Source organism: Trachemys scripta, chromosome 2 (genome assembly GCF_013100865.1).
Source record: "Trachemys scripta elegans isolate TJP31775 chromosome 2, CAS_Tse_1.0, whole genome shotgun sequence".
Classification (NCBI taxonomy): Eukaryota; Metazoa; Chordata; order Testudines; family Emydidae; genus Trachemys; species Trachemys scripta.
Genome location: NC_048299.1, coordinates 219495021 through 219639199, shown reverse-complemented (window position 1 = coordinate 219639199; position 144179 = coordinate 219495021). Strand labels below are relative to the sequence as shown.

At 41.2% G+C, this 144179-nt stretch overlaps 1 protein-coding gene across 2 annotated transcripts; it reads left to right on the top strand.

Moving 5' to 3' along the window:
- The first annotated feature begins 62700 nt into the window (after nt 1-62700).
- CA8 (carbonic anhydrase 8) lies at nt 62701-111756 on the top strand. 2 transcript variants are annotated; one of them, XM_034762984.1, is made up of 9 exons: nt 62701-63034; nt 63738-63929; nt 68391-68515; nt 95029-95124; nt 98838-98900; nt 101078-101126; nt 102958-103070; nt 110109-110282; nt 110681-111756. In XM_034762984.1, exons 1-8 carry the CDS (start codon nt 62956-62958, stop codon nt 110241-110243), a joined length of 852 nt encoding a protein of 283 aa, XP_034618875.1. In that variant the 5' UTR covers nt 62701-62955; the 3' UTR covers nt 110244-110282; nt 110681-111756. The 2 variants fall into 2 exon arrangements, with proteins under 2 accessions (XP_034618875.1, XP_034618874.1); XM_034762983.1 differs by lacking the exon at nt 98838-98900 and having other exon boundaries at nt 62830-63034.
- The last annotated feature ends 32423 nt before the right edge of the window (nt 111757-144179 follow it).

Sequence of the window (144179 nt, the reverse complement as noted above, 5' to 3'; positions counted from 1 at the left end):
ATTTCCTGGGGCAATTGAGTCTGCTCTGACTATCTTTCCTCAAGAAAGCTTCTAGAATCTGCTTCCTATGAGTTTCATTGTCAGCGGACACACTGATAGCGTAACATTCTGTAGCTCTTTGTCATTAACCTTTGCATCCTCTGTATGGGAAAGATTCTGTATTAAGTTGCTTGCCTTCCACTATTCATACAACATGAAATGTAGTGCAGTGCTGTTAGTGGTGTTGTTCTAATAAGACAGTGATGAATCCTTTAGTATTGTAGAATGAAAGGTGAAAGTGTCACTTTCTAGAACATAATGTGGAAACCTTCAGTGTGGTAGGCGTAAAGATCAGATGAAAACACCAAGTCAAACACACAAATAATCAGTCTACATGCCTCCCACAATTTAGGACATTTTAACAGAGTATAATCCTGGCCAGCAAACAAATTCAGATAGTGAAAGACCTTTCAGAATTTTTGTAATTACTCAATGGTCAGCTCATAAAGGAACATTTTCTTACATATTGTACATGAAAAAAAAGGGACAGCCGCTATTTAAAGTGCTGTGTGTGTCCATCATCCATCATCTTTAGGGGGAAAAAAACACCCCTGAATTTGGAATCACAATCCAATCCCAAGGGAAGCTTATTTATGTCTAATATGACCCTAATTATAATGATAATATAATGAAGCAATGTTCCCTCCCTTCCTGTTGCTGCACAGTAGCAATCTGCTGAAAATTGCTTTCAGCTGTAAATGTATAAATAAGTGTTTTGGAGCTGCAAGTTGTACTTCTGCTATAGCATGCTTTTTTTTTTTTTTTTTTTGGTGGTGGGGGTGGGTGGTTTTAAGAACAGCAGCAAAGACAAGGGAAATTCCCCATCATCAAAAGGGTAGCAAAGTAGTCTGAGGTCAAAGCCAAATGCCAGTTCAGTTTTAAATGAATGCAAAGGAAAGTACACTAGCCTTAATAATAGTTTACCCACAGCTTTATACCAACGTTAAGTGACTATTTAAAACAATTTAGCATACTATAGCTGGAGCAGTAGCCACAAATATGGTTAAGGATGTCTAAGCATTTCCATTCTAACCCACTATTTCCAGTGGCTCACTGTTTTCTGACACTTTCACTTACCGCACTGAAATTTTCCAGGCTCAGTCTCTACGCAAGGGTCATAGCTATTTGTACAGACTGAGAAAGACAATTCAATCTTCTTTGACAACAAGGAAAGTGGAAAAAATATTTTCCTCCCATAATAAAAAATATTTGTAACAGTCCTAGTGCCAAAGCATTTGGGGGTAAGGAAGCTGAAATTTGGCAGGGAAATAGCTATTTTAGTGTGCTGCCAAAAATCATTTTGATTCGGTCAGTTTGAATTATTAGGAGTGTTGAAAATTTGGTATTATTTCCTAGGAAGATTTGAAAACTAGAGTTTGCACATGTGCAGGAGTCTTTATTTCTAAAACAGTACTTTTTAACTACCTCCCTATAAATCAAGCTGCCCACCACTGGTCCATCAGTGCCAAGAGAGTTCCCAGCCACCTGTACCTGGGTTAGGAAGTGTTGGGTTGATTTTTATTGTCTGTAACCATTATGCCTAGGTTATTTGCACCTCTTAATTTCTGGCAGGCAGTTCTAGTAAGGGAATCCTTTTACCTGAAGTGTGTGAGTGCTTATTGGAACCCACAAAAGGGTAGAGCCTGTACAACCCAGTCTTACATCAAATCTCAGGCTACTCAGAGTATACTACCAGACAACCAGAGGGGACTGCTGTCCCACAACACTCACAGTAACATCCAGAACAGGGGTGAGTTACAGTATTTACCCAAACACCATCTTAAAACGAAGTGAAAGCTTACAGTTATGTTTCCTTGATGAGGCCCAGACCTTCCTTAGCCCAGTCACCATTGGCTGTTAAGCCATTTTCCAAAGGTCCTGCCACAGGCTTGTACTTCCTCTTATAAGCGCCAGGAGGCTTAGACTTTCCAGCTACTTAACTCTTGCCTTCCCTTACTGGAGCTCCAGGTCTTTGAGCCCATCACACTCCCAACATTATAAAAAAGAGAGAAGTGCACTGTGCACGTAACAAAGCCCTGGCTGGGATGATTTAGTTGGGGATTGGTCCTGCTTTGAGCAAGGGGTTGGACTAGATGACCTCCTGAGGTCCCTTCCACCCCTGATATTCTATGATTCTGTGATTCATATGTCATGCAGATAATTTAGGTTCTTAATAAAGAGACTACTGAGCTTGTAGTGAGTGCTGCTTCATTCAGTGCAATAGGACTTGGGTGCTAAGGGATCTCAGCAGCTTTGAAAGAAAGCAGCTACAAAACTCTGCAAGCTGTATAGCTCTGCATTTTTCTTCTTTCACCCAAGGAAATTAAATGCAATAAACTAGTGTTAATTTAATATTGAGATTGAGACACCAAGCACTCAAAAGTCACAGAATTCCAGTAGTTAATGTTTCTCCCACAATAACAACTCAGCCCTAGTAAGGGATGGTACTTCCCATGAGCACACCTGTAATTTTTGCCAGAACTCCCCATGAGACAGCTTGCAACCATACCAACCCCTACTGGGGTCTGTCCTATCTGGCATGACCTGGCCTTAGGGTTGCCAATGCTCCAGGATTGGCCTGCAGTCTCCAGGAATTAAAGATTCATCTTTAATTAAAGATTATGTCATGTGATGAACTCTCCAGGAATATATCCAACCAAAATTAGTAATCTTACCTGGCCTGTAAGGAATAACTTCTGTACTGGGCTATGGCTGCAGGTACTATCCTCTTTCCTGGTTGGAATAAAAGTCTGATGTTTTGGAAGGGAATGTGATCAAGTGACTAGAGTACAGGAATAGAATCTGGTAACGCCTGAATTCTATTCCCTGCTTTGCCTCTGATTCGTTGTGTTTCCCAGGTAAATCTCAACCTCCTAGAGTCTCAGTTTCCATTTTTAAACAATAGGGACAATGATACTGATTTACGTGGGTATATGGAAGATTAGCTAATATTTGTATAATAATGCTTTAAACATATGAAGCTCTAGAGAAGTGCTAAGAATTATTTGAGTTCCCCTCCCAACACACACGCTTAAAGTAATTTTATTGCTGACATGCAAGGCATTTTTGTTCACAAAATTGTGAACTTGAAACATATTCCAAGCACATGCTAAAAGTGAGATGATTTTATATAATCCTTGGCTATTTTTCTATTGTCTTTACATGTTTTTAGCCCGTTCTTCTTTGCTACAATTGCTCCTCTGCCCCAAGGACAGGGTACCGAGGGATCTATATTCTAACATTTTCCGTTGAATATGTGTATGAAACCATCAGGAAGATTAGTGAAGGAACATGGGGTGCCATACTGTATATACAGGATGGTGACACCTAGCTCCACAACTCCATCACAACTGATATGCCTGATGCAGGGGAACAAATAGCCCAGTGTCTGTGAGACTGCATGCTGGATAGGAGCAAATTGAGTGAGACTAAAACCAGATCAAATTGTGATAAGACTTGGTGGAAGCTGCTGATAAAAGATTATATTGAGATCTCCTTCAACTGCAGAAGTGTAGCCAATGTTGGAAACACAAGTTCTCAGTTTAGTATTATTAGATTCTGTATGAGGAGGTTCAGATAGTCTGTTAGCACAAGTGTACAGTTTAATTTGAACCTGTTCAGAATATTGAGACCTTTTCTCTCTGCCACAGTAATCCTTACCTTTGGGACCTCAATATTGGATGACTAACACACTCTGGGTGTGGCTGCATCTAGAGACCACTCTGAAACCAAAGGTAGTTCAAGATGCAATCACACAACTATTAAGTGGTGTGTCATACAGGGATAAGAACACATTACACTGTTGCTCGGGATCTGCATTGGATGTGAATAAATATCTAGGTGCAATTCTTCATATTATTAATTTTGACTAGGTCCCCAGACATTAAGGGGGGCTTAAGTTACCTGAGGGAATACTTCTCTTCTTGTGCAATACTACCACAATTGTGATCAACAGAGGCACTTGAGTAGGAACCCCACCCATTTTAATGAGGGGAGGCTGCTTGCAGGGTGATCTCCATGAAGGTGCCTTATATTTGTTAATTTCTCCCAGAGATTACCTCTCTTCCCAGACATCTAATTTTGATCTAAAGACTTCAAGTGATGCAGAATCCACCACATGCCTTGGTAAATTGCTCCATTTATTAACCCTTACTGTAATGGGCTGGTGGGCTTGTTTTATTATTGAGATATGAGCAAATATACAAGTATATATACTGTCTAAAATTGTATAGTACTTGTAGTATTTGTGCATAGATTTTAGTATTTGTGAAACACCTAGGAATTTCAAATAGATTCTAGAAAAAAAAAAAAAAAAACTAACTAAAGACCTGCCAGACAATCAACCTCTGGGTGAATAAAGTATCTTGGAGCAGTGTTTCTTTAAGTTGTACTGTGGATAGACTGTAGTTTTTAGTAAGTTGTTTATTAAAAGTTGTCTTAGCTTTTATGTTTTTGAAACAAAATATAATTCGGCTTTCATAAACATTATGTGCAGAAATGCATTTTTATTTTGGTAATATTTGTAATATTGCAAAAATACTTAAAATATTATATGAATGAAAAGCATAACTATTATGGGCCTTGCATTGCTCAGAAATACAACTTATCTCATATAATGAATTATGAATCAATTACACAGAATTAAAAATTAGCCCACTAGGTGGAGACCTTGCATCAAGTATGTACCTAAATTGTTAATACTAGGGAAAATCATAGTTACCATTACACAAAGAATTTTTTTAGTAAATGAATCATGTTTGTGTCAATGTCTCTCTTCAATTCTGATCTCAAGGACAACTTTTAATTTCTTCTGTAAAATTTCAGTGAGCTCTTGGAAATGTACATTAATTTATAAATAAATTATAAATACTTTCAGGTTAATAAAACAGTCAATTTATATTCCCTGACAAAAACACAACAGTTAAAGGAGATGATTTTTGTCATTTTCAAACTTGCTGTGAAATTGTTCACTCAAGACATTTTTATTGGCTGTCCAGTTAAGTCTAATGAGCTGGTTTACTGTGCAAAGGCAAAGTAAGTGAAAAATGTGTGCCAAGGGAGGAATATTTATTTCAGCAAAACAGCATGTAACTGGATCCCAGTTAACAGAAAATCCAAGTATAGTGATATTTAGTTATTCTCCCTTGCTCTGCAAATCTGGTCAGCTGATATACAAAATCTGCACCAAACTCTAAGTAAAGGTAAGGCTCATCTGTGCAGGAGACAACTTTCTTGAGGGCTGGTTCAAGACTATGGAATGAACTTCCCCAGGAATTAAGGACCATTACAAACCTTGCCACTTTCCAAGTGAAAGATGGATTTGGCCTTTGATATTGCTTTCTCTTACATAAACACGTAACTTATATTAAAAAACAAATAAAAAAACCCTCCAAAAATAAATAAAACCACACAAAAACTAGACACTTCACTTCACATACTTCTCCCCCTGGGAAGAGGATGAGAGAACAAACAACATGTGACAGATGTTAGTCATGTTGCTTAATGCACTACTGGAAGGTGCTCAGATACTATGCTGATGAACACAGTCTAAGAACCTGTGTAGAATACAATAAACTCTGGGCTTGGGACCCACAGCATGAGCTTTTCAAAACTGTCCAGCCAGAAAATCTGGTGATTAGAAGTTTCATCTCCCCTATGTAGTGGAGGATATGGAAACCTTCAGCAAAACAGGCTTGTACTTATTTTCATACCCATTTACCCCCAAAATACCCAATTCTCATATTTCATCTGGCCCGCTAAATACCCACAACAGTTTCTGATGTAAAAAAAAAAATGTTTAAACACACACATGGAATAAATTTGTGTAATGCTTGCAATATTCATATCTCCATTTAATGATCTGCCTCCATATTCTTTATCAGAGGGGTAGCCGTGTTAGTCTGTAGCCACAAAAACAACAAGGAGTCTGGTGGCACCTTAAAGACTAACAGATTTATTTGGGCATAAATAAATCTGCCCCAAATAAATCTGTAGTCTTTAAGGTGCCACCGGACTCTTCATTGTCTCCATATTCTTTATATTTCTAGGTTATATAGTAAGGCATCCAGCAAATGGAGGGAAGTCTAACACTTGAGCAGGGTATATCTTGAGCAGTCTAACTACCAGTCTTGCTCTGTGTGTGTGCCTGCAAAGCCTAAGAAAGGAGCAGCGTTACCTTGGCTATATTAAAGATATGTGGCTGTATTACTGTTACAAATTTACAGTGTTGATTCCATATAGACAAAAGTGGACAAGGAAATTAGGACAAGGTAGTAGCTTAATTAAGTGATTCAGATTAATTTGTCTGCCAGTTTCCATATGAACTATTTTTTGATCTCTAAAATTTACAAGGTTGGCTCAGTTTGTTTCATTATAGCTTTCTTGGCCTGTAGCAATACCACCTTGGACTACGATCCTGTCAGATCATATGCAGGGTTAGGCTTGGTCAGTATTTGAGCATGAGACCACTGAGGAAAGGCCAGGTGTGGCAAAAAGTGGTGGTGATTCAGCAGGTAATACTTTTTGTCTTAATTAGCACAGAATTAATGCATCAGCATGATGGTAAAGGACACATTGCTGTGGAGGTGCTGCTTTCACGTGAGATATAAAAACAAGATTCTAAGTACCTGAGGTCATTACAGATTCTATTACACTCTAGAGTCTTGGTCAAATTCCAGTTGAGATAATTATTTTCACCTAGACTTCCTTACTTCATCCCACAATGCAAATTTCAGTGAATGCCCTGTACGTAAGTGTCGTCGGCACTCAATGCCGTATCCGATGGGTAACTCTGCCTGTGATAACTGGAAGTCCGTTACAAGCATATAATGCCCAGCATCTCCTAATAGGTGATATCAGAATGGATATTTAGCACACATAGAAAGCTTATCTTAAGTTTACTCTTTCTCCAATGTTCAGCTATTAGCATGGTGTATTTCTCAATTATCCATTCTTCCATGTTTGTGACCAGATTACACAGTAAATTATCTTTCCCTGCCAGCCATTACAATAACATGTTTACTTTCCAGTGGCAGGGTACAAGTCAAGATCAATATTTTAAAAAGTTAAAATCTAGTTTTATCTGATCGTCTTCTGACTGTACCAAAACAGGGAGCATGAAACACGGGGAGAAATATTCATCATGGCAATGTCTGTTAGTGTCATTTGGTCAGCTGACTCAGCAAAGATAACTGTTAAGGCTCCAAACTGAAAACAGGTAATTTTTGAGAAACTATTCATCATAATTGTTTGTACTCATTTCCCTGCTTTCCCCTCCAAGTATGTCAGGCAAGAATGAAACTTTTGCTTTTAAAAAGAAGAACACGAGTACTTGTGGCACCTTAGAGACTAAGAAATTTAGTCTCTAAGGTGCCACAAGTACTCCTGTTCTTCTTTTTGCGGATACAGACTAACACGGCTGCTACTCTGAAACTTGCTTTTAAAAAGCAATTGCAGTTAGGAAAAGGTACATTGTGTATGTCTGGGGGAGTTTGCCCCTCAAGAAAGGATTTTAGAGAATTCAGTGTTAGAGACAATCTGTGCATTCTAAGCAACATTATAATCATGCAGTTCCCCATCTGTAAAATGTAATATTTCCCTTCCTCACAGAGGTGTTTCTAGATAAAGACACTAAAAATTGTGAAATGGTTTAAGATCTATTGATGAAAAGTGCTAAGAGCTAGGTATTATTCTTTTCTCATTATATGGCAAAGACAGTAAGGTCAATTAACATTATGGCATTGAGTCCTAGCATCAGTCCTCCTGTTCCCCTTTTGTCTTTAATTATTGTTCCTTTTCCTCCAAGGATAACTGGGATGCAAGAATGGATGAAAGAGTAGAGGAGAAATGGAGAAGATAAATTTCACAAAGAAAAGAGATGGTACAGAGGGAGAGCATGGAAATCACGGTAGCCTGCTCTTCTTCTAAGTCATTTTATGCAGGGACACACAGATGAGCCAGCAAGTTTTTATATGAGCTTGTAACCATGGCTTACTTGGCCTATCTGCCTTAGTTTCCCTCTTCTTGATAGAATAGTTTGTCTCTTTGGCCAAACTAAAACAATTTCACTTTCTTAGGTATATGAAAGTCCAAATGCAAATATCACAAATCCCAACCATCACCCCTTGGTTCAGGAGGCAGTGAAACTCCTTTGACCTTCTTGGGCCACAGCCCTCTGTATGTGACCTCTCCTGTCACCCCTCGCATGAGGGGTACGCTGGTTTGCTGTCAGGGGTCCACAAAGTCCTCTTCTTTAGGTGCAACTGTAACAGCTCACCACTTTCTGGTGGCAGCTGACGTGTAGGGGAGTGTGATATGGAGTTCAGTGGGATGGGCAGCCTAGTGATTAGCACATCCAACAACTTCTAGCCCGTTGTCTCTCTGTCCAGGCAGTAGAAACACCTGTTCCTGACCTTAAGCTAGGCATCTTTGGCTTTCCACCTACATCTGGGTCTAGGCCCTTAAGGGGTTTGGTAGGGAGACCCAGGCCTTCCATCGCCACCTGGTCCCAGCTCAGGGCCCCGTTGGAAGCAACACCAGCAGGATCCTCCCTGCAGTGAGTCTAAGTTGCTTCCCTGGGCTACTTCCTACCAATAGATCCCTTCAGTTTGGGGCATAGTCCTTATAGTCCAAAAGTACAGTATAGTACAGCCAAAAGAGTCCAAAGGCGCAAGGCCCTCCCTGACCTTGGAGGTCTCAAAGGGGATGGTGGTTAGAGAAGGCTCTGCCTGTGGGGATTTCCTGCTCTGTGGTCCCTGTTCATGATCACTCTTCTGTCTAACTTCCTGGAGAAGGATTACTCTTTCCTGCAGCCTGTCCACCACCCTTTCTTTGGAATTCTTAGCTCCTTTTAACCTGCTCCTCTGCGGTTGGAGTGTGCTTAACCGGTTTGGGGATAGGATTACCACCTTTGAAATACAAAAAAACTGGCCTCCCCCCTCCCCAGCAAGGCAAGCCTGCTGCAACCCCAACCCACAACCACAAGGCAACTCCGCAACCCTCCACCCTTCAACAGTCACTTATAGAATCTAGAGGGACAACACATATAGATAAGATTGATAACATCATTTTCTTACCTTGGTTGTGTTTCTCCAATCTGCTTTGTTTGTGCCCATCTTCACTGAGATTATTTTTTCCCAAACAGCATTGATTCTATATACCTGGTTCAATCAGTCTTTCAATGCCTCCTCACAACTTTTTGTCCAACAGATTTTTTTGGGCGCTGAATCCTTTACTAGGTTGACCCAAGGGATGGCAATGGTAGCAAAGTTTGGGATGAATCGCTGATAGTGTCCCACCAATCCCAAGAAATGGCAAACTTGCTTCTTGGTGGAGGAGACAGGGCAGTCTGCTAGGACTTGGACTTTGCCCACCAGGGGTTGTAACTGTCTTCCTCCCACTGTATACCCCAGGTAAGTGACTTCTTGGTCAGCTAGGCAGCACATGGTTGTGTTGGCCATTAGTCCTGTTTCCTTCAGAATTTGTAATATTGCTGAATAGTGCCTTATATGGTCAGGCCACCCTTCATTGTATAAGATGCTGTCCTTGATGTAGGCATCAGCGTATGCCCCATGCAGCCATAGCATTCTATCCATCAGCCACTGAAAGGTGGCAGCGGCCCTGTGGAGCCTGAAGGATGTGGTCTTGAACTGATACAATCCAAATGAGGGTGAAGAAGGCAGTCTTCAATTTAGGCTCGGGTGTCAAAGGAATCTGCCAATACCCCCTTGTTAGGCCGAGATATATACTTGGCTGCCCCCAGTTTTTCTAATAGTTCATCAACCCTTGGCATGGAGTATGCATTGAATTTTGATATTGCGTTCACCTTGCAGAAGTCAACGCAGAATGGTGTTTGGGCATGAGCACAATGGGGCTTTTCCATTTGCTGTGCAACTCTTCCATGACCCCTAGATCTACTATGGCCCAGAGCTCCTGGTGCACTGTCTCCCACAGCTTCTTTGGAAGGAGACAGACCCTTGCACAACTTTTTTCTGGGTTCAGTGTCATTATGGTGGGATACCGTATGTGTTTGCTTGGGTAACACCAAGAATACCTCTGGAAATGAGGCAACCAGCCAACAAACTTGTTGCCCTTGGTTGGTCCACAGATGTCTCCCTACTGGAGCAAGGGTAGGATCTGGGAGCCTGTAGGCCAAGTTCGGGGTTGGGGAGGAGGGGCATGTGGTGATGAGGAAGACTTCATGGCCTTTCCGTGCCTTCAACAGGTTGGTGTGATACACTTGGTTCACTTGTTCCTTCCAGTTGTTGGGACATGTCGTCACCTTCCCCCACTCATCTCACCACCTCGAAGGAGCCCTGCTATTGGGCCAATAGCTTTGATTCTGATGTTGGCATCAGGAGCAACACTCAGTTCCCTGGCTGGAACTTGTGTAGATGGGCTCCCTCGTTACAAGTCTGCTGTTGGCTGTGCTGTGCCCTTTGCAGGTTTTCCCTCCAGGGACTTCAACTTCCCTCAGAACAGGGTAAAGTACCATACCATTCTAGTTGCTCTGGAGTCCAGTTCCTCCAGTGTGTTGCAGAGAAGGTTTAGAAGTCCCTGGGGCTGCCCATTCACCCATTCAAATATCTCCTCACATTGAAGAACATGACATGCCTTTATATTACCATATCTCCATCTTCAGCAGGCCCTTTGATAGCAGACAGATACATGATACCTGGAAACTACAAGGCCAGCAATTCTCTTGATAGGGGACAAAATCAGGTACAGATCAGAGCAGGGACTTACAACTCTCCTAAAGGCCCAGATCACCCTGTGAATAGACGAGGAAAGTAAGGAAGGCCCAACTTCTTAGGTAGCTGATCAAGAGTTTTACTGCTACTATGAGAAACAAACAAGGACATGCCCACAGACATCAGCCTACCGTTACCTCCACTAGCCTCTACCACAGCATTTTGCTTCATACTTTCCAAATCAGTAATCCTACCTCTTAGCCCCCTACCTACCATACTTCTTGGGCACTATAGGTCCTGGTTCTATGACACTATAGACTACTTACTCCTCTGAATCTAATTCATGATTGCTTATTAGAAGCTTTCTTAGAAAGTATGCTGCAATATTTTTTATTATTGAAAAAAATAAATATCCTGATATCTGAAGTGGTTTAATAAGGGTAAAAGCTAAAGGTATCACATGACGGAAGTTTAAGCATTCCTATTTCCCTCACATGCACCACACCAAATATGATGAAATAATTCAGCATTATGCATAATCAGGAAGCAGGTATCTAAAAGTCAAATAATACTTAGTATGATTTGTGGAACAGAGCAGCCACTGTTGGCCATTTGATTTCAGTTAATGCTTTTCTTCCCTTTTGCTGATGTAAGTTGAAAAGTATTGTCAGAGGGCCTCCTATATCATATTAGCTTTTCTGACACTTGCACAGTGCTGAGCTCTTGCATCTCAGGGGTTTTGCGATAGTGAAATACAGTAGCTCTTTCAGCCTTTCTATTCCTCTCCCTGTGAAAAAAAACTCAGTTGCTTTCACAAATGTGTAAAATGCAACATGATGAAATTAGATGGAGGACATAGTGCCATTATCACTGAACTTTAGAAGCCATCTCCATTTTATCAGTCTTCCAAAGATACGCTCAATCAATATTCAGTGCATTGTGAGGCAGCAGTTGAAGCAATGCTTTACTCCGTTGGTGTACTCAGGGTAAGGGTTAATTAGCCCAGGGAGTAAAGGATCCTCCAGCATCCTCAGGTAAAGAGACCTGTTAATTTCTCTGCAATGTGTTGGGAATAGTTCTATCCCTGTTCTGTCATTTCCATGTATAAGCAGAGTTCTTGAAAACTCATGCATCATGAACTTTGCTTTGCTAGCTTGTGTAACTATCGAGGAACCAGCATCTGTGATCCGGTACGGATTGCATTGCAGAGAGCAGACATAAACTTATGCATCATGTGGCAGGCAGAGAATGGTAACTAAGTTATGTCAATTGGTCCTTCAAAACTAAATAAGTGAAACCCAAAGTGCAAAAAAAACTTGGAAACCTAGGGATGAAGAACAGAAACTATCTCGATAACTGGTTACACTGAGTAATTGCTTTCCATGCAGTGTAGTTGTAGCCATGTTGGTTCCAGGATATTAGAATGACAAGGTGGGTGAGATAATATCTTTTATTGGACCAACTTCTGTTGGTGAGAGGGACAAGCTTTCGAGCCACAGAAGAGCTCTATGTGGCTCAAAAGCTTGTCTCTCTCAACAGAAGTTGGTTCAATAAAAGATATTACCTCACCCACTTTGTCTCTCTAATTGCTTTGCATTTAGTTAAGTTAGAAACACAAGATCAAGAGCCAAAATGCCCAAGTCAGTTATAGAGTTTTGCTATAATGGAAGAGAAGATGTTTTTGTTCCAATGTGTTAGATCTGTAGGTATAACAAAGAAGAAACTCACTATGAGACTTCTTACTGTCACTGAGCAGTATCTTAAACATCAGCAATATTAAAGCAGAAAAACCTCCCAAATGTATGAAATGTGTGACAGTGAGATGTGCTAATCTGTTGACATAAGAGGTCACTGTTAAGATTTTGTCTTAGATGAAATTAGAGTACATATTGCGTTTTTGTATCTGCTGGAAGTGGAAGTGAAAGCCATTATGGAGTGTTTAGAGTGTGTTGTTAACAATGCTGAAGGCAATGAATGCAGGAGATTTTTACCTTAATTTGTTAGTACAACCATGGTTTCAACCCTCACATTAGTTACTTATCTTGCATAAAAGCGTTGTCAAGTGATCCTCCATCAGCTGTTCAGTTGTGTGCACCTAAGATACACTGGAGTACGGGAAATATTGATTTGCATTCAAAAGAGATTTTACCAGCTTCTTCCAGTGAGTGAAGGAACTTTTCTGGGAGGTCACAAACATTATTTCCCATGGAAAATATTTTAAATGCTCACAGCTTTAGAATGTTATCATAAATAGGGTCGCCACTGCAAAATAAATCTGATATCCTCACATTAGAATTATTTTGGACTACTTCACCAGTAAGGCTAAAGGAGTAGCAAATGGAACAGTTTTATCCTCTATGCATCTGACTCCATCAGCCATATCTCTTACCAGTGCTCTGTCAGAAAAGGCTCAGGGAGAGAGAACAACCTTTTTGAAGATTTTCTATGTCTGGAGTGAAATCCTGGCCCCATTGCAGTTCATGGCAAAACTCTCATTGACTGATTCATAGTCTAGAAGGGACCATTGTAGCAATCTAGTCTGACCTCTTGCAGAACACAATGAATAGATTTTCACCTTGTAATTTAAGCCTGTAACTTCCAGTTGAGCTAGAGCTTATCATTTAGATAGACACTCAATGGCACCAGTATTTCATTTGTGGTTAAAGAGTTACTGCTATTGTGCTTCTCTCTCTTTTGCTTTTAAATGTTGGTTCTGCCCCTTATATACTGGGACTTTCCTTGACAATGGTAAAAAGGAAGCTGTCTAATATATATAACAACAGTTGACTGATAGCAAACTGCTAGGAAATATGCAAAGCACTAGTCAACCCACATACAGTAAAAACCGTACATGTCCCACTATAAAGTTTTTCATTAAAACTATACAGAAATATTTAACTCCAATTCCAAGTGAATATAAAGAACACAGTTGGTTACCATTATTGATGAATTAATGGATCACTCTTGTTACCCGAGATTGTTAGGTGGTATAGTCAATAATTATATATAGGGATAACATTTTCCAAATAAAAGTTTATTTCAGACTCTTCTTTACAGGCTCAGAATATTATCTGTTTACACAAAATCAGGATAGGCAATTTCCCCCCTCCTTTTGTTCACGAACGGCGAAGACTTCAGATTTGGTTGCCTGACATGAAATTGGTTGTGCCAATATATGGTTTTTGGTCTCATTCCTTTGAGTAAATTAAAATAAAATATTGTTGTTACTGTGACTGTCTAACAGTACAGTCTCTGCATTCTGCTTATTCTTTGTGTGTATCTTTGTGTAAGAATTTGTCATTTTTATATTGTTTTCTTAGTGTTTATTGTATATTTAGTTTTCTCCTTGTTTATTATTGAAGTGCCATGCCCATTACCAGACTGGCTCTGCAAGTCAGAACAGCGTGTATGTAATTATTTATTTCAAATTCAAGTAAAAGCACCTAAATATAATGTGGGTTTTTGTAAAATTGATTTACATACTGCCTAAATGTGTGTTCCAAGCTAAAAACACCTGTGTTTGTGTTATCCCAGGGATCAGCTTAGGGTAAACTGCCAATGTGTGTAGCCTAGAGCAAATGTTTGGGCATTGTCCAAACTAGTCTTTATAAAAGTGGTAACTGGCAGTCAATTAACTCAAAACAATTGTAATGAGTTGAAATCTACATCTGATCAGACAGAATAGCCTAGTCTAACCCTTTATTCGAATTGCCTGCAGTTGCTGATGAGTGCTCACTGTGACCATGTCCATGAATAAGCTTTGTTCCTGCTCCCCTTTTAGCTAAAGAGAATACAGTGGGGTAGAAGTTTATGAAAAACGCATCTACACTTGGGCCATTCATTTGTATCTGAATCAAGTCCAGCACCAAAACCCAAATACGTTTACATTCATAATGGAAAACCTGCATTTTATTTCAAAATTTTGACACACAGCCCCAACAAAACATATTTTTTGACCAACTACAAAATTAATTAACATTTGCTGATGATCAAAATATTTTCATCAAAATTTTGAAATATCCACTTTTTCTGAAATTTTAAAAAAGCAGTAGCCATTTTTGAAATAGTCACACATTTATTTTCAATTTTCAACCAGTTCTAGTTTTATTATAGAGTCTATTTCCCCAGCCATTGCATAACCACCCATCAATGCACACTCACTATTATCCTATCTGTAAAAATGTGTAATTATCTTTTTCTTTAGAATTATTATTTCTTATAATATGGGTAAACACGAAATTCCTATTCCATTGCAAAATACCTCCTCTTTCCTCTGATCCAAGTTCCCTTGAAACCATTACCCTGAGGATCTCATGTGAGATTTTTGCCCCGCAGCAATAGTCATTCCATTCTCTCTGCAGCATTGAACAGGGCTCTCCTGAGGTCAAAAGTGAGAAAAGGGTGTGTCATTACCTTTCTGTAAAGGTCAGATCCTGCTCCTGGGAGGTGGTGTGGGAGTACATGAATGCATGCATTCCGCCCCCCACCTTGTGGTTGTTATACAGGACAGCACTGAGACCCAACATAAAGGTCTAGGCATGATATTGGCTGCACCAAGTTCTTTTCTCTTTATCTGCGAGGTATTAAGTGCCAAATTCTACTCAGATATGCACAGATTGGAGTCTTGTGTGTCTGCCTAAGGGCAGAATTTGGCCCAACATTTGTATGTACGTGTGTGCTCCTGATGTTCATAAATGGGCTCCAGGAACTGTTGTTAAAACCTTGTGCACTGAAATGTTAATTTTGTAATTAAGAACGTTACACAGAAATTCTGGCATCCTGCTTATGTTGCTAAATGTTTCCATTCAGCAAATCTCAAGGTTTGTTGTGCATCATTGTTTGGACTAGTTCAAGGATATTTCATCCAACTATGTTGAATTATTACTTGTCTGTCATCTGCTAAGGTCTGCTTGACAGATAAATGGCCAAATCCTGGCAGTGAAGCTATGATTATTTGCTAGTTTACTGCTGTCTCTTTCATATCCAATATGTGTTCCAAAATGGCCCGTAAACATTTTTCATACAACTTTTGGAACAACTTATTTGGGTAATGATGCTTTTTTACATAACACCTTAGAATGCCCAATGGAAAAAAATCTGTAAAAAAAGGATGATTGTCTTACACACACACACACACACACAGACACACACACACACAGACACACACACACAGACACACAGACTCCAAACTTTAGCACAGAATATTAGGACAGAATTTAAAACTGCATCTCATGTGCAATTTTATACATATGTATATATTTGTCATCAATCATAATCAAATTTGAACAACATTACATACTCCATGCATAATGTATAGCAACAGCGATTTACAGCTTGTTTTGGCACAGGAATGCTTGAAAGATATGAATGCAGATTTTGTTTTTCTGTTTTAATAGCTGACAGAATGTTTTGATCCTCATCTGGAACATTGCTGTTAACTAATACATAACTTCCTCCTTGTTCTCAAAGAAGTTTATTTTTATGTAACCCTTCTGCCCCTTAGAGTTGGCAGCAACAAGGGCCAGGTTCCATTATCTAGGGGTTCCATTTCAATAACACAATGCAAAACTATCTCGAGCCCCCACCCAGTGACCTGGGACAATTACATACCACCCCCCTGGGTGTCTCTAAGAGGCAATACTTCTCCTCTCGCAAGCACAGAGTCTGAGTGTAGCAAAAGCCTTTTAAAAAAGGAGGGAAACAATGCAGCATTATGTTGGGGAAACACCACAAACAGGATTCATAACACAAACCATGAGCAAAAGACCCACCCCCACGTAAGTTTGGAAGTGTCCTTTTCCCCTCAGGGTCTAAGCCCAGCAACCCAACAGTCACCCCACCCACAGTTTCTGACCTTGATCAGTGCAGCCCCCAGAGTTCAGAAGTTCCTCTGCAGAGTTTACCTCCCTGTCTGGGTGGAAATTGGGGGAGGTATGGGGGCATCTTACATGCTCCACTGCTCAGGTTGATGGCTGATCGCCACTCCTCTCCGTGGGGTTCAGCTGTAGTCTTCACTGCCAGCCGCATCTCTCTGCCAGCCACCCTGCTATCCACTTTGCCAGCCGCTCTGCTATCTACTCGACCTGCCACGTTTCTCTGCTATCCGCTCCTCTCCGCTAGCCATCATGCTAGCCACTCTGCTAGCTGCCCTGCTATCCACTCTGCTCTGCTTGCCACACCTCTCCGCTAGCTGCTCACCAACTTGTCTTAAGCCCCCCCACTTAGCACAGCTCTCAGCAATCACAGCTCTTTAGTGATTTTCAGCAACTTCAGGTCTCAGTAATTTTAGGACCCTCAGAAGCGGCCCACATACCCAGTTACAACTACCTGTCCTCAGCATCTCTCAATTCACTGGAGTTTGGAACCCATGTCCCTTGCCTAGTGAGTGCTACTTAGTTGAAGGCGAGTCCCTCCATCATAAAAGGCCAAGTACAGTTCTACTGTCCTTGATTCACATAACCAGGATAACAACCCTTTATTACTCCTGCCCCAATAACAAAGAAACTGGGGATCCCACAGCAGCCAAAGTGACCATTTGGGCAAGCAGTCCATCATGCTAGGAAGGGTGGGTGTGCCCATGCAAACGAGATCAGCCCCTGAAATCCTTTTCCACCGCTCACCACCAGATGTCAGGGGAGAGCTCATTCTGACTCTGCTTACATTTATAAAGAAAATAAGAATAGTCCAGGAAGTGGGCCCATATGCTATTAATTAATTAATACTTTAAATCATCCCACATTTTATCCAGATTAAAGGAAGTTTGGGGAGCTACGACTATACTAATTTAAGGTCTCTAAATGTCATTCCAAAATGTATTAAGTTTGATGGGTCAGTATTATATTAGATAAGACAACAAAAGCCCTAGCAGAACCCCCTACAGCTCAGGGATACTGAGCCAAGGCCACATCTATTCTGTTTTTTGGAGAAATACCTTTTTTATTTTGTATTTATTGTATACCTATCAATACATAAACATCACTGCTTTGTGCACATTGGCTGTTTGCAAACATAACTTAGGTGTGCATAGTTATGCATGCACCCATCTTTGATAGTATGACCAAGAAATTCAGGTATATTCATACAAATATAAATAAATGATCATTTAGACTCTAAGATTTGAGGCCTGTTGGGTCACAATGTGATGAAATGGAATGTAAACACATCTGTTTTGTCAAAATCTTGGGTGTGGCATGGGATTCAGCAGTGAGTGTCTAGTTGGCAGCCGGTATCAAGGGGTCGGTCCTGGGGCTGGTTTTGTTCAACATCTTCATTAATGATCTGCATGATGGGATGGATTGCACCCTCAGCAAGTTCACTGAAGACACTAAGCTGGGGAGAGAGGTAGCTACACTGGAGGGTAGGGATAGGGTCAGAGTGACCTAGACAAATTGGAGGATTGGGCCAATAGAAACCTGATGAGGTTCAACAAGGACAAGTGCAGAGTCCTGCATTTAGGATGAAAGAATCCCATGCACTGCTACAGGCTGGGGACTGACTGGCTAAGTGGCAATTCTGCAGAAAAGGACCTGGGGATTACAGTGGACGAGAAGCTGGATATGAGTCAACAGTGTGCCCTTGTTGCCCTTTGGGCTGTATTAGTAGGAGCATTGCCAGCAAATTGAGGGAAGTGATTATTCCCCTCTATTTGGCACTGGTGAGGCCACATCTGGAGTATTGCATCCAGTTGCAGGCCCCCCACTACAGAAAGGATGTGGACAAATTGGAGAGAGTCCAGCGGAGGGCAATGAAAATAATTAGGGGGCTGGGGCACATGACTCATGAGGAGAGGCTGAGGGAACTGGGGTTATTTAGTCTGCAGAAGAGAAGAGTGAGGCGGGATTTGATAGCAGCCTTCAACTATCTGAAGGGAGGTTTCAAAGAGGATGGAGCTTGGCTGTTCTCAGTGGTGGCAGATGACAGGACAAGGAGCAATGGTCTCAACTTGCAGTGGGGGAGATCTAGGTTGGATATTAGGAAAAACTATTTCACTAGGAGGGTGGTGAAGCACAGGAATGGGTTACCTAGGGAGGTGGTGGAATCTCCATCCTTAGAGGTTTTTAAGGCCCAGCTTGACAAAGCCCTGGCTGGGATGATTTAGTTGAAGTTGGTCCTGCTTTGAGCAGGGGGTTAGACTAGATGACCTCCTGAGGTCTCTTCCAATCCTAATCTTCTATGATTCTATGAAGAAAATGAACTGCACAGACTCATTCTCTTCTGAATGTCCTGTTGTGTAAGCCTTGTTTTGAGATGCTGGGGCTACTCTTAGGCTATGTCTGCATTGCACGCTTTTTTTGGTACACATAGAGTATGTACTTGAGCAGCCCCTTAACATGGGTTTAAGTAGTAGTATAGATGGGGATGCATGGTTTTGGTGAGTAGAATATGGACATGCTTGAATGGTCTATGTATGTACTGGAGTATGTACCCTACATGGCTCTCTACTTGCTACTTTTACTGCTATTTTTAGCCATGTAGTGTCCCACTGCCTCCAAGCTGCTGGAGCCTTTCCCCACCACAGGAAAAAACTCTGGCAGCCAGCAAAGGCTTCAGCTGGGAGCAAAGGCTCTGCCAGTTTCCCACTGCTAGAAACTTTCCCCATTGCAGGGAAAGACTCTGGCAGTGGGGAAAGGCTCTGCCAACTCGCTGCTGCTGAAGCCCTTCTCCACCACAGACTCTGACAGTGAAAAGGCTTCCACTGCCTTCCCCCATCAGAATTTTTCCTCACCACAGTGAAAAGCTTTAGCAATGGGGAGCTGCTGAAGCCTTTCCCCACTGCTTCCCTACTGTCAGAGGTTTTCATTGACATGTAGCTACACACTGCAGCATAGATGCAGCCTGCTTTTCAATGAAGAGTGTAGTTACACATACCCTACATGCTGCTGAAAGTGGTGGGTAGTGTAGATATACCCTTAGTAAACAAAGCTTAGTGCACTCTTGGCTGCAATGCTATCCAATACACAATACAAATTTACTACCAAGGTTATAGGATTGTCACACTATTTTTAAAGGAGTCACAGAAGAATCTTGAACAAGTTTTGCTTCAGAATCGTAGGACAACCACTGTGCTCCCTTTAAAGTTAATTGGCATTTCTTTATGGTACTCTATGGGTGAGAAACCAGGGGTGTAGCCTCTTCCAGCGGTTCAGCTGAGGTGACAAAAACATGACTTTAGATTTAACCCTCCCCAAAAGCAAGCAGCCTAAACACAATGCTTTATTTCCCAATCTAGTTATTGCAGTCAAGTTATTGTTCTCTTTATAGGTCTCTGTTTTGGCATGTAGGGGCCCATGAAGCAGTGGGAAAGATGGAGCAGTTCAAGTTCAGTGTATTGGAGCTTGCTGCTGCACTCTTTACTCAAGCAAAACTCTAATTGGAATCAAAAGAAAAATTGCCTTGCATAAGATCCAGCAGGAACAGGTCTTTTGTGTTAAGCTAAGGTTATAAAAACAACAAGATTAATAAATATAACAATACATTATATACAGCAATAATAACAATAAGGTTAAAAAATTCCACCCCATCCCTCCTTTTCTACATGCGGCATTTCCTAGTTTGGTGAGAATTGGAAACAGAAACGAAATGCCAAAGAAAAGTTGATGCTCTGGTGTTTCTGATTTGCCTAGTCAGTGATCAGAATTCCCTATTTTCAACCTGTGTGTTTTATCACCTAAATGACAGTGTGTGCTTCTTCTGGATGACCTAACCTTTACAAACAGGAAGTGTTCTTATAGAAATCATTGGAACTTTGATTCTCTCAGGGAGAAGGTGGATTGGGAAGGAATAAAGTAAGGAGAGAGAGGCAGATGAGATAAGCAGGCCTTGGAAATTTAAGGATATTTAAATTTGTTTCCTATCCTCTTCTTCACAAGAAAGAACATTATGGTTGGCTGTGTATTGGAAATCCAGATTTAAAAATCCTTGGTTCCTTCCTGAATGAGAGAAAAAGACATAGAAGTCACTCTTATTGGCTAGTAATAGGACTTTACATTCACATTTTTCTTGTCATAACAGGAAGTATTTGCATTTTATGTATACGAACTTTGCTATTTGTGAAGGGTGCATCTACCTCTCCATCTCAGTTGCCTGAATGTCAGGGCTCTGGCCAGGGGAGTTAGAAGCTGACGTGTATTCCCCATTAGCCTTTCTCTCTGTGCCATTGTGCCACAGTGTTGGTCTGTGGAGCGCCTCTGATTTAAAAAGGGGAACTGCTGGCAGGATTTTCTCCGTGAGGGGTTCTAAGTTTTGGAACTTTTTGGTCCAAAAGAGCTGAAATCCTTTGATATTCAGGCTATGTTGCAAAGCTTTTAAGGAGTTGAGGGGAGGGGAATAGAAGAGTTGTAAGCGTTGGAGGTGAGGTGGGGGTAATGGTCATTTGATTTTTGCTCAATCATTAGTGGTTAGATGGGTGATGAAGGGAGTATAAGAAGCATGTATGTGTTTATTTTAAGTTGACAAAGTCATCTAGAGTGATGGAATAGGCGCTCAATTATAAATGGAAGGAAATAGGGGCAGATCCCCAGCTGGTGCCTTCAGCTGACTTCAGTGGAGCTAAGACAATTTACACCAGCAGAGGAGCTGCCCCAGAAAAAAAGATATCAAAAAGGAAGTCCTTGCACACATCTTTACAGCACCAGAAAATGACCATTCACCTTTCCTTGCTGCTGTAAACTAGATTTTGCTGCTATGCTGTGGTGGGCCCTTAATACAAGCTAGCTAGAGAAACTATGGCAACTAGAACTGACAGGTTTCAGAGTAGCAGCCGTGTTAGTCTGTATCCGCAAAAAGAAGAACAGGAGTACTTGTGGCACCTTAGAGACTAACAAATTTATTAGAGCATAAGCTTATGCTCTAATAAATTTGTTAGTCTCTAAGGTGCAACTAGAACTGAGTCATTGTGGCCTGTGGGTATATGATTGTGTTCTCTCTTGATAACACAGGAGACAACTGGTGCCACCACCAGGCTGAACTGTCAGCTTGTTATTACTGCACGCTGGCTGGCATGCAAACCCAATAAGTGGTAAAGCAAACGGTCAAATGCTCTTTTCTAGAAATAAAATGAAGCGCTAACTTTGTTGACAAATAGAATTGTCAACCTGCCCAATTTTGCAAAGAAAGACATATGGTATACTTAGTATACTTATTTTTGGACCTTTTATTTTTTTCTTTATAATAACATTGTCATGTCAGTCAGTGTGGTTTTGTGCTGTAAAAGAAGAACAATCATACTATACATCTCTTCAATAGCATCTTTTAAAGTCTGTGTCAGAGAAAATATTCCCGTTTCTGTAGTTAAGTGATAAATGAACCATCTAGAATAATAGTAGAGCTAAGATGAAGAATACACTGTTAGATATTATATATTTTTGGAAAGAAATATTAGGAATAATTATACATGTAGACCATGAAGTTACCACTTCAACAGTTCTAGCAAATGGGCCAGACTTTGCCAGACTACCATGCACCAAAATCTTAACTTAGTCCTGCCCTAGGATGCCAGTCTTCTATCACCCTTTTAACAAATAGCGCTTGAAAACTTCCTGATTCTATTTAAATTACTGGGCTGGTTTGGCCCAAAATTCAAATTATATCTCCCTGCACTAGTCTGGACCCCTTCACCCAACTGGGAGTCCCATCACAAGAAGGCAGGCAATGTTATCACAATCTATCCTCCACCTGGATTTCTGCCAGCTGAGACAGGTTGCTTCAAAAGAACCCGATTGGCAGTGGCTGTTCAGGAGATGTATTCAATCAGTACATCCTCAAGATGTCCTGGGGCCACTGCCCCTTCTCAATATCCAGCAAGTACTGCTGACTTTTGTGGGGTGTGTTGGCCCACCTCTGTCAGTATGAGGGAAGTGCAGCACTGCCTACCCATGTCTAGGACTCTGCTTACAGGTGCAGTGATATCAAAGAATTATTTCTTGTGTGTCACTTTGATATCAGATCCTATTAGTTCCAAGCCAGGAGTATCAAAAAGGTTTCTGTGCCTCTTTGGGGCAGAGGGGACTAGGGTCAGGCACAGAAGAATCCTGTATAGTTTAGCATAGACTCAGTGGGTGTACTGTTTTTGGAACAAGATTGGAATGTCATCTACTTAGAAGGAAGTAGTGTCCTCTTGGTGCTGATTTAACCTGCTCCTGGCATACTTTTCACTGCCAGGTGCCAGCGTCGGCTCTGGATGGAAATGGCTTATGTGAATTGACTTCAGTGTGAGAATGATTAGGTCCTTAAAGTATTGTTCTACTTCAAAAAAATGACTATATAAAACTGGCATTTTCTTACCCGAAAGATTTGCTCCTTGTGTGTATTCACGTATGCTGCCTTTAGTGATAAAATAAATTGCGTTTTGCTCATTAGCCGCAGAGAGCCAAGCCAGCTACCGGAGAGTGAGCTGCATTCAACTTTGTGCATTATCAGCATATGTTTTTGCCAGTTTCAATTTTAGGACCAGAGTTATACTGTGCAAATACACTGAAAACAACGGGTTTGCAGAGGTGTCATTGAGGGTATCATGTGAAGATAGTAGCATTGCACTTTTGAATAAGAACATAACTTGGCCAAGAGAAGCTTCATTACTGAGTACACACAAGACAGCCCAATTTGACTTTCAGCTCCCGAGATGAGGAGCAGATTCTGATCAGCATACTAATGATGAATAGTACTTTTCACCAACAGTTGCTAACAAAGCATACTTGATGGAGAAATTGTTGAATGACAGTAAACATGGAGCCACACAATGTCATTTTTATAGAATGACTTTTAGAACATGAACAACATTTTAAAGGCCAAGACTTGAAAGAGACACTCATATGAGATTAGTGATGGAGGGCATTATAGAACACAATTACATTTAGCCCTTAAAACAATCTTCTGCCATATTTTTCAGGTAAGTTAAAAACAGCATCTGATTCTACACTAGCTAAAATGTGGAGTTGCAGGTAGAGGCAATATGCTGGATTGTCATAGCTTCAGTCTGAGTGTGTGTGTGTGTGTGTGTGTGTAAGTAATTTTTAAATGGCTTTACAAGAATTAGGAAGGCCAAATCTCTGAGATAAGGACTTCTAAAAGATGTGTTTCCTGTATCCTGTCATCAAAAGCTTGTAATATGCAGCTTGAGCAATGGCTTGATCTAGTATTTTACAATACAATATGAATGTACATAATTGTTGGTATCATTATCATGTCAGCATAGTAAAATGTATACAAAATTGAAATGAAAACTTCAGAGTAAGATCCAAAGCATATAAGAAATGATGTACATTGTTGCCCACTTTACGCCTAGTGACTATCATCTGTTTATGTGATTTACTGCATCAAGACAGAACAGAAAATGTTCATAAAATACTTACGAGATAATGTAACTGGAACAGAATGTTTTCACAGAATAATGAACTCCTGTGGCTATTAGATGTTGAAGTAAAGTAGAGACATCTATTCTCCAAGCAGGAAACATCAATCCTGGAATAAAGTTTTATCATAATGAATTTATTGCTGGCATATGGTGTAACTGTATATGTATGTAACTATAGATGTATCTGATTTTATATAATGAATATTGATCCAGTAGCATGATAATTGTTCATTGTGGCAATGACTGGACCCCAGGGTGCAGCCTGGGACTGTGGGACCACTGTGTCCCCTTAACTATCTCCAGCCTGAGCTGTCTCTCACAAGGCTTTGCTAGTGACAAGCAGCAAGCCCCTCCAGGCGCAGTTATCACTCAGCACAACCGTATGTGGAGCCCCACTTCCAGCTAGATTGCATGAATGCTCCCAGAGCCACTCATGAATAACACAGAGAAAGGCACCAGCACCAAATCCCCCCAGCTCCCAGCACTGTACCTCAGGAATAGAGAGTCTTGCACTGCTCCAGATGAGCTCTGTCAATTTATTAATTAGTTCACCACTTCATCAATGGAAAGTGGATAGACACCAGCCTTTGCAAAACCTGAGTAGATTTGTCACACACTTCATACAAACTTACTGGTAAAGATAAACAGTTAAACAAGTTTATTGACTACAAAAGATAGATTTTAAGTGATATTAAGTGATAGGCAAAAGTCAGAATTAGTTACCAAAAGAAATAAAATATAAGCACTCAGTCTAAACTCTCAACCCTATCAGACTGGGCAACAACTAGATTAAGCAGTTTCTCACCCCACTGGATATTGCAGTTCATAATACACAGATTTCCCCCTTGAAATCTGGGGCAGTCCCCTCAGTTGGAGTCTTCAGAGTATCCTTGTTGCTTGCAGTGTAGGTGGATGAAGGAGAAAGGCCAAGCATTTGGCCACTGTGTCTGTTTTATACCTCAGTCCTATGTGCTTGGGGAGCAGAAATCAAGGCATGTCTGGGGGCATTGCTGAGTCTCCAGGCAAGGTTGAGCAATTCCCCTGATTTGGCCTCATGCAGGTGAGTCACTGAATTGTAGCTCCCTTGCTGGACAATGGTTGTTGATGGATTGTTTGAAACTCCACCTGGGTGTTGGTTACTTTCCTTACTATTGGCTCTGGGGAGCTAATATCTGGCTAATTCCCCAATTTACAGCATGTTTTAGTGACAACCATACAACAGAATTCTCATAACTTCATATGCATTAACGATATACATATATGGATAGAGAAATGACTTTCAGCAGATCATAACCTTTCCCCTGATACTTTACAAGGCATGCTTTATATATAAGGTCCTGATTATATAAAAATGAGAAATATTGGGGTTACAAGATGCTCCCCTAAGATATAGAATGGCACAGTGGCCCCAATTCATCAAAGCACTTAAACAAATGCTATGTTAACTTTGAACATAAGCTTAAATCCTATTTCTAAATCAGAGACTAGCTGAGTTTAAAATAGATATCCAAATAGATGATAGTATTTTGTCGTGTATTCACGCACCAACTTAATGTTGTTTAAAAATTCTAATTTCCTTTTCAGAAGAAATGGTGTTTTATAAGAATAGTGAGGGACAGTTTGAATTAATACACTCTACCTTTCATATGAACTGATGCCTTCTGAAGGGCAGGAACTTTTAATATAGCTGTTCAATGATTTGTTCAGGAGACACCACTTTTTTCCTCACAGGAAAATTAGTGAGGTCGTTTTGTGGTGTACTTGCCACTACTGAGACCCTTCTCCAGCCCTCTTAACTTTCCTGCGTGACTTGTTTTCAGTTTACGCTTTTTGAAATTCCCTCCTCAGACATCTCTTTTGTTTTACTTTCAGGGCACAATTCTCACTTCATTCTTCTGCTGACCCCTAATGACCTCAGCGTCATCATCCTGTTCCTGTACTCTGTGCCTGAGATTTAGTGTATTTCTTGGCAACCTTTAAAAATCTCCCTGTCTATCCTGCCTTTCTCACTGTTTCCTCTTTCGTTAGTCTTTGCTGAATATCCTACATTTCTTTTCTTGTTCTTTGGGATCTCTCTCTTAAATGTCATCTCCATAGGGTCTTTTATATCTCTGGACATGTCTTTCTTTATATTCAAATGCAGAAACATTTCATTTTTTCTTGGTAAATAATTCACTTACCCTGACACTGGGTAAGCAGGGATTGATTTAGGAAAAAAGAACCTTATAAAAGCAGTTCTAAATACTGTATTAAGAAATATCATTAGGAAATCAATCACAGAGCAGTCAGCTGATTTGGGGTCAGAAATACAAGTACACACAGTCCTTGGCTACATGTAGAAGTCCCTAGATACACATTTCTGGAACCTGGAACTGAATAAATCTCTAGCACATGGGTTGGCCAGTTTGTTTAGAGATCAAGCAGAACTTGTCACTTTTGACTCAGATATGTGGTCATGAAGTACATGTACTTATTGCTTGGACTATTTGATCTTAAAATGTCACTGAGAGTATTTGTGTCAGGTCGCATTATCCCTCACAAGGTGTTTAAAATGTTCTCCTTCCTTTCTAGTTGATAGTTCAAAACTTTTTGGCCTGAGGGCCGCATCGGGTTTAGTAAATTGTATGGAGGGCCGGTTAAGGGAAGCGGTTATGGCCCAGCCCCCATCTCCTATCTGTCCCCCCCCCCGGGACTCTTGCCCCATCCAACCCCCCCGTTCCCTGACAGCCCCTCTGGGACCCCTGCCCCGTCCACACCCCCCCTGCTTCCCTGACTGCCCCCGGACTCCTGCCGCCCCATCCAACCCCTCCTCTCATTCCTGACAGCCCCCCCACCCCAGGACCCCTGCCCCATCCAACTACCCCTTCTCCCTGTCCCGACTGCCCCCGTAAGCCCACCCCTGACTGCCCCCTGCCATCCTGTCCAACCCTCCCTTCTTCCTGACTGCTCCCCAGGACCCCCATTCAACCCCTGTTTCCCCCCCAACCACCATCCACATCCCCGCCCCCTGACCACCACCCCGAATTCCCCTGCCCTCTATCCAACCCCCCTGATCCCTGCCCCCTTACCGCACTGCCTGGAGCACTAGTGGCTGGCGGTGCTACAGCCGCGCCACCTGGCTGGAGCCGGGCTATGCTGCTGCTGCCACCGCCGCTGCCACCAAGCAGCACAGAGCACTGGGTCAGGCTGGGCTCTGCAGCTGCGCTGCCCCAGGAGCTCACAGCCCCACCACTCAGAGCATTGCGCCGGCGGTGGAGCGAGCGAGCTGAGGCTGCAGGGGAGGAGGGATAGCAGGGGAGGGGCTGGGGGCTAGCTTCCCGGGGCAGGAGCTCAGGGGTCGGGCAGGAGGGTCCCGCAGGCCGGATGTGGCCCACGGGCCGTAGTTTGCCTACCCATGTGATAGATGGAGCGTCCCTGCTAATGCTTACTATAAAAACCTGCCATGTGTATTTTACCTTAAATTGCTACCTATTTAAACTGACATATTATTGAATGTCATTTTTACAGTGCCTGAAAGTCACCCTTAGCACCTCAGAGAAGACAAGTCACTTCATGTTTTGTTGCCAGTAACTTCTTTCTTGTGGACCAGCCCATGATATCAGCTCATAAATATGAGAAAGGAGAGAAATGGCCTCCATTCAGTGTACCTTGCACATTTTGAATACCTATAGATCAGGTTATGTAATAAATATTATATAATAAGAGCATGATTCTGGTCTTGGTTATAAATTTCTTAAGCCACCTTTGAGGGATTCAGCTCTCCTCTCCAATATCATATTAATCCAACATCATTCATATTTTTGCCATGCCACAATAACTACTAACTACCTGGTTTAGCTGACACACAAATATTCCACTCAAGTTTCTTATATTCGACCAGATCCTGTGGTCTTAGCCACAGGAGCAATTTGGTTGAAATTTATTTGGCTACATAGAATCATTGAATATCAGGGTTGGACTACAGTCAACTAGATTTGGTCCAGGTGCTGTAACATTTAGGGACAATATTACAAACAAGATCAACAGAAAAACCACACCAAAACAACAGCAACAAAACAGCACTCTGGAAGGGTTGAAAATCCTGTACACTGAAGTGATTTCTGATCCCGCTCCCCTCTCAAAAAAAGAGAGATGCTGCAGTTGCTTTAAAATCTGATATTTCCTCGTGGTTGCCAAATTTCAGGGATTTTTATTGGTGTTTGTTTGGTGTTTTTTTTGTTTTTCCTTTAAGGAAAGATACTACTGATTCAAATTTGGGGCCTGGACCTGTGACTAACGCCTGCAAACTCCTGGTGCCCTAATGAGAATTACTTGTATGGAAGAGCAGTAGGCTTGGGACCAACCCTAGGATAAATAAAAAAAATTGATGTACAAATCAGAGACATGGCTGAAAGTCAGGAGTGGTGCACAGGTCTCTGGGAAGATTATGTTTATTACTTACAAGGTTGAGAGCTCAGTGAATTCAAGATTAAGATGATTACCTATATAGGGGAAGATGAGATGAATACATAAATGAATCTTATCAACATGAGAAAAAAGTCTAATTTCCATACTTAGGCCCACAACAGGTGGATGTCAGAAATCTGGCTTCATTTACTTTGAGTGCCATTAAAATAGATGCTCACTGTGTCACTTGCCTTTACTTGCTATTTGAGGGATTCCCTATACTTAGAATGGAATATACTCCAAAAACCTTGGTAAATTCAGCTTCTATAGATAGTAAATGTATAGTTTTCAATGGTGTTCATTGACAGTGTCTAGGAGGCCCTGGAGCTGATGACCTCTGAATATGGGTGGGCAAAAGTTTACCACACGGAGTAAAGGTCATATCTCAAAGCCTAACCTGCCAATCACGAGGAGCCTGTCGAATGGCTGACAATAGCACCCACAGTTAATTGAGGAACTGTTGCTGTAGAGTTCTCCATGATTACATGTCTCCTGTATTCATTATTATTTGTTATTTGTATTACTGCAGCACTTAGGAGCCCCAGTCATGGATCAGGAGCCCACTGAGCTAGGTGCTGTAGAAACACTGAACAAAAAGATAGTTTCTGCCCCCAAAGAGCTTGCTGAAAATGCCTCAAAGAGGGAAGTGGGTTAAAACATCACTATTTTAACAGTGGCAGCCAGCCTGTACTCACATATACACTCATATATAGGATATTAGTTGACGTCAGTGGATATTTACATAAGCAAATGCAGATGCATACTTGCATGTGTATTCACTGATAGCCATGGTCTGCCTCCTAGTTTTGAAAATTTTCCCTAAAGTGGTTGGAAGCAGCAAACAACAGAAAAAGACAGCTCTGGAGTGGGGGATTTGGAGCACAAATGAATGCCGGACTCAGCTGCAAATTTGCATTCTTCAGCAGCTGCTGCTCAGTAGTCATTAGGGAGGTCAATAACGACATCCATCAGCTAAATCTGAGATCCAAATGCCAAATCTAGCCTTCAATGTCTTTAGAGGGGTTGTATGGGATTGAATGTTATCCCAGGGTGCTGCTTTAGGCCAACAATCCTTTAAAAAAATTATGATGTCTGATCCTGGTTCTCCGTTTATAAGGAAGACTGGTATAGCAGTTTGCAAGAAGCTTGCTTCAAGCTGAAATGATGCACGTATTGTGCAAGAATTGGAATATACACAGTATGTTCTTGAAACACAAATACAAACATTTAGTTTAGGGAACCCAGTGATGGAGCTTTCCCCAAAAACACGTTGGGACATATTATAACAGATTCCAGAAGGGGGAAGCCTTTAAAATGTAAGAAAAAGGTTTTCAGCACTTTTCATATACCATATGTGGAAGACAAACACTATCAATATTTCACATCCTTTTCAAATACATTACAAACCCCCTCACATTTCATGGAATTTGATTTTATTGATCACCATTTGCACTGATCGTATCATTTTACAATCAAAAAGGGGATTTCCCCAAAATGATTTTTAACTGCACACCACTTTATATGTTGTCACAATTAGAACATAGCCTCAGCACAGAAACACATAACATATACAACCTCCTCACCATAATCCTTAATAAACAACATGATTTGGGATAATCTATGTCTGACCATGGTGGTGAGGAGAGGATGCAAGGATCCTTCCTCGCTCCCCCTGATGCAGGGGACAGCAAACTTCAACACATGGGCTCTTATGAGTACAAGGACTGCTGCCAGCCTAGGAACACTCACCATCTCAAAGGGATGGCAGTGAACCTGCTTGCACTCTCTTCTACCGGCCAGACACAAATTGGAGTGTGTGCAACACCCTCTTAAGGGGTAGGTCAATTTGGGCCAGTCTCTGAAGGTACAACCTGGCCCTCTATTATTTGCACACAAAGGCACTTGTCAGCAAATATGAGACACAGAGCTGCAGTGAGGTTTCATATTATTAAAAATCCATTATTTTTACAAAATTACACTACAATACATTTATGATAGACTAGGAAGTTCCATCAAGTAGTTTGACTGACACCTGTTACTTCTCAAAATGAAGTGAGTACATTTTGTGATACACTTGGAGAAACAGAGATCAAGTAGACTCAGGAGCCTAGTCTGACAGCCAGAAGATGACAGATGGTGAGCATATAGAAGCCCAATTTTTAAGAAATCCCCTGCTGACTATGAATCAGCCATGAGAAGAATCCTTGATTCATTGATGTGTTTGCTAAATTTCTGGACTAGATACTAATACAGCTTCCTAAATAGAATATGTTTACAGCACGGTCCTCTGCCAACCAGTCTCTTAATGAAATAAATTACACCAGCCTTCACATATATCAAGCCAAATCTCAACAAGTGTGTGTGTGTGTGTGTGTGTGTGTGTGTGTGTGTGTGTGTGTGTTTGTGTCAACTGCACATAGTAGTTTACCCTTGTAGATAGTAAAGTATAAGGTCATCTGAACACGAACACGCCAGTATATTGTGCTCATGAACCTTTCTGTAATTGGAGCAAAAGATTAGAACACTGACACACCTAAAAAAGGAATTGACGTTAACCCCATGCTAGACCTAAACCATTCCAGGCAGTCTGTTTTGAATTTTCTAATGTGAACTACTGTTCTAATGCGTTAATTCATTTTATATCAATTTCCTTCTGTCAGCTGTTTTTGAAAAAGAAATGGTATATTGTTGTCTAAGCCTTGTCCACTCCTTCCAAATCTCGATTTAGACATTGTTATGGATGGTTTAGGAAATGCCACTGAAGATTATCTGAAGCATTTCTATAGCAGAGATTGACCTACTGCAGTAGTATGATTAACACATCAGGAAGGAGCACAAAATGTGAAAGGATTATTAATTTCACTCTTGGTCTTAAACATGGTGTTTTTAAACTCTTGTCTTCCCTTCATGAGAAGATTTCAAAACACAAACTATAACCCCAGAAGATTTATTACAAAATCTATTTTAATGCATAAACAGAATTCACTAAACTAAAATTATGCTAACACAAAATAAATTTGACATTTGCCAACAGCACATTTAAATTAGCTTTTTCAGCTGCTATCCTTGTTTGCCTATGAAGAAGAGCTGTTTGAATTATTCATTGGGGAAAATTTATATGAGGATTTTTGGGTATTTTTCCACAAGTAAATTAATCACAAATTGCATTTTTCATTATTGACCTGCTGTTATAAATGATCAAATAGTATGCAGCAAGTAATATTTCTGACTCATTTTCCCATCAATCATCAAATAATGTGATTTTTTTTGGTGTTATTTATTTTCTGACCAGTTTCATCACAGTTGCTCTCTCAAAACTTTCAGAACCTTCTGTGAGAGTCTGGAAATGGATTTAACAGTTTCAGTCCAAGACCAGAGTACTGTGTAATGATAGCCATATTGCACATGCCACCATGACAATTAGCACCCAGTTTGGTCCTTTCAGCATTAGGAACGAGAATGGAGAAAGTGCTTAGATACTGTAATGGTTTATCATGGTAAAGAATCATAAAGAGATGCTTTCTTTTAACACTGAACAAGAAACTCTGTTAGAATATAGAAAACAATATTATCCATAAAACTATTCACTCCCTTTCTCCCTCTCTGCTTCACTGTACAGCATCTACTTAAAACCTTGTCCACCTTCTGCCTAGCTTCTTAATACAATTTTAAAGAAACAATACACATTCTTGCACTTGCTGTGGTGATAGGCACTAGGGCCAGCCCACAACATTTTGGCACCAGAGGCAGGGAGCTCAAATGACGCCCCTATGTCCCCTCGCTTGGACCAAAACTTTGAAAGGTCTCAATTCTGCCTTCTTCCTGTTCTACTCCTCTCATGGTACTGCTCTGCCGATGAGAGGCGGGGGAAGCTGGCACAAATTACTGGGGCCCGGCGGTCTGGAACGGGGCCCGGGGCCCGGCTTCCCCCCGTCTCGTCGGCCCTGTTTAGCTGGTCGCCCTTGCTGGGGGGCCCGAAAAAATTCCGGGCTTGGCTTTTCCCCCCTCTCGTCGTCCCTGTTTAGCCTGTCTGCCCTTGCTGGGGGGCCTGAAAATTTTTTTTCACCGGGGCCCGAACCCGCTCTTGGCGGCCCTGCTGCTACCTACCCCAATAAAGGAGAAATAACAGCTTAAAATGCCTTGTTCAAAAATTTTAAGTAACACTTAACTTTCAAATGCCTGAGCAGCAAATGTAACTTTTCTTATCTGCATAGTAAACACTGGCATTTTTATCTGTTTGAATAATCAAAGTGGTGCTTTCCATGCCTTGGTTGCAAAGATTTGAACTGCTTCCTGAAGGTCCACAGTCTGGGCCAGCTCATGCTCTATTGAGATGATTGCAAGGCCGACCAGCCTCTCCTGTGTCATTGTGCAGCATAGATTTTGTTTTTATTAACTTCAGCTTGGAGAAGCTGTGTTCTCCACTGGCAACTGAAACAGGAAGTATTAGAATTATGCGCAGGGCAACAAAAGCATTTGGAAAGAGGGTGGTCATCTTATTTATGCACATATATTCCAGAACAGCCTTTGGAGTTGATCCTGCTGAAATGTATCTTGAAAGGGCTTTCAGTTCATCACCTAAATCACTCGCATCAATATCGCACATGTCATCATGTGTCAACACTGTCTCTAGTGCCCTGCATTGCTGGTTTAGGTTTTCTTCAGGTATAATGAGGAGTTCTGGAATATCATACAACATGCCAAATATACTGCTGTGTTCCTTGAGTCGCATGAAACATTCTTCAACTGACTGTATTGCACAATCTAGCACCTGGTTAAAGAATTCAACTCTGAATTGTTGTTTGGGGTCTCTTATGGGATTATCCCATGCCTTGTAATCAAAATGTCTTCTTCTTCAGTGACTCTTGTATTCTTGAACGGGTGGGAAAATAGCTTCAAAGTAAAGTTCCTCTGCCAACATCTGTGCACTCTTCAGAATGTTTTGAAATCCCTCATCTGACTGGTAAGACTGTAGGTATGACTTTGCTTTGTCCAGTTGTTCCATTGCTCTAGATATATCAAGGTCAACACCTTGGAGTCTCTTGCTTACAACATTTATTTCAAACAGTATGTCATGCCACAACACTAAGTCACACAGAAATTTGAAGTTATGTATGTTTCTGGTGATTCCATTTCCCTCTGCCACTGTTCTCCCACGAACAGTTCCTGTCATAGCATTATCCTTCATAATGGCAACTATGGCATCATCTATCTTCCCAATTTGGTGTTTGATAGACTTTATCACCTCCACTCGACTTTCCCATCATGTGGCACTCAGTGGTTTCAGTGTCAGAGAGGATGTTCCCAGATGTTGGTTCAAAATTTGCCATTGATGAGTTGATGCAGACAAAAATACACAGATGCTTTGAATTACATTAAAAAATTCAGCAGCCTCACTAGAAGCTGATGCTGCATCACTGATGACCAAGTTCAATGAATGAGAACTGCATGGGGTAAAAAAAAGCTTGAAGGTTTAACTCTCGGATCCGTGTCTGCACGCCTCTGTTCTTCCCTCTCATGTTGGCACCATTATCATAGCCCTGACCTCTCATGTCAGCTATCGCAATTCCCGTATCTTCCAGCTTTTTAAGAAGCACATTTGTCATACCAGCTCCTGTAGTATCATCAACATCAATAAATTCTAGAAAATGCTCTCTGACAGTCACCATTGCAGGGACATTTTCACTAGGTTCTGTTGTTGTTACAAAACACACCATTAAAGTTATTTGTTTCATATGGCTGATGTCAGGTGTGCAGTCCAGAATAACAGAGTAATATCTTGCTGACTTCAGATCTGCCACAATCTTCTGTTTGACTTTTGTTGCCAGTAACTGTATGATCTCATTTTGAATTGTTTTTCCAAGGTAGTGGTGTGTGTACATTTCTTAGGTGATGACTCTTCTTAGATGCTCCTGGAGTACAGCATCAAACTCAGCCATCAGCTCCACAATTTGAAGGAAGTTTCCATTGTTTGGCACATACAGCTGATCTGAAGTGCCATGCTGTGCTAGGTTTTGGGTAGCAAGCATTCTCACAATGGCAATGAGCCTTTTCAGAACATTTTGCCAGTAAAGAGACTCTGATACAATCTTCTCTTGATGCTGACCATCTATGGTGGCTCTTTCCACCTATGGAATGCTCTCTGGTGATTTGCTGCCTTCTCATGGCATGCCAGATTTCTAGCCAGATTTTTCCAGTCCTTTGTTCCTGTAGAACCCAATGTTCCTGTAGAACCCATTAGACTGGAAGAGTTTGCAACAAAAACAGTAAGCAGCATTCTGGGTTTTTGAGAACATAAACCATAACCTCTCCACTTTGTCACCATTGTGGATTTCACATCAGTAATGTGTTGGATGGAAACTTCTATTTTCATTGTCTTTGGGGAACATGACATTTTTCATTTTCATTCACATCATCATGTGGCCCATGCAGTACAAGGAAGTCCCTCAGGCTACTGCTCAAGTGGCTCCACAGTCCTGGATCATCTAGACTTAAGGAACTAAACTCAGCAGCAGCTGTTTCTTGTGCCTCCACCACACTCTTCTCTGATCTACACTTTTCTTCAGGAATGTGCTTGGTTACATCTATTTGTGATGGAGATATGAATGCTGCAGTAGCTGCTAGGTCACCTGCACTCTGACTGACTGGAAGATCAGACATTTCCTCACCACTCACATCCTCACTAGGGTCGGAAGGCTCACCGTGAACATTTGTGTCTATGTATCTCAGGAGAGCTCCTTCCTGCTTAGATAGGAAAGCTTCCTTTGCTTGCTTTCTTTTTCTGAATGCTGCCCCAGAGGGGCGTTTTCTTCTTTCACTCATGACTGCTGTTCTGTGCCAGCTATAGTGGCTCTCAACACTCAGTTGAAGGGGACAAATAAGCAGGCTGGTAGCAGGGCCTGAGTGAGGGAAGATATCAGCGTCTTAAGGGCCTAACTGGCTCCTACTACTTCAGTTGACTGCCTGTTCTCCTCAAGTGGGTTCAGGGAAGCAGCAGGAAACTGGAAGCTGATAGGCACTATATTTATGGATTCATTCTTTAGATTTAGAAAACAACATTAACAAGAGGCACCTCTGACTCATACTTAAAAATACAAGAAATCAACATGAGAAACAGCAACCCCATCATATACAGAATTCTGAGTAATCAGCGGCACATCCCTTCCCTTTCCCCCCCACCCTCCAAATTCCCTATTTTTCTTAAACGTCACCCCCAAGATCCTACACAGCGATTGCAATCCTGCTCATTATCATGCTCATAACTAATTCCTGAAGCTGTCTAAACATTTTTGACTCCTGGCCTGCTGGTTGTATTACTGGGCCTTGTCATCTGGGCTGGCTTCTCATCACACTGAGCCCTGTGTTGCTTCACTACAGCACAATCTCCTGTAACTCTTGGACTTTAACTGTGTCCATTTAATCCCTCATTTCCAACCACAATTAGATCATCTCTAAATATCTCTGCTATTCAAGTTCTCTAGGTCTCACCTGAGGGGCCCTGTATTAATTTAGCTCTGCTGATCTACCTTGAGACTTACACTAACTACTAATTTAGTAGAGCCCAAAATCTCTCTGGCTGTCCCTGTGCTGCAAACTGCTGGGATCAGTGGGAATAAAGTGCATATAAATAGAAAAAGAAGCCTTAAATATTTAGTCTTTCAGCACTTCATTTTCCTGTGACTTTCAAACACTTGTCAGTTGCACATTGGAGACATTAACAAGCACTTTCCCCCATAAGAAATGGATTTAATGTGCAGATTTTATTAGTCTCTCTCTTTGGGAGAAATTCCCCCCGTGCAGAGGTTCTAAATAAGGCTACTGTGCTACTTAAGTCCCACGTCAGCCTTATTTTAAGGCTTTGGGTGTGAGTCTGGTCTCTCCTGTGTCCAAGCTTTGCTCAGCATAGTAGATGGTACGGGGGTGGGGCCATCAGGGAGATGGTTATGGCTCCCTGATTCTCACTGGCTGGCTGCAGCATGATGGTGACCAGCCTAGGGCCGAATGGCATAAGGTCCCTAGGCTTCCCCTGCCCCTGACACACACATTCCCTCCACTGGTGTGCCACCTCTACTGGAGGTGGGGGCACATCTGGAGCAGGAGCCAGTCCTATGTCAGAAGGTACATCCCCTCTGCCAGAGGAATTCTCTCCTGGCCACTTATGGCCAGAATCTTAACACGGGGCACTGCCTGAATACAATCTTAAGTAGGACTTTTCTCACAGGCCCTGAATTTCATGTGTAAGAGAGCTTTCATTTCCATTTCTCCTAAACGTGAGAAGATGAATGTCAATAACCCTCCTTGAAGTCCTGGCGACTACTGAATGGCCTACGTTTGTCTTGGGGGCGCTATATCTTCATGATCATTTTTTGGTGTTTGTGGGCAGCTTGTGTTTGCCTTGCTGCTGTTAAGATGCAGCTGTGCATCTACTAGCTAGTGCAGTGTAAAATGAGATTGTGTTCAGTTTGTACTAATAATCTCTTAGTTCATTTAAGATTTGTGAGAAACATACAATTAGTGTTTTTACTTATATTACACTCTCTTTCTTAGAACTTGAGGCAACTTTGGCTGCAAACTAATGGAACCAAATTCTTTGCTGGTGCAAATTGGGGCCTCACCATTGAAATCAGTGAAGCTGCACCAGTTTACACCAGCAGAGAATTTGGCCCATAGGTCTACAAAGAGGGAGAAGAAAGCTCTGCAATACCATGCTCTCACAACGAACTCTGATTTTTTTTCATTTTCTAAAGATAGGGAGTATTTTTCTTTAATCAAAGTTCTGGCTGCATTTTTTACTATGGAGGATGTGGACCACAAATAGAGAAATCAAAAATTAAATTATAATAATTTTCAATCGCTGCACCTGTGTAGCCTTCAGTTTCAATGAAACATATAGCCCAAACTCAATATCAGATAATGTTTCATTATCCTCAAACCACTGTTGATATAATAACTTCTATTTTAGGTTACCAGTAAAGAGAAGAACAATGTGACCCATTTAAAAACTCCCTCATGGGAGAATATTAGCACGCCATTTATCATTCCTGTTTAATTTTGTTGATAAGAACCATCTGATAGAAGCATTTCTTTGTTGCAAAACTAATAGCAGTGTAGGATGTATTTGATGGCTGTACATGCATCCTGCAGTAGTACTGAGAAATGGGTTTTTTTGTTTGTTGCCCATTCAGTTTGGATGGATAAAGAAAAAGGAGAAAATTCACTTTTGAATACATCAGGACATGGAAGCTAAAGTTAGAAAACAATAGGGTTACATGAGACAAAATATTGCTTATATTCTCTGTAAATAGGTAGCCCCCAAATTACAAGTATGCATTTAATTGTATCTTGCTTCTGGTATTTATCATTAATTTCTATTAGAAGGAATTCCTATACAAACCTGCATGAGGAACACATTAATTTCACACAGTAGCAAGCAAAAACAAAAATAAAAAAAAATATAGCGATAGTGGATGTTTTCCTTAATGTATTTTTAAGGTCTGATACAATAAATTATGGTCTGAAGTAAATATTTCTATGTTTTACAATATTTTCCAGTATTTATATTCACCTGACTACAATAACTCTGGAAAAAAAAAGAATGAAAGAAAACAGGCTAAGATAAGATGTGGAAGAGGGAAAGGCTCATACAGTAAGAAACATTTATTAAATGTTGTTCTTCTCCAGTGCTTCAGTTTTGCTCAGGTCCCTATAGTATGATGAATGAGGTAATATGACAACGGGTCTGGTGATGAAAAACAATATTTTTTTAAGTGTGCTGTTGTGATATTGGTAAATATGAAACTTCTTATAAAACCTTATATCTTTGATTTATTAACTAATATTGAAATTACTTCAATGAAGAAATGAGGTTAATGTAGGCAATTGATTCTGTGAGATCCTAACTTTATAAGTCTGCTTCTGGAGGGCTGTTTCCATCATGTATTTCTGATACCAAGAATCTTCATCACCCCTTGCTCACTCTGAGAAGTCCCATTGAAATCAATTGACAAAGGCTCTGTGGGGAAGGGAAAGCATCCTCAGGGATGGCCTTCTGTTCTGCATGCTTCTTAGCACCCCCTTCTCATGGCAATGTAAATTCCTTAGGAACCCCACTATCCCTGACTTACTGTGCATCCCTGTGACTGTGTAGTATCCCTTTCATCCACCCCAGCTTGCCGTCACCTGAGTAGCAGAGGCCTACCTTCTTAGATTTGACACGGAAGGGATTCTGCAGGTACAGGAGACCATGTAACAGAGCTGCTCTATTACCTTTTGTGCTATTTGCCTTGTGTCCATGCCAGTTTGCTTCACTCACTTTAAGGAAAGGGAGAATTAGACTTATGATTTTTATCTTGGTAACTGTCATAACTATAAAGGGAAGGGTAATAGCTGTCCTGTGTACAGTACTATAAAACCCCTCCTGGCCAGAGACTCCAAAATCCTTTTCCCTGTAAAGGGTTAAGAAGCTCAGGTAACCTGGCTGGCATCTGACCTAAAGGACCAATAAGGGGACAAGATACTTTCAAATCTTGGGAGGGGAAGGCTGTTGTTTGTGTTCTTTGTTTGGGAGTGTGTTCGTTCTCGGGACTGAGAGGGACCAGACATCAATCCAGGTTCTCTACATCTTTCTAAACAAGTCTCTCCTATTTCAAACTTGTAAGTAAATAGCCAGGCAAGGCGTGTTAGTTTTCCTTTGTTTTCTCAACTTGTAAATCTACCTTTTACTAGAGTGTTTATCTTTGTTTGCTGTACTTTGAACCTGAGACTAGAGGGGAGTCCTCTGAGCTCTTTAAGTTTGATTACCCTGTAAGGTTAATTTCCATACTGATTTTACAGAGATGATTTTTACCTTTTTCTTTAATTAAAAACCTTCTTTTTAAGAACCTGATTGATTTTTCCTTGTTCAAGATCCAAGGGGTTTGGATCTTGATTCACCAGGAGTTGGTGGGAGGAAGGAGGGGAATGGTTAATTTCTCCTTGTTTTAAGATCCAAGGGGTTTGGATTTGTTTTCACCAGGGATTTGGTGAAGGTTTTTCAAGGTTTCCCAGGAATGGAATCCATTGAAATGGTGGCAGCCGAACCAGAGCTAAGCTGGTAGTTAAGCTTAGAAGTTTTCATGCAGGCCCCTACATTTGTACCCTAAAGTTCAAAGTGGGGATCCAGCCTTGACAGTAACATAGTGAAAAACATACATTTCTTCATAACGGTTTCATTTAAAGTATTAGGGAAAATGGACACAGAAGCAATCACAGAAGCACTTTCCTTATGTTTAGTGTGGAACATGCAAATGCATAATCATGCCATTAATATTGGATGTCGCCAATGATATTAGCGATAATGGTGATAACCTTGTGGGTAGTAACCTTGTGGAGTTCCCAAGTTTCACAGTATCGGAGGGTCCTACCACATCCCAACATCCAGTCATCCTGGCCTTAGTTCTACTTCTGATCCACAGACATACTCATGCACTCAGGCATTTCCAGCCAGTTATGCACCCAACTTATAGTAGCCTAGATGGAGCTACTGTAAGGTGGATGCATAACTGGTTGGAAAACCATTCCCAGAGAGTAGTTATCAGTCAAGTTAGAAGGGCATATTGAGTGGGGTCCTATAGGGATTGGTCCTGGGTCTGGTTCTGTTCAGTATCTTCATCAGTGATCTAGATAATGGCATAGAGAGTACAATTATAAAGTTTGCGGATGATACCAAGCTGGGAGGGGTTGCAAGTGCTTTGGAGGATAGGATTAAAATTCAAAAGGATCTGGACAAACTGGAGAAATGATCTGAAGTAAATAGGATGAAAGTCAATAAGGACAAATGCAAAGTATTCCACTTAGGAAGGAACAATCATTTACACACATACAAAATGGGAAATGACTGCCTAGGAAGGAGTACTGTGGAACGAGATCTGGGAATTAAAGTGGATCACAAGGTAAATATGAGTCAACAATGTGATACTGTTGCAAAAAAAGCAAACAACATTCTGAGATGTATTAGCACCAGTGCTATAAGCAAGATGTGAGAAGTAATTTTTCCACTCTAGTTCACACTGATACAACCTCAAGCACCTGAGAGAGAGAACTGGGTCCAGTTCTGGACACCACATTTCAGGAAAGATGGAGACAAATTGGAGGAAGTCCAGAGAAGAGCAATACAAATGATTAAAGGGCTAGAAAACATGACCTATGACAGAAGATTGAAAAAATTGGGTTTGTTTAGTCTGTAGAAGAGGAGTGAAAGGAATTGTACAAGGCACTGGAAGACCTCATTTGAAATACTGTGTATAATTCTGGTCACTCATGTTTAAAAAAGATTAATTCAGATTAGAACAGGTGCAGAGAAGAGCTACTAGGATGCTCAGGGGAATGGAGGGCCTATTTTATGAGAGGAGACTGGAAGAGTTTGGCTTATTTAGTCTAGCAAAAAGAAGCCTGGGAGGGGATATGATTGCTCTCTATAAATCCCAGGGAGGGTGAAATTCTATTTAAGCTAACGCACTGTGTTGGCACAAGAACAAATGGGTATAAACTGGCCATGAACAAATTCAGACTGGATCTTAGAAGAAGGTTTCTAACCATCAGAGGCTCTGGAACAGCCTCCCACTAGGAGTTGTGGGGGCAAACAACTTAATTACTTTTAAGAGAAAGATGGACAAATTTATGAGTGTGAATGTAGGGTGGGGTTGCTTGTGATTGTAGGGGGCAGGGCTCAGCAACATCCAAGCTCACTTCTGGTTTATATCTTATGTTCCTAAAAAGTTCATGCCTCAGGGTTTCAGACAGCCTAAAACCTAGGGTTTTCTTCCCCCAGTGTATTCTGTATATTTTTAATCTCCTTCTTCTGAAGCATCAAGGATGGCTATAGCTGGAGATAGGACATTGTGGGGTCGTGGGCCAGGGCACTGAGGTGGCATTGAGTATTCTCTTTCTCTCTCTCAGATGCGTGGCTGGCTGGTTCTTGCTCACATGCTCAGGGTCTAACTGGTTGGCATATGTTGCATCCCTGCCACTGCGGGGTTTCAGGTACTGGTACACCTTGGTTCTTCCTATTTGCTACCCGTAGCACATAATAGTCTAGTTTCCTGTGGGCTGTAATACTTTGATCTAATTTTGGTTGTTGGGTTTATTGTGTGGGTGCTGGGTGACATTGGTGGCCTGTGATACACAGGAGGTCAGACTGGATGATATGGTGGTCACTTCAGGCCTTAAACTCTATGACACAGCCCACGGCTCTACCCCCTTGAGGCAGGATTGTTCACTTGCCTCATCCAGGAGGCACAACCGAAGGTATACAGGTGCCCTCTTCTCCTTAGGTCTCTGGTCATCCTCAGGCTGAATCCTTTGTGAGCTCTACAGGCCTTCTATTCTCCCTAAGACCAACACAGTCCTTTCCAGGTTACTACACCTGAACAGCCTCTCATTACTACCTGCTCCCTACTTCCTTCACTGTGGGCTTGATCCTGTGCCCATGTAAGCCAATGGAAAAGCTCCCTCTCATTTAAATGGTGCAGGATCAGGCCTCTGTGAGCTTTCAGACTCTCTTGGTGCTATCTGTGGGCTGCCAACATGTGATTCTTAGTCTCCTAACTGAGCTGCATGCCAGATCTGAAACCTTATCCCCTAATGGGGCCAGTTTACCCTGTGACACACAGGATAAACAGAATGTGTATCTGTAACTGAGTTCAGAAGAGGCAATGGCAGCGAAGAAAAGGAAGCATGGATGTGAAGCAGGGATGGGATTAACATGTTATAAGGAATTTGATACTTGTGATGTGGGTTTCATATTTATCTATGCAAGATTTTGGCTAGGCTATCACTTTCAATCATCAGCTGAGACCAGTGGCATGAGGAAACTGGAGGAGACGGAGACCATAGGCAATAATAATTTTCAAATGTCTGATGTCTGGAGCATCTGAAATTTCATTTGAACACCTCAGGATACACTTAGGGAGAATGATTTGAGGTGTGACATGGACTTATGTAACCTCCTAATGTAATGTAATGTATCAAGTGAGAAGTCAACTATGGCTTTCAAAAGGTAACTAGTTGAAAACATTTTGACAGAAAACAAATGTGAAAAGAAAAGATTTCAGTTAGTTTCTTGGCTGGTTATTAGAGAGGAAGGTTACTTGTAAAAAGCACAGGGTAGATTAGTTTCCAGCAGTGTAATGCTGTCATCTCTCTAACTTCATTAATGCTTCACTGAACTGCTCTAGAGTCATTAGACTGGCCCATGTCACATGTGTTCTGGCTATGAATGCTTTCTTTGTCTCCACTGTTAGAGTGAAAAATGAAGGACGCTGGAGTGGAACTGATTTTGCATGCTGAGAATCTGTGTGAGTGTGAATAGAAAGACCCTCCCTCAACCTAAAATCTATTGATTTTTTTTCCTGTTTAGAAACTGAAAATATAAGGAATAATCAGGTATGTGGGGTGTGTGTTTAAACTGCTTTGAGAACCAATAGGAAGCAAAGCTTGTAGAGAGGCCATGGGGAATACTCCAACAAGTGGGTTACATATTTTTTAAGAGGAAAAAAATGAAGATATTTACCATATCTACACACTGATTTCTGAGAATTATTTATAAGAGAGACATTTTGACAGAAGATAAAATAACTTGATGAATAATAAGAAAGAACATTTATAAAATAAATGCATATTTTCCCATATATCTCTATACTATATACAAAAAAAGCTACACTGATAGAATGTTATTAAGGTTGCAAAATCAACACTCAGCAATTAGAAAATACCAGAGTTAAAGTTGCCTGTGCCATGCAGTGTTGTCACAGTATGCAGACAGACAGCTCGAAACAATAGCTCTAACAGGCACTAATACCCATTCATTTCAATGGAATGTTAACTCTGGAAGCTAATAGTGACATCAACAATGTCCACAAGTTAACTATTTCATTGCTGATTAATTTAGCAGCAATATCCAGTTACTCTGAGAGTGGTGGGCCTGTGCTAGTGCTACCATCAACCCTCGGAAAAGGCATTTCAGTTGTGAGGAGTGGTTTGGAAAAAGGCACTGACATCAAATTCAACGTACTTTTTTTAATTTTTGAACAGTAAAAAAAACCTTAAAACTGTTTTAACATCATTTACAGCCAGATTGTGCCCTGCTCTTATGAGTCTATGCAGGGGAGAAAGTAAAGCCCTTCCTCTACTCCATATGTGGCTGTGTGGGAGCTACCAGATCTCAGGTCTGACCCCATGAGAAAGAGCAGGTCTGCTTGCCAAGCAGCAAGTTGATGGGAAGGGGAACATAGTAGGCAAAGTGATGGCTCCCGCTACTTCTCCCTGCACATAAGTGGGGCACAGAACATGCTATCCCTGGCAAAGAGCAGACACATAATCTCATCAGTAGAAAAGTGCTTTTTTTTAGTAGGAATTTGCCATTTCATGCGGTGCATCATTTAAAAAGTGATTTTGTAGGCTTTTAAATAAAGAGCAATTTTTTAATGTTCTCAGTGTTTTGGGCTTAGTACATTGGGCATTGTCTGACAGATTTCAGTACTGTAACAATATAGTTACACAACAAGCTGCTTCAGATACTCTTTCAGCAACAATCTACATATAAAAGAATGTACATTTTTATATAGATATAGATATACACACATAGACACATTTATTTAGTAATCTGTAACATAGTGAAGTTGCACGTCAGCTCTCATTGCCACAGGCTAATAGTCTCTAACAAAGCTCAGCATCAACACCAACCACTAATAAACAAGGGGAAACTCAGTGGAGAGAGAGCTGGTCATAGATACTGAGACGTGTTACTCTCAGAGGCTTTGCAGATTCTTACAGTTCACTAACCATGCCCAAATTAGAGATTAGTACCAGCGATTTTATTGTGAAATTTACTTTACTTATGGCAATGTATTGCAGCACATTACCTCAACCTAAGACCTAAAGGATGGTTGCACACCTGAAAACATATTTATGCATTTTCCCCTTCCTCTGAACCATCCAAGACCTGATCCTAAAAGGTACCGATCACCCTCACTGAAATCAAAGGGAAAAGAGAAACTCAGTAACAATCTTCCCTTTTTGGTGATTTGAAACTGCTGTTTCCTGGTGGGTCATAAGATACTGATGCTGAAACGTGTCCTTAGCTGGCTGTACTTCACTTTGGTCCAGTGGGGTTTGGGTGGAAAATTCTGCATTTGGTGTGTGGGTGGAATATTGTATTTATTTATTTATATATAAATGGCAGCTGTTTGCAGCTGCTCTCAGTTTTGGAATGCTGGGGGTAGTCCCTCTGCAATTCCGAAAGCGCACATGTATAGATGAGTGGAAGATCTGAGTTTTTAAAGCTTTAATATCACAGGACAAAACTCTTTAGTGAGTGTTTTTATGGCAGATTTGATTTTAAGATAAACATTAACATTTCTTGTTGCATGGTATTGTGTTCCTGTTTGGTAAAAAAGTGGTCACAGTTGTCATAAGTTTTCTCACGCTTTAAAAACGATTATGATTAATCATGAGTTATAGTATAAAGGGAGGCATTGTAGTTCATTGAAAAGGGCACTGGACCAGAACTTGATAGACTTTATTCTATCCCTCTCTACTTTGCCACAACGTGTCACCTGTCTCAGTTTCCCCATCTGCGAAACGAAACATCTTTAAGTTCATGCTGACTCAACATTACCATTCTCACTTCTCTCTTGCCACCTGACAGTGAAAACCTCCTTAAGGGAATTCAGCAGCCAGTGGCTGACAGTTCAACCCCTTCTAGCCGGGTTTTGCATAGAAGAGTAGGCTTATTTATTAATTTATTTCTTCTAATGTATATACATTACAACAAAAGTGTTGAAGAAAAGTGCTAAGTGCTTTTTATACGAGCTAAAGCCCGGATCATACAGATCAGAATGAAACCAGCAGCTTCTCAAAATATGACCAACTACAAATAAAAACTAAGCCCTGTCAGGAGCCACTGTGCAGCTGAGCCAGTCTCTGGGCGACCTGATTGAATGCAGCTGATCCTGCAAGAAGCTGTCTGACGGCACCACTGGATTGGCTGCAGGAGTCAGCAGGCTGATACCTAAGCTCAGTAGCAGCAGCTGCCACAGCAGTCCAGTGGCTTACAAAGATGACCTGTGTGAAACATGCAAAGCAAAGGAAACAGTTGGGCACCTGCTATGGCAATGCAGGGAGAATTAGAAAGAAAGATTCTTTATGGAGAATGGAGATGCCTCAAGGTGAAAGAATATAGTCTGACAGGACTGGGGAAAATGTGGGTAGCATTAAAAAAAGCATTACGTCGGTTTTCTTAAGAGTACAGGACAGAGTAAGAAGATGCAGATTTTTGAATATGTTAAAGCTGCGGTAAGGTGGTAGTCATAGCCTCACGAGCTGAGGCTGCTGCACCATAAAACATCAGGAAAAGAAAGAACAAGAAAGCCAAGCGGTTGCTCAATGCTGTCCTAGCTCGCAGCTGTGCTTTGTCCTGTTTCTAGCCCTGCTCCATCCCCAGCCTGTACCCGCTTCTTGCTTCAGCCCCTAGCTTCTTTCTGACTCCTGGCTCAGACCCTTGGCTCTGCCTTCTGACTGTGACTCCAGTTAACCCTTGTGCTTAGGCTTTGGCTTCTGACTCCTGGCTCTGACCCTTGGCTTTGCTCCTGCCTCCCCTGCCTTCCAGTCTGGATCCAGCTGTAGCTGGTAGGCCAGGCTTTTGCTCCAATCATTAGGCAAGACTGTCCATGACCTAGTTGCTGGTAGTTTGAACAGCCCAAGAAATTAAATGTGAGTGGGTAGGGGGGCCAGACTGCCCTTCAGATGATTCCATAAAAGTGGCTGTGCTCCTGCCAGACATTGTGGGAATCCTGCATTATGGGCCCTGATTATGGCCGCGTGGATACAAACTGCAGCCCTGCAGCCCTACCGTCCAGATTGTATCTGCCCCTCCGGCTTCTAGGGAGCCAGAGACTCCAGTGTCCGGTAAGTTTGACAGGAACCATAACAAGTTCTGCAGTTTCATGAACCAGTGCCAATGGATATCCCCATCCATTCTCCAGATGTTAACTGGAGAGGCCCTGGCCAAAGGAGGCCAGAGGATTGGGCCAAAAGAAATCGGATGAGGTTCAACAAGGACAAGTGCAGAGTCCTGCACTTAGGATGGAAGAATCCCATGCACTGCTACAGACTAGGGACCGAATGGCTTGGCAGCAGTTCTGCAGAAAAGGACCTAGGGGGTTACAGTGGATGAGAAGTTGGATATAAGTCAACAGTGTGCCCTTGTTGCCAAGAAGGCTCACGGCATTTTGGGCTGTATAAGTAAGGGCATTGCCAGCAGATCGAGGGATGTGATCATTCCCCTCTATTCAGCATTGGTGAGGCCTCATTTGGAGTACTGTGTCCAGTTTTGGGCCCCACACTACAAGAAGGATGTGGAAAAATTGGAAAGAGTCCAGCGGAGGGCAACAAAAATGATTAGGAGGCTGGAGCACATGACTTATGAGGAGAGGCTGAGGGAACTGGGATTGTTTAGTCTGCAGAAGAGAAGAATGAGGGGGGATTTGATAGCTGCTTCCAACTACCTGAAAGGGGGTTCCAAAGAGGATGGATCTAGACTGTTCTTAGTGGTACTAGATGACAGAACAAGGAAAATGGTCTCAAGTTGCAGTAGGGGAGGTTTAGGTTGGATATTAGGAAAAACTTTTTCACTAGGAGGGTGGTGAAGCACTGGAATAAGTTACTTGGGGAGGTGGTGGAATCTCCTTCCTTAGAGGTTTTTAAGGTCAGGCTTGACAAAGCCCTGGCTGGGATGATTTAGTTGGGGATTGGCCCTACTTTGAGCAGGGGGTTGGACTAGATGACCTCCTGATGGCCCTTCCAACCCTGATATTCTGTGATTCTTCCCTTCCAGGAGACTTCTAGTCCCCACCTCCTGCTAGAGAAGTTCAGAGTTTGTTCGAGCCATGGTGATTGTGTTTGATTATCTAAATTGCACATGGTTCACTGTGAATGAGCTTTGTGGGGGTATGTCAGGGAACAGCTCAGCCATCTAGTTTGGGTATCTGCTGTTCCAGTGCCTGGCAGCAGATACCCAATGGAATGAAGCAGCCCGGCACTACCACTTCTGACATGCCCTAAGTGAGGAAATCAAGGATGAGGAGACAGGGGTGAAACCGCTGCCCAACCTGGGCACCTTGATCAAGCTTTGTATCCATACTGACTAAGCGCCGCCTGAGAGAGAGTTAAATTCCCAATCCCCTTCCACGCTCTCCTCCCAGGGGTGGGGGCAGATCAGCTGGCTTTGGCCTCATCTCTCTAACATGGAGAAGGGATGGTGTCATGTTTCAGGTTTATGCCTCTATTGCAGGGAATCTGGACACTATGCCATGGATTGCCCCACTAAGAACTGGGGCTTGTTTCAATCAGAAAAACTGCAGGTCTCAGCCCTGATGCAGGGGGTCAACTCCAGGGCCCTGAATCCCACTTTATCTACCAGTATTTTAGCTATGGATGGCCACTATGCCAGCACCGTCCAACTTCCCCTCCACTTACAACATCCCACCATATCAGAGGTCGAGCTGAGGGTGCTTGTGGACTCAGAGGGCCTCGACAATTTCATGGACTTAGACTTTGCTCTGGTTCACAACATTCAAACTCAGTACAAGAGCACCCTCCAGTTTATCAATGGATCCCCTTATCCTCTGGCCTGATAACTTATCAAATGGCACCCTTGATTGTTATCATGCTCCAGGGTCACAGGACCTACAGTTTGGTCTGATCCATACAGCTGACTCTCCCATTATCCTGATTATTTCCTGGCTCATCACCCATGAGCCATGCATTAACTAGGGGCCTGGCACTGTCCTGTTTGCATTGAGACTCTGCTGTCAGTTTTGCCTCTTAAAATCATGTTCCGGACCAGAAGCCCCTCACAATCTCCACCACCTACCTGTGAATTCAGAGACCTCAGGATATATTCAAAGGAGCCATCTGTATGATCGCAACAGCTTCAGGAATCCTGGTGAAATACTGAGATTACACTGATGTTTCTGTTAGAAAAAGGGCTAATACTTTGTCACCCTATCACAGTGATGGTTGTCCAATTGACTTGCAATCTGGAGCTGAGATCCCTTTTGGCTTTATGTACTCCCATTTGGAACCTGAGCTCCAGATGCTCCAGGAATACCTCTGTGAGAACCTGGAGAAAGAGTTCATTTGCCCCTCCACTTTTCTGGCAGTGGCTCCAATCATCTCTGTGGCAAAGAAGGATGGCTCTTTATGTTGTCTATCGAGCTCTGATCAAAATGTTGGTCTGAAATCACTACCCCTTGCCACTTATTAATAAACTCTTTGAGAGGCTCTGTTGAACCAAGATTGTTACTAAGTGGGATCTTCATGGGGCCTACAGTCTGGTCTGAATCAGGGAAAGGGACAAATGGAAGACTGTGTTCCACACATGATACAGATATTTTCAGTATTTTGTTATGCCTTTTGGGTTGTGTAACACAACAGCCATGTTTCAGAATTTTGTCAGTGTTATCTTCTGGAACATATTGGACCAGTTTGTGATTATTTATTTGGATGTTATTCTTGTTTTTTCTGGAAACCAGACTCTGCACGACCAACATGTATGCCACGTTCTCAGCAGACTTTGCCAAAACCATCTTTATGCCCAACTGGAGAAATGTGAGTTTGACATAAGAATGACCATGCTGAGTCAGACCAATGGTCCATCTAGCCCAGTATCCGGTCTCTCACTGTGGCCAGTGCCAGATGCTTCTGGTAGTTGGAGGGTTAGAAACACCTGGCGCATGGCGTTGCATGTCTGACCATCTTGGCTATTAGCCATTGATGGACCTGTTCTTTATGAACTTATCTAATTCTTTTCTGAACCCACTTACACTTTTGCCTTTCAGACCATCCCATGGGAATGAGCTCCACAGGCTGACTATGCATCATGTGAAGAAGTACTTCCTTTTGTTTGTTTTATACCTGCTGCTTGTTACTTTTATTGGGTGACCTCTGTTTCTTGTGTTATGTGAAGGGTTAAATAACACTTTCCTATTCACTTTTTTCCCCATTCCATTAATGATTTTATAGATCTTTATCATATCTCTCCTTAGTCATCTTTTCTAAGATGAACAGTCCCCAGTCTTTTTAATCTCTCCTCATATGGAAGCTGTTCCATATCCCTAATAATTTTCATTGCTCTTATCTCCACCTTTTCCAATTCTAATGTATCTTTTTTGAGATGGGATGGCCAGCACTGCATGGAGTATTTAAGGTGTTGGGGATACTATGGATTTATATAGTGGCATTATGACATTATCTATGTAGTTTTTACCCCTTTCCTAATGGTTCCTAACATTCTGTTAGCTTTTTTGACTGCTCCTGTACACTGAGAGCCCTGATAATTGTGCTTCTCTGAAAGAGATTTCACTTCATCTGGTCTCCAGGGGCACAGTTAGCATTTGAGCAGCTAAAGAAATCTTTTACCTTTTTGGGCACCCAGGTCCTGCCATGCTCTTCACATTAGGGGCTTTGAACTTTGCCATCTGAGCCATTCTGTCACACATACTGGCCCTCATAATAACCCATTCCAGCCCTGTGCCTTCTATTTGCGAACACTAACCCCCACTGAGAAGAATTATGATATCTGGGACAAATAATTCTTTGCAAGAAAAGTAGCATTTGAAGAATGGAGACACGTTCTGCAAAGAGCTTGGTCCCCAGTCCAAGTTCTTACCAACCACAAGAATCTGGAATATCCCTGAACTGCTCGTAAAATTAACCAGCAACAGATCCGCTGGTTGCATTTCTTTGTCAGATTCAACTTCCTCATCATCTACTGCGCTGGATCACAGAATGGGAAGGCAGATGCCCTATCCCACAAGGATGAATACTCTGAGTCAGATGCGGCTCTCTTGACTACCATTTTATGCCATCAAATTTTATTCAAGGGACAGCAAAGATCTGATGTCTCTCCTCCAATCCCTGCTTCCCCAAGATGTACAAACTACTAAGATCTGTCACACCCTAAATTCTCCTCCTGTTCTGCCCGGTTGGGGCTTCATTTGAAATATGGTCTACTTCATTATGGAAGGCACCTTTACATCCCAGAAGGCCAGCTCAGACTTGAGGTGTTAAAGTTGTGTCATAATACACTGGCTGCCAATCACTTCACACACTCTAAGACCCAAGACCTAATATTACGGAATTTCTGGTGGCCAGTGTTGAGTACTGATGTTAAAAGGTAAATTTAGTTCCTGCTATCTGTGCTGTCAGAGCAAGTGCCCACATGCCAAACCACTCAGTCTTCTCCAGCCGTTGCCTATCCCATCTTGCCCTTGGTCCTTGCATTCACTCCTCCCCAACCATGCAGGAAATGACCCACCTTTTTCTAGATCATGTTTTTTTTGCTCCATGTGCTGCCAACAGGAATAGTCTCAGCTTGAGGTCAGCAATTCAGTTCCTATTTTTGGTGCAAACTTTCAGAAATGGAACTGCTTACCTCCTTGACCTATCACCCACAGACTTGGCAGGGAGAACCAGGTCCTCGAACAATACCACTGTTGCTTTGTCAGTTATCGTCAAGATGACTGGGACATCCTCCTGACATAAACAGAGATTTTAGGCTACAGTTGCCAGAATCCTTGGAGGTCCACCCGGTCTTCCATATGTCCCTTCTGAAATCTTATGCAGAGAATCCCTTTCCTAGCCACTCCACTTCACCACCACTTCCCGCAAATGTCCAGGGCTAAGAGGAGTACAAGATCTGGGAAATCCTACATGTCAAGGAAGTTTAAAGCAAACTCTGTTATCTGTGGGATTGGAAGGACTATGGACTGCAAGAGGGATAGCTCAGTGGCTTGAGCATTGGCCTGCTAAACCCAGGGTTGTGAGTTCAATCCTTGAGGGGGCCACTTAAGGATCTGGGGCAAAATCATTACTTGGTCCTGCTAGTGAAGGCAGGGGGCTGGACTCGATGACCTCTCAGGGTCCCTTCCAGTTCTAGGAGATAGGATATCTCCGTTTAAAAATAATAATAAGGATCATGTATAAAATGTCCATGCTCTATGTGTCTTAAATCAAAACCATGCCCTGAAACCAGGTCCCATGACCCCTAGGTGGTGCCCTTGAAGGGGGGTACTGTCAGGGGCCAGCCTGCAGCAGAGCTAGTCTCAGGGCAACCTAATGAGCACAGTTGGTCCTGATAGAAGCTGTCTGACTGCACCACCTCATTGCTTGCAGGAGTCAGCGGGCTGACAGTTCAGTAGCAGCAGCAATCCACCAGCCACTCAAAGCCTTCCTACACACAGTTATGCTTGATCCTGTCCCTGCCTCTGCAGTCTCTAGCCTCACTCCAGCTACAGCTTGTACCTGCTCTAGCCCCCACTTCTTCTTGGCTCAGACCCTGTGACTGTGATTCCAGTTAGTGCTTAGGCTTCTGGCTCTGACTCTTGACTTTGCTCCTAGCCCTCCCCCTCTGGATCCAGCTCTAACTGATAGTTCAGATGCTTGCTACAAGCATTAGGACAACCCCCCCATGACAATTACTGACATTGTCACTGACAATCCTAAATTGCCCACCATTCTGGCTTCAATAGAACTATGCTGATTTATTCCAGTTGGTAGTCTAGCCTATTGATCTTTGCAGCAGCATCACATGGTGATCTCATAGTCTTTGCTACCCTTTTACCACCTGGACACTCTATGAATGCTTTCTCCCTCTAATTATTATCTACAGTTGCTCCCTGGATGTTTATAGATATTGGCCTGGAAAAAAAACAGCAACAACTTTATTGCTGTATCTTACTATTGCTATGTTTTTTCTTGTTTATAGTTGGTGGTTCAAAAGAGCTCATTTCCCAGTGTTTAGGAAAATTATGATCACAATTGATTGAGAGGAAAAATGTAGACAGGAAAATATGTATGAAAATTGTGAGTTCTTTAAAAAGAACATATTAGATGGTTAACAAGTTGCAATTTCACGGTGAAGAAAGAGGATGAGTTTGCTAAAGCCCATCCTGATTCAGTGGTGAAGTGCAGACAGCTATTAGAAATAAAAAGCAATAAATAATAACAGAAAAAGGGGGGAATAGATAGCAATCAATATAAATCAGAAGGTATGAATGCAGAAAATTGATAAGGGAAGTTAAAGACATCGGGGAAAATCCATGTCTGGTGGGACTAAGACCAATAAGGAGGAATCTTTTTAAAGTATATTAGGAATGATAGAAATCCTAGCAATAATATAGGCCCATTACTATATGAAATGGTAAAACTGTTAATGATTAGGCTTGGATGGAATAGATTTTTTTTATTGGTAAATATTGGTAAACATCAATTTCATCACACACACACGCACACAAGCCAACAAAAAATCTGAAATTTACAGATAGGCAAAGTAAGAAAAATACTGCTTGAGAACTTATTAGAGTTTGAATTAAGAACATTTACTTTGTATATTTTGGTATGTGATGTTGACAATTTGTGTTGTAATGATTATAAAGCTTTAACTTTTAAAATCTCAACATCTATTGTCATTAAATAATTATTGTCTAACCATCTCCCCCGATTTGCTGACACCAGCCTACTGTCCCAGAACTGTGAAAATTTAAATAGATAAAAATTGAAAAAAAGTTTAAAAATAAACATCAATATCCATCAAAATTATAAAAATAAAATTAAAAAAGGCAAATTCTGCCAAGCCTAAAATGATGCAGAAAAGGCAGAATTATTCAAAAAATATTTCTGTTCTGTATTTGTAAAGAAGCAGGATGTACTAATTTTATATGAGAATAATGAAGTGCTTTCTAGTCCAACATCTACTAGGGATAAACATTTTTAAATGAGCAGGCTAGGACAACTGGCAGCTAGGAGTCCTAAATGAGTTGGCTGAGGAGATGTCTGGCCTCCTGATGTTAATTATTAATAAATATTAGAATAATGGAGAAATTTCAGAAGACTGGGAAAGTGCTACTGTTGTGCCAATATTCAAAAAGGACATAGGGACAACCCAAATAACTATAGGCTGGTTGGCCTGAAATCAATCCCACACAAAATAAAGAAAAAGTTGATACAGGATTCAATTTATAAAGAATTAGAGAACAGGGATACAATTAATGCCATTCAACTTGGTTTTATGTAGAATAGATCTTGTCAAACAAATCTGATTTCATTCTTTGAGGAGATTACAATATGGTTGATAAGGTAGCTGCACACATGTAATAGACTTAGGCTTTTTAAGGCATTTGACTTTATACCACATGACATTCTGATTAAAATATGAGCACTGTACAATATCAATAGTGCACTCATGAAATGAATGGAGAACTGGCTCAATGACAGATCTCAAAAGATAGTCAAAGGGGAATCATCATTGAATGGAGGTGTTTTCCAGTGGGGTTCCATAAAGACCAGTGCTATTCAACATTTTCATCAATGATCTGAAAATGAATGTAAAAATAATTGCTGATAAAATGTGCAGATGATTTAATGATTGGTAGAGTGGTAAATAATGAGGTACTCATACAGAGTGATCTGGATTGCTTGGTAACCTGGGCCCATTCAAACAAAAGGTGTTTTAATGCAGAGCTACACATCTAAGAACAAGGAATGCAGGCCATAATTTCAGAAGGATGGACTGTATTCTGAAAAGCAGTGACTCCAGAAAAGACTTAGGGATCATAGTGGAAAATAAACTGAACATGAGCTCCCAGTGCTATGCTGTGCCAAAAAGACCGAATGTGGTCCTTGGGTGTGTAAATGGGAGTAGTGAGTAAGAACAGGGAGGTGATTTTTCCTCTATATACAACATTGATGAAAGTGATATTGGGAATATTGGGCACAGTTCTGGTGTCCACATTTTAAAAAGGATGTGGAAAAATTGGAGAGAATGCAGAAAAGAGCTACCAAAAAAAAGAGCTAGAGAAAACGAGAGACTTAACAAGCTCAATCTATTTAATTTATCAAAAAGAAGACTGAAAAAAACTGAGAAGTGACTTGATTACCATGTATAAGTGCCTTACCAGGAGAAATATCTGGTACTAAAGTGCTCTTTACTCTAGTAGAGAAAAGCATAACAAGAACCAGTACCTGGAGGCTGAAGGCAATAACATTCAAATTAGACACAAATTTTCAACAGTGAGGGTGATTAAGCACTGGAACAAAGTACCACAGGAAGTGGTGGATTCTGCATCCCCAGATGTTTTCAGATCTGGACTAGATGCCTTTCTGGAAGTTATGCTTTAGTCAACCCCGAGTTACTGGGCTCAGTAACTGGGTGAAATGTAATGCCCTGTGATATACAAGAGATAGATTAGATGATCTAATAGTCCCTTTTAGCCTTAAATTCTATAAATATAAATAGGTCACACGGGCACATTAGTCATCCCCACGTTTACATACTGAGAAGTAAAATTAATGAAATGAAGATCTGAGCATCTCTTTGCTATCATTCTATATAATAGAAAATGTGGGTCCTTAACCCCACTTGCTTTTTGTGCACTGCTTTCCTCTCTAGACGTGCTCCACAAATGGATTCCCTTAATACAGCAACACTGTTCACCTTCCTCACATGAAAAATCCCACTGTTTTCAGCGGGATTGTTCACCTCAATAAAATCAGGTAGGGTATCAGCCATTGTGTTTTCAAGAATTTTACCGGGGATAGAGATCAGGTTAATTACTCAGATCATTCTTCTTTTGCTTTTTAAACACTGGACCTATATTAATTCCCTCCCCAACCCCCCGTCCTTGGATGTTTCACCTGATTTCTATGATCTGTCAAATGTAATCACTACTGCTTTCTCGATTTCCTTTGCTAGGACCTGATCCCAAGCCCATTGGCTTCAGTGGAAAGACTCCGCTTGACATCAATATGTATTGGATGAGGCTCTCATAGTCCTTCAGGAATCCCACCTGGTCTTCAAGATTTGTATTGGTGAAGGTCAGGTGAATAATTTTTACCACCTCCTTACTGCACTTTTTTTTTCTGCATGGTCTATTTTATTCCTTTTAATTTGGCTCCCTGTGTATCTCTAGTCCTTGTCCTTCCTATCAAAAATGAAGACATATTTATGTAGGAGTTCTGCCATGTTAGAGCCCTTGGATATTGTTTTCTCTTCTGTGTTCTACATCCTATTTTATCCTCTGTCTGTCTTTTCCCCTTAATATATTAGGAAAAACTCTTATCTCTCCATCACACCTACGGTCAGCAGGATTTTGCTGATTTTTTTATTTATTTTTTTTAGCTTCCCTTATTTTTCATACCCTTGTTGATGGGTGTTATGCATTCTGTATTTGGCATCACTCACGTAGAAGTTCTACAAATGTAGGGCCTGATCCACTATCAACTGATGTTAGTGGAAAGGGTCAAATTAGTGTCAATGGGCACCATTGGATTATTCCCTTAATTTCTTTTGTATACCTCCTTTTAACCACATCAAGTGTTTTGTTACTATTTACGGTTTTCCTTTTGATTAGGATTGTTCCTTTTTAGGCTTCAGGTTTAACATTAGGTTTCCCATACCATTATTTTTCTTTTAAACAAGTATGAGCTATCCTTTCTTGGATTTATTGATTCCTAGATGTACGTGTGGACTCCAGTTGGTAGTACAGTGCTTCTGTTATACACATTTGAATCATAAGGAGAATATGTGCCTATTGTGTCCATTAGTTCAACATTTCTCCTTTGCTGCCTGGACAGAGATGATTTTACATAAGATCACTTTATGCTCAGAGCCTGCAAACACTTATGCACAAGCTTTCATGCCTGTGAGCAAACCTATCAATTTAAAATTGGACTACGAGTGTATGTAAAGTGAAACATATGTAAGGGTTTTCAGGATCAGGGTCTTTGGTTCAATCGCTTGGTAAAAATAGGAAGCCAGTTTCTCTACCTACAGGATCCAAACAACACCTATTGATTTCCACAAGAGATACTCAGGTTCTACATAGGAGAATCAGGCCTTAGAAACCAGCAATATTTCAATATATCATACGCTGTAACCGTTTTAAAGGTTCTTTGTGTAGAACGTCGTAAAATTTCATAGGAATGTTTCTCAATGGAACTTAAACTAACAGGTTTCATACAAAACCATGAAACATAGGTGGGTGCTGAGTTAGCTAAAATAGTTGGTTTATTAAATAAACAAACTAACCCCCCCCAAACAAACAAACAAACAAACAAACAAACAAACAAACAAATCCCCAAACAGATGGCCCAATTTTGAAAATTCTCTGTATCTGGAACTCTTATACTGAAGAAAATGAAAATTCTGTGGGTAGTGGTCTTGCAGAGCTCTGGTCAACATACTAGGGCAGCATTTGCCAGCACAAGCGTGAAATATAAGCACATATGGAACCTGTCACTGAGAAGCATTTCTCTTTACCTAACCATAATCAGATTGTCTCCCTTTCTCCACCATGGGTCAGGTTTTTATACCACCTGATCACAGCTTGTTTCTCCCATAATCCAGTGCTCCAATCACAGAGAAAATTATGAGCAACTATTGCCATCCCAGAAGTGGTACTGTTCTGTAGAACCTTCCCTAGAAATCAGCCATTTCTGTTGAACCCTTGCCCTTTCAAATGTGCAGCTAAATTTTCTACCTTATCATAATTAACCCCACGGTCTAACAGACAAATCCAGCAACATTTCGAATTATTCTCTTCAATCTGAATAAAACAAAACAAAACAAAACAACCCTTTATCCCCCACAAAGCTTAGTTGAGGAAGCAACTTGGCAAGAAATCAAGAGAGAAACAGCCAGACAGTGTGTGAGAGAGGGATGGTGGCTAGCCAGCCTCAGACAGAGATAGTCAAAGCAAAAATAAAAAAAGCTATTCATTTAGAAAGCCAGGTGCTCCTCACTCTCCTAGACTCTAAATTAGCTCTTTCTTTAGGCTGACATTTCAGCACAGCTGGCCAACATTACATCTCTTACTACTCCTTGGGGAGCTTCTCTTCTCCCCAAAGGCACTATAAATCCCTAGTGTCCCCTTTCCACCCTTCATTAGGGGCCCCATTTCCAGGACCGTCTTAAAAAAGGAAAAGTAAATCATGAAGGAATCCCATTTCTATCACAAACCAATCCTATTTTTTCCTGAGAGTCAGAGAAATAGCTGTGACTTCTGCAGCCACCACCAAGCATTAGCATGCTGGTTTCTGGGGGGTGGGGAGGCACCAGGAAGTAAATCTTGGGGAAGAGGAGCTATACTTGACATGCAAGGCATCCTCTTCCTTCTCTCCTCTTTCAGTGGCCTGCAAGGGATGGGGTGGGGCTGGAGCAACAGAGAGGGCAGGGAGTGTTACAATTGCTTTCTTCTAATGCAGCACAAGGATAAGGAAAACATTTTTATCACTAAAGCTACTCTGTCAGCTTCACTGTCCCAGCCCCATCCTGTCCGGCTTTCTGAGTCAATTGAAAGAAACAGTACACATAATATCATGTCTTCACCCCTTTTTTCTGCATCAGCAAAATTGTTAACAAAAAATACTGATCCAAACTGGGGCCCCTGCTTTAATCATGGACTGTGTACCAACACTGTAAGAAGAAAGTTTGAGGCCTCTTAGGATTTGTTATCTCTCAGCTTCACAACCTTTAAGGTCGGCAGAGTTGTTTTGGTCTGTCAGCCCAGAGGCATCCTAGTTGGGCTTACTCCAGTGATTGACATGAGGATTACCCTACAGCTCAGCAGAACTAATATGGGGTCTTTTTGCTGTAGAGGATTTTTTTTTTAAGCACTCTTTACTGCTCTCTCCACCAGCTCATCCTCCTGTGGGTTGTGAGGGCTGGAACTAAAATGCTTTACAAAGTTTGGTATTCAGATCTAGAAAACTTGGGATCATTATCAGTAGAAATGTATGGATCCAAAATTCCTTACAGGTGTTTGGATCCAGAGATTTGGTTCAGGCTTGTCTAGCAGTATGTAAATTGTAAGATCTTTGAAGCTGGGATAGCGTCTTCAGAAAGCACCTGTCTGTAAAGTTCCAAGCCTAGCATAGTGTTGATGCTATACAAATAAGAATCTGTAAATAAAACAATAAACAAGCAATAATAATTACAACCTAGATAATGGGTAACACAAGAATGGCTGATTGCAATCTAATGACAATTAAATATTGCATTCTCAGACACTGAAAATGTTCTAAAATACAACTCTTCAGCTTGCAACAGCAGATGTGAGACCACTGGAATCCAGGAGACTCAGCTGTCTTTGGGCTAAATTGTCCTCTCATTTCCAAGAGACTGGATTATGCAACAGGAAAATGAACTTGTGTTAGGTCATGAAGTTCCTCATAGACTTTTTATTGCTGTTTTCCACAAATGGTTGTTTAAGGACTCTAACCTGAGGGAGCATTAGATACCTGAGAGGCAGCATGGTCTAAAGAGTAGAGCATTGGCCTAAAATTCAGGAGACCCGAGTTCTATTACCAGTTCTGCCAATGACCTGCTGCGTGGCTTTGTATAAGCCGCTGTTTCTACGCTTCTTCTCTATCGTTCTTCTATATATAGACAATATATGCCTCTTGAGGGCAGGGATTATCTCTTACTATGTGTTAGCATACTATTAGTTAGTTAATAGCATGGAATAGGCTTTTTAGAATGTGTAGGGCTGAGTATTATAGGAATATGTAGCAATATGCAGAATATATGCACATTCCGTATATCACACCTATGTCACAGAACAGGAATGGGGCTAGAGGGTAACATTTTCAGAAGTGCCTAAGTGAGTTAGAAGCTCAAGCCCTATTTTCAAAAGTGCCTAAGTCACTTCAGAGAGAGCTGTGCAAATAATACTTTTTTTGGTTTGCTGACAATTCCAGAAAAGTGGGGAAAAATTGCTTTGGGTCAACCTGCAAATAATTTAAAACACCAAAACAGACATGGCAAATTGAAAAGTAAAAGAAAAAAATTCATTTTGGGTAGAACAAAACTTTTTGTTTGACCAGAATCAAAATGTTTCATGAGCCTTTTTAAACTATTTGCATTTTAAAAAATAAAATGAAGAAAATTTCTACACACAGTCATTTCAACACCCTAAATCAGAACTTTCCATTTAAAAAAATGTTGAAATGAAACATTTTATCTTTTCCAGATTTGTTTGTTTTCAAAATGAACAAAACTGAAATGAATTCACAAAATGTCTTGATGTTGCTGAATCTGCATATTTAACAGACAAAAAGTTTTGGCTGAACATTTTCACCTGGCTCTAATTTAGGACCCTAAATCCCTTTGACTTTCAAGAAGACTTAGCTTGTTCAGTCACATAGGTGTTTTAGAAAATTTTACCCAGCACCTACATCTGATTCACAAGAAAGTCAGCAGTAAAAAGACTGCAGAGGTGCTGGTATTTAACAGAAATCTGGAAGCTGGTGACTGAGTGCCTGGCCACAATCAAGGAAGTAATAAGATATTTGAATGCGTGGAGAAATTAAACATATGCTAAGGGAAAATGCAATGCCAAATATTCAATAGAATTTTGCCTACTGTGCCTAGTATTGCAGAAAGATAGTGAAAAGATGGAAAGATAAAAATGAAGGGGAACAAATATATGTAGCTTCTTAAGCAGTGAATGGAGGCTAGAAAAACTAGTCTTGAGTATTTATTACAAATCAGGAAATTGCAGGTCCAATCATGCAGTCGTCCATGTATGAAATTCAAGCATTGACCCTCCCCCCTGAAAGGAAAACTACTACAGGAGCTGACTTAATATAGGACATGAATGAAACACTGTATCTAAAAGGTATGATGGGAAGACTATAGATGCCCCAGAATGTTTTGAGATGTGTGAGATTCTGGAAGGAAAGGGAAATGAATTTGCAGTCTGGTAGGCCAGGATCAAAGGAGCTTTAGGAGGAACTTGTTTTTTCACTAGGATGGTTAGTGTGTAGAATCAATTGGTTTAAACATCAATATGTATATTTAAGAAATGCCTAGAGGGAAAAATATATTACAAGATACAGTTGGAAAAAACAGACATGGATGGACAACATGATCTCCTTAGTGCCAAAAGTTTCTGTTATATAATGTGTGTGTTTCATTTGTACAAATGTCAAGGATTCGTTAGATGATGAATTATGGAATTTAGGTTTGCAGTGCTACCCTCATGGTCAAGCAAAGCTGCAATTGTGCAAGGCAAGTGACCCTGAAATAAACTTAGGAAGGAAAATAACATCTTGGTTTAGAAAGGATCCAACAAGCTGCTGCCCTTGAACATAGCTCATTATGTAGTTTCATTCCCTTGATGAGCTCAGAAGAATAAATAATAAAGGTCTTTCAGAAAGAATCCTGTATTTGTATTCCTGTCCAAGAACGGGAAGCAGACCTGAAGTGCTCTTCCTAATTTGCCCCATCCTCTTTCTACCTTGTGTATTTGCATATATCTCACAAATGAGATACTCATTAGCTCTTGATTTATCATTGTATTTCGAGACCCCTTTTCCAACCCATTCCTTCCTCTCCTGCAATAGCAATCCAAGACTGACATTAACTTTTACTCTTGTTACTGTCCTGCCCAGTAATCATAGGCATTACAGGTGAGCTGGGGAAGGCCCAGGTTCACCAAGAGGCACAAATGGCTCCAGGAGGAATATGATGACATCAGTGACATTACCACGTGGTCAGGAGCCACTGCCTCCTTTGAGTGGATGAGGACGGAGTGTGTGTATGGGGAAGGGGGGCTCCCAGCTGCCACAGCTACTTGGCTACAGGTGGCTGGGGGAACTTCCTAACTGCTTCTGCCTCTCTGGGTGGAGATGGGAGCACTGACTGCCACTGTTGGGCTCCCTCCTACCCAATTGCCACTGGTGCAGCTTGTGCAATGGCCTGGATCACTTTTCATCTTTATACTCTCTGAAGCAGGGAGCCCTGTGATGAGACTGGTTCACTTCCCCGCACCAGAGCTGAGGGCTCTCACCTCCACAGGTGCTCTTGGGGCCGGGCCCTGTGAGGAGACTGCCTGCCACACCTGGATTGGGGGTGGGGGGTGGGGATCCTGTTTGTGGGGAGGGACCTCCCTTCAACAGTATGCTGCCCAATAGTGAGCACTCTGCTGGAGTGGGAAGGGCTGAGGCCTCCCTCCTCCTGGATGCAAGTATGGGGAACACTGGACTAGGGAACAAGGAGGCCCCAGCTTCCCTGAAAAGCAGCAATAGCCAGGGTTTATGAACAGGCAGTGGGCCCCATCAGCCTAATTGAAGGCCCCTTTCATCACCAACACAAGTATTATGATTATTTATTGTTTTTATTATCATAGCAGCTAGGAGCAGGACCCAGTCAGAGAGCAGGACCCTGTTGTGCTAGGTAATGGATAAACACAGAACAAAAAGACCTTGTCCCAAGGAGTTTAAAATCTAAGTAGGGGCAGAGTCATGTGGGATGGAGTGGGGCCACCTCTGAGGTTCTCTGAGTGGGTGTGTCTAGGATCCTCAGTTGCCTTAATCCAGCTCTGGTTAGGGACAGTTGAGATTGTGAGGATATTTACAGGTATGAGGGGGAAGAAAGAGTGAGGAGGAAACAGATATAGTGAGGGGGACAGAGGTGGGGGTTACAGGGAGAAGATCAGACCTGTGAACAGAGTCAGGTAAGAATCAGCGAAGTGTAGGACTGGGAAGGGCCTCAGATAGTCATCTCGTCCAGTCCTCTGCACTCAAGGCAGGACTACATAATAACTAGACCATTCCTGACATGTGGTCTTAAAAACCTCCAGTGACAGAGATTCACAGCTTCCCTTGGCAATTTATTCCAGCGTTTAACTACCCTGATAGGAAGTTTTTCCTAATGTCCAACCTAAACGGCCCTTGCTGCAATTTAAGCCCATTGCTTCTTGCAAGAGTTCACTTCTGATCTCATATCTGGCTATGAGCTGCTGCTAATGGGATGGCTCAGTACAGCCCCAACACACACTCACTGGAGTTTCTGCATTAACTAAATTTACCTGCAGTATAATCCTGCTTGCAGCATCGCCAGACAGACGGACGGACACAGGGCCAGATCAACAGTATCATCCCACTCCGTTTACAGCACCTGTAGGTCTGTGTAGTATCTACCTGTCCGTCTACTCAGGCTATATTCTCTCTCTCTCTCCCCCCCCCCACACACCTTGATTTTCTCTCCACTATTGTCCTCACAACTCCGCCTCAGTTCATCTCCGCATAGAGCATCCAGAGATCGAATCTGTCTAATCACCTCTGAGAGTTGCACAGTGTTACAGTCCCACAACCCCCCCGCTATGTGTGTGCCACAGGAAGACACACACCGGCTGCTCTGCAAACCAAACCTCCAGCCACTGCTTGACACGCGCAGCACAGACACACACACACACACACACACTCACATGCCCAGCGCTGCAAACTAACCCCCCTCTCCCGTCCGAAGTGAACAGGCTTCCGCAAGGCAGCCCCGCTCAGAGAGGGAGACCCCGGAACGCTCCGAGGGACACAGCAGGTGTGGAGACTCTGCCCATGGCTGACAAGAGCTTCATTGAGAAACCCGAGCCCTTCCCGCAGAAGGAGGAGGCTTTGGAGTGGGGCTACGAGGAAGGTAAGGAGAGGGTGGGAAGGCAGCGGGCTCCCGGAGCTGCTGAAGGGAGAAGTTTCATTGTGCGGGGGAGAAAGGGACGTTTCACCTATGGAAAGGCAAAGTACAGTGACATGCAGACCATCATCACACCGTCGTAATGCTGGCTTGTCGGGTTCCTCCTTAGCAGCTAAACTTTCATGGTGTCAAGGGGCACTGTCAACTTTCATTTGACCAAATCCATATGTGGTACAAACACCCTTTTATGCAACCTAAGACCAACAGAAATATTTTCCCCATTAAACAAACAAAAACCTAACAGGAGAAATCAGGTATTTTAAAAATAAATAAATATTCTTCTGCTGCCTTTAAAATTCAGACACTGGAGCACTAAGAACCTGATAGTGAAACCGACTATAAAACAAAGTAAAACTGATTTAGTTGATTTCATTGTCCAACTTCAAAGAAATGCAAAAAAGGCAAACTGATCATAAATTATGAGTAGCCAATGGGATTTTAAAAATTAATTCATGTTGAACTATCTAACAGTATTAGTAACAGGGGTAAAGGAATTTGTTTGTTTACAGCATTTTTTGAGTGTCCCTTTAAGTGAAAGGGTCTATTCAATTATATATTTTTACATGTATGTAAAGGTTAAAGCTGCATGCCCTTCATGAAAAACAGTCATATTTTATTTCCACATGCTAGCTTTTCATTTTATTTTTAGGAGTCGAATGGGGGTTGATCTTTCCTGATGCTAATGGAGAATACCAGTCTCCTATTAACTTGAATTCAAGAGAAGCCAAATATGACCCCTCACTACTAGAAGTACGTTTATCACCAAACTATGTTGTTTGCCGTGACTGCGAAGTAATTAATGATGGGCATTCCATTCAAATTATCCTTAAGTCAAAATCAGGTATGCTTAATCATTATTTACATTTTTTCCCAACACAATAAAATGGATGATAAAGTTTAGATTGTCTTAAGGAATATTCTCTGCACAGTAACTGAACTGAGAAAGAACATTCACTTCTATAAATGAGCTGTGATCCAGATTCTGCATCATTTTAGTCAATAGTAGTTTTGCCACTGACTTTAATGGAAGCAGGAGTGAGCTTTGTGGGTAGCTGGATTGTTGTGGTCCAAAACTGGACATTCATTTTTGTGACACTGTTAGAAATCTAATAATTAATCCTATGTCAAGAAAGTTAGCTGCTGTTAGAAATCTAATAGTTAATCCTTATATCAAGAAAGTTTGCTGATGCCAGCCTGGTTCACAACATGCAGCATTGTTCAAAATTTCCGCTTATGATGGTGTGACCTAATTCACTTGAGCCAACAGTGTTTGAAGTTTAGAAATTGTCCAGAATATAACTAAGATGTTGTGGAACCCAAATTGTATTTTATACTTATGACTGACAGACTGATCCAAAGTCTATGGAAATCAACAGGAATTTTCCATTGACTTCCATGGCTTTTGATGATGCACTATATGGATAATTGTGGACCTTGATGGTTCATTTAGGATAAGATGCTTGAATTATACTTAGGATGTTGATAGGCCTTCAATTGTAAAGGGTATTGCATCAGTATTTGCCCCCCCCGCGCTTTTTCCGCCCCCCCCAAAACCCCTAGAAAGCAATAAAAACACCATTTCCAGCTTAACTGAAAGTTGAAATCTTGGGTGAGGAATTCTGTGATCAGAACTTTGCATCTTGATGAACTATGCTCAGTGCAGGACTTAAAAGTCTGCAGGGAAGGTGAAGAGAGGCAATCCTTTGTGACCTTCCAGTCCTGTGGTGGACAGGGGCCAGTTCAGACCCTGCATAAAGTTAGAGGAGTCTCAGAACTGTGCTGGCTGGTAACAAGACTGCTAGAGCCCAAGGCTTTCCAGCCATGCCTGACATGCCACCTACTCAAAGCAGTCTGGGAAGGATGGTGCAGAGCCAGCTTTATGCCATCTGGTTATTCACCTGTTCTGGGGGAATCCCCAGTTGCTCTGTTGGTGCAAAGAGGTCAGAGCAAGGGCCCAGGATCTGGCCTGTGATGTTTATTTTCATCAAACCAATAATATAGGTGGCGGATTTGTATAGTGGAAGGAGAAACAGGCATGCAATGTACATCTTTGAGATAAGCTTTAGTCTGTCAAGATAGCACTAGGGATTCATGTTAATATTCAGAAAGTATGGTGTTTACCATATTTTAACAAGGATGAAAACTTGCATGATGTGACCAGTCAATTCACCACAGCAAGTGTTCTGAGGGCCACCAGTGATACATGGGCCATTGTTTGGGCACTTCTGGTGGGGGAGGGGGAGATTTTTACAGAGAGTTAAAAAGTTATACATGTCTGGATATGAGGTCCTTGAAAAGGAGTAAGTCACCTCTAGGTCACCACTGTGAATTCAGAGTGATAGTGCCTAACTGTTACTGTCTTTGGTGACATGTGGGAAATAAGCTGGCAGTCTCAGTTAAGTCCCATCTTCTGTTCCTAGGTCTGCCACAGATTTCCTGTCGCTTAATCTCTCTGTGCCCCCGTTCTCCATCTGTAAAATCAGGATAGATCTTTCATTACAGGTATATGTCTTCTGCCTCCAGGAGGGGGAGGAAGGAGTTAATATAAGCTCCCTTAAGCTTAAAGACCACAACAATAGAATGCCTCTGTGTCCAGTTCTCTAAACTGGCCAAACCCAGGATCTTGCTATGGCTCCCACAGCTTGCCACCGCATGGGCTGCTGTGAGACAAATCCATTTAGCCAGATTTTCTAAATGGGAGCTCCTGAGCACTGAGCACTTTTGAAAATATGGCCAATTAATGTATGAGAGGTTCCCATATACATGGCGTAGTAGCCATAGAAAAGCCTACAAATATATAAAGTGGAATGACTAAAATATACACCTCTACCCCGATATAACGCTGTCCTTGGGAGCCAAATACTCTTACCGCGTTATAGGTGAAACCGCGTTATATCGAACTTGCTTTGATCCGCCGGAGTGCGCAGCCCCGCTCCCCGGAGCGCTGCTTTACCGCGTTATATCCCAATTCGTGTTATATCGGGTCGCATTATATCGGGGTAGAGGTGTATATTAAAATCAATAGTTATTCCATTTCAGACTATACATTTTTCAGTTGTATCATTGCACAGCGCACATATTGTTGTCATCTATAGAGCTATCATTAATGATGGTTCTTTTGATCCTTAATTCAGAACATACATTCAGACTCTTCATTTGACTTTATAAACATTTTACAGGCTGCATCCAGTTTGGGCACTGTGCATGTATGATATATAAGATGGAGAAAGCATGACTGACTTTACAATGGAGGAGAATAGATATGATTGAGAGCCTTCTTGAATATTTCAGAAATATTTTAGGGGCATTCTACTAGCAGAAACACTTTTTCTTTGACCACAATGCAGGTCAAGTATACTTTACAAGGAGTGACAGTTTCAGTTTCAGAACGCAACAAAAAAACTTCAAAACAGACTCCAAAGAGAGACAGCTGAACTTGAATTATATGCAAATTAGATACAATTAACTTACGTTTGAACAGAGACTGGGAATGGTTGGGTCGTTACACTAATTGAATCTATTTCCTCATGTTAAAATATGTTAAAATATCCTCACACCTTCTATGGGTCATCTCGATTATCACTTCAAAGGTTTTTTTCTCTCTCCTGCTGATGATAGCTCATCTCAATTGATTGGCCTCTTACAGTTGGTATGACTACTCCCACCTTTTCATGTTCTCTGTATATATAGGTTTCAGAGTAGCAGCCGTGTTAGTCTGTATCCGCAAAAAGAACAGGAGTACTTGTGGCACCTTAGAGACTAACAAATTTATTAGAGCATAAGCTTTCGTGGACTACAGCCCACTTCTTCAGATGCTGTAGTCCACGAAAGCTTATACTCTAATAAATTTGTTAGTCTCTAAGGTGCCACAAGTACTCCTGTTCTTTTTGTGGATACAGGCTAACACGGCTGCTACTCTGAAAAAAGTTTCAGAATGATTTTCCAATAGGGAATCACACATTGCAGAGAGGCAAAGTGCACATGAATATGTTCTATGCATTAATAATAAATAGTCTTAACATGAGATGAATGTTATGAATTAAGCCTCAGAGATAGGTTTGGTGATGGTCCTGTAGGTCCAAAACAATATTACAGTAGAGAGCACTTCCAGTCACACATATAATGGGAATAATATTTCCTTTCACCAAAAAAATCTGTGTTACTAAAGATATAATATTAATATAACACATTATCAGATTTTGCTGTATTCTGGACATGTTGGTTTCCTCAATGTTTATCACACTGAAGACAGTGAGAGACTAGAGTTTGATAGGCTTTGGAGCAGACCTGTAAGCATTCTAAGCCCCAAATCTGCCCTTGTATATGAGAACATTACTCCTACTGACTTCAGTGAAGAGTTTTAAGCATGTACCTGAATGCAATATTTGGTCCTAAGCAGCTTCAGGACTCACTGGACCAAACTCTGGTATGGATGGAAGTGAGGGCCAAAGTTTGGCTTCAGATCTGTACACCTATGTGTATATACCATTGCGAAAAGATAGATTAATGTCAAATGTTCAAGTTATAATTTATACTTCTTTTCATTTTTTATGACTGGGGGATGGATCTTTTTGTTGTTTAATTTTAAAGCATTATCCCACATTCACAACTATGGGTTTTAGAAACAGCAGTAAGACTATTCTGGTGGTCTAGAGTACTGTGAAGCATCTTCCTAGTGGTTTACTTTAAGTAAATATAGTATAGTGTTGATATTGACTCTTAAGATTATTTATTATGAGCTCATGGAACATAAGGGCAACCTATATCTCACAAGCCTGGCAGGTGTTGTCTATCAAAATATCATTATCTAACAAAACATTGGCAGCCAAGAATGCCAGAGTTTCATGACCAATTTCCGCACAACAAACATAGGTGATACAGGCGAGGCATTTGTACAGCTACGAGGCAATTATGCACTTTGACACCAGAAGGAAACCACATCATCTGGTTAGAACACAGAGCGTCTGTTTGGTTATCAATCTATAAACCTATTCACTCTTTGGAGTGATAAGCATACAATGGTTTTATCTTGCAATATGACTAGCTGTTCCACCTTGTAAAACTCAGAATGCAGGATAATACCATTTTCATAGCATTATATAACTGAGAATGAATTGGGATTCTGCAGATGGGTAATAACACAGGAGAAAAGGCAGCAGGTATGTTAGCTTTGCTCCCATTCTCTCTTAGATAAATCGTAATAAAGAAGTTTGCAACAATCTCCCAATTGTTTGTGGACAATGTATTCAGCAGCTTGTTTGCTTGGAAAACTAAGTATGTCTTCATTTGTGTTCTTTTCCAGTGTTAGTAGGTGGTCCATTACCTCGGGGACATGAATTTGAACTACATGATGTTCAGTTTCACTGGGGGAGAGAAAACCAGCGTGGCTCTGAACACACTGTTAATTTTAAAGCTTTTCCCATGGAGGTAAGAATGACAACACATTACAAAAAACCTGTGCTATGCATAAGATGTTAAATCATTGCTTGATAACCTGGTAGTTCAAAACAGCTTTTATTTTAGCTCAGCATTTTTCATACGAAAAAACCGTCTGCTGAAGTGTGCTTTAGTGCCAGTAAATTGAGATTTGAGTCTTTAGTAATGTGCCTCTAGCATACATCGTATTGCATGATTAATTGGCCATAAAGTTAACTTGCAGAACTATTAACTTCTGTCTTAATAATATTAGCATTCTAACAAGATCTGCTATTTCAACACTTCCTATGTCACCTTGACTAATAGCTATAGTTGGGGGGAAATAGCTGCTGGAAGCCTTTCCATGGTAAATATTAATTAAATAATAAACTTGTTTTAAAAAAGCATAAATAAATTGTTCATGAAAAGCTTTAGACATCTGAAAACTGGAGGATGTATGAAATTCTTCTATATAATCATAGCATGGAGTGAAGCTCAGGTTTGGAAAGAAGGGTACAAATGTTCTGCAATCTTAAAATTTGAGCTGTTCCACAGATACTCAGCTTTATGTTCCACGATTGCAACTGTACTGCAGAAGATCATTCCAGTATTTTCATTTACTGTGCACTTCATCTTTTGTATTATAAGGAGACTTTCATGCCTTTTTTCAGAGGTTTTAAAATTATTTTTGCCTTAGAAGCTCGAAATGCTCCATTTATGCTCTCCTCTTCAAGTGCTTGGGCATTTGTTACTGACTGGTTACACATGGAGCCCACTCTCCTGGAATAGAATTTTTTAAAAGAAAAAGGATAAAAATCAGTGTTTATTTAAAAAATAAATATAAAAATCCACACGGACTTGTGGAATAGATACAGGTTTAATGCGTAGCTTAAATAAGTGGGCTAGGAACATTGGTCAGATCTTGGCCTCTGCTGTGACTGTTTTGTATCAGTCCACTGCAGAACTGGCTTCAGGAAAGTTACCCCTATATGGGGGACTCACCAGGTAATGTAGGGCCAGAGTAACAGCTTCTACACCCCCTTTTACTGGACCCTGTATAGATGCATCCCCACGCCAAAGCAGTTCCAGTGGCCCCTTGTGACAGTGGGCAACTGATGCAAGATAAAGCAAACCTGTCCCCAGTAAGTTAATGTCCATTTAAAAAATAAATCAGTATGTAAAAAAGGGTCAGCATGGAGGCAAGCCATGAAAAAGGTCCAGGGATTAGCCAACGGATCTGATCAGCCTCAGTGGGAACCCATGCTGTGTCTCCTTTAAGGGCAGCATGACAGCTGTGCTAAAACGTCCTACAAAGTGAGGGATGTCAAACCCAAGATTTCATTACAGTTAGCACAGAAGTGTGTATATAGATCTATAGAAGAGCAAATTGGGTTCCACTTCATCTCTTGCATCAAAGCCATTTTTGGCTAAGTTCTGATCCTAGGATCTTGCTTACTGGTAACAGTAGGATAGGTCTAATGTCTGGAAGTTAAGATTTATTGATTATTTAAAATACATTGTAAAAGCAGCATACACATGCAGCCTTACACACAGGTCTCCAAGCAGATTTCTTTTGTGGGACGTTATCACTCTTGGGTTAGAAGTCATGTACAGACAGATATACAGGCCGTAACCCCATGTCCCTTATTCCCACACTATCCTGCTTTGACAGCCTGTAGATTGACTTCTTTGCATGTCTTTTGGGGAGATTGAAATGGTGGAGGAACCACACTTTCTGTAGAAAATTTCTGCTCCATGTTCCCCTTCTACCTATGAGTTTTCTAGTCTTAGGCATACAGGGCAGCTAAATTTTGGTCCAAATATCATACTGTAAAAATTGAGGAGGGTGAAAGTAGGTGCTCATGACAAATACATATGTTCCTTCAATAGTATGATTTATGTCACATCTTACAGAACACAGGATTCTAATCACTGTCTTCATTCTGGGGATTTCCACACATTACTTTTATCAAGAACAGTCACTTTGATCAGTAGAACTATTTTCTTGCCTGTTATACGGGCATCTTTTTGTTCAGGAGCTGGTGGTCATAGTATGTATTTTAGGGCCTTGTTTTCAGCGGGTAGGTAGGTAACAGTAATTTAATGTGTACACTAATAGATAGTGATAGGTGTCTACCCAGTTGCATACCCATCTGTGGAGTATGTGTTCTCATCTTGTAGTGTGTATGTGTAAATGGGTATACACAAATGCAAGCCTGAGAATCAGGCCCCTGAGAGCTGTGCCTGGCTTTTCCACTAGAAGAGAATGTCTGTCCCAACTGCTGATTTTTGCCTTAGAAGCCTGAAATACATTTCTGTCACTGAGAATAAAAAACATTGGATGATAAGACTTTCAGGAGGACACAAACCAAGTATATGAACAAATGATAAACAAAACTGCATGGTTTTTACTAAATCTATTAGCAACACACCAAACTGGGACTAGATTGTAATCTCTATTATTCCATTAACATCCCGAGTAATTCTATTGAAGCCAATGTAGTAACTCTGGATTTCAACTGATATATTTGATATGGCTCTCTGTATTTATTGATCAGAGCAGCAGTTTGATTTTGAATTCCGACTCTAAGATATAGGAACCATCCTACACACCCTTACATTAATAAACTGGGCCAGCTATTACAGAACAGCTACAGAATATCAGCGTAACAACCCTTGTAAAGTCTGACTTTAGACAGGCATGTTACTTCTCAATGTTTGGAAGAGGATTACTGCTTAGTTCCTTCCTCTGGTTCTTTACCCTTGATATAACTATTAGATAGGAATTAAGCAATATCCTGTATCTCTAAGTGTAACAATCTATTATTTTCTGACTAGACATCTTGGAATCTTGCACAGGGTTAGGACATTCAGGTTCATGGCTAAATAGATTAGCAAATTAGGTTTGTACTGTGACCTCTGGGACAAACACTTGAAATGATTTACCATGTTGTTGTAATAAAACTGCTGTTCATGTGACTCCTCAGAGGCTAAATTTGTTGTTTTTATTATTATCAGAAATTCAGTAAAGTCTTGTTTTTTCAGCTTCCCCATTGGAAGAAATCAAAATGTTGACTTTAATATATATGTTATTATTTTAATTGAAACCCTTGTAGTTGCAATAACCAAGATAAGCCAGACAAAGCAGCAAACTGCAGTCTAATGTAAACATTGTAACACCTTTTTTAACATGTACTGTACATGTTGTTCACAATCCTCCTCCCTTTGTTTCTAGAAAGAAATACAATGCCCAATCTTGCCTTGCAGCCAAAAACTGGGAGGAGGTATTTCATACAGCCTTCCTCAGAAATCATATGCAGTATTCTACTGAGTATACTCAGGGATACTTTACTCTCTCAGGCTGCTGTTGATGTTAAAAGTTTGATAAAGAGCTCAACAATAGAAGATTAGTATCTAGTTTCATTTCCTTGAAAGATACAAAGGCTAGACTGTGACTTGGAGTACACACCTATACAGCGGAGAAAAGGGAGTAAGAGCTACTCTTCTACCTGTGCATGAACTACCCAAGCCTTGAGTGTGGAGATGAATGAATAAGTGGGTGCTGCAACCTCCTTACTCTTCACCCCCTCCAGAAGGTGGTTGGGGAATGGGAAGGAAGGGGTGGCAAATGTGTGGAACCTTGATTCTCCCCCTCCTACTTGTTGCCTGGTGCATGAATGGAGGTTAAGAATTTACTGCTGATATAGGCCAACAGCAAATTACCACCCTACTGGAGCAAGGGAGAAGCCTGGAGGGAATTGTGCCTCAGAGACGTGTCTCTGAATGTCATAGTATGTCCCTGAACTTGTCCTAGGACGGTGTAGCTTACACACTGGTACTTGCTCAGGACTGGGCCAAACAGCACAATTTAACCCTAAAAGAACAATTAATTTTTAGAATCAATCACAGGAAGCTGCTATAAAATAAAACGGACACTGGTCAAAAATGGTTCCTCGCAATGCTAGCAACTTGACTGGGAGCAGAGTGGAGAATTCTGTAGAATCCAACCCTTTAAAATATTGGCTGATGTTAGCTTGTTTTGTACACACATTACTAGCCAGCTGCAGTATGTTTTTTCCAAACCTTGTGCAAACGATCAGTGGAAGGGAATAAGCTGCAAATCATTTCCAAGCCTTTCCAAGATGTAGAGGAAGAGAAACACCTTCCCTTTTGCTGTCATAAATTTTCAATTAAAAAAAACCAACCTCACAGTTGCCTGCGGAGTCCGAATGAGTTTTCAACAGCAAAGCCAAACAAAAGTAAAAAATAAAATAAAATTGTCTTTTGCGTAATGTAATATAAACCAAACTCGTTTGTTCTGTAGTATTTTTCATCACAACAATAACTATCACTAAAAATGCTGTAATAAATACGTAAAACTCACCCAGTCTAAACGAAACAATTAGATTTTCTTTTGCTCATCTGAAAGATGCCATCTTAAGTATTTAATTGAGACAAAGTACTATTTTATGGCTTCAGACTAAAATTATGATATTACATTTCTCTCCCTCAAGCATCTTCACCATCTGTTTAGCAATACATAGGGTTTGGTTCTTTGGATTTTTTTAATGAGCACAGCTTTCAAATCAGATATATAGACTGTACCAATCTGCTCTTTTTCATTTCTGTGAGAAAAAATTCCATGCCCCTAACGCACAGGTTTATTCTCAACTTTACCTTAATCTTGAAATGTCCGAATTAGGTTTTGTTAAAGCATTTTGGACCAAATTCTGCTCACCTTTGGTATGTCTACACTGCAGTAAAACACCTGTGAATGGCTCATATCAGTTGGCTTGGGCTTGGGCCGCAGGGCTATAAAATTGCAGTACAGATGTTTGGGCTCATGCTGGAGCCTGGGTTTTGGGACCCTGAGGGGGGAGGGTCCCAGAGCCCAATCTCCAGCCTGAGCCCAAATGTCTATACTGCAGTTTTGTAGCTCCACATCTGAAGCCCCGCGAGCCCAAGTCAACTAACATGGGCCATCTGTGAGTGTTTTATTGCAATGTAGACATGTCTTTGAGTGAAAGTCACCTCTTATTTTGCATATATGTATAGGGTGACCAGACATCCCATTTTTAAAGGGACAGTCCCATATTTAAGCTCTTCTTTCATATTTAAGTAGGTGTCCCAACTTTCTCTTTAAAAAAAGGCAAATTATCCCGTATTTTCTGTCTCCCCCAACCATCAGTACTGGTGGGTCCTGCTGCTGGCCGGATCCCTGATCACTAGCTGCCCGCCCACCAGCGGTGAGTTGGGGGGGGGGGTCCAGTGGCCGACAATGGGGGTGGGTGTGCAAGGCTGGTGGTGGGGCTGGCTGCTTCCCATGCTGGTCTGTCAGCACAGCCCCTGCTGTGTGCTGGCTCTTGGCCAGCAGGCCCCGCCCCTCCACCCCGTTTCTGGCCGGCATTGGCTGCACGCTGCGATAGCTGGTGAGTGTGTGCAGGCGCTAGCTGGTGGCCTCTGCTGCTCACCCATCGGCCCTTTACGTGCTCCCCCTCTTGCTGTCCTCTCCTTGCTTTGCCCTTTCACATCCCCCCAGCCCCACTGCTCCTCCATATCTCCCCTCGGCGGGGTGCGTCCTGTTCCCAGCGCTGTGCAGAGAACCAGCCCTTGGTTGGGGTGCTCAGCTCACCAGCAGCCTGGCTGGCAGGCTCTTTCCGTCCCGCACTGCCTCTGGCTGGGCCAGCACCCTTGAAAAACCCAAGACCCTCCAGCCCAGGGCACTGGCCAGGAGGAGCTGAGCCCTGCATGTGCCAATCCCCCAGCACAGTGCTGGCATGGGGAAGCCTCTCAACCCCTCAGCTAAGGTCTGGAGTGTGTGTGGGGAAAGCGATTTCCAGCCTGTTCATGCCCCAAACCTGCAGGTCTCACAGCTTAGCACCCTCTTCACCTGCCCCCCCGTCCTTCCCCCAGGGAGTGCAAGGCTGCTGCTCCATCCCCTAGTCATCCTCCGCTGCTGAGCCACCTCTCTGGCCAGGTTCGCTGAAGCCCCTGCAGTCAGGTTCCCTGGGCCTTGGTGCACAACGCATCCATAGGGCTTAACCCCTCCCTGCCCACGCTGTAGCTGGGGGACAGAAGGCGGCTGGGTTTTGTCGGTGGCCAGCAGCAGCCTGGAGGTATTAGCTGCCTTTCAACACTGTGTGGGAAGGAAGGAACAAGCTGCTTCCAACCACAGGGGGGCGGGGCAGGGAGAAGAGATGAGCTCTGCAAAGACATGGTCCAGGTCATCCCTTCCCCGCTCCTGCCCCTGCGGCTGGAAGCAGCTCCCATCCCTTCCCTCCGGCACAGTGCTGAAAGGTTGTTGCTGGACACATTCTGGTGTGAACCCTGGCAGAAATCCGGGGAGGGGGAGCATGTGACCCTGCATCGTCCCCCCTCCACGTGTTACCTCGGGAAGACGTGGCACCATGTATCAGGAGAGGCGGGTCCATTCCAGGGGCCCAGCGAGGCATGGAGGGTGGAGAGCGCCGGGCAGGGAGGGTCGGATCAGTCGGTCATCCCCCTGTGTGAGAAAGGTGTATGTAAGTGTGTGTGTGTCACCTCTCCCTGTATGAACCCCAAAGCCTTAAAGATAAGAAGATAAATAAAAAGGATCCAACTACACAGTATTTCTTTTTGACAGGGGCTCAGACATCTTGATGTTAATTTGAAAGTTTGTACTGCATAGTTCTGATTGCCATTGAATTTGCTTGAATACAAGTAATTTTACCAGGTGTCCCATATTTAGCATAGGGAAATATGGTCACCCTATATATGTAGTTCAGAGGCCTCTGTGCTGTTTATTTTATTCAATGATTTATTGCTTCATTTGTAAATTTGCTTGATAAAACAAAGCAAAGAAACAAAATACATGTAATTGTAACACCAGGTCGGCAATGTCTATTCCCCTCCATGCACACACAAATCCTACTCCCTTTATCTCACACAAGTACTCCCTTTGACCTCAGTGAGTCTGGTGAGAGGATTAAGGCAAGCAGGCCCATTTTAACAACACTTGTTTCCAAGATTAGGCACCAATCTTGCACCACTGAAATCAGTGGGAGTTTTGCCAGTAACTTTAATGTGACTATGATCATAGGCAACCTATGGCAGGCGTGCCAAAGGCGGCACGAGAGCTGATTTTCAGTGGCGCTCACACTGCCCGGGTCCTGGCCACCGGGTCCGGGGGGCTCTGCATTTTAATTTAATTTTAAATGAAGCTTCTTAAACATTTTAAAAAGCTTATTTACTTTACATACAACAATAGTTTAGTTATATATTATAGACTTATAGAGAGAGACCTTCTAAAAACGTTAAAATGTATTACTGGCATGCAAAACCTTAAATTAAAGTGAATAAATGAAGACTCGGCACATCACTTCTGAAAGGTTGCCGACCCCTGATCTGGGCCATAAACTCAAATGGGAATGTTTTAAACGCAGGCCTACGTCTCATTCACCTCAATGATCTCATTGATTTCCTGCTTGTAAAGGATGGAATTCACTCCTTTGCAGAGGGGCAGCACAAAGCTTATGAATTGCTTAAGATCCACTTACGATCTCAAAATAAGGGGGTGAATTTCACTCTTTACAAGCAGGAATTGGCTCAGAGTGCTTTAACAAAACTTAATTCTGCTATTTTAAATTTCAATTTTAGGTTTTTCTGCTCATAATTTTTAAGAAGTATTTTTAATAAAGGAAGTTCCCTAATAGAATATTAAGTTAATATTCAAATAACGAAATGACTGTTCAGTCTAGTATCATTGTTGATTAGTAATGTAGTGTTTAAAGTAGTGTTTTTTATGACTAACAACTATTCTTTTATTCACAACCGGATCCAGATTCAAACTATCACTGATGAAAAAGAAATACATAATTTTACCTCTTATATAGAATGAAGGTATAATCATAATCTGTACCCCTTACATAATACTTTATGGATCAGACTGATTCCTGGTACAACTCCAGAATCATCACTGGAGTTACACTGGGGGTTGAATCTAGCTGATGCTCTGCAAAAAAGTATTTTCCAGCAGTTTTTCACTTAGTACGAACTTCAGATTTCCCCCTTATTTACTGGTTTGTGTTTTGTTTTTTGGCTGTTGTGCAAAACTGGAAACCCTCTCTCCCCCTCTCAGTAGACCAAAGAGAAACTGACAAAATGAAATACATTCATTATCATCATTTTAAAAGTAATATGAGCAGCATATGATTCCTGAAATAGCTTTGTTACCAGTTGCTAAGCTCTTTCAGTATTAGATTTGTTATTTGTTGCTGACAGATAATTTGATCCAAATGATCAGTCACAGTCCCCAAATTGTACTTTGATTCTAGGTAATTCACCAATATGAACACTGAGTGCTTATGGCTTAGCTCAGTCACACATAGTTTATACTTTGCAAAGAATACATTTAAGAACTTTGTATTGCAGTGTTGATTCATAAGGCACACTGGGTGCATTAATGGTTGATATGCTAGCAGGTGGGGATGGCTTTGCTATAGCCGGATGTAGGGAGAAATGCTTCTTCAAACTCTTTGAAAGAAGGGTATTCATGTGCTTATGTCAAATGTGTTTGGGGCCTTCTTTGTGAGCAAAAACTGCAGTTTAATCCAGGGGTGATGCTGGGAAGACATACACAATACTACTTAGCCACCACCATTTAAGGGAAAAGTCACCAGCAGGTGGGTCCCAAACTGCTCATTGCCCATCTGCTCCCATTTCCAGGGATTTTCCTGTTTTTTTCCCAATTGTGCAGCAGATGCTTTTGAGTCTCATGCGCACCTCAGAATCTTTTGGGCTGGCTGCTGCAATAGTTCCTCTGAAGAACCACTGTTAACAGTGCAAAGGATTACGCATTTAAGAACTGGAAGGTCCCCACTACAGATAAATCAGCCAGAAAGCAAGGTACCCTTTTGGGTAAGAAATGACACATAGGGAATATTTGGTAGAAGGAAATGAGTAGCAAGCCATGGGAGAGGTCTGCGGTTGAGGGCTAATCTTTGCCTAAAAGGCCAACACACTAGGACCAAATCTTATTGTATTCACTCAGGGCTATGCTGTTGCACTTAGCCACAGTGTGTAGTAATGGCTGATCTGGAACTGCACTATCCTAGGTGGGAGCACTGAAGGTGGAATGTCTCACAGTTCCCTGGCTGTGTTGAAGGGAATGCAGTTTCTGAGACCTCTTTAAAGGATTCAGCATTATCTCCTCCATCCCTTGAGTAGATGAAGAAAATGCTGATTTGATGAAATTGAAATGTTTTGTGGGAATGTATCGATTTCATTGACATTTTTGACCAATAATTATCTAAATATTTTGTTTGGGTAAAGTCAAAATCTTTAGTTTCCATATGGCCAAAGCACTTCATTTCAACATTATTGTTTCAACTTTTATGCTATATGAAGTTCAGTATAACATACTGTAATATAGTCAAAATAATAATGTCAAAATGAAATGTTTTCATAAGATCATTTAGATATTTCTGAAATGAAAAATTTCCCCATTTTGCGGAAAATGACTTTTCATTATGATTTAGGATGAATGGTAATTTTGAAATGTCAGAATTTCTCATGGATTTAAAATTCTGAGTTTCAACCAGCTCTAATAAGCATCTATATAGATAGACCATTCCCCTGAGGCCCAATCTAGTACCTCAATCACAGACTATCTCAGAGAAAAGCCATTATACAATACTAATGCAGCATGTAAAACTGCAATTCAACAGCAGGCCATTAAAGATACACAATGAAGATTATTATTGTTGGAAACTTGGGCAGTATTGAACTGAAAATTGTTCTGAGCTTCCTTGAAGTGTGTACTATTTAAGTATAACTGCTCATTGGAGAGAAGTCAAGATTATGTTTGGAAAATAACTTACTCTTGCTGTTACTGTCATCCATTTAGAAAGAACCTCAGGTCACCTTACAGCAAATATCAACCCAAATTATCTGTAAAAATGAAATAAACAGATGGGAGTGATCATTGTGTTATTCTGCCTTCATTAGATAAATTTATGTATAAAAATAAAATCAGTGAGATTAAGATCCCCCGCCCTGCAGCCCTTGTTTAAATGACAAGTCCTTTCTCGGGTGAATAGTCTGGTTTTAAATCCCTGGAAATTAATTGCAGTTTCCTTAGGCCCACTGATTTCAGTTGAGAAGCTGGTCATGTGAATACATTTTCCAGAATTACTCTCTTAAATCACACCTCTTCATGTTTTCTTTGCAGCTTAGAAAACTGGTGACTCTGATAGCACACAATATAGTTGACTCTTCCACAAGATGCAGCAAACTTGTATGCATTAATAATCACTATATATTAATCCAGTCTTCTTGCCAGGTTTTGGTCTCTCAAAGCTTAAAAATAATATATCAACACACACACACACAGCAAAGACATCTACATAGCAAAAACAGACTGGAGAGACTTTTACAGAAATCCCCATCTTTCCCACACACCCCTTCCTAGTCATCCTAATTAAGGGGCAGTGGGAGGCAAGGCTGGAGTGTACTGTACTCCAGCTGTCTCCAGTTGAAGTACAGAATCTTGAGTACTATTATCAGCTGGCACAGATTAGAGCAGCTCCAAGGGTGCTGTATCACCTGGGCGGAAACTTGGCACAGCAAAGAATCTGGTCTATAAATCTGACCGCAGGATTTACACAGCATTTCACTTTTCTGGTGAAGGGTTTGTTGCAAAAAGCCAACAATCGGGAGCCAAGTAATGACATATTTGCTTTTTTCTTCTTTTGTTACTATATAGAATATTTATTAATGGTGGAAACAGTTTTCATTTTGAGATGATTCCTGTTTTCATTGTATCTCCTGCACACTTTCCTTCAGTAAAGGAAAATTGTAGAACACACCCAATAATTTACTTATAATGCATCCCTTAATTATACAATTGTGGGGGTGAAATTTATTCCTCCCATAACAAGTGAACAGCATGTGACCTGACACAGAAGACCCTTGTATTGTTACCTTTGATGGCCTAACTGCACAACCTTCTCTTAGTTCCTCTACCAATCATACTGAGCTGTTTGCCCCCACAGTACTCTAGGGCAGTGAGCCCTGCCTGTTAATCATATTGATTATCATGGTGATATTTTGGTCTCCTATGCAAAACTGGAGTAAAAAGGTTTTGTGTGTGGGGAGCTTAAAAGATTTTGCGGGGGATCAGGTCCTTCTCCCTGCAAACCAAGGCAGAGAGAGGAGAACCTTGCAGCTTGCTACAGGAGATACTAAGGCCCGTGGACTGCAGTGGCAGCTGTGGCTTACTACATTACGTGCAGGTGGCTCAAGGCCACATCTTGCCACTCCCATCAGTAATGAGAGGGCTGCTCAGCATTCATCTCTGTGTCCATCAGAGACTCCCTGTGTGGCCTCCTTGTTTCCTGATCTCATGCACAATGGAAATGAAGTAGGGCTGTCGATTAATCGCAGTTAACTCATGCGATTAACTCAAAAAATTAATCACGATTAATCACAGTTTAAATCACACTGTTAAACAATAGAATACCAATGGAACTGTATTAAATATTTTGGATGTTTTTCTACATTTTCATGTATATTGTATTCTATGTTGTAATTGAAATAAAAATGTATATTATTTTTCATTATAAATATTTGCACTGTAAAAATGATAAACAAAAGAAATCGTATTTTTCAATTCACCTTACCCAAGTACTGCAATCATTTTGTTGCGAAAGAGCAACTTACAAATGTAGATTTTTTTTGTTATATGACTGCACTCAAAACCAAAACAATGTAAATCTTCAGAGCCTACAAGTCCACTCAGTCCTACTTTTTGTAAGACAAGTTATTTTACATTTACAGGAGGTAATGCTGCCCTCTTCTTATTTACAATGTCACCATAAAGTGAGAACAGGCATTTGCATGGCACTTTTGTAGCTGGCATTGAAAGGTGTTTAGGTGCCAGATATGCTAAACATTCGTATGCCCCCTTATGCTTCGGCCACCATTCCAGAGGACATGCTTCCATGCTGATGACGCTCATTAAAAAAATAATGTGTTAATTAAATTTGTGACTGAACTCCTTGGGGGGAAATTGTATGTCCCTGCTCTGTTTTATCCACCTTCTGCCATATATTTCATGTTATTGCAGTCTCGGATGATGACCCAGCACATGTTGTTCATTTTAAGAACACTTTCACTGCAGATTTGACAAAATGCAAAGAAGGTACCAATGTGAGATTTCTAAAGATAGCTACAGCACTCGACCCAAGGTTTAAGAAGCTGAAGTACCTTCCACAATCTGAGAGGGACGAGTTGTGGAGAATGCTTTCAGAAGTCTAAACAGAGCAACACTCCGATGTGGCAACTACAGAGCCTGAACCACCAAAAAAGTAAATCAGTCTCCTGCTGGTGGCATCTGACTCAGATAATGAAAATGAACATGTGTTGATCTGCATTGCTTTGGATTGTTATCCAGCAGAACCCTTCATCAGCATGGGGGCATGTGCCCTGGAATGGTGATTGAAGCATGAAGGAACATATGAATCTTTAGTGCATCTGACATGTAAATATCTTGCGATGCTAACTACAACAGTGCCATGAAAACACTTGTTCTCAGTTTTAGGTGACACTGTAAGCAAGAAGCGGGCAGCATTATCTCCTGCAAATGTAAACAAACTTGTTTGTCTGAGCGATTGGCTGAACAAGAAGTAGGACTGAGTGGACTTGCAGGCTCTAAAATTTTACATTGTTTTATTTTTGAATGCAGTTTTTTTTTACATAATTCTACATCTGTAAGTTCAAATTTCATGATAAAGAGATCGTACTATAGTACTTGTATTAGGTGAATTGAAAAATACTATTATGTTTTTTTTACAGTGCAAATATTTGTAATAAAAATAAATATAAAGTGAGCACTGCACACTTTGTATTCTGTGTTGTAATTGAAATCAATATATTTGAAAATGAAGAAAACATCCAAAATATTTAAATAAATGGTATTCTATTATTGTTTAACAGTGTGATTAATCACATGATTAATTTTTTTAATTGCGTGATTAATCGTGATTAAATTTTTTAATCGCTTGACAGCCCCAAAATGAAGTATTTCTGCTAAGATTAATCCCATCTTGTATTGTAAGATGGGGTGAAGAGGAGAACTTGGCTGGCCTTTTCTGTGTTCCTCATCCTTTTCTGTATCTCTTTTTACTCTTTTTTCCAGCCTGCTAAAAATAGTTCTAGTCTTTAGAGTCTTTCCCTCTATGGAAGCCCTTCCTGCTGTTAATTCTGTTTTTCAAAGGACTGTCAATATTTCTGGTATGTCTTATTTGAGATGAGATTGCCATGTGTGAATTTACTGTTCAGCACAAGGACATACCACTGATTTATATGTAATGTCTCAATTCTCTATCCCTTCCTTAACAAAAGCCTAACAGCTTAGTTACTCTGACTGCTTAAGCACACTGGATTGTCCACAATGACACCTAGGGCTTTTTCTGACATGGTACAACTAATTCAGAACCTATCACCGTGCGTATGGATAGTTCCAGCTGTTCCTTACGCTTTCACTCGTATAAATTGAAATTTCAACTGTAGGTGTGCCACACAGTTATCAAGTTTTGTTCAGGCCCTTTGGTGTGTGCCTTGCAGTCTTTCCCTTTATTGACTTGTTACTTCATTTTGCATTGCCAGCAGATCTTCAACCCTTCTTCGAAGTTGCTAGTAAATAAATTGAACAACACTAGTCAGTGCTGGTTTTGGGCTACACCACTACCAGCCTCTTGCTATAGAACAGGCCATTTATTCCTAATCTACGCTTTCTATCTCTTAGCTAGTTTTTATTCCATGATTCAGAATGAAAATTGCTGAACAGCATCTCACTGTTACCTTGTGCTCTCCTCACATCTGTTCATTGTACCCACCTGTTGTCTCTTTTGGTCAGAGACTTATCTTTCTGTTGTGTATGTTTACAGAACCTAGCACAATAGGGCCCCAATCATTAACTGGACCTGTAAAGGTTACTGCAATACAAATAAATAAACATATGAATAGTCATACTAATTCTGAGGGATTTTATATCACCAGCCCTTAGACTTTCAAAGTCAATTATATCCAATGGTTCTTTCTCATTCAGTGAATTATAACAGGTTAGAGAGATCCCATTTACCCTAGCAGAAGATGTGCTGTTTTTTCCCCATTATACTCATTGAGGTGCCTTCTAACTCTAATGATTTGTCAACTATGTTTCCTAGCACTGAAATGCTGCTCTCCAGTCCATACTTCTCAGGATCACCTTTAACATTGTTTTCAAAGATGGGCTGTCACAGGGTGCCTCTGTTACTATCCAGTGAACCTCACTGCCTAACTAGCTCTGGTAGTTTCACAGCCAGCCACACACACTGGGCTGCTTATCTTATATCAAGGTGTGTATTTCCTCCTCTCTTAGGGCAGGTCTTCACTACAGGGCGGGTCGATTTAAGATACGCAAATTCAGCTACGTGAATAGCATAGCTGAATTCGACGTATTGGAGCCGACTTACCCCGCTGTGAGGACGGCGGCAAAATCGACCTCCGCGGCTCCCCGTTAACGGCGCTTACTCCCACCTCCGCTGGTGGAGTAAGAGCGTCAATTCGGGGATCGATTGTCGCGTCCCGATGAGACGCGATAATTCAATCCCCGAGAGATCAATTTCTACCTGCCGATTCAGGCGGGTAGTGTAGACCTAGCCTTACATAGTAATACCACGCAATGCAGTCTTACAGCCGGGGTAGGCTTCTTTGCAGCCTATGCAAACTCTGTTTGCTTCCTTCTGAGCTGCCCCTTGCTTCCTGTTTCCTCCCCTTATGTTCTCTCCAATTACCTTGCTAGCCCACTGATTGTCACCCAAGTGCTCACAATGCACTCCCCTCCGGAAAGTGTATAATTGTCCTCAGCTGGACCTGCAGCCTTCTCCAGGCTGCAGCAATGTCAGTGTTCAGGGTGCTGCTGATAGCACTCTGTCACATGGGCACAGAGTTCTATTCACTTCTCTGTATAGCAGTCATTTTTGTCTGGTTTTAAAGGAGACTAAGGGAGTTAGGTGCCCAACTCCTGTTAAAATTCAGTGGGATTTCAGCATCCCTGGGGTTCATTTGAAAAGCCCAGCCTGTAATGATAAACTATATAGCTTTGTTAGCATCCCAGGTGCGTCTCCATCCACTGAGATCTCTCCTCAACAGTCTGCAAGTATCCCACATGGAACAAAACTGTATAGCTGATGTGGATGCTTAGCTCAAGATCCTTGTACCCTATTCCTCAGAGCCACACTGGAATCAGAGCCACTAGTGGAATAATCACTATTATTTATTTGTCTTGTGGTAGCATGGACCATGGCCCCATGGCGCTAGGTGCTATACAAACACAGAACAAAAAGATAGTTCCCATCAAGCCTTCTGCACCCCTGGAAGGGACTAGGGAGGGAAGGCAAGTTCTGGCCAAAGTTGATGTTCTGTTCAGTTATCACTTAGCTTCACTCAGACTGAATTTGCATGGTTAAATGATATATTTTTAGCCTGACTGAACACCTGCACCTTGCCATTTAACCACACAGGCTTTGCTCATTCACTTTTTTGCTTCCTTTTTGTGTTGTGGGATACACAGACCTTCTGCCTCACCGCTAAGATATTCTCCAACAGCCTCTATACTGCTTCTATGAATTTTAATTTATTAACTTTCCCCTTCAGGCTGTTAATAACTAACTTCCTATTAAAAAAAAAATCGCCATTTTGAAATTGAATGCCATGGTAGTATTCCTTGGTATGATCCCCCTATAACGATGTGGAACTTAATTACTGTATATTATAGTCAGTCTTAGTGGCTCAAACACACTTGCTTCTTAAAACAATTCAGCAGTAAGTCAAGTTTCTCCCTTTTAAATGGTCACACAAACTATTGGTTATGGTAGTAAGAAATTGTTTTTCCAAGTCATGCCCTCATGTGACATTGTTTACTCAGTATTTGGGTAGCTGAAATTACACATTACCATTCTACTAGCTTCTATTGCCTTTCTGATCTCACATACATTTCTGGGCCATATCTTAAGCCAGTGGTTCTCAAACTTTTGTACTGGTGACCCCTTTCACATAGCAAGCCTCTGAGTGCGACCCCCACCCCCCTTATAAATTAAAAACACTTTTTAATATATTTAACACCATTATAAATACTACAGGCAAAGTGGGATTTGGGGTGGAGGCTGACAGTTTGCGATCCCCCCCATATAAGAACCTCATGACCCCCCGAGGGATTCTGACCCCCAGTTGAGAACCCCTGTCCTAAGTTTTCACTAAGGTCCCTTTGCACTGTAGAAGCTATAAAAGGAACATCATACCAGTTCCAAATGGGCAGGTGAAGATTCCCTTTACTTCATACACTCTCCTCCACTTTTGTATCATGTTGTGGGTGGAACCAAAACATGATGCCCTCTAGAAAACCTGAACCTATGGAATGTCCTTTAAGGGCAGTGTTTCTCCATCTTTTTGATATCAGGGACCGGCTTGCTGCCTTCCTAAACTGTGCCAGGGAGATCTCAGGGATTGGTGCCGGTCCACGGATCGGTTGTTGAGAAACACTGCTCTAGAGGACTCTACTGGCTAGTATAAGTTAGAGCAGTCCTTAGGATGTTCCAATTGATGTCAAGGGCAGGTTCAGCCCCAAGGCCAAGGGCAAGGTGATGATGGCTCACCACAGCTTTTGCTTTCCCCCACAGTTGTGCCCTTTGACTTCATCTTTGTTCTGATTGAGAGCCCCATGTGCATCCTAATTTTATTAAACTCAGATTTGTATTCATGCTGAATCTACCTCATAAGTACTATTCTCTACACAGAAAACCTATTCTTCCTAAGAAGCTCTCTCTATATCCCATAGATTCTTTAATATGTAGTAATACTTCTCTTCCTCTTCTACCAAAACCATCTTTCTAGTATAAATTGCAGCCGGAAATCATGGTATAATGCAATTCATTCTCATCTAACTAGTACACTGAAGCCAATTATTATGAGACCTTCTCCAAATTTCAGGCTTTCCAGCTCATCTATTTGGTTTTCAAGCTTCCAGCATTGGTATATAGGCATTTGTAGTCTTTATGTTTAATGATGCACTCATTTATATGTAAACCTTTGCACTGGGATGCCTATACTGGATTTCTCTGCCTTTCTTCTGGTGCAACCTAAATTAGAGCATGCCCTCAGATGCGAAATGTGAAGGAGAGCAAGGAAGAATACAACAAGGTGGAAAAGCTCAGGAGTCGAGTCTGTGACTCACCCTCCATTTTGGGACCCAGAAGAGGCTCCTCTGCAGCCATGCCACATGATGGAGGAGTTCAGAAATTTGGAAGAGGGAAATTCAAAGGGGTGCTGGACTGCAGTCATTGTTGAAGGGCAGGCTTCCCTCTGAACTGGGTTGCTATTCATGCAGATATCTGTCTGGAAGTTAATGCTGATCCTACCAGCTGTAACTTCTACTCCATGCTTGTATTGCACTTCGTCTTTGTCCAAGAGAGCCATTCCACAGTATTCATACAATATTTAAAACCAGAGTGAAATCAGGTTTGATAGGATACATTTGGATATCCTTCTCGATAAGCTTTGTGATGCTTAGCTCACCCAAACAGAACCTTGGAATCTCTTGAGCTTGAGATACACACAGAACTAATAGGGACAGTCTTTGTCTTAAGCCTTTAGACACATGCTTAGCTGACAACAATACTGGCCTAAACAAACTGTTCCAGAGATTACAGTACCTAGTTGCACAGTTAATGGGAAATTTCTGTGTAACCTAGTTCTGACGGAGAAACAAACAAGCTCCCAAGGATTAATTTACATTTGACATTGCTTGCATAAAAGAAGGGAGTCTTTGTAATAATTAGCCCCTCAATGAGAGTAAGAATTCAGGCAATGGAAGAAAATGAATAGCTGATTGCAAAAATAGCACATTAGCACATGCTCAGTAATCATAGTGAAGTTACAGTAGCAACAAGATGTTTTTCTAACTTTGATACAGTTTAAGCTGTGGATCTGAAAAATAATTCTTCATAAATGGCACCATATTATTGTACATATCTGCTCACTATGATCCTCATTCTGGTCCCGCATTGCCAGACCCTCCCTGCCCTCCCACAAAACCCAGCAAGGGCATGCCACATTTCTGCCTTCCCATGGGGAACAAGTAGTGGAGCAGATATGTAGAGAGAATCCACAGCATACTGTTGTGACGTTCCCCTGGTGTTCTCTGGACTAGTGATCTGGTAGGTCACTCCAATCCTTGACTCTGGGAGCCAGCCTTACCCTGCTCTGCTCTGAGAACCCCCCACTCCTGGGCTGTTCATGCACAACCTCTGGCATGTAAGCTGCTTTGATTGTGCAACCAAATGAAATAAAGGCAAAACGCATTCTTAGCTGATCTTAACACTTTCAGTGCCCTTACAAACTTAGATGCTTCTCACCACAGGCCGGCAGGTTGCCCTTCAGCCAGGCTGTCCCCTTTGATCAGCACTTCAGTCACTTGGAGGTGATGTCTGTAGATGTAGGTGAAAGAGAGAGGAAGAGCATGACAAATGTCTCTCCCGTTTATCATGTTCTTTCTTCCCTCTTGGCTTTGTCCCCCCTACTTCAGAGTCAGATGAGCATTACCTCATTGCAATCCCTGACAGACCAAGGGAAGGGGGGTGACTCACTCAAGAGTCCAACAGATCCTTGTTGCTGCCTAGGCCAGTGTCCTTTGTTCCTGTGAGGCTGGGCTGGGTTTGTCCCATACATGCCCTGATGAGGTATGAACTGCCCCTCTGTTTCTGGAGAGTTTTGCCTGGACTTGTTTTAAGCCACATTTTCAGCCTCATAACTATATACATGAAATTACAACCTATACCATTACTATAACAACAATGCTCAGTGCATCGTGAGCCTTCTGAAGACACCCGACATGACAAACTTTGCATTGGATACCACACAATCATTTTATAAGGATGAACATAGAGGTGCAGGGGGTTCCCCCGAGGCACAGAGTGTCACAACTGTGACGTTTAAATCCTCAGCCATACTATTCACAGAGGCATGGAGAAGAACTCAGTGTGGGAAGAGCACAACTGGTAAGCTCATGAGCAGAACTAATCCTCAGGATCACATCACCATGTTAAAGGGGTGCCATGGGCCATGGCTGCTAGCTGGACTGGGGGAAGTGGCTACAGCCAGGTTGTGCGGGTGCTTCATGCTGCATTCTGTTCTCTCAACCAAAATGCTGTTGCCTTGTGCAGACTTTTTCTGTCAGGGCCCAGTCCTGCTGCCACTGAGGTCAATAGAAGTTTGCCTTTGAGGGAACATGAGCTGGCCTGTAATTGCCTTTCCAGTCCCAGCTGCTTAGTTTACTATTAAAACTGTCCTTTGACTAGTGGAGGATGAATAGTTCCTTATGTTTGTCCAAATAGCAAATGAGGGTTTCAGAATTCCTCTCATAACAGTTAATGGAAGTAAAAAAAAATATATATAATACTTTTTAATGTAGAAAAACTGGGCAAATTATTCCCTATTGTGTAAATGTATAAAATACTTACAGTCAGGGCTGGATTAAAGCTAAATGGGGTTTAGAGCCACCAAACCTTTGTGCGCCTATCTCCCTAGACAGATGGCTTGCTCAGCCTCCCTTTCCCAGACAGACTTCCTCCTAAGGGTGAGCCCATTCCCTTTCTCAGAAGAGAAACAGGCCAACTCACCCTAGTAGGTAACTGGCTCCCATTTGCCCACCACAGCCACTGGGCAAGATCCTACACCAATCTGTACTGTTAATCAGATGTGTCATCATAAACAATGGGCTGCGATTTATTTCATAGGGAGCTTTTCCATACAGCATCTCAGGAGGGGTCTGTCACTCAGATGACAGCTGGATATGGGAATGTGGCAGTACAGGGCAGGGCTAATAGTGAGTCAAGTCAGGCATAGCTTAGAAGACTAGGTAACATTGCAATCCAGAGTTTGCACTGCTGGATGTCTGCAGCCAGGTACGTGATATAGCACTTCCTGACTAGGTTTCTCGATGTTAAGAGTAAGACTGGCTGATATCAGAGCTTCATTGATCACTTTTGTTGTCTGTGAACTCATGACCCCTCTGAGCTGCATAGAACAGCCATTGCCGTAGTCAGAAGTAAACTTTTACAAAATTCTGTGACTCTGTTTGTTATCCAAAGAAGCTGGCTGCCAGATCTAATAAACCTATCAGCAGTACAGAGAATGCCTCTGATTCCATGTCAGGCTCCAGCATCCCAGAGCCCCATTTTTTCATTCAGACATAAAAGATTTGCTGTGGTGGCCTGGAAACAGAAAGGCATGGTTTCCTAAATCAGGGCGAGTTGATCATTCTAAAGTTGCAGGTACATCGTTAACATAGGGCCTGAAGCTCAGGTCCTTACTGAGTTTGTATTCAGTTCTTACTGATGCAAACTTCAAGTTAATGTCAGTGAGGATTTTGTCTGAGTAAAGCCATAAGAACTGAGATCAGCGCATGTTTGGATTAAGGAAGGATTGAGTAAAAAACTAAGTAAGGTCCTCAGGCTATGTCCCCTACAGAAAGAAATATTTCTCCTAGGCTCAATTCTGAGTTTCTTAGTGATACTTAAGAAGAAACTTTTCTCTAACTGATGGCAGAACAAGTCAATTTCATCAGCGCTGTGTTATTTATTTACCATTTTTAAGGCTTCAGTTCACCTTGAAAGGAATTCGCTACTAACTTGCCACTCATCCAGCTACAATAAAACCCTTTGAATTATTATTTTCTCCTCCAAGGAAAATAAGTTATTCTTTGACAGCTAAGGACCTTTTCCTAGTTTTATAAATAATTTGTGAAAATACTTACCATTGTGCACCCGACTGGCAGAGTAGCAGAGTAGCTGACTCTTTTTGGCTCAATAAAAACAGCATAATCACTGAAAATCAAAACTTTAGCTGAGTAAATTGTACAGAACCTTTCCTGCTGTACTGACATGTTCAGCTTGTTTCTACTCTGAATGATGGATGCTTTAAAACCACATAATGATAAACTGCCAGTACAGTCTAGTGGTTTTAATCTATTATTTTACCAGATCTGTGGTTATATTCATATCAGTCTGGTATCACCAATATGTGCTCTTTATATGACTGCCTCACATCAATGTAAAATGAAGGTTAGCAGAATATTGTGCATTAGTCTGATAAGGATCAAAAAGTTAGCATCACTCTCAGAATACACCTCTACCTCGATATAACGCTGTCCTTGGAAGCCAAAAAAATCTTACTGCGTTATAGGTGAAACCGTGTTATATCGAACTTGCTTTGATCCACTGGAGTGGGCAACCCCGCCCCCCCCAGAGCACTGCTTTATCGCGTTATATCCGAATTCGTGTTATATCAGGGTAGAGGTGTAGTGAATATAAATTGTTGCATGTTGGATGGGAAGTGAAGCTATGAAATGTACAGTTTACAAATGCATCATATATTTGTATTATAAAAATCTGCAAAAGTGTTAGGATCAGTTCTCCCAAGGTGGACCTCCTACTCCATTAATATTAACAGGAGTTGTTTGTTCTATCAACTGCGGAATGTAGGCCTTAGAGTTCAAATTGTATAATCTTTGTTGGTAGATGGGTTTTCTTTTTTTGCCACGGGTAGTTGTTTTTATTTTTGTGTCTCATGTTGTCACCTGACTTCTGTATGCCTACCCATATTACAAATAAAACAACGAACAAACAAAAAAACAGGCAAACAAAAAAGTAAAAAATAAATGATAGTTTCCTCAGAGCAGAATTGTTTTTCTACGTGTTTTCTGATGTCTTCCTTTCTTGGTTCACCTATCTACTTATAATATATAGAGATATACCTATCTCATAGAGCTGGAAGGAACCGTGAAAGGTCATTGAGTCTAGCCTTCATTAGCAGGACTAAGTACTGATTTTGCCCCAGATGGCCCCCTCAAGGGATTAAACTCACAACCCTGGATTTAGCAGGCCAATGCTCAAACCACTGAGCTATCCCTCCTCCTTATTACTTATACTTATATGGCCTCCATCAATTTAGCCTCTGAATGATTCCCAAGCATATAAGACTAGAAGGAAGAGGTACAGTTTTGAACTTTCTTTCTTCCTCCCCAGTCTGGAGGAGAATTAGCTTGATTGGTTTTTTAATGAAGCTATAAATCTATTTATTTGTTTAAATGTGCATGTATAAAGTCATCAGTGCTAGAGTGAATGCAGTGAGGCGTATGGTCATCCTAATAGTATGATTTGTGGTCATTTCTCATTCTGTTGCCTGTCTAATTCAGATTGTAAACTCCTGAGGACAAGGCCTTTGACTCCTTACTTGTCTGTGAAGTACCATGCACAATGTCTCCTGGAGCTCTTCCAGCAGGCACTGGGAGCATTCTCTCTGTAACCCCATGCACTGTGTGTTTACCTGAGGGGGTGGCGCTGTCCCCCCATATTTTTCCTGCCACTCTGAGCTATGTAGTGGCCACTAGCAGAGAGTAGCGCCTGTGCTCAGGAGAATACCAGGCCTCCCACTGTAGCTGGCCCTGCCTCAGTGAGCGTGAGGGAGGGAAGGCTCCTTGCACATGCAAAAACTAGGCCCAGTCTGTCCCTAACTAATGCTCGTATGCTTCCATCTGTCATCACAGTTAAATTCAGGAGTCTTTTAATTCATGCCATCCTATCCCACCACTCTCTTATTCCCTTCTGCATCCATTTTTATCTCCTAGTAGTAACTGTCATCTCAGTGCCTGGTTTCTGCACCCACAAGGTGGCTCAAGCAACCTTTGAAGCCAAAGGATAGAACCAGGTACATAGAGCCCTACACAGATACAAAATTTGTCTCCTCATCTGATTCATGAGCCACAAAAATGGTCTGTGTATGTGGATATCCACTACAGGGCTCTATAGCTACAAGAAGAAAAGAGCAGTTCTTCTCCTCTGATGTGGACCATAATCATCCTGATTTCCACCAGCCTATTACTATTGTTATTTATTTCTATTACAGCAGCGCTGTAGTCATGGGCCAGGGCCCATTGTGCTAAGTGCTGTGCAAACACAGAACAAAAAGATGGTCCCTGCCCCCACAGAGCTTACAATCTAAATCTAGGGCATCCATGACCAGAGTCCTGAAGTCTTAGAAACTTTTGGGTTGGAAAGTCCTACAAATGTCCCCCTAGTTCCTGCCCAGGCCTTGTGGCAGGATTGATTTAATAATTACTTAACCTGTTCCTAATTGATTGGTGTCTACACTAATCCTGAATATCTCCAGTGTGGACATTTCCACACCTCCCTTTGGCAGTTTGTTCTCTTGTCTAACTTCTCTTTATGTTTTAGGATTAAATACTGACGTCTACTACATTGATGCGTAACTAGTGAAGGGAAGGGAGGGAAAGAGGCGAGGAAAAGGCATATGGACCTTCTTCCCTCCTGGAAAAGTTTAGGGCAGAATATCTCTATAGTACTAAAGAGAGCCCTAGAGATAGCATGCTAGCATGTCAGCTCACAGCACTACCTCTCCAAGTGTTAGTGGGCTGTGGGGATGTGACTGCTCTCCAGCCAGCTGATACATCCTGTGGTTAACTGTATGTGCTAGCTAGAAACAGGTAGTCATGAGCTTTGCTCCAGTTCAGAGCAGCAGCAAGGTGCACTTCACAGCACAAATCCCCACCAGGGTTTCTGTAGCACAGGACGCACCTCACAGTATTTCTGCTCCTCGTTGTAGACTGGCCACAGCAAAATTTGATCACTAATGTTTTTCTTAATAATGGAGCTACAATTATCAGTCACGTTAAACAGAGATTGGAGCCCCATTGTACTGGACAACATACAAACTCATAGTAGTGGACAGTCTTTGCCCTGAAGAGCTTACAATCTAAATAGATAGGTGAGACACAGCAGGGAAGGCACAGAGAAGTGAAGTAATTTGTGCTCCCCAGTACACAGCCGGTCAGCTTCAGAAATAGAACCCAGGCCTCCAATTCCTGAGTCTAGGGCCCTAGCTACTAGGCCAGTCTGCCTCTCAACAAGTAAAGGGTGCTGAAGTGCTATATGGGGCTTGTACATTCTCCCCGCTGATTGAGCAAAATCTGAAGTCATGCATTTTCCTTTTAGAACTTCAGAAAACAACTTGTTGCAACGTTGCTGTCAGAATGCAGAAAAATGTCATTTTACAAATGTTACCTCTTTGAACGTAACAACACATTGAATGTCATGGTGGCTTTAGCTCAGATCTGCCTGTTGACTTAGTCAAAGTAATGGGCTCTCTAAACGTTCAAGACCATTGTTACGGTCACAGAAGGAAAGGTTTATGCTGACATTTAAAATAAAATTAATAGCAGTGATATGGGGTATTGTTTTCTGCAGTACCAAGGACATTGCCATCACAATTGCAGTCACTGGAATGTTGTTCTTTTTTGGGTGTCTGTACAAACCTGTTTGTAGGAAGTAGATTTTTCCTTGTTAATTTCAGGGTTTGTTATGTTCATGGGATTGCATGAGCCCCCTCTAGTGGCTAATGTAATATCTGCAAATTCCAGTCTAATCAAATAATGTAGCATTTTGGACAAATAGTCTGACTTAAGGTATAGCATTTTTTGCCTTCTAAACTAATTGGATTTGTATTAGTTCATCTTTTCCCTAGAGACAGTATTAGTAACTAAATTGTCTTTATTTGATTTTTTGTTTTGCTTTTTAAAGAATCATTTAATATTAAAAAGTGAAAATGGAAATAAAGGTCATTTTGTGAAAGTTTCAAATATATGAACAGAACAAAGTTACAAAAGGACCCATTTAAATAGTAAACTTAAACAAGATGTCAAATAGATTGATTTGCTCCTTCACACTGATTTGCTTCCAAGTAAGGTTTTATGAATGCAGGACGTTCAGGGACACAACTTAGTTCTGTGTCTTGTTTTAGCTGGTAATTTATTTGCCTATAACTCTTGTAGATGGGTAAGTGTTTTTTTATATTAGCACTGCTCAATGCAAGTGGACTTTCTAATGAAACTTAGCTTGGAGTTTTCTTTATCATGTCAAATATTTGTGTTCAGAATGAACAAAATGATCTATTATGCTAATTTGATTTGCAACAGTACATTTAAAAATCCTTTATTGAATGTTTCTGAAAGAATGATAATCAGAGTTGTATGTTTGGTTTCTATCCGAGCTGAAATAAGGGATGAGGCAGCAGTCTGAGGGCCTGATCATGGGAGATGCTGAGTAATCTAAGCAAACTCTCTGGGGGTGGAGAGCAGTCATCACTGCTTGGGGGTGCTAGGCAGAAATAGTAAGACGGAGAAAAACTCTATTTTAAAAAACTATTTTTTGTGAAACTGGGAAAAATGCTAGCTAAGCAGGTGACATTTTCACCCCTCAAACACCTAACAATGCAAAACATCAATCACTCGATTTTATAACAGGGAATTAAATTTAAAGTTTTTTGTACCTGTTTTATCTGCATGGAATGTGCCAGGGCTGCTCCTAGATATACTTAAAAGCAGACATGCTTGAGTGGGGGAAACCTCTGCAATGCCATAGCCAAGGAGATAACGTGTTATCATTACAGCTGGAAACAGTCAGCTGTTTGAAATGCATATTGCCATTGACTATATAAAGCTGTCAATGTTCCCCTTTCTTTCTTTTCATTAACAGATTGCTTCTATGACAGGGGTTCCCAATTCTTGCTGGGCAGCTGTACCAGTTTGCCAGAATAAGACCTCCCTTTTACCAGCCAGTGACTACTGCTTCCTGTTTACCTGTGCTGCTACTAATGCAAGCCCTGATTCAGGGAAGCTGGTTAAAAGTAGCTGGATGTCCACAGGCTTTTATTGGCACTTTGGGGGAGGGGAGGGGTGAAGGCAGTTTAATACACACTTATTATCCACCAATACCTTCACCCTTGCATCTGCAAGCTACCTGTCTCCATTTCTCCCCAGTCATGCTGCCTGTGTTTACCTTTTCCCCATTTTCCCTTTTCCCAACCCATTACATTCAATGAGCGGGGATGGGGGTGGGGGTAGGAGTAGCGGGGGGGGGGGATTGTTGTTCATTGATGAGGTCCCAGCGGTTCAACATCGCAGTGGTAGTTCATGAGACATGTACTATCAAAAAGGCACAGCCAGCCAATTAAATGAATGTTAGGAAAAATCTATGTCCACAGCCATACTCTAACGTGGCGAATATGAATTTGTGGCTTGGACGAGAGCTAGCTGGCAGTGACAGAGGCCATGTCGATGGGTTGAGTTTGCAGAGTTTATTTCAGTGCCTCAAAATGAGGGAGTACACCATTTGTAATGCACTGTCTGTTACCACATTGATCCATGCCTTTGTCATGGATACTTGGCAGCTGAATGCAAGACATCCTTTCTGTGGTTAAAATAGGAGGGGAAGTTATCAACAGTACCTTCTTTCTTTCTGGACTTATAATGGTCATCATGCGATTCCATCTTTTATAATATGTGCTGGCTTTGTTAGCTAAAATCACCTTCCTGTTTCTCAGGCACACACAAACTTTTACCTACTGGTGACATTGTCTGCATCATTTTGTTTTAGCTCCATCTAATCCACTGGAACTCTACACTGTACAGCAGTATTGATGAGGCAGTGGGGAAGAAGCACGGGATAGCTATCATTGCTCTGTTTGTGCAGGTAAATATTTTACTGTGGTAATCACATGTTATCATTTGGCTCCTATAAAAGAGCCCCCTTCTACTTTCTACTGTTAGTGATTTCAGAAAACAAAAGAAATCGACAGTTGCTTGTATTCTAATACAACAAGTATTTGTCTACACGTATCTTCAGTGCAAATGGTAACTAAAATGATATTTGATTAAAAGCAACATACACCTCTATCCTGATATAACGCTGTCCTCGAAAGCCAAAAAATCTTACTGTGTTATAGGTGAAACCGCGTTATATAAAACTTGCTTTGATCCACCGGAGAGCACCCCCCCCCCCGAAGCGCTGCTTTACCACGTTATATCCGAATTCGTGTTATATCGGGTCGCATTATATCGGGGCAGAGGTGTATTTAAAATAATATAACTAAAGAATGGAAAACGTACCATCTAACAGTCTTGTCCTGCAGCCTTGTCATGTCATATAAGCTAAAGAGCAGTGGGCTGGTTGGGTACTTGGATGACATACCTTTAAAGAACACTTAGGTGGCAGCAGGAAGTGGTGTAGGAAATTTAGAAGGTGCCACGCTGTCTTCTCACTCAGTCAGTACTAGGTGGTATTGTGCTGCTGCAGGTGCTGTATAAAAACTGAAGTGCTGACCACTCTTTTGTTTGTTAAAAGTCCCACAGCACTGATGTTCTGGCCAAACTTCCGTTGGGGTAATTACATCCTGTCTACCTCAGTTCACCCTGAAGTTTCAATTGGAAAAGGAAATTCTTAGTTTCTTGTCCTAAACTGTTGTGTCCAACGGCATGGTGCTACCTGTAAATGGTGGCAGTAAAACACAGGCCTTTGCTGGGACAGGTGTGGAATCACACCCTTCCAGTGGGAACAAAAGGAGGTAGTGTGCCTCTGGGATATGACACCTCCTAGAGCTCTCAGGGACCACGTCCACTTAAAGTTTGCTCCCTTCCATTCTTGGCCAATTCTGTTATTCAGGCCCTGGGAGATACGGGGACGGGAGGAGTGTTGTGTGGATTAGTCTCCACTTACTTTCTGGCCCCAGTGCTGCCAATGGGGGTAACCCTGTAGAGAATTTGTGCTAGACCCAACGACACCAGCATAGTATGGCCTCTGCACAGGAGTATAAGGAGGGGAGAGACTTTCCCTCTTCAGAGACATTGGACTGGGAGATGCTGGGTGATGGTGCTCAGAGGGCAGCCCTTCCTGAAAAGTCAAAAATAAAGGAGCCGTGTGGCCTGTTGGTGACCCTGGGTGTTAATTGGGTGTTCATGTGATCCCCTGACTCTAAGTGACACTAAGTGGCTTCAAGAGCTGTGAACGCTATGAACAAAGCCAACCAGTTTTGATTCCCAAACCCCCTGTGAACCCAAAGCATCAATTTCACATAGCCCTAGTCATGACAAGCAGTGAACGGTTCCGTTTAAGGAGGTTTGAGGAAGAGAGTTATGATTCACATTTAGATCAAATGGATTTTCTTTCACAGTTGTACTGTTAATTAGTCATATTCCATAATGAGCTTCTGAGCACCTCTGAGATTTACCTCTATTTGAATGTAAAGGGACATTGGTTACAGTCTCAGCGCTGAGATAGAATTGTTAAACAGTAATGCTAGAAATTCTCAGTTCTCTCAGCTTCGTATCCTACAGGCTTATGTCATAATTGCTTATGTAAGTTGCCCTCTAATTCCAGCAGAGGTAACTTTGGAGTCACTTACAAAGTTACATACGATTCTTAAATAAATCTTTGAAACGTAACCAATATCTTTTTTTCTACTTCTGTCTCTCGCCGTAAGCATTCCATGGTGTTTTCTTATTAGCCAAGAAAGGCTCCACATAATTAAAAATTGTCTAAAAAAATCATAGTTTGCTTTATGCTACTTATTAATGGTCCAGTGAGAAAACAAATTAAGTCACATTTCTTTTCAATTCTGTTAAAGGCAGAAAGAGTGATTTTTTAAGCCACTGTTTATAATTGCTTCTTGGAGGTTTCAAACTCCTACTGAAACTTTTTTCCTCCTAAAAACCTATATGCACAAACACATGCCCTAACACCCCCAACACCACTAGTTAGTTGAAGTGTTGGGTGCTTTTAAAAAAAAAACTATTCCTGCCTTGGTGTCAGTTCCCCCTGCACTCCAATTCCACCCATGCACGGGCATTTACACAAATTTGGCAGATTAGAAGAAAAGTCAAATTTTAGGTCTTTCAATCTTGTTAGAGTTCTTATGAATGTAAAAACACTGGTGTGGGGGAGAGGAGGGGTCTTGTTCTGCTCTCACAAGCATGGTGTAAGTTAGGAATAACTCTGCTGAAAACATGATGCATGGTGACATCAAAATCAAGCCCAGGAAGTTTTGTGAGTTCCCGATTTTTAGGGGGGAGGGATTTTCAAAATCACCTACTTAAGAGCATGAGTCCCACTGAAAGTCAATGGGTCCTGTGCTCCTAGATCACTTACATGCTTTTGAAAATGCTCCCCATATTTTATTCTATTTCCCTTGTTATACAGGAGGTCTGATTAGATGATCACAATGGTCCCTTTTGATCCTAGGAAACTGTGAATCTATGATTCTATTCTTTATGGACTCTCACACCCCCTTCACCATCTTAGTATCTGAGTACCTTCCAATAAGGCATTAAGCAACGTGAGTAACATCGGTCAGATGTTGTTCATTCTTTCTCTCATCCTCTCCAGAGGGGGAGAATTGTGTGTGCAGTGAAGTTTTTGGCTTCTGTAGGTTTTTTATGCCCATGCTGCTCTATTAGTGCTTATGTACCTAGCTCAGAAGCATACTGCATTTAAACAATGACATTTTGTAAACTATCTGAGCGCATTTGTGCCCATGTACATGTGCATACAGCTCTTAATGAAGTCAATGGCAGGCGTGCATGTATGTGTGAGCATATGTATATATCTCAGGTTAGAATCAGATCCTGATTCTACAATGCAACCTGGCTACTTTAAATCTACATTAAATAATCAGGATCTCTCACCTTAAAAATTTCTTTCTACATGTGTCTTTTGTCCGCTTCTCAAAGACATTCAATAAAGGTGTGGGGTGAAATCCTGGCCCCACTCAAGTCAATGGGAATGTTTTGGGAGTATAAAAGGGGTGTGGGTGTGTATGGGGGGGGAGTGGGGAAGAAAGGGGTGAACTATGATTCTGCACTTTTCATCCAAACAAACTTTCCTTAGCTTCAATGAGAGGTTATCCTCAATAAGGAGTGGAGCACACAGCCTCAGCTATGCAATACTATGGGAACAAACTCAAAGGTTTCTTTCATGCTTGTGTACTAAGTTCTTTTCTATGTATTTTTCTAACAAAAATGTGTAAGGACAAATTGTAGCCTTGGCATTTATATCTCACAATGCTGCATGGCTTTGACCCTTACATGAAGCATGTGCTGCACTATTGAGGCAAAACAAGGTGAGTTCAGGCTTATTAGCCTTGACTTTGACTTTATTTTTTTAATTCTGTCAGTTTCTGTTACTGTTTTAAAGTTACTTAAACCTAGTTTCATTCTGGCCAAGGTCTTTATTGTATGGGAATTAGTACCTCTTGTTTGAATTTGCCATGTAACAGAATAGTTGGTTAATCCAAGGTTGTGTACAAACAAGCACTGAACTGGCCAGACTTGTTGACCTTTCTCTTAGTTTTCAGAAACAACACAGCAGTGAAGTTCATTTTTGGGTTTGCTTGTTTGTTTGTTATGTTTCAGATAGGAAAGGAACATTTAGGTCTAAAGGCCGTAACTGAAATTCTCCAGGACATCCAGTACAAGGTGAGGAATTGTCTGAGGGAAACAGAAATACTTGACAGAGATGGACTGAATCGGGGAAGGGCAAAGAAGATAAACTGAAGCAGAGAGTACAGTATCAGAAATGTTTGTGCTAAGATATCATGTGGGAGCCATAATACAGTGGTCACCATTAAAAGTCAACATTTAACAATAAATCCCACACAATTAGTACAGTTATTTCCTATTCTGACTGCAGGGAAAGTTTTAATCTCATATACCATTGACGGTTCACAAGTATTGGTTTTTTTAATCATACCAATACTTTGTCAGTGTGAACTCAACCACCAAGAAAGATCTGTACTGAATGTTCAAAGAACCCCAGTGTCAGTATTCCCCAACCTGTCAGGTTTCAAGTTATACAAGAACAGAATATGCAGGCCGAACACCCAGGCAAAATCACAACTGCAATATGGCTATAGCATAGTGGAACCCTGTTAAGAAAGTCAATGAAATAGATATGGCATTGGAATAGGATTCAGGAGATCTGGGTTTTCTTCCCAGCTTTGACACTGATTTATTCTGTGACCACTTAATCAAGACACTTAATCTCCCTGTCCCCATCTGTAAAATGGGGATAATGATTATAAAGGGCTTTGAGATCGATGAATGACAAGCACTGTATAGGTCTGAAAAGGCAGATGTTTTTGGAATTTTAGGAATTATGTATTATTATTAATTAATCTGAATTTTAAATCTTGTTTTAGTTGAACAATATCTCATGTACTCCAGGTGTAGCATTCATTTCTACAAACTATTATTTTGTGTGTGTGTTTGTGTATGTGTGTGTCTGAGAGAGAGAGAGAGATTGTATAGAACTCTTTATACTCTATTGGTAGCACAGATAAAAATAGGAAGATCATGAATGCTCACTCATGAATTCAGAGGGCCAGCATGATACATGCTTTGTGCATATATACATTTTATTTGCACTAAGCACATCAACATAGTCTTATATTATAAAGTGTCACACCCAAAAGTCACATCTTCAATTTCAACCCAACTTTGCCATAATCAAAAGAGATTAATGAGAAGTTTATGATAATATATTCGCGAATACTTAGAATTGGTATGTTACATGTTTTTCTAATAAGCTTTCCAAATCACAGAGTGAAGCACAACACTTCCTGCTCAGTGGGCCTGATCCAAACCCACTGAAGTCAGTGGAAGTCAATGGGCTTTGGATTGGATTTGTGTTAGGCATTTTGATGTGGGAAATACAAATCCAGAAGCTCAGGATTTGGCATGTAAGTGTAGGAGGGAACTGATTTTCAGATGCTTTGTTTTAAAACGCATTTTTAGTTAATTAAATTTACTGCACCTGTTAATAATCTCTAGGTGCTTCCAATTTAAAATAAAAATTAAATCAAATGTAAACAAAGAACAATTAAAGGGATCTTCCTTAAAATGCTTCCCCTTTTCCTTGAGCAAGGCAGCCACTGCAGAGATCCCGCCATCTGCTACTAAATAAAAACCCACATGCAACATATAACAAAATATTCCTCTAAGGGATAACCCTTCCCCCCCCCCCCCACACACACTCACTGGTAATTTTTACATTTATAAAGCATTAATGTTGGTGTAAAACACCTTTCTGCAAAACCCCCAAAAGCTTTGAAATTCACTTTTGAAAATCAAAGACATTTTCAATTGTGCAGTTAACTCTGTCCTTCGATGCACATGTTGTCATCCATGATCTCAAAGGCCACCTGCTATTAGAAATCTATGGGCAGAACTTGGCCCTTAGAAATAATGGAGTAAACAGGCTGCTTGGGACAAAGCTCACTTAGGGGCCAGTCCTTCAGTTCACTGCGTGCAGGCACGCAGCTTCACCTATGTGGAACGTCACTGAAGCTAATGCAGTGAGCTGCAGGATCAAGGCCTTACAGAGGGCTCCATGCCAAAAGGAGAGACTAAGCTAGCAGAGATCTACAAAAATGGGCTGGGTAGCCTTAGACAGAAAATATAAAATAAATAAATAAAAGGGTTGTATAGCTGCAAGGACTAATGTAATGATGATTCAATGGAGACTGTCATCAGTGGTTGCCAGGGACAGAAATTCAAGGCTTACTGTGATGACAACATTCAAAGGCTCCTTTTTTCCCCTTCAACATCTTTTTAATGAGAATTGGAGATGAGATGGATTTGTATTGATTTTTCAGGGGAAGTCCAAAACAATACCCTGTTTTAATCCCAACTCTTTATTACCAGGTAGGTGTTGTTTCATATACAGCAAACCTTTACTTACTAGTGTAGATGTACTGTTACATATGTTACATCTGCATTCTGAACAGTCTAACGCCTTGTGCCACTTTATAAAATCCTGTTGCAACTCATTCTTTCCTGGAGAACTTTAATGTAGTTCAATCAACAGCAAAACTTTCTGTAGATCTGGACATGAGTGCTCCATTGACCAACAGTGTAGATGAACAGTGTCTGGCTATCAGCAATTTACCCATTGAGTACCCATTATATTTCTCATCGTGTGGAATCATTGTTTCCAAGATTGCTGCCTCTGCCATGCAGTTGACAACCGTGATACTCACAGGAAGTCACAATTTACATCAGTGGCTTCTTTGGTCCCCTAGAGGCACAGACCCAGCCTGAGGTGATGTGGAGATACAGTGTTTCCCTGAGCATTCTAGTGTACCTGGGGCATGTGGATGCCAGTACATCCTTTAAGATTGTACAGCATCCACTACTCTCTGGCCAGCCAACTTAATAATCTCCCATCCCTGCTGGCTTTTTGTGTTTTCTTTGTGCAGTGCTCTCTACTCCGCCAGGCTTCAGAGGGTAGATATGAGTAATTCTTTATACAGAGCTGTTTTTCTAAACAATTACTGTACAACGTTTGATAATTAATCCCCACAGCTCCGTTGGGCTTGATGTCAATGGAAAGCATGCCCCAAATGCTAAGGATATCTACATCACACATGGGTAACAGAGAAGTTAAGTGACTTGCTCTAAGTCACACAGCAAATAAGTCTTAGATCAACAAAGACAAATAAGTGTAACCAACCCCATTGCAGGGTGTCATGAAAATTTGACCCCTTTTTTGACCAGTTCTACCAGTTTCCTTCAGAACAAAGCTTCCGTTGTAAGGGCTGCCTCCATGCCAAATTCCATGCCATTGTGGCAGTCTCTTTCCACAGTACAGACCCAAAACTACATTAAAAGAACATTTTTAAGGTTGGAAAGTCAAGTACTCAAAAGATTGGAAATGCCAGAATTAAGGCTGCAAATGCAACCTTAATTCAGCCCCCTGTTGCATACACATTATGATACAGCCTTTAATTACATGGTCACATAGTGTTTTTTTCCACAGGACCCTTGCCTACCAGCTCGGCCTAAAATTAAGGACTGGATTGTGGCTTTAAGTCAGTGCCCATGTTGGGTGAGGGTGAAGATGTTTGCAGTGGAACAATGCCTACGGGAGAACTAGGAGAATGCATACAGTGGCACCTTTACAGGGGTGCAGCAAGTGTTCTTCCTCATGATGGCCAAGGTGCACATGTGGATATGGAGGGAGTGTATAACTACAGCCCTAGCCATACCTGCTTCTCCTCATGGGGCTTCTGTTGCAGCTCTTGGCCCTATCACTGTGGGAGCACAGGAATTTAAACCCCAATCCAGCAAAGAGCTCTGAGCTCCTTGCAGGATCAGAGTCAGAAACTGTGTCTGATCTCCTCTGACCAGGGAACAAGAAAGGAACTAATTCTTTCATCTTCCCATTTATACAGGCAGGGTTAGGCACAAGGGAGGCAGCCCTTACTAATGATTAGAGCAGACAACCAGGGAATCAAAGGACCTGGAATTGGGTTTCCACTCTGTCATATATTTGCTGTGTGACTGAGGACGTACACTCTCTGAAACTTGTTTTTCACATCTGTAATATAGGGATAATAATAGCCATTTTTGTAGATTTTAGCAGTTTTAGATTCTTGGACAGAGTAAGTATAAATTATTATAATAAAATCTGTGTATATGTGAATAGAAACTCCTTAATTACTACATTAACATTAAATTATCCTTTTAATTTCAGATCCTCTTCTACGTGATTATTGGGTATATGAGGGCTCCCTTACCATCCCTCCTTGCAGTGAAAGTGTTACCTGGATATTATTTCGATATCCATTGACTGTATCCCAACTGCAGGTAATAACTGTGCTTAAAGTGACCTGAGAATATGGTTCTGAGCTAAAGGTTATAGCATACAAATATATAGCAGGATGCTATACCTAGATTTTCTTGAAGATCCCATTAGATCTGTACATGGCTTTTCAAGTAAATGTTAAACCTTTTGAGTCAGTGAATGCACGGAAAGGTCAAAGATGGAAACAAATCTTGTTATCATTTATCATCTGAATTTAAAATAATTCTTTACTAAAGTGAAAGCAAGAAATCAATGAGCTAAAGAAATTCAATCCTTTGTAATCAAAAGCTTTCAAATAGCACTTCTTTTTGATGTTAAAGGAACAAAGACACACTGGGAGACAGTGTGTCCTGGAGAATGAAATTGTTAATAGTGTAGGTTAACTCTATTACTTTGGACTACATTTAATTTATCTTACTCTTTTCCTAATCCTACATAATAAAAGTTGGCAAATGAACAGTCAATATAAATTTGGCCCATTTTTTAAAAAAATATGCTTTTATAATATATATAAGCCTTTCTGCACAATATAAATCAAAAATACCAAAGAAAACTGTTGGTGCTGAACACATAAATATTCCCTGGCAGGGTTTGAAACCCAGTCATAGGAACACCAGCAATGAGCAAGGTGAACCTAACTATAACACAGAATATGAATGCATTGATTTTTCATTGTCCGTGCTGAGAGAAGGCAAAACAGTAGAGACAAAAGAACATAAATAGTGACAAACTGGATTTTTAATTTTTTTTTCACTTTTAATAATCTAAGACAGGGGTCGGCAACCTTTCAGAAGTGGTGTGCTGAGTCTTCATTTATTCACTCTAATTTAAGGTTTCACGTGCCAGTAATACATTTTAATATTTGTAGAAGGTCTCTTTCTATAAGTCTATAATATATAACTAAACTATCATTGTATGTAAAGTAAATAAGGTTTTAAAAATTTAAGAAGCTTTATTTAAAATTAAATTAAAATGCAGAGCCCCCTGGACCGGTGGCCAGGACCCGGGCACTGTGAGTGGCACTGAAAATCAGTTTGTGTGCCGCCTTCGACAGGTGTGCCATAGGTTGCCTACCCCTGATCTAAGGTGTTACTTGTAACACAAGTAAAGAAATGTGTTTGTTCACAATTTATTTTAAGTTGACAGTGTTTGTTTTAATATGAGAGGTTAATTCAACAATATAATTCATTGATTAGGGGGTTGGATTAGATGATCTCCTGAGGTCCTTTCCAACCCTGATATTCTATGATTGATCATAGAATAAAAGCACTAGCTCCCAGTAAACTTATTTTTAAATTAAGTGACTGCAACTAAAAAATATCTAATCATGAGTCTGACACTTCTTTTCTTGCTGAAAGGACAGGTCTCATGACAGTCTAGCACTGATTGAATGAAAACACCTCTGTTGATATCAGCAGACTCAGAATAACTGTTGTGAAAAATGTACTCTGTATTAATATATGTCACCTGCTATAACAATCCTAGTATGATAGTGTTAAAAGGTCTTAAATATGAATGTAAACAAAACAATACTCAAGTATCAGAGGGGTAGCCATGTTAGTCTGTATCCACAAAAACAACAAGGAGTCCGGTGGCACCTTAAAGACTAACAGATTTATTTGGGCATAAGCTTTCGTGAGTAAAAAACCACTTCTTCAGCTGCATCAAATAATACTGTGGCTATCAGATTGAGGCCTTGAATGACATTCTGCTTTACACTACTTAGATATTTTAGCCTATATTTTAGTATGTAAATACAAAACCTTGAACACAATAAACACAACTGAAAATGCTAATAGATTTTGCGGGCTATTGTGGAGAAAAGTTTACTAAATCTCTTTTTTCATCACAGAAATTCCTGGAGATTTTGGTATTTATTAGGAGAAATATTGCTAGCAATATGAGAGAGGCTATTCTCATGATGAAATAAAAGAACTAAGTTGTCCCTTATTCATCTCGATAGGTGGCCATTTTGCCCTAAGTCACGAGCTCAGGCAACCCTGTGTCCTGTTAGCTAGCCATGAGTAATTCAGTATATGATAGGCAAATTAAGGCAATTAGTGCACAGTGGCTGGCACAATTTAAGCTACCTACACACCGATGATTCCACACTAGTTAACACACAGGAAAAAAAGTTCTAGAGGTCATGGCTACTACAATGAAGACACACAAATTCACAGCAATGGTTGAAAAAGCAAGCTAGATGCTAGGATGTATTGTGAAGGAGATAGAGCTTAATGTGGCCCATATTATGCTGCCATTATATTAATCAATGGTTCAGCCTCATCCTCTCACCTTGATTACCCAAGTTCACTTTCAGTCAGGTTTCTTTAAGAAAGAAAGCAGTAATACACGATGTGCAGAGAAAGGAAAGAAAAGTGATTAGTGTCAGTAGGCCAGATCTTTCAGCTGCACTGTTGGTTGGATTAGGCCTTAACTTGGCCTAAACAGCTCAGGGAATATCACCTCAGTTGAAGGGTCTAAAGATTATGTAACATAAGTTTAGATCTCCCATTCCTATACATTCCAACACATTTTCATTTTTGCTCAATATGGGCACAAAGATGGTAGAGAAGTTCTTGTATAAACTGGTTTGATCTAGACTTAATTATGAGTGGCTGATAAGGATTCCAACCAGTTGGCCTGATTCTCCTCTTACTTATAATAGTTTTATATTCCATTGACTGCAGTGGAGTTACTCTTGATTACACCAGTGTAAGAGGAGAATCAGGTCCAATACATATTTGTCACTTTGGTAGCTGAGATTGGAACCTATTAATTACCTGAGTAACAAAAGAACAAACAAGGAACAGAACTATCAGGATACTAGGGCCTGATCCTACTCCCCCGGCAGTCAACTGGGACCCGACTGCGCAGTTGTTTTCACAAGCAGTCCTATTGAAGTCTGGATGGCTTTTGCCAGTCACAGTTCAGCAGTGGGAACAAGGGGTTCACACTCTGGCCCTTGGAGTTTTTTCACTCATGTCAATAGGAAGAAGATCAAGCCTTTACTGGATAACTGCTCCCTCCTAGTGTCAACCTTCTCCTTCTTCCTCCCTTCCCTTCTCTTGTCTGTTTATGACCCTCACTTGTCTCATGTTACCTTTATTTCAATGGGAAGGACAATGTCTTAATTTGTTTTGGGAGACACCGAGCACATTCCTATGCACTACAGAAATATAACATTGTAATAAGAATAGTATTCTCCCCCTTATGATGTTCCCAAAGGAAAGGAAAAATAGGGAAAAGCTTGTTCAGACTTTCCTGGACAATTTGTTTTTCTAACTGGACACTTGTGAAGAATTTGCTTTGTGGTTCACTGAAGCACAGAACAATTGCATCCTCTGAGCCAATCAGAACGTGGCTTTCTAACAGTGATACAGTGAGCAGCTGTCATTCCACTATACTCACTGCCAGAGTTAGCTAGTTTTGAATTGAGTGGTTAGATCTCTAGCCCCTTTGTCTAGCTCATTCGTACCGAATCATTTAAAAAGAAAATAAATAGTCACTGGAATAGATGATTGTGGCTGGAGTGGTATGGAAATATGTTCAGCAAAATAAAGAACTATGGGAGATTCATAGTATTTTGTTCACCCAAAAAAGTACCTGTTTTCATAGAATGTGTCACTAAGGTACATGCAATTTTCAAACAAAACTGGAAACAAAAAAACACCTACATGATAATGGGTCCATTTTCCAAGCAAATCTGATTTTCACAGAGGAAACATTCTTGGGTTTGTGTTGTGCTATGAAGAAAATAGCCATTTAATTGAAACCATAAATAAAGCAAAATTTAAAGACTGAAATCAGGAAATCTGACTTAAATGTTAATTCTGAAAAATAGAAGCTAATGGTGTTTTTGTCACCAGCTGTGATATAAATGATGAGCCGTGTCTACACAGTGTTTATAATACAGCGAAGAGCTTTAATCTGGTTTAGGGTTCTGTATAGTTAACATTTTGGGCTTGAATTGGTTCTCAATAGAATTCTAAGGGACTGTTTGGATGGATTTTAGTGGGACCAGGATTGGGCCTTCTTATTCCATTCAAAAGGTCAGCTCATGCACCCTGGATCTGAACATGGATGGAACCCTCTGTGCCTGGATCTCCCTGCTCCCAGGTGGAATGGGTTTTTGCTGGGAGAGGGAGCCACCTCTACCAAAACATCCTTTTCCCCTGCAGGGCCTTGCAGAGTGTGTTTCAAATGGTAGTGTCTGTGGGAGGGGAGAGGCATGGGAAGGTTGGCAGAGGGTGGCAAACTACACATTGGGTGGGACAGAGCCAATGGGTTACACAGTTTCCCTTCTCTTCCCTGTGGAAGTTATCTGGGAAAGGTAATAGAGCCTGGGCCTGTATTATCTTTCCCATAGAGCCACTTCCTCAGTGGTCATGAGGACAGCCGTGGCTAGCAGAGCCCATGGAGTGTGTCTGGCCTTGAACCATGCTATCAGGAATTGGGCAGGCAGACAGTGGGGGCTCCAAAGCTGATGCAGACGCACAGTGCGTCTCAGTGCGATGGCTCTGACTCTCTGCAGATCAAAGGTTTGTGATAGGGCCCCAGAACTCAGTATGTGGGACTGGGGTGAACCCTGCCCTCCTGACTGAATGGTGTTGGAGCTGCTCTGTGAGGAAAGCCTCCAGGAGGTGAGTGATCCAGCTCGGCGTACACTGCAGCGCATTTGAAGTTGAAGCAGTGGATAATTCCAAAATATTGGCTTTACAGAAAGGCTTTTTCCTGCTTGTTTTGTTTTTATGTGAAGTCTCCAAGCCTCCAAAGATCAAACGAAAGCTGTGCTCTTGTGAAATGCTTCTTCCCAAACTACAGTGGTTTCAGACGATTCCACTATTGATTCAGTTCAGCTCTGGTGGAAGAGGCCACCTTCAGAAAAGACGCTCACTGCTTCTACCAGCACTTGACTTCTGCAGTTAAATAATCATAAAATAATAAAAAAAAAATCTTCAAGAATAGGCGTCTGTATTCCAGCTAAATTAATACAACAGCTCTACCTTAAAAAGCATTCTAAAAGAGCCTCACCACTCTTCCCTCCTTTCATCTTTTCAGTCCAAGCTGTCTTCCTTACATCTCAGCTGTGAGAGGCACAACATGCTGCTCTCTGAGGAAAGAGAATCTCAGCTACAGGGAAGAGTTAGCTGCTAAATCAAACACATACATCTGAAAAGAAGCGACTCTGTACTTTTTTGGAGTAAATAACAGTGATCGTGGTTATCTTCTGAATTACAATTGGAAACTGTGTCCCCAGCCAATATAGCAGCTACAAAGATTCTAGAAAATACCACTAGCTATCTTGGAACACTTTACTTTCCTAAAAATCTGGGGTTAGATTTACATGCCCCTCCGTCTCTATTATACATGCATAGAGGAGTCCTCTGTGACACATTTCCCTTCTTGGGGCTGGCAGAGCCCTTTCTGCATGCTGGGGGATCAGTGTGGAAACAGAGTCATGCAGGAGGATGAACGGATAGTAGGAATACCCATCATCCCCCCCCACGCTGGCCTCACAGACGTTACATGGAAATGATGATATGATCCTAGGCTCCATCACTTTTTCTGTGGAGCTCCAGTCTAGGGATGCAATGGAGTTAGGTTGCTGGGGAGTTGGGTGCCAGGGCAGAGATACAGAAGCTCAATGTAAAATGGCAAAGTTTTTTAATGGTTTTCTACACACAATGGAGTCTCTGTGAGAGAATCATTATAGAGATTTCCATGCAAAAAGCCCCCTTGGGTGGGTTTTACTTTGAGTGGGGAGAATCTACCCTCTATATTTTGTTATTATGCCAAAGAAAAGATAAGAAATGTAATTCTTCTATGAAGTTTAATTATTTAACAGATCACTCTTTCATGTTACTTTCCTTCTACTATGATGTTCTTTTCTGTTTAAAATACATGTGATTTGCATTCATTTAAAATCCTAAAAACAAACTGTCAAAAAGAGTGTGCTATTGCAGCAACGTGCACAGACTGGTTCAGTAGTGCTGCAAGACTACTTTTTGTCTCATGCTTAACAAATGAAGATATGTCACTATGAACTCACCCTCTGGCACCGTTTCTGATATCACAGAGGACTTACGCTGCTATTAAAGGAGCTATCCCTGATTTACCATCCTCTAAGTGAGAGCAGAAAGAGGCCCCCTGTCTGTTGTGTTATTGCATGTATAGGAGGTGATCTAAAATGAAATGCAAGATAGGGAAATATCTGCACGACAGGCCTTAGGTGCTTTGTTGCCCATGGCAGAAAACGTTTTCGGTGGCCCCTCCTGCACCAACCCAAAATGCACAAGCAAAACACAACAACTAGAAAAAACTAACACACCAGGGATTTGGCACCCCTGAATGTGATCATTTGGCACCCCTAAATGTTGGCAGTCAGGTGGCTGCACCAATTGCCCACCCCAAAGGCTGGCCCTGAATATATGCTCTAAAAAAAGTGGTGATAAGATATGCAGAGATTAGCTTTCAAAACCATATGCGCACACTTTCTTCTTTTGCCCACACAGCTACATATTCGACATGTGCAATTATTTTTCTGCAGTTACAATGTAGGCACTTATTTTAAAAATAATTGGCTCAAAATACCATATTCATGTTATACCAACAATTTAAAAAATACAGACATTGGCTAATCTGCATTTTCTTCCCCAGTTATGTTCAGTTTTTAATCTATTGATTTAATTTTTCAAAAGAAGTTTCTAAAATTGCATGGAGAAGTATGAATGTCCAAATATTTGGCGAGCACTTTTTCAAGAGCAAGCTGTAGTTTGAGCTAGAACTCTTTGGGACATTATGCACACAATCGAATAGTTTGACATCTGTTGTAATTGCTAATCATTTTGCCCAGGCAAATGCAGTTTTTGTGTACAAATTAATTTATCCACTCACAATTACTTGATTATGAGAATTGATATGCTCAGATATTTAGGCTTTGAAAACCACACATTCAACTATAGTTAAGATTAGATCATTGGCCCCACAGTGAACAAAATATCTAAAATATTCTGCATGTAATTTCTTTACTTTTTCAGATAGAAGAGTTTCGAAGACTGAGGACACACGTTAAAGGTGCAGAACTTTTAGAAGGCTGTGATGGGATGTTAGGAGATAACTTTAGACCAACTCAGCCACTTAGCGACAGAGTCATCAGGGCTGCATTCCAGTAGCAAAAGAAGAAACAACAATGAAAACAAAGCTTTATTCAGGTAAGGGAAAGTTCAGCAGAAAAACAAAAGTGGAAAGTAAGTCTATTCAAACAATTTTCATGATAGAGATTGTGTTTTAGGAGACAATGCTTTTAGACAAATGTTCTGGGTAACCCATGTACTTTGAGCCTTGCATTATTTTAATTTTTCATCTGATACCACAATATGTTTTGCCTTTATCTGCACTCCCAAACACCTTGTAATAATTAGGTTCAATATAGCCTCTGTCCAATACTTAGTAAAGTCAGTTGGAGTCTTTTCATTGATTTCAGTGAACATTGGATTGGGCCCTGTTAGAGCAATTTGGTTTCCTGTGACAAGAAGTGCGCTAAACCTGAGGACAAGTGAGATTTGCCTAGTTGGATTCACGGGTTGATTTTTACATTTTGTATTTTTAGGACTCCAGTCACCAATGAGTCGTTTTAGTGTTACAGAGCTCCACTCCTTGAGACTGATAAAGATGGAAGAAAATGACCTCGTCTCAAAGGAGAATTGTTTCATTTGGATCTCCTCTGTCCTCTGTTAAAATGTTACTCTTTTACTCCAAATGCTGCATGTTTAGTTAGGCACAGCCAATGCATGCAGAAGAGGATGCTGAATATTTGGCCTTTTCATGGCTAATGTTAATCTGTTGTTCCATTAATTAGAGTAGTTATGATTGTTTCTTGCCTCAGTAATGTTTTTAGCTTCCACGGGCTTGAAGAACAAGAAGTAAAAGATGACTTTGGGTCCCGTGCATAGGTGCAAATACACATTTGAACCTTCACTACTCACACGTCAGTTAATCAAAACTCCCACAGTCTATTTCCCCTGACCTTACATTTAAAAATCCCTCAATATTCCAGCATAATTCACCAACTCTCATTACACTTAGATAACCAGTGTACTACACAGCAGCCTGCTGATGGGATATACTAACACTGAATAAAAGAGAACTTACTATGCAGACAATAGGATCAGCCCCAACTTGGTAACCAACATTATTATTTAACAGCCCTCCAACATTGTCAGGAAAATGGACCATTCCAGATGCACAAGCTACTCACTTGCTCTCTGTAATGCCTGATGATGCAAAATAAGTAGACATATCTCCATAGCTACAATGATCAACACACTCCTCCCACAACATACATTTCAGGATCCATAGGTCTTACACATACCTGTCACAATAATGTGATGTACCTCATCCAGTGGGTGAAATGAGACAATCATTATGTTTCTTGAATTAACTCTCAGAAAAATGATAAAAGACAAAAACATCATATCATCCATGGCCAAACACTTTTCACAAAGTGATCACTCCATCTCTGACCTCTCAGGCCACAAAGCAAACCTGAACAATACTTTCAAAAGGTGAGTCTGGGAGCTTAAATTCATAACTTTGCTAGACACTAAAAATCATGGACTCAGTAAAAACATCAGATTTATGGCTCATTACAACAATCGGTAACTCACTAACCCTCCTTTGTTCTATGACTGCAGAGGTGTTAACTGCCCACTTCACCTTGAATGGTCTCTGGCAACTTGTGTTAACTCCTTATGCTTAATAATTTGTATTTAGCTGTGACACTCTGAGTAATTTTACCATACCTGAAGCAGAGCTCTGTGTAAACTCAAAAGCTTGTCTCTCTCAACAACAGAAGTTGGTCAATAAAAGATATTACCTCGCCCACATTGCCTCTCTAATATCCTGGGACCAACACAGCTACAACAACACTGCAAACAAAAGAGAAAAACTAATAACATTCTGCTCAACCACTAAGAAAAGTTCTCACCCTGGGCAAATGGATGAGTAGAACATCTATAAAACTTCTCTAGCCCTGGAGTGTCTGAGTTTTGTACCAAAATACAAGAGCAATTAGGCCACAGTTATCCAATAAACTGCTCAGCTCTGCAGGAAGAATCCAAATACATAAAAGCAACAATTTCTGTAGCCCCAGGAACCACTGGTTAAAAAGAAAACAAGCACATATTGAACCTCACTTGGAAGAATGCCACCATTTGGTTTGTTATACGTAGAGGGGAGAATACTTCAGAATCCTGCTGGAGTGTGAAATCTTAGCCTGATTAATTCAATGGCAAAACTCCCACTTGACTTCAGTGGGACCAGGATTTCATCCCTCATCTTTATGAGATTATGTTTTGAGCTCCAGCTCCGAATCTTGATTGGCATAACAAGTGATCAGGCAGAAGATGGCCCCTCAGGTAGATTGGTAACTTGAAACGATCAGAAAATGGAGACATTAAAACCAATGGGTTATAAATGGTCTCTCTTAGTGTAGTAATCCTTTATATAGAGATAATATGAATGACAGAAACTGTTAAACAGGCTAGTGCAGAGGCCTAGCATTCTGGTGGAGGGCTTTAATCAATCCTTAAAAACATTTTCTAGGTAAGTACTTACCATGTATTTCATATCTGTGTCATGTACCGGCTGCACAGATTTTAACAGTGAAAATGAAATACTGGTCTCTCTGTCAGCATTGCTTCCACACTCCTATATTTAATTTTTGGACACATCCCTAAGCCCACGGAAACCTCAATTACATGGGCCTCTGCAGTCACAAAATGTCATCACTTTAATCTTGAAATGGGTGATTCAAATCAACTTGTCTCCTGCAGAAAAATTACTTAGGAAAATCACAGCAATATTTAACTACATTTTTTCCCTCTGTGAGTGAATAATGCCCTAAGGCCATTGCAGGTAATTCAGGTCTCCGAAACAGTGAAATTACTTTACATGCTGACTTTGAATTTTAAGCATGAAAGAGTTTCTTTTATAACTGTTGGAATTGAAATGTGAAAACATCCCCCTTTGCTTTTATGTTTGAAATTTTATTACATTTGTCAACACCTACAAATAATGGTTTTAAATAATCAGATTTGCCTTGGCCTTGCTTCACAAAATAACTTGCAGTTTCAATTTCCAAATGATGGATTTTTATATGTAAAATGCTAGTATTCGCTGTCGGGCTATGCTAGTTAAGGACTCTACAGTACTGAGAAAGATCTGTGGCTCTGGGCATTTTATAAGTCTACAGAAGACATGGATCTCGACTCTACACCTGATTGAATTATTTATCAGAAACTCACTTTGCCAAGGGCAGTCTTCTTTTTAGTTTTGGATGCATTAGTCCAGATAGCATCAAGCTAATCAAGGGGGAAGAGTATATCCTCACTGCTGAGTTTGTCTCTGAGGAACTCAGAGTATGATTTATGAAGGCTAAAAACTGCCCCTTCACAGTCCAGCCTTGGTCACCCCTGTCTAGAGAAAAGAGATTCTTGTCTTCTTCCCTGATCTCACTTCTATGTTCACTTTCTAGAGTGTTCCTGGCACTGTCCTCACTGGTGGGAGGGGCTGAGGGACTGTAGCATCAGGGATCCATGGGGAAGGCACCTACCCTACTATGTAGAGCAATCACATCAGGATGGCTAATGCTCTGCATTTTCTTCTCCTCAATGACAGTGTAGCGTCAATAAGAACTGTGTTGACACTGGCTGGATCCTACTGTGAATTTTATTAAAGCTAGTCGGAAAATGGATTTTCTGTCCCATGAAAAATTTGGAGATTTGGGAAAAAAAGCATCTAAAATAGGGATGAAAAGACAAAAATGTCAAAACAATTTTTTTTCTTTTCAGGTTAATCAAAATGTTTCATTGTGATTTTTACCCTATTTATTTTTATACAAAATAAAGTACATTGCTAAACAAAAAGACATTTTGAAATAAAAAAATGAAAATGTTCATTCTGAAAACATCAAAACAGGATGTTTTAACCTTTTCAAAACAGTTTTTCTCCAAAACCATTTTTGTCAAAATCTAAACAATTTGGCAAAAAAATTCAGTTTTGCTTACACAGCATTTTCCAACAGAAAAATGTTTTCCCAAAAGCTTTGGACCAGCTCTACTTAATAGCAGCTGTGAAATTCAGAGCTCCCACCGGAAAAGAACAGCAAATGATGCCAATGATAGCACCATCTCTTGTATTGCACATCTCTTTGACCCAGCTCTCCCCCCAGTAATTCACAGAGTGGCATCTACATAATGGCCAGGGAGGGAGTGCTCCCTCCCTTCGCAGGGAAGGTTACTTTTTGGAGGGTCACTTCCACTCATATATATTTCTGGTTTTATTGTTCCTTAGCTATTATATCTATAAAGGCTGGCAGACTGTGTACACACAGGGTTATCAGTATTCCTATGAGTAGGTGAGCTGACTATTTTCTCCCATTATTTAAGTTAGCAGGGTTTGGCAGCAGGCTTGCTGCCAATGAGTATGGAGGCCCCCTCCATTAACATCAGAGTTCCCCCCGAGTTCACCAATCTATCGGGGGAGGAGGAACCAAATGATTCAGACGAATGTATTGTGTAGCGAGGAAGAGAAGAGGGTGCTTGAAAGGTTTCATTGTTTCCTAGTGAATCAGGATGTGGGCTCTGTGTATGCCACATTCATAAATTTGCAGAACATCTGCTCCTCAACATTGACTGAAATCTTTACAGAGCTGAGGAAAGATCTAGGCGATTATCATCAAACAATGTGTTATACGTTGATGGCAATATATGGTAGTGGATTTAATGAGCTACAAAACTTAAAGGAAGAGATGATATAGAGAACATATTTCTTGGTAGGGGGTTTTCATTCAAATTTTAAACAAATGAGTCATTTATTTTGCAGTTGCCTTCTACTCTCAACAATCCACTAGCAGCTCTATAAAGTGAAAATTACCCAGGTAGTGTTATCCCTCAGTGATAGTAGTCTGACATCTCAACTTCTCAGTTAACACCAGTACCTGATAGTGTTAATATCTGAGATCGGGGTTTATTATATGATGTTGCTGAAGCTGGGTCCCCTCTTCTGAACTACCATTACCCATGAGAAAAGTTGTTGCTGCAGGGGGTTTCAAATAATTGAGGTGAAGCCATATTGTCAGCATGACCTTAGCAGAGCCAGATCCCTTACACAATAGTACCTGCCTCTCCTAGAGCTGGTGGTGACAGGTAGCCCCTCTCCCCCACCACACACACATATCCCAGAAGACTTGTTTCCATTTCCAGTCTCTCTCAGACCACACCCACCACCTGCAACACAACTAGTGCAGAAAAAGCTCATTGCAGCATATTTGTCCTACGACATGCAGGACTTAAAAAAAAATCCACAGATTCCAATAAAACTTTTATTTAAAAAATCATTTTGGGGCAAATACCACACAAGCAGTTTTCAGCTCAATAGCAATTCATTTCAGGAAGTTCTGAGCAACTGAAAACAGGAGCAGTGTTGTGAACCTTTATGACCGATATCGCAAATCTTTCAATATATGGTGTTTTTCCAAGAGCCTCCTCTAATGGAATGCAATTGTTACCCAATAATCTCAGCTGTCTTTAGAAAAAAGTATGTTACCAGCTTCCATAGGTGCTGAGAAAAGCTACAAACTGTGAACCCTAAATGCTGCAACACTAGAAGGCAAATAAAAAAACCCTCCTATTTATTATTTTTTAAAACACATGAGTTTATAATGTCATTTGGGGCCTGACTCACAATTTTTGAATGTGTGAGTCTTACACACAAATGATCTAACACAGAAATGGGCTAATATTTATCTAATGTGCAGATAGGCGTTCTTTCAATCATGTATTTTTGACTGGCGATTGCATTGTATATAATTTCCTATGGCTCTATTACCCTCTATTTTCATGATAATCTTCAATATTTTGTCAGCCATTGACTTGATAGACATGCCTTTTGCTCTATAGTATCAATGTGGCCTCTTTGAATACTCAGTAAGGGTATGTCTACACTGCAACTGGGAGCATGCTTCCCAGCCCGGGTTGACAGACATGCTCTAGCTCTACTCAAGCTAGCGCACTAAAAATACCAGAGTAGCTGGGGGTAGAATGAGCCACAGCTTGGGCTAGTTACCTGAGTATAAACCCACCCAGACCTTTGGGTACATATTCGGGCAGCTAGACTGAGCTGCCACCTGTGCCACCACCAGCTACAGTGTAGACCAGGGTGGGCAATAATTTGTGCAGGGGGGCCACTCTATGAATTTTGGTAAGTTGTCAAGGGCCGCACATTTCTACTATATTAACGGAGGGGGTGTGGGGTCTGGGAGGGAGTTTGGGTGCATGAGGGGGCTCCAGGCTGGGGCAGAGTGTTGGGGTGCAGGCATAGGGTGAGGGGTGTGGGCTCTGAGAGGGAGTTTGGTGCAGGAGGGGGCTCCAGGCTGGGATAGAGGATTGGGGTGCAGGAGGGGCTGCAGGAGTGGGTTCTGACCTGTGGCAGGGGGTTGGGATGTCAGAGGGGGTGCAAGATGCAGGCTGTGGCCGGGAGGCGCTTACCACAGTCAGTTCCTGGCCGGTGGCACAGCAGGGCTCAGACAGGCTGCCTGCATGCCATGGCCCCACGCCTCTCCCGGAAGCGGACGGCTGCTGCTGGCACATCTCTGCGCACCCCTGAGGGGGAGGGCAGTGGGTCTCTGTGCGCTGCCCGCACCCACAAGCACTGCCTCCCAGCTCCCATTGGCTAGTTTCCAGCCAATGGGAGCTGTGAGGACGGTGCTGGGGCCAGGGGCAGCATGCAAAGCCGCCTCCCCCTGCCATGGGTGTGCAGAGATATGCCAGCAGCAGCCGGCTGCTTCCGGGAGCGGCGTGGGGCCATGGCAGGCAGACAGCCTGCCTGAGCATCCCACTGCACAGCGGGACTTTTAGTGGCCCAGACTTGGAGATCATGAGGTGGAAGAGGAGGCCAGACAGATAAGTTAGTCATGGCAGGCCGGACAGAAATGTTAGACAAGCCGAATCTGGCCCGTGGGCCATATTTTGCCCACCCCTGGTGTAGACGTACCCTTTGTTATTGATCCTGAAGGTGCTGAACATTCTAGGCCTGAATCAGCAAGGTCTTTAAGCATGTTTCAACTTTTGCATTCAGTGGAAAGTTAGACACATTTTTAAGTACCTTGCAGAACTGGGGTCTATGACCCTGATCCTGTGCACATTGTAGTTAATGGCAGACCTCCCATAAACCTGGATGGTGCAGGATGAGGCCAGGAGAGGTCATCGAGTCCAGTCCCCTGCCCGCATGGACCTGCATGTCTGAGCAGAGGCATAGATTGTGTGGAGCTTTGGTGCCACCCCTAACATATTAGTCAGTAGAGTTGGCAGGATGTCAGAGTGAGGGGAGAAGACGCTGTAATAGTCTACACCCAATAAACAGGTGGTGCAAATGTTTCCCTTCATGAGCCAGAGAGCTGTCCTCGGGTGGTGCAACTAGACACCTCCCTCTACACAGCGGAAAGGGTCAGTGTAGCCCACAGGAATGAGCATCATATAAATAGATGTGATCCATACATTTCATATAATGTTTGTAAAGTATGTCACATGGCAGAGCATGAATGGAAACCCAGGCAAGAGATGGTATATGCAGCAATGCATTGCCATTATGAGACTGAATTAAGGAAACTATGGTTCTGTTAGTTTGTTGTTGCTGAGTAAACAGCTGAGGCAGATTTCTGCAAACTTGACATTTCACAGATGTTGACATTACCAATCAATAAGTATCTTTTTTCCCAGTTACTAGAAGCCTTTGCGGTTCTTGAAGCTCACAAAGAAGCTGCCCTGGGGAAATTCCAACACATTGGGATTTTATTCTTTCCTGTTATGTTGATACAGAAGCTGGAACAAGCTTTCATCAGTCATTCATCACTCTGATGTGATTACCATTCTTCTCTTCTCCCTAGTTTTAAGAAATACTATCAACATGTGTTTGTTCGAAAAGTACAGGCTGATGTCTTAGAAGTGAAGAAATAGGAACATTTGCGCATTTAAACCTTGTTCTATTTTTCAGTTAATGACTCCATCACAGCCATTTCAATTCCTCTTACTGTATCCACTGGTTAAGGTTCAGTATTTAAAAATCAGGTTAGTTTTACTGTTAAGTTTCAGGTTTAAAAAAGGCTGTACTGTATATTGCCAAAATCTAGTGTTGGGTTTCCTCCTTTTGCAAAGACTGCTGTGTGGGGCTTAGCTCTCTGGCCCCAATTCAGCAAAGTACTTGAACATACACTTACCTTTGAGCACAGCACTAGTCCCATTGAAGTCAACAGGACAACCTACATGCTTATGTAACTCACACACTTCCTGGGTGTGGTGCTCTGTCCCCTCTAGTGGCACCGAGACCCTTAGAGATTAATGAGTCTGCTCTACAGCCTTAGCTAATGGCCATGTGGCTTTTAGGTCATGCAGTAAAGGTACATGCACTAAGCTCCAGAGGTCCCAGCCACCCACCCACCGACAACCAGGGTCTGTCAGCGTTACACTTACACTGTGTGTGCTTAAATATGTATTGGAGCCAATACTATTCAATACCTTCATTAATGACTTGGATAATGGAGTAGAGTGAATACATAAAATTTGTGCATAACACCAAGCTGGGAGGGGTTACAAGCACTTTGGAGGACAGAATTAGAACACAAAACGATCTTGGTATGTTGGAGGATTGGTCTGAAATCAATAAGATGAAATTCAGTAAAGACAAGTACAAAGTTCTACACTCAGGAAGGAAAAAATATCAAATGTACAAATACAGAATGGAGAATAACTGGCTAGATAGAAATACCACAGAAAAGGATCTTGCAGAGATAGTGGATCACATATTGAATGTGAGTCAACTGTGATGCTGTTGGGAAATCTCATTTTGGGATGTATTAACAGGAATATAAGACATGGGTAGTTTTTGTTCTGCTCTGCTTGGAACTGATAAGGCCTCAGCTACCTTACTGTGCCCAGTTTTGGTTGCCACACTTTAAGAAAGATGTGGACAAACTGGAGAGTGTCCAGAGGAGAGCAACAAAAATAATAAGAGATTTAGAAAAACTGACCTGTAAGGAAAGGTTAAAAGAACTGGGCCTGGTTAGTCCTCAGAAGAGAAGACTGAGCAGGTACGTAACAGTCTTAAAATATGTAAAAGGTTGTTAGAAAGAGGACTGTGATTAGTTGTTCTCCAAGTTCACTGAGGATATGACAAAAAGTAATCGACAGTATACAGCAAAGATTTAGGTTAGATATTAGGAATATCTTTCTAACGGTAAGGGTAGTTGAGCACTGGAAGTTATCTAAGTAGTTGTGGAATTTCTGTCATTGGAGGTTTTTAAAAGAAGGTTAAATGAACACCTGTCAGGTATGGTCTAGGTATAATTAAAACAGCCTCAGCACAGGGGGGATGGGCTAGATGACCTCTCAAGATCTCTTTCAGACCTACATTTCTGTGATTTTGTGGCGCTGGATCTGGGTCAGAGTGTTTCTCACCAGGTATGATCAATCCCTATGAGAAGGAGGGAATTGTCTCTGAGCTGGAATTACATTTTCAGAATGAACACAGTGTTGAAATTGTCTTTGTTTAACCTGTAGTTGAACTGCTTTATAAATACCTAAATAGAGATAGGTAGAGAGATACATACACAGCATGTCAAAATCTTTTAGACTATTAACAACAACAACAAAATATTTTGCTTTCTTTCTAAAGCTAAACAAAATCAAGAGATGGCCTGGGGTCATTATCTTTAGGTTACTAGTACATATTTTCACTTAGACAAGAATCCACATCATAAAAACCATCATCACCGATAGCAGCCCCATGATCTTCTGCTCCTTTCGCCGCTGAGGTTCCAGAGAGCCCTGATCTCCTGGGAACCCCAGCAGCAAAAGGAGCAGAATGTGGGGCTGCCAGGTGGCCCCACACCAGCAGCTCCTCAGGCGCGGCTGTACCGTCCCAAGCCCAGCCCGCAGCCCTTCCATGCAGCTGCGTCTCCTGAGTCCTCCCACCTGGGGTCTGTACAGCAGAAGTCTCCAGCGCAGTGGGAGGAGGACAGAGTCCACCCCAGGTAGCATGGAATAGATGTGGCTCATGGGGAGGGGATGGGGAGAGCGCGGGGATCTCGGGCTGGGGGCAGGGTGGGGAGGAGTCATGTGCGGGTCACATGGAGAGGTCATATGCCCCCCCGTCCCTCCGATGAGTGCAGCATGCCGCCAATAAATGATTTCTACTTCCACCACTGTTAATTTCCTGTCTGAAGTCCCAGTCTTATGTTTGTGACACAAAAACTACCGACTGGGTGGAGCATTGTGATTTCAAAAGTTTTGATCAAGATGCTTCTGTAATCTCCTAAGCAATAAATTCTTTAATGCAAGAAATGACCTTTGAAATAAGAGATCAGCAGAATTGCCTTGGAAACAATGCTTTTCAGAATTTGGAATGAATTATCAGTTGCTTTTTATGGCTATTTTATATGTGTTAATATTTACTTCTTTTGCAATTGATTTAAACTGCGGTATTCTAATAATAGGCCCCCAAAATTTCCCAGGTAAAATGTTTACAGTTTATGGCCCTGATCTTGCAAACTGCTGTCTATGAACTTACCTCACTGGAATCAATGAGACTCGATATGGATACAGGTTCTACCCATGGAAAGCAGTCTCCAGGATCAGGGGCATAAACTGAAAAGAAACATTTCACCTGGGGAATTTTCTGATTAATACACACACATATTTTTTTCCAAACTCGTTTCATACACATAAAAAAAAGCTGTTGTTTTGGCTGATAAAAATCTTGTACAATATTTATCTCTAGTGCAAGATTTATCTAATAGAACATTACTACTTGTAATATAACATGGTAGTAAAATTATCCTTAAACAAGAATAAAGGGTAAACTTGTAACACTATTAATTAACAAAATTAACATTTTGTCGCATAATACTTTACTTTACATATATTTGCATAATAAACACAATACAAAATCCTCACATTTATGCTTAACTAGACTCTTTGCCACAAACCTTCCTTTAATACAATAGTTGCCCAAATCCCAATTCAACTTAATTTCACTGACTTTGATTTCTGGACCAAAAGCATTAAGCTTGAAGTAGTGAAAAATGTATCATGTGTGCATTCAATTAAGGAGTAATTAGATTCTCAATCACCCTTACATCACACGAGGGATTAGCCAAGAAAGAAGAGAGAATCTACTCACTGTAGTGTATAGAACAGTTTTGTTAATTAGTTTAGCACTAATTGAGATTGAGAAAGTGTCAGTGTGTCATAACGTAGGTTTGCCTACATAGAGCTGTCTTTGAGAACTGTGGTCCAGAACTTGTAAACTAAGGCTATTGATGTTTTCACTTCAGTGATTTATGGATTACGCCCTACCTGCCTAACAACCCCCTCAATAATTATGCCAACAATACCAGTTATTTATTTTTTGAAATGCTATTAGGCTATAGCCCCAAGGAAGCCACAGTGAGGAGTGGGGATCCATTGCAGGGGCACCCCTAGACATTTTTCACACAGAACACACAACTGAACCACTCGCACTTTAATTTAACATAGCACCATTCAGGTTTGGCCCAGCTGCCCCTCTGTCATGATGGAGGAGCCACCAGGCCAAATGTTACTGAGTGGCATTGCAGCCTAGTGCACCAGGTCACAACACCACTCATTGTGGGGACCCTCTCAAACGGGGGCTTGAGGCAAACTGCTCCTCCCTCCTCCTCCCAGGGCAGTGTTATGTACCATTTGTAAGGCTGTGAGGGCCACTGTGTTGTGCTGGGCACTCCATAAACACCTGAGTTTACAAGCCAAGATACATCCAGTGGTGGGAGCCTGCTGGGAGGAAAACTTGGCAAGGCTGCCATCAGGGTGTTTACTTCACATCCTTCCATTGGGCCTATCCCCAAGCTCCATGGATCCCTTGAGAGTTGTAAGGAGATTAGGGAATAACATGGAAGCATGGGGACAGTTGTATAGATGCCTTTGCACCTCCTCCACATTAGACCCTTAGTTCCCTGCAGCTCTCCCTTGCTCCTTGACAGGACAGCCACAGCATAGCCATACTGCCAGGGAGTAGCTGTCCCGGGACCTTTTAAAGAATTGGGGCTCTCCAGAGAGGAGGGGGTTCTGTCTAAAAGCCAACACATTCTCAGAGGAACATTCACACCTCAGCATTTGGTGCTCCATGTTTATAGATTTAGATGAGGTATTTTTAACAGTAAAGTAAGGTTACTTGTCAAATACAATGAAATAGTTCATTACATTCACACCAGCCATTTCAGGACAGGTAAGATGAAGAGCATCACAGGTTATTTGATTGGAAGGATATGGATGATACGTGTTTGTACAGCACCTAGCACAATGGGAAACTGATCCATGACTGAGGTCATAGATATTGCCATGATACAAATAATAAATAATAATATTATTTCCCTAGGTATGTCTATAGGATAGACCTAAATGAATCTCCTTATTAATTGAAAATTGGACTTCAGCCTGCAACATGCTGAGCAATTCCTGCAAGGTACACAGTAACCTCAAGAAACATACAATGATTGCAGGGTGCTCAGCACTTCACACAGTTGGGCCCCTGAATCCAGGCTATACAGTTACATTTATTTCTCTAGTGACCATTTGTATTATGCACATTATCAGCAGTTTTCCAGTTGGTCCGCTGGGAAACACATGGCTTGCTACAGCATTAGGGTTGGTTTGAAGTTATGATGATGGTACTATTTTACTAGTATGCTTAACATTTTGACATGTTCATGTCGACTTTTTTTCTTCTCTATTAAATGTTTCAGCTTCTCCTGGAAACAGAAGAGAAGGAACTGCTATAAAATTCAGATCAACAAAGGCTTAATTTTTTTCAGTGGGTTTTGTGGAATACTTACTCAGAAATATCAGGCATGACTGATCTTGCTCACGTCAGTTTTTCTCCATTGCTTTCAGTGAATTTCCTTCTGATTTACACTGGTGTAAGTGAGTATCAGTCCATCCTGTCATTGAAGGATACACTCTGCAACTCTCCCCACCTGCTGTCATTAAACTCCTGCTTCAGTTTCCCCGGTCTCCCTAGCAGGACATAAACAGTCCTTCAGACCCACTGTGGAGGAATTTCAGTAACATAATTGTTCCACTCTCTTTTCAGAGAGGGGGAAGACAATGCTCCCACAGTGCCCTGGGATGAGAAATGGAAACTTTTGAGACTGCTGCTTCGGTTTAACCACAAAGCCTGTATTGTCTGCCTTCATCTAATTCAGCCTTGATAGACAGCTGTGACAGTTGGCCTGTCCACATGGTCCAGTGAAATTCTGGGAATGGGCTGTACATTAAAAAAGGAAAACACATTAAAAACCTCCCAGTCACCGCTGTTATCTTTTTACATTTTAATTACTGTTACTGACATACTACAGTTTCTGTATTGTAGCACTCTGTAGCTGTCTACAATGCAAATAATACTCGTTTTAAGTTTGAATGTGAATATACACACACACACACACATCAAATTCACATGTTTTGGATATTTTGATTTTTTTATTTTATTTAGTAGTATCTCTTCATGTGTTGGCACTAGCCAACATTTCTCTTGTAGAGGAGGGATCAAAGATGCATTCTACAATGTTACTAAAATCATTGTTTGTTCATGGGGAAGTTTATACAACTTCAGAAATAATTGCAGAGATGGAAAGAACTTGCATCCCTGCAAAAACTGTGCCCTTAAACCTCAATGCATAGTTTATTTGAAATGTAGCAGAATGCAATTGGCATTATTAGGATTCTTTTTAAAGTATGGAAAATTAACTGATGTTGAAATAAACTGAATTGTGTTAATTATTTTCTACGCATTGAATAGTTGAGTTTTGCAGAGAAATATTCTATCCTTATGCAGAAAATTACAGGGCTTCATCCATGTATGTGCTGTGTCATTCACAAGGAAGGGAGAGGTTATACATGGTGCTGCACATTGATGAAAGGGGCAAGTTAGATTAAAACCGGTGCAATGCTGTGTTGCCCCTTAGCACTGTATACTGCAGTGAGGGCAGCTCTATCTGGTGTCTAAGCCCAGTCCACACACAACACAGGGAAGAAGGGAGTAGCTTTTGGAAAGGGAAGCAGAGCCAGATTGATGAAACCTGCAGCCTAGATGATGAAAATATCTTGTAAAGTAAAGCTGTCAGAGGTGGCTTGGATCTACATAGGTAACAGTGTACCCTGCATCATCAATGCTGGAGCCAGGGATTGAGAGGGCAGGTTTGAGCGTGGTTCTGCGTGAGTAGAAAAACTCTCAGTCACAGATGGTGAGCCCCATGCAGGGGAACAATGGAGATGCAAACACAGGGCTCACAAAAGGAGGGTTAATACAGAGGAGCAGACTGGTGAATCATCAATCACAAAGGCATCACCGTGCTATGCTAGGCGCAGTGTCACAATGCATGTTTGATCCAGGTTTTCAGCACTGCATAATGAGCAGTTGCTGCATAAACAGTTATGGAGTCTCACAATCATTTATGTGCATATTAGGGCAGCTGGGAACAATAGAGCAGACCCAAACATCAAACAGAGGTGGGGAAGCAGAGTGGATGCTATACACTACCGTATGTGTCCGGGGCAAGCTGTACATAACAGAAGCCATCACTATCACACAGAGGGAACACAGACATAAATAAAACTGTCTGTCATACCATACAATGCAACAAATACACACAGGACATGCACTAAGCAGCAGATGTGACATATGTTCAGAATGAAATTGCCCATTTGTTTTCAGCATACAAGAGGCCAATGCCTTATAACTAGAAACTGGGTGAGATTTTCAAAGGGGAGTTGGATGCCTATGAAAAATTCACCCTGAATTTTTAGGGTTAAACTTGCTGCCACCCCCAGTTTTTTACCTGGTTTTAGCACCTTTTCCCCATGGGGCCAACAACCATGATATCTGGTTGGGACTCAAATTTTCAGTACTGGCAATCAGCATGCATATAATCGGAGCATTCGCTACCCCTACCACCCTATTAACAAAGGAGCCACTTGACTGCCTGCTGCTGCTGCTTCCTCCGCTCTTGGACAGCAACTCCCACTATCTGCAGCAGCAGTTAGCAACCACTGATAACAACAAAATAATTGCCTGAGATCCTTCCTCCACTGAGGAGGCTCTATTTGTCAGGGAAGGTGGAGTCTCTGACTCCCCCTCCAGGAAAAAGGCTCAGCGCTGGCAACCGTAAAGCAGTCTCTACTCTGCAGGGGCTGGATTGGATCGGTTAGACTTTTGCCAGTGAACTGCTACTGTTTCCTAGCTGCCATGATGTGCTCCAGTAGCTCTGCTTTCATTTACAAAATAATTAGGGGCCAGAAGTCGATGGACCTAGGCCAATTTTTGGCAGCTGGGTACCCGGCCCTGGGTCTCTAACCTTTGGGAAACCTCCAAAATGTAAACAAATCAAGCTCTGAACTCATTGATTTCCTGGGTCCAGCTTTAGCTCATTCAGAAGAAAACTGGTGGTAGGTCTTTCCCCATTTGCACATAACATGTTAATGGCTGAATATTAGCTGATGGATCTATCATTTTAATATGACAAATATTGAGCTTATGATGAAATCTGAGCTATTTATATTCTCCAAATAAAATGTGTCCCTTATCTTGGGCTGTACTATGTTATCCTGGCTGTGAAATAGGGAATACATTGCCAAGCAAATGATGTAATGTCTCCCTTAAAAAAATCCATTATTTCTCTTTCCTGTGCTCCATTCCTGTGTTTACTGTACTTTGTTGCATTGCTTTGTGCACTGATGGTCATAGGTAAAAGTGCTACAACTGAGGAAGGGAGGGAGCTTAGCAGACCTGGCTCTTCAACATTATTTTTATTTTGAAGGTTAGACTTTTGAAGGAAAGAAAAACAAAAAAGCAATCACATAAAACTGTGTTGTGTATTTACAGCTAAACCTCATCCTAACAGCAAACATGGTCACATATCATACATGTCCTAATTATAAAGGGTTGTTGTCAAACCAATTTCTGTGTGTTAAGAAATCTTTCCTTTTGATAAATAAAGATGGATAAATTTCTCTGGCTTCAATATGAATTCTTCAGGTGTGAGGTCTGCAGACCTGGTCCTTTGTCTTATGCTAACACCATTCTGCACACACAGCTTCTATCGATAACAGAACGCCTCAGTGAGACATCTACAGGTATGGGTGCCTATTAATATATTTGAAAAATTCTAAGAAACAATAGTACATAATAAATGTGAACTGAGGACAATATATGGTCACAGATTAATTATTTCCTTTTTAAAATGACATAAGTTTCTGATCCAGATTGCCATATAACACTTAAAGAATATTAAGGATATATATTTAATTTTTATGGTTCTCAATACCATTTCAAAGACTTCTTTGAAACTGAGTTAAGGGTGCTGGGCATAAAATAATTTCACAGACAAAATTTCTGCAATGTAGGACAAAAGATTCCTAGCATGATCCAAACCAACCTTCTATAGCCTTCAAGAGAAAGTTAGTCTTGAGGCAGAAAACCAAAAGAAACCCAACTCTGGGCAGGGAGGTTTGTGGGGAAGAACCTTTTCTTTAATTGGTCTTCCCACTGCCTAGGGGCTGAAATTTCTTTTCTTTGACCCATTCGATAGCCCACAGGAATTCTTACAGCCTTCCAGCTGATGCAACCCCAACAGGAGAAGCGGAACAGGCTCCAGGTGGCATACAAATTGTCTCAGAAAGGACTATCTGGTATGTGTCTGTGTGTCTGCGTGTCTGCCTCACCTCCAAAGAGTAACTGAGGGCCCATCATTGTTGTAGATGTGTTGAGCTTAGTGTAAAAATGCTTAAAAATGAGGACGCAACTTAGAAAAATAAATTTTATTGAGAGAATTATTAAACTGAACTTAATTGACACTGTATAAGCAAGTTGGAGAGGGTGAGTTCCAGATCTTTCTTGTCTCACAGAAACCCCACCCACCAAAACTCTACCATAGCCTATCAAGTTGAGCATTACACCATGAGACCAAACTCTTATTGGTTGATTGTACCTGGAGAGCATGACGCCGTTCCTAGGTTATTGTGGAGGCAGCGGCCTTTTACAAATGAATCCTTCCATGGTTGTCCCGTACACCACAGCGGGAGAGAGGAAAGACTTCCTGGCTTGTAAAAATGAGGGACTCCCTCACTGTCAGGTATGGGGAGGGGGAAAGAGGAGAGAGATCACTGTTTGGTTTGGGAGTGTGGCAAGAGGAAAATCTTTGACCTGATGGATGGCTTTTTCCTCCCTAGCTGAGTTCCACAATGGAAGTGTCGGCCAGGCATTGGTCTTTGGGATGGGTCAGTCCTTTACAGTCTTGCCCTGCTAATTGAATGTCAGGCAACTGAAGAAGAATTCACACACATCTCATGATGTTGGAATGGTGGACAATGCACAGACAGTGTGTATGTGTCTATATATAATTTTATATATATTGCACACAAAATGCATTAAAAGAATGTTGTTAAGATTGCAAAGTCAAGAAGTTAGGAAATACTAGAATTAAGGCTGCCTGTGCAACCTTAATCCTCCCCCCCACAATGCATAAGCATTATAATACAGTGTTTAATTACATGATCAGATACTATTTTTCCCCTCAGGAATCCTCTCTCACTCAGTGCACAAGATGGATTGTGCTGATTCAACCTTTTTCCCCACCCCGTTCTTCAGTGTGTGGCCCCAGACCTTCTTTACCACACACTATTCAAACCCTGCTCCGAAGATAGAATAATTAATTTCCTCCTGGACTCTTCTCTTCATCCTATCTGTCTCTTAGTCTTGGCTTCTAGGCACCTTTTCTTCCCTGCCCCTCTCCTGGTTTCCTGTTTTTCCTGACTCCAAGTACCATCTTCCTCCCCAGGGCTCTTTGTGTAATCTCATTACCCCCTCTCTCCATCTCCATCTCCTTATCCTAGTCCTCCCCTCACACCCCAGCTTCTCATCAGATGTGTTTCCCCTGTGCCCTGTGGTTGTTAATCCAGTCTCCATGCCCAACCAGTCCCAGTCTCCCCTGACCCAGCTCCTCATCTGATCTCAGTCTCTCTCTTAACTCACTGGCTCCTAGCTCCCCTCTATTCCCCCCTTCTGTTCTCTGTTCCAATATCCTTGCTCAGCCAGGTCAAGTGTCCCGCTGGCTCACAGTCCCAGTTTCCTTGCCCAGCCAGTCCCGATCTCCCTCAAGCTCCCAGTCTCCTTCCCCTTGCTCCCACTCTCCCCACCAAGTGCTGGTCCCCATTTCCCTCTCCACCACAACAGATTTCTGTTCCAGTTTCCTCCCCAGACTCCTTGTCCCAATTTACTTTCCTCCTCCCAGTCATGCTTTTGTCACCACTGCATTTAAATCAGGCAGCTTCCTCCTCCATACTGCTGGGCCTAGCAGGGAGTCATTGAGAGCACAGGAGAGACAGGCTCCCTGCTCTTGGTTCTGGTGTCCAGTCCTGTCTCGACTCAGAGCAGCCGAGATCTATAATTGCTAAGAAAGTCATGCTCAGACTCAGGCTGGAGCATTCCCAGTGCACACAGAGCCGTGGAGATTTTAGCTGCTATATTCTAAGAAGTCTCTGAGCATGTGTGAACTGCAGTTTTTCAAAGAGGTTATAACTTGGCCAAATTTCACAAAGACACCAAAAGCTGCATTCATGACACAAAGGCCACCCCACCCTCTCAAATTTCAAGTCCCTACTCCAAAGCAGAGGGGCACTGACGCTTTTCAAATAAAAGGTCACCAGAATTTTTTAATGTGGACAAAATAATGATTTTTTCCCTAGCCTTATACTAAGAAACAGCTGAACTGTTTTGGCTAGAATTTTCCAACATGTTCAATCTGAGGCAGATACCCAGTATGGAAAATTTCAGTCCAAATGGTTTAAGTTTGGCAATGTTATAACAGGGCCCTATAATAGGGCAACCTAAATAAAGGTAGTGTTACCCACCTATAATATATATATATATATATGTTACCCCGCGTATTATATATATATAAAATCAGCTGTTCAAGCCTCTGAATATCACAGTGGGAAAAAGGAATTTTGCTTATTAAGCCTCCATCTTTGCAGCAAGTCTGTGGTTGGGAGCTCTTCTATTATTTATTTATTTATTATTATTATTATTATTATTAATACAAGACTTGCATCTTGCAAGTTCCCATGTCCATTGCCCAACATTACTCTTTGCTTTGTTTCCTCCAGGAAGACAGTAAACAAAGCTTTATTTGAGAAACTGCATTTCATCCCACGTGCAATAGACACCCTTTGTTACCATACACTCCAGCATTTATAAAGCAAAGAGTTTTCTAAGGATGGCGCTTTGGAAGCACAAAGGGAATTGCATGTCCTCATTATTTCAGATGATATCTGTTTCTGTGGCAGAGACAAAAACATCTTATTCTCACACAGAGGTAAAGCCCACTGTTTCCCATAGGCTTTACTATAAATATACACTACAAATAGAGCTTTCTAAACTGCCTCCCCTGTAAACATCTGACAGTGCTGAATATAAAACAGATGAAAGGTATGGTAACAGAGTGAAACACATACAATTGAATATGGTGCGTCATGTCAACAATATTTTATATGATATACTTAAAAGCAACTTTGAAAAATGTGTATGTAACTTGATTTTTATTTCTGATGGATTGAAGAATATCAGTGGAAAGTAAATTCCATGATTGTGGATCATAATTAGAGAAAGGCTTGATCTCTTTAGCTGAACAATCTAATATGGGTTGAGCAAAAAGCAAGCCAGAAGTAGGGAAAAGGTTTAGTTGGGGGCGTAGAAAATTGCAGTAACTCACACAGATAAGAAAATGTTTACTCAAGAGACAAATCAAAAACAAACACAAAAAATCCTGAAAGCAATCTAGTATTGGGAAGGAAGACAGTAACAATTACCTAGTGCATGAGGTTTAGAGTGATATTAGAGAAAGTGATTTAGCAAACGTGCTTCAGCATTTTGAACCACTTGATTTCATAGCATTGTATGTTTTAGCCAACCTGCCATCACTGAATTTTAAAAAAATCAGCTCTAGAAACTCAAGACTCAAGGGTATCCCAAAGGATCCACAGCACAGCAAGGACCAAAGTGAAGGGTTTTATTTCACACAGAAACTCAAAAGCAGCAGAAGTCTAAGCTGATAGGGTCCTACGCATGATGCCTTCAGACCAAGAGGAGGTTGAGAAAAGTTTGCATGGATCTGATGTTTACTTGCAATGTATTATTCAACCAGTAGGTGTTTGTGTGCTATATAGCATTTCAGACAGGGTGTGGTCCTTGGTAAACAAGGAAGACAAAGATGAAACTCAAGCAGTGTGGATTCTGTCTGAAGTTGGTAGCTGTGTTCTCTTACAAGTGCCCCTTGCTTAAGAAAGATTTTGATTGCATAGGTCTGGACAGACCCTGCAGGGAAGTCCTATATATGGAAAAACAGAGCCATGAAAATTAAGAGGAATCTATGGATAGGACCCTTTCTCCTGGTCATATCATGTCCCAAAGAAAATTCAGAAAGAGATGGCTACAATCAAATAGAAATTACTGCTGCCTAAATTGGCATGAATTCCCATTAAGCAGGCTATTTGGCTCAAAAGAAGAGGCGGTAAACATAACAAAGATTGCTGTGAGGCAGCTGTAGCAAGTGTACATGTGGGTAAGGGTGGATGCAATGTCAATGTTAACAAGGGGGTCCTCAAGAAGAAAGTTAGAAACTCGGCATGGGAAATGGGCAGGGTCACCACCTCCCTGGCAGAACCGGGTCCCGAGATCTGAGAACTCCAGCCATGACACAGACTCACTGAGACATACCCTAGCAAGTAGCCACAGGTACTGTAGCAACTGCAGCTGTGCAATTCTGCTCCCTCTGTGGGTGTTCCACATATTTGCTGCTTCTAGCATCCGTTTCCTTGGCAGCACTTGTACTGCGATGGAGATCTATTTATTGTGGGGGCCTGTAGCTGAACTTCCAGATACTTTTAGCCCCTGCCATGCTTTCAGAAGTTGTCTTTGTGGCAAATCGCAAGGCATTCTCGCTGCATTTTTACGCTGGCTGTTACTTGTGCAATTTAACTGTTATTTATTATCTATTTGTCCAGTGCAAATAATGTGTTCAGCACTGTGCAAGAAACAAAGATCGTCAAGAAGTACAGAAGTACTCAGGTGAGGCTTGAGGGTGCCCAGTGCTTCACAGAATAGAGCCCATTGAGAAGACAGAACAAACCGGGACATCTAGAGGTCAAAATAATACTCCTTTGTAATTATTCTTATTTTTAATGTGAGCTAATTTATTGCAATAAACACACCTTTTTGCCCATACTACTTTTTCTGCGTGACAGAGCATTCTAGCCCAAGCAAGATACTTAACCAAAAAGCAGAAATTGTGTATAAGGAAATATCTGAGATTTCTATTTCAAAGAAACTTTCATACTGAATTATCCAAGAGACAACTGATGGTACATTGCCCAGCGCTTCCTTTCTGTATGCACACTATGTCAAAGTTACAAGAATTTAATCTAGAAGAGTATATGGATTGGCAAAGTGCTTTTTCAATTTCAAAGAGCTCAAATTTTGCTCTAGATTTGAGACACAAACACAGAGGTCCCTGTCATCTATGCTTCACACACTCAGGATGGAAGTTGCCTCTGTGATAAACACTAGCAGATGTCAAGGAATTCTAGCTGCAAACAACATAATTTTTTAACCTTCCTCCAACAGGAGGCTTAGGCTCTGAAGAAACTGCAAATTCACAGATCATCTTCAACATCCTGTAATTCTGGGCTTACAACCACTCCCGTCTTCAATGGCTTTCCACCTTTCATCTCACTCTGCTTTTCTTTCTCCATTGCAAGATGCACCCTCCTATCACTTTTTCCTAATAGAGCCTATTCCTAGTATTATGGATTCCTTTTTCAAATAGGTTCAGTCAGTGGATGCATAGTTTATAACATGCCTGATTTTCTATATTTTAGCAGTACAGGGCAATTTGTCATTTCTGTATAGACTTGGCTGATGAGTCATTCTCAGGCTTTTCCCATTTCCTTACAGCTGTTGATCAATTAAAAATACACCAGTTGTTTACAAAATTACAAAATCTAATCTCATCCTAGAGCATTCATTCTCATTTTAGGATTGATTTCTATAGCTATGCTTACCGTACCATCAAGATTTACATTTTTGGGGGTCAGTTAGTGGCTAATGAGCATTATAAATGTTCATTTCAGACCCATTTCATTTGTTAAACACAGTGAAAGAAGAGAAAACTGCTTTTCTTTCTGGCCAATAGTTCCAGAGGTTTTCTTTAGTCATTGGTAACAGTGAGCACCAAACTATGAGTGTTTCACTTAAATTAAGCTAGGAACAGGGATTGAACAGTTTTTCAATTAGTTTAGCCTTTCCTTTTAAGTGGTGTCTTTCCTAGGAGGGAGAAAGCCTCACAGCCCTAATAACAGTCACTTCTTTTTAAACCAGAACAGTTGCATGCATTCCTTTTCCGTTTTTGTGGGAGTGATAAACCAGGCCAGGTTCATTGCATTGCGTTACTGGAACATCTTTTCTTATTCAAAGAAATCCTGAAATTATTGTCAGTGGATGAACTACTTTACAAGAAGAGCCTACAATGTTTCCTAACCCCAGCGTCTCAACAGTAGGCATAAGCGGCATTAAACGTTACAGGGTAGGGAGGGACGGAAAGCTTCTCCCCACCACACATACTCTTTTTACCCCTGTGTAAGAAAACATTCAAATGTTAAAAAAATATAAAGATTCTGGTCTTATAATGTTTAGAACCCCTAGTGGTATTAAGGGTCTATTGGCGATCAGCCCTAAATCTTGTCCCATCATTCTTAGGTCATAGAAAGAAACTATCTCCCCCTCTTTCTATCTGAGGTGGAAATTGGGGGAACTGAAGAACATACAGATATATGAGCAAATAACAGAAGCCCATCCTACATGTACACAGGGATTTGGAAATTCAGTAGACATCTCAGACATCTCAGAATGCAAGATTTTTTGATCAAACTATGGAAGATGGCCACACCAGGAGATGAGACATTGGGCGGGGTAGGCCAGAGAGTTGAGGTGGCATGGAGCATTCTCTGTCTCAAGTACATGTCTTGCTTGCATGCTCAGGGTCTAACTCTGGGGTTGGCAACCTTTCAGAAGTGATGTGCCGAGTCTCCATTTATTCACTCTAAATTAAGGTTTCGCATGCCAGTAATACATTTTAACGTTTTTAGAAGGTCTCGTTCTATAAGTCTATAACATATAAAAACTATTGTTAAAAGCAACAAAGAGTCCTGTGGCACCTTAAAGAGTAACAGAAGTATTGGAGCATAAGCTTTCGTGGGTGAATACCCACTTCATCAGACACATGGCCCTGATGAAGTGGGTATTCACCCACAAAAGCTTATGCTCCAATACATCTGTTAGTCTTTAAGCCACAGGACTCTTTGTTGCTTTTTACAGATCCAGACTTACACAGCTTATGTAAAGTAAATAAGGTTTTTAAAATGTTTAAGAAGCTTCATTTAAAATTAAATTAAAATGCAGAGCCGCGCCCCCCCCCTCGCCCCCCTGGACCGGTGGCCAGGACCCAGGCAGTGTGAGTGCCAAAGAAAATCAGCTCAGTTGCCTACCCCTGGTCTAACTGATTGCCATAAGTGGGATCAGGAAGGAATTTTCCCCCACGTCAGATCAGCAGTGACCTTGGGTTTGTTTTGCTCTCCTCTGCAATGTGGGCGGGTCACTTGCCAGGATTATCTAGAGACATCTCACTTAATAATTTTCTTGCCACTGTGGGGGCCTCTAGCGTTGGTGCACCTCAGTCCCTCCTAATCTCTAATTTTGATTGTTGGGTTTAGCCTCTGGGTGCTGTGTGGTGTTGGTGGTCTGTGCTATACAGGAGGTCAGACTAAATGATCTGGGTGGTCCCTTCTGGCCTTAAACTCTATGACTCTGTTTGATAGAAATTTCTCATCTGTTCTTCAGATCTGTTCATGTGTTTTTGCCCATTATAGGCTTAATCAATTTCTCTCATTAAGAGATATGATTTTAAAGTTTTTGGCATTTTGTTAAAGAAGAGTTCCAAGTTTTACCTCCAACTGAAGTAAAAGTAAATCTCTGATTTTATCAATTTTTATGGAGAGAAAGACCCAAAAATGGAAAGAGGTGAATTTTTCAAATAACCTAAATTTACACGTATTATTTACTAGACCAGGAAAACAACTGAAATCCCAGCTAGTCATATGAGGCGCTACAAATAGAATGATCCCCCCCTCCTCCCCGTATTCTAGGTAAATAAACACCTGGACGAAGATTTTTAAAAGTGAGGGCTTAAAATTAGGCTTCAAAATCCATATTTAGGCACCTAAGTATGTGGCCTGATTTTGAAAAGTGCAGAACAACCAGTAATTCCCTCTGCCATCACAAGCTGTGATGGAACATCCACTGCACCCAAGGCAGAGCAGGTTAACTTAGGTTAATGAACCTGATAGGCTGTACCTGAGGGAGAGCCAGGGCTTGAAAAGCTGATTGATGATGGAGCCAAGCTGAGAAGGAATGGGCAGGGCTGGTATAAAGCCAGGAAAGTGGCAGCAGAAAAGGGTGACACGAGAAATAATCTGCAGTCACTTCCTGGGAAGAGGGAGTTTGGGCTGGTAAACCCAGAGAGGGGGTGAACCAGAAGATGTGGAAAGGAGTCCAGGGAAAAAGCAATGGGGTCTGAAAGCAGACCCCAGTTACTAGACATAGACACTGATATAGTAGCTGGGGATCAGAAAGTAGTGGGATGCCCAGCCACCTCCACTTTCCCTGGCCCTGAGTGCCAGAAGTAGGTAGAGGGGTATCCAAAAACAAAGACTCCTTGACACCAGAAAATTCCACTACTTGGTGATAATCCTCCCATGTTTAGGAGGATTTAGAGACATAACAGGTTTAGAGACATAACATACCACCACAAAGTGATCACACCAGGCTCGGAGGACCTGGGCCTAGAAGTAAGAAAGAGGTTAATAAGCCCATCAAGTCCAAATCACCTACATAGAATGTTTTTTCTGTAGTGTTATGAAAGTTTTGTATCCCCTTAGTTGTTCCTAAATTCTTTTTTCATAAATTGGAAAGCCAGAAGGGAGCATTATGATCATATAGCCTGATCTCCGGCATAACACAAGCCATAGAATTTGACCAAGTGATTCCTGCATCAGGCCCATAATAGATGTTTGAACTAGAGCTTCCAGTCTTGATTTAAAGACTTCAAGTGATGGAGAACCCAACACATACCCAGGTAAATTGTTTCAATGATTACTTATCCTGACTGTTGAAAATTTGCACTTTATTTCTAGTTTAATTTGTCTAGCTTGAGCATCCAGCCATTGGCTCTTGTTATGACTTTGTCTGTTAGATTGTAGAGTCCTCTTCTGTCAGCAATCATCTCCCCATGTAGTCACTTATAGTCTGTGATCAAGTCACCTCTTAACCTTCTCTTGGATAAACCAAATACATTGAGCTCCTTTAGTGTCTACTATAAGGCTGTTTTTTCCAGACCTCAGATCACTCTTGTAGCTTTTTGCTAAACCCCTTTCAGTTTGTCCACATTCTTTTTAAAATGTTGACACCAGAACTTGACACAGTATCATAATCATTCTCACTAATGCCAGTGGTAATAATGTTTCCATAGTTTGATTTGATAGACCCTGCTTCTACATCCAAGAACTGCAATTGCTCTTTTAGTCATGTCATCATACTGTGACTTCATGTTCAATTGATTATCCAATCAGACCTGGTTGTATGGGTCAGTCACAGGATGACTATGAGTCACCACTGTGATGCAGCTGTGAAAAAGGCAAATGTATCAGAAAAGGTATTTCCAGTAGAGATAAAGAAGTGTTAATGCCATTGTACAAGGCACTGGTAAGATCTCATTTGGAATACTGTGTACAGTTCTGGTCACTCCTGTTTAAGAAAGATTAATTCAAACTGGAACAGGTGCAGAGAAGAGCTACTAGGATGATCAAAGAAATGGAGAGCCTATTTTATGAGTGCAGACTGGAAGAGCTTGGCTTGTTTAGATTAGCAAAAAGAAGGCGGAGAGGGGTAGAATTGCTCTCTTTATAGACATTAATGGGGTAAATACCTGGGAGGGTGAAGAGCTATTTAAGCTGAAGAACAATGTTGGCAGGAGAACAAATAGATATAAACATGACCACATTCAAGCTAAAAATTAGAATAACGTTTCTAACTATCAGAGGGTGAGATTATGCAACAACCTGCCAATAGGAGTTGTGGGGGGCAAACAACGTAATTGGTTTTAAGAGAGAACTGGGAAAATTTGAGTGCAATTGTATGACAATTTGCTTATGATGGCAGGGCTCAGTTTTTTTGCTTTATTGTATATTAAAACTTCTGGTTTATGTCTTATGTTTCTAAAAGCTCATGCTTCAGGGTTTCAACTGGCCACTGACATGGGTCAGGAAGGGATTACCCCACACTCAGTGTATTCTAGGATTGCTTTTTTTGCCTCGTTTCTCTGAAGCATCAGGGATGGCCACAGCTGGAGATTGGACATTGGGTGGGAAGACCAGGGCTATAAGGTGGCACCAAACATTTTCTGTCTCTGGTGCTTAGCTAGATGGTTCTTGCTCACAAGCTCAAGTCTAACTGATGGCCATATGTGGGCCTGGGAAGGAATTTTCCCTCAGGTCAGATTGGCAGTGACCTTGGGTTTTTTCTTCCCTTCCTCTGCAGTGTGTGGCTGCATGTCACTTGCCAGGACTATCTGTAGGGTGACCATATGTCCCGTTTTGACTGGGAGAGTCCCTATATTAAGTCCTGTCGCAGCTGTCCCGACTTTTTTTTTTTACAAAGGTGGGCATTTGTCCCATTTCCTTTTGCCAACTGACCAAGTTGGCAAGAGCAACCAAGCCAAACAAGCCCACTTTTGTCAAAAAATGTGGGATATGGAGGAATGTATGGGGAAGTGAGCAGTGATGCCAGCCTCGCACGGGTGAGGAGCGGGGAGACAGGGCTCAGGCAAGCAGCTACGTCAGCACCAGCCTCACACGGAGGTAGACATGGTTTGGGTGAGCAACGATGCCAGTCCTGTATGCTGGGTTTAGCATGTGGGTACTGGGTGGTGAAGGTGGCCTGTGCTACACAGCAGGTCAGACTGATTGATCTGGTGGTCCCGTCTTCAACTATATCCCTTTCTATGTCACTGCTTCCCAAAATAACTGTGACCTGTGTTTTTTGGTCTTTGATGTATGACCTTACATTTGGCTGCATTAAAATGCATGACCTTCAAGTGAGATCCACTTACCAGGAGATTCATATCACTTTGTAGAAGTAACCTGTTATTATTTACCTCTCTACCAATGTTAAATCCAGGGGGGACCATTATGAAAATCTAGTCTAATACCAGCCATAGAATTTCACCCATTAATTCCTACATCAAGCCCAGAACTTGTGGCTGAGCTTTTGTCCTGTACATAATCCCATGCTCTCAACTTCTTAAATTTAATGTGACCACAAAGACTTATACACGTTATCTTGGTTAGCATCCTGAAAATGTTATTCATATTGCTGCTCTTCTTATCAAACTTGTTTCAATTTTCCTAGAGCTTTTAGAATTTTTTGCCTTCTTCTGGATCCCTTCTCTCTCATGTGTTTGTTCTTTCAATAATATAGTGCCTGTATTTTAACACAATGGACCAGATTCTGATCTCAGTTACACCCATGTAAATCCAGAGTAGCTTTATTGAAATAATGGATTCTACAGTTTTAAGGCCAGAAAGGGACCATCATAATCATTTAACCGGATCTCCTGCATAACACAGATTTTCAGCCAGTAATACCCATATCAAGTTCAACAACTTGCAGTATTATTGCTTTTGTACCCAAATTCTGTGATAAAAAATATTTTAAAAGTGTAAAATAATACAATGGTACCAAGAGTGATCAATGCAGCTCTGATGCTGTATCATTAATGTTGTACCACCAATGCTGGAAATTGCAATACATAACCTAAGAAACTACCAGGGGGAGACGGGACAAAAAACAACACGCACCCCAACCCTTATCTAGGAGAAAACCATAACCAAATTCTAGACCAAGCTTAATGAATGCTGAACTCTAAACTTTATTAGGCTACAGTTGTCATGATCTTCTGTGAATAAATGCATGTGAGACTGGACGGGCAGCAGAGGGACTGGATGAGAGAGATTCCGCTGGAAGTCCTTGTGTGAAGTTAATGGCGTCTCTTCGCTGTGTGGCCAGAGTTCAGTCTAAGTCTGGGAAACAATGTAAGCATTTGTTTTCTGAGAGCAAATCCAAATTTCAGCAGCAGATTGGGTTCAGGTTAGACACCTGCAAAGGCTGAGGTTTAGTCTGCTTTGGACTAAATTAATTCACTGAACACAAGATGGTTCTTTTTCCATTGCTGCACAGCAAATGTATTGGGATTCCCAGTAGTGTGGATGGCAATTACTAATAAATGGATGGACCCCAAAAAGTTCTGGCCATTTCCTTAATTATTAAAATACTATTAAAAATCTGTTCCTCAGTGTTTGTGTCTCCTTTAATGTAATCTCACCCTTCCACAACAGTAAACCAAGTGTGCAGACAACCCATTATTAATCAAATACTTTTTATATCCCAGCCTAAAAATAGGGATTGGTGACACCTACCAGATATCCAAAAATTTCTATTCCTAATGATATTATAGAGAAAATAAATCATAGACAGCAGGAGTGAGCTTATAGTCTTTCCCCCCTTTGCGCAAGGGTGTCAAGGTCCCTGGTGCAGCAAAGCCAGTGCAGTTTTGCTGTCCAAAAATGTATGTGGTGTGGGAGATTAGGGTTTGTGAAGCCGGTAGTTGGATTGCACTGCCCCCTGCACAGAGCTTGGTTCTCTTGGGACTCCCTGGATTCTGTCTCATTGTGGGAGAGGGATTTCTTCCTCTCTTCTTCCCTATTATATTTTGCAGGCACAGCTAGGTTATTGCTCTGGCTGATGCTGGGAATACGGTTTTGACTAAAGTGTAGTACTTCTTTAAGGAAGTGTGGGTGTGTGTAAAAAGGGCATCTTCTGACTCTGCAGTGTGTGTATTCAGAGTGAGATCTGCTCACTTTCATGACAAAAGTTAGTTTTCACTACTACTTACTCCCTTACAGCTATGGACAGGTGAGCTGGAGTTTTGTTTGGCTCACATATCAACAGAGTTGTTAAGTGAATTTTAGAAAGGGTACTTCTCCTTTTGCCCTCACCCTTTTTCCAGTTATGGGAGGATCAGTATGTGTGGTCCAATAGAATTCAGAAGTATTATCAGGGCCACCCAGAGGATTCAGGGGGCCTGGGGTAAAGCAATTTCGGGGGGCCCTTCCATAAAAAAAAGTTGCAATACTATAGAATACTATATTCTCGTGGGGGGCCCCTGTGGGGCCCGGGGCAAATTGCCCCACTTCCCCCCCCCGGGCGGCCCTGAGTATTACGGCAAATGGGGCAATGCTGCTATCCTGTCCTCCTTCAAATCCAATCTTAAAACCCATCTCTACTTTGATGAATTGTAGATCAGCAGTTTCTCTTTGAGGGTCTGTGTTTGAAGTTTTTTTGTTCAAGTATGGCTACTTTTAAATCTGTTATTGAGTATCCAGGGAGATTGAAGTGTTCTCCTACTGGCTTTTGTATGTTACCATTCCTGATGTCTGATTTGTGTCCGTTTATCCTTTTACGTAGACTGGTTTGGCCAATGGACTATGTGCCAGCAATGCCCCTCTGCCATGTACATTGGCCAAACCTAGCAGATATCCAAGAATTTCTGTTCCTAATGACAGTTCCTGGCAAACTGTCTAATGACGAGGGCCAGTCAGATGGCCCACTAGCTATTCATTAAAATCTAGTGCTCACTCATCTGATTTATTGAAAATAGCCACCACCAAAACTGTGCTGCTTCCACATTATACACTTGCTAATATTCACAGTCTTGTGTTCCTGTTGCTGTCATCACTTCCTTCCCCCTCCCTGCTTCAGTTATTTCCGACAGCCTCTGTTGTCATGTCTCATCTTTGTTTACACAGTAAGCTCTTTGGGGCAGAGACTAGTTTATTTTATGTATGTACAACACCGAGAACAAGGAGGCCCTAAGCCTGATTCTGGCCTCTGGGTGGAACAGTAATTCAACTAAATAATAATACCAGATAATGTTAGTACAATCCATAGGTCACCTTGGAGTATATAAGCAAAAAAATATCTTCTTAGAACTGCATGGCTGATCTCAAGACTCTAACAGCCTGCTTTCCTTACCTGTTTGTCTGTCTGCTGTATATTCAATTCATGAGGATAAAAAATCTATCGCGTCAGAATCTACTGTGTAGATCTGAGAAGATAAATTTGTCCTATTTTATTTCGGAAGGCATTGTCAATATCTCCTAAGAAGACTTTTGGTTAAATAATCATTAATCACTCCTTTCCATTAGATGTAAGGCAATACATCTTTTATGTGTATATACTTTAAAATTTCTAAATATAAAATATGTTATATTACCTTACACTCTAATGGAAAGGAGTGATTATTATTAACCAGAAGTCATCTTAGGAGATATTGACAATATATGTATGTATGTGTATATGTAAACGCATACAAACATGAGTGTATATGTATATACACACACACACACCACAAATATATACTGTATATACTCGTTCATTATCCTGTTCATTTATAAGTCGACCCCCCAAGATGGTTAGGTAAAAATAGCAAAAACTTTATGATACTTTCATAAGCATATTTCAGGGGTTGGCAAACTTTGGCTCCTTTCCACAGCTCCCATTGGCTGGGAACGGTGAACCGTGGACACTGGGCGCTGAGGGGCTCCATGCCTGCAGATGCCCCAGGTAAACAAAATGACAATGTATTAGATATTCAATTCAATGATTCCACAGAGTTTAAAATCATCAAATTTTGGTGTAGACCTACTTATAAGCCGACCCCCACTCTTTGATGTGTCACTTTTTTATCAAAAATATTCAGCTTATGAACGAGTATATACGGTAGTTATATAGCTTTGTGAAAAATATATATATATATATTCAAAAAATTTATATATAGATATCTTCCTAAATGAAAAAAGTCCTATTTTGAGGGGAGGGAACTGTTTCCCGATCAAGAAACATGCTATTTCCAAATGCTGTTTAGACAGCCTTTTATTAGCAGATTTAAAATTAATATCACTTCACACCTATTTCATGGTTTTCTCTTTCCACAAACACTTCATTCATTCATAAATGACACCTTACTTATCCAACTCGGAGTACCACTGTCAATGTTGTTTACTATATTACAACAAACTGTCTGTCCTGGATTGGCATCTGTCATACTAAGCAATGAAATATACAGTAAAAGGTGAGGAGACATCACAACTTCTAAACAATCAAATTAGACTAGTGGGCCTAGTGGAAAAGTGCTGCAATAATAATTTTGTCCATTTATATTGAAATATACAGAGAAGCAAGGTTGAGACCACATTCTCTTTTAAAAATTAGCTAACTTCCTGGCACCTGATTTTGCCACCCTTATTCACACTGGGTAGTATTTTTTCCTATGGGCAGTGCCACTAAGTTTACTGGGACTATTTGTTTAAGTCTTAACTAGTCTAAGGGTGGTGGAATCAGGACCTACATAGCTTTGTCTCATCCATTTTAGAATTACAGCTGCACTCCTAAATTTTAGATTATGGAATAACAGCAACATACAAATTCAGACCTGTGGAGTGACAGTGCCATCAGCTGTTCTGAATCTATATAACCAATATGCATTCCAGTGGTTAACTTGAGCCACTTTAGTATGTTGAGGGACTGTGGCTTTTCTTGGTGCTTGTATGCTTTCATTGTGAAATATGCATTGTTCAGAGTTAGAGCTGTATAAATTGTAAAAGGTAGCTCATATGCAACAAGACCATGAGCTAAAGAATTGGTTCTTTACAGATCAAACTGATGTTTCCAAATGCTGCCACCAGAGGATGTACCAAGCACATTTTTTGTTGGATCAACATATAAACAGATTAAAATAACCAGACTTTCCACCAGAGGTAGTATAACTTCTCTAAAGACATCAGAAATTTCATTGTAAACAACAGGTCATAAAAAAGACAGAGCATGGTGAGAAGCAAAGAGGGTTGTTATGTATTAAATTTTCTGATGCCTTGTTCCCAATTGTTCTTGGGTCATTAGCATGATACTAAATGGCAAAAATGTCTGATTCATTACTTGAAAACTCTGTTAATAGTGGGAATGTCTATTCAAGACCAAAGTCCAGTCTCTATTGCAGTTTCTTGAAAAGACAGCAGCCATTTTAGTGGTTGAATTTTTTTTTTTCTCGCACTAATTCATGTGGTAGAACTGGGACGGTCAGCTATTTAGGAACAGCAAAGAATGAGGAGTGTTTAAAGTAACAGTCTAGTACAATGTTTACTAGACTGAAAAAGTGACTCCCAGTCATTTTAAAAATGGTTACAGTAAAAAGGGTAGTAAGAGCCTCAGCTGTAGATAACAGGATAGCGTTTAAAATTGGTGTCTTAGAGCAAGGTCTGTTATCTTCTCAAAGAGAAATGTCAAAGACTACTTAATAGTTACATCCTATGTCAATAAGAAAGCATATACTTTGTAGCTGAAAAAGCACATTTCATCTCTCCAATTTTGCCTGTTATTAAATAAACTGTATACTTCTAGACTACTACAAGTATACTTTAATATATGTACTTTGAGAATGTATCATACAGATAGATTTCAGGTATGCTTACCATGCATTAATTCTGCTTTTATACCTCATTAAGGGTCTGACCCTGATCCCATACAATTCAGTGGCTCCAATAGTGCAAGATCAAGTCCTAATTTAGCTATTTTTCCAGTCCAGAAAAATTGATTGTGCTAACACATCGTAACCAAGATGATTTTTAACAGAACTCTGCATCTAGTGTAGGCTGGACAAATGATGTTTAAAAACTTTAGCTGGTTGTATTATACTTTGACCATGACTAGCTAACATTTTAAAACATGATTTGCCCTTCTTACACTAAACAAAATCGTGTGTCTTATTTAAAACTGTCTTAGTTAAAACACCTTAGCAAACATTTTAAACACAACCTATTTCCCTAGTCCAGATTTGTCCCTATGGTAGTATATCAAATAAACAGAATGTTGAAAGTCTGTGGAAAAAAAGTTATTCTGGGTGTATTACAAGTTGCAATTTCATTTCTTTTTTATGGCTTTGTCAATATAAAAATGAGTAGAATAATTTTGTCCCAATTATAGTGCTATGAGCAGCTTCAGTTGCTGTAGTAAAAATAGTGGATTAACATATTAATTTGACACAGAAATTATATTAGGAATAAAGTCATTAAGTCAATACAGTAAATTCTGTTAACTAACAGCATATTATTTCCCACTAGGATTCATTTTTTAAACCCATCAGATTTTTTAAACAATATAACTAGCCACTTACTCCAGCTTTGAACACAGGATGACAGCCAAAAGCACATATATATGTCTGCTGGGCCGTGTAACACATCAGGTGGCACAATCTTTCCCTCTGAAGGTGGAAGGTAACTCACCATCCAGCGTCTCCTTGAAGCAGGACCAGATAACAGAAGTAATCTGCAGCGCAGAAAATCCTCCGGCAGTTTAGTACCCTACTTTTGTTGTGTGTGAACAAATCATAAGGCTGTTTCTATATTCCATTATGGTAAATCCCTATTTAGGGTCCACACACAATTAAATGAGCAAAAGTCAACCAGTATCAAAAGCCTGGATATAGCACAGCTCAAAGTATTAGTTGTCTGGCTTGTTGTGGTCCAGAACTTAGACCCAGACCCTCAGAGATATGTAGGCTCCTAACTTCTATTACATTGTAATCAATACCTGTAAATGCCGATGATGATCTGGGCTGATTAGTCACAAAACAATCCCTAGTCTCCTAAAACCTCATTCATGGGTCCAGTTAGACTCAGTTGTCAGGGGAGGATCAGGGGTGACTCTACTCTATCTGTGTGCTCCTGTTCAAAGAAGTCCACACC

Excerpts from the sequence above, each read along its gene's own strand:
- CA8 (XM_034762984.1), top strand. The coding sequence starts at position 62,956 with ATGGCTGACAAGAGCTTCATTGAGAAACCCGAGCCCTTCCCGCAGAAG. Across the intron at positions 63,035-63,737 it reads GGAGTGGGGCTACGAGGAAG|GAGTCGAATGGGGGTTGATC; the intron begins GTAAGGAGAGGG and ends TTTTATTTTTAG. Across the intron at positions 95,125-98,837 it reads TCATTGCTCTGTTTGTGCAG|ATAGGAAAGGAACATTTAGG; the intron begins GTAAATATTTTA and ends GTTATGTTTCAG.